Raw genomic sequence first — 144179 nt, forward strand, 5'->3', positions numbered from 1 at the left:
AGAAGGGAGGGCGAGAGAAAACAGGGAATTACAGAATCAGTCTTTGGGAAAATGCGAGAAAGTATTCTAAAGGATGTGATAAATGGACAATTGGATAATAATGATCTGATTGGGCATAGTCAACATGAATTTATGAATGGGAAATCATGTGATATACATAAATGATTTGGAGGAAAGTATAGGTGGTCTGATTAGCAAGTTTGCAGACGACACTAAGATTGGTGGAGTAGCAGATAGTGAAGGGGACTGTCAGAGAATACAGCAGAATATAAATAGATTGGGGAGTTGGGCAGAGAAATGGCAGATGGAGTTCAATCAGGGCAAATGCGAGGTGATGCATTTTGGAAGATCCAATTCAAGAGTGAATTATACAGTAAATGGAAAAGTCCTGGGGAAAATTGATGTACAGAGAGATTTGGGTGTTCAGGTCCATTGTTCCCTGAAGGTGGCAACGCAGGTCAATAGAGTGGTCAAGAAGGCATACGGCATGCTTTCCTTCATCGGACGGGGTATTGAGTACAAGAGTTGGCAGGTCATGTTACAGTTGTATAGGACTTTGGTTCGGCCACATTTGGAATACTGCGTGCAGTTCTGGTCGCCACATTACCAAAAGGATGTAGATGCTTTGGAGAGGGTGCAGAGGAGGTTCACCAGGATGTTGCCTGGTATGGAGGGCGCTAGCTATGAAGAGAGGTTGAGCAGATTAGGATTATTTTCATTAGAAAGACGGAGGTTGAGGGGGGACCTGATTGAGGTGTACAAAATCATGAGAGGTATAGACAGGGTGGATAGCAAGAAGCTTTTTCCAGAGTGGGGATTCAATTACAAGGGGACACGAGTTCAAAGTGAAAGGGGAAAAGTTTAGGGGGGATATGCGTGGAAAGTTCTTTACGCAGAGGGTGGTGGGTGCCTGGAACGCATTGCCAGCGGAGGTGGTAGACGCGGGCACGATAGCGTCTTTTAAGATGTATCTAGACAGATACATGAATGGGCAGGAAGTAAAGAGATACAGACCCTTAGAAAATAGGCTACATGTTTAGATAGAGGATCTGGATCGGCGCAGGCTTGGAGGCCGAAGGGCCTGTTCCTGTGCTGTAATTTTCTTTGTTCTTTGATAGACAGGGTAGATGCAGCTAAGATGTTTCCCCTGGTTGGGGAGTCTAGAACCAGGGGACACAATTCAAAATAAGGGGGAAGCCACTTAGGACAGAGATGAGGAGAAATTTCTTTACTCAGAAGGTTGTGAATCTTTGGAATTCTCTCCCCCAGAGGGCTGTGGAAGCTCAGTCACTGAGTATGTTTAAAGCAGAGATTGACAGATTTCTAAATACCAATGACATGAGGAGATATGAGGATAGTGTGGGAAAAAGGCATTGAAGTGGATGATCAGCCATGATTGTGTGAGAAACGTAGCTCTTATTCTCACAATTGTATTGAATGGCGGAGCAGGCTCAATGGGCTGAATGGCCTACTCCTCTTCCTATGTTCCTAAATGGAGTTCAGGTCCAGATCAGCCATGATGTGATTCAGTGGTGAACAGGCTTGAGGGGCTGAATGGCCTCCTCTGGTTCCTGGGAGATTCGCTGCCACAGCTTCAGATGCCCCTCCTCTCTCAGACATGGGTCCTTGAACACAGTGAGCTAGATTTTGTTCTGTGTTGGAAGGCAGGTTTTATGGCCAGGGGGTTACTGAAGAATTGGTGCAGATTCATCTGCCACAGAACTCGCACTGCAATGCCAATTACCGATTTTCTCAGAGGTGGTGAAGTTTTGTAGTGGCACCTCCACTATGCGATGGGATCGTACTTTAAATATGTTAAATATTGTTTAGCACACATTAGTATGTCATTGGCTGCGATCCTACCAGCCGTTTACAATCTTCTCCATGATGTGTGGCATTCACATGCCTTCACTTTTCCATCTTTGAAAAGCTGGTGCCACTGAAGTGAGAATGCTTGGTGCCTGCAAAGGTTAGGGAAGTAATTCATTGTTATCTTGCTGATTTTTTTTAACATCGGACATTGCCACTAAGGTCAAACTGCAGATGTAAGGGGAAGCTTGAACTTTGCAAGTAGCTAGTGTTGTGGGGGGAAAGGGAGAACTGTGCAAGTGGATCCTGTGGGGGAGGGAAGGGGAGAACTGTGCAAGTGGATCCTGTGGGGGAGGGAAGGGGGGAACTGTGCAAGTGGATCCTGTGGGGGAGGGAAGGGGAGAACTGTGCAAGTGGATCCTGTGGGGGAGGGAAGGGGAGAACTGTGCAAGTGGATCCTGTGGGGGAGGGAAGGGGGGAACTGTGCAAGTGGATCCTGTGGGGGAGGGAAGGGGGGGAACTGTGCAAGTGGATCCTGTGGGGGAGGGAAGGGGGGAACTGTGCAAGTGGATCCTGTGGGGGAGGGAAGGGGTGAACTCTGCAAGTGGACCTTGTGGGGGAGGGAAGGGGGGAACTGTGCAAGTGGATCCTGTGGGGGAGGGAAGGGGGGGAACTCTGCAAGTGGATCCTGTGGGGGAGGGAAGGGGGGAACTGTGCAAGTGGATCCTGTGGGGGAGGGAAGGGGAGAACTCTGCAAGTGGATCCTGTGGGGGAGGGAAGGGGGGAACTGTGCAAGTGGATCCTGTGGGGGAGGGAAGGGGGGAACTGTGCAAGTGGATCCTGTGGGGAGGGAAGGGGAGAACTCTGCAAGTGGATCCTGTGGGGGAGGGAAGGGGGGAACTGTGCAAGTGGATCCTGTGGGGGAGGGAAGGGGGGAACTGTGCAAGTGGATCCTGTGGGGGAGGGAAGGGGAGAACTCTGCAAGTGGATCCTGTGGGGGAGGGAAGGGGGGAACTGTGCAAGTGGATCCTGTGGGGGAGGGAAGGGGAGAACTCTGCAAGTGGATCCTGTGGGGGAGGGAAGGGGAGAACTCTGCAAGTGGATCCTGTGGAGGAGGGAAGGGGGGAACTGTGCAAGTGGATCCTGTGGGGGAGGGAAGGGGAGAACTCTGCAAGTGGATCCTGTGGGGGAGGGAAGGGGGGAACTGTGCAAGTGGATCCTGTGGGGGAGGGAAGGGGGGAACTGTGCAAGTGGATCCTGTGGGGGAGGGAAGGGGAGAACTCTGCAAGTGGACCTTGTGGGGGAGGGAAGGGGGGAACTGTGCAAGTGGATCCTGTGGGGGAGGGAAGGGGGGAACTGTGCAAGTGGATCCTGTGGGGGAGGGAAGGGGGGAACTGTGCAAGTGGATCCTGTGGGGGAGGGAAGGGGAGAACTCTGCAAGTGGATCCTGTGGGGGAGGGAAGGGGGGAACTGTGCAAGTGGATCCTGTGGGGGAGGGAAGGGGAGAACTCTGCAAGTGGATCCTGTGGGGGAGGGAAGGGGGGAACTGTGCAATCCAACATCAGGCATTGCCAATGCCACCCTGCCCAGTGAGTGAGGGGGGAAACGGCCGCCGTCATTATGCTAAGGGGCCGCCCACCACCTCATTGAAGCGATGCGACCGCAACATCAGAGGCAGGATGGCCAACGTTCTGCGCACCCGCCGTCACCCCTGGTGGAGTGATAAAGTCCAGTCCAGTGAGTGTGGCAGGGCATAGAACAGAAGTGCAAGAATTTCTGATTGATTGTTTCTCTTGTGACAGGTCTGGGAGTATCACTGCCATGAACCTACCGAAAAACTTTGACTCCCGGGAACAGTGGCCACATTGTCCTACCATCAAGGAGATCCGTGACCAGGGGTCGTGTGGATCATGCTGGGTAAGAAAGGAGTTACATAGACAGCAGCTGCCACACTTGCCCTTTATGTAGACTAGATCCTACTCATTCCCAGCTTCCCAAAGTCTGCATGGGCACCAGTCAGCATTAAACTCAGGAACAGGGTACTTTCTGAGTGGTGAAAAGCTGAAACGGTGCAGGACCAGGTACACAGATTATTAAAATGTCATGAATATATACAGAAAATAATCAAAAAAGGCTAATGGATTGCTGGCCTTTCTATCTAAAGGAGTAGAATACAAATGGGTAGAAGTCATGCTTCAGTTAAACAAAGCCCTGTTTAGACCACACCTGGAGTTACTGTGAGCGGTTCTGGGCACCACACAAAGAACAAAGAACAGTGCAGCACAGGAACAGGCCATTCGGCCCTCCAAGCCTGCGCCGATCTTGATGCCTGCCTAAACTAAAACCTTCTGCACTTCCGGGGCCCATATCCCTCTATTCCCAACCTATTCATGTATTTGTCAAGATGCCTCTTAAACGTCGCTATCGTATCTGCTTCCACCACCTCCCCCGGCAGCAAGTTCCAGGCACTCACCACCCTCTGTGTAAAGAACTTGCCTCGCACATCCCCTCTAAACTTTGCCCCTCTCACCTTAAACCTATGTCCCCTAGTAACTGACTCTTCCACCCTGGGAAAAAGCTTCTGACTATCCACTCTGTCCGTGCCGCTTATAACTTTGTAAACCTCTATCATGTCGCCCCTCCACCTCCGTCGTTCCAGTGAAAACAATCCGAGTTTATCCAACCTCTCCTCATAGCTAATGCCCTCCAGACCAGGCAACATCCTGGTAAACCTCTTCTGTACCCTCTCCAAAGCCTCCACGTCCTTCTGGTCGTGTGGCGACCAGAATTGCACGCAATATTCTAAGTGTGGCCTAACTAAAGTTCTGTACAGCTGCAGCATGACTTGCCAATTTTTATACTCTATGCCCCGACCGATGAAGGCAAGCATGCCGTATGTCTTCTTGACTACCTTATCCACCTGCTTAGGAAGGATATATTGGCCTTGGAGGGAGTGCAGTGTAGATTTACCAGAATGGTACCTGCACTCCAAGGGTTAAATTATGAAGAGAGATTCCACAAACTAGGGTTGCTTTCTCTGGAATTTACAAGGTTAATGGTTGATTTGATCAAAGTTTTCCAGCTATTAAGGGGAACAGATAGGGTAGATAGAGAGAAACTATTTTTGCTGGTTGGAGAATCTAGAACTAGGGGCATAGTCTAAAAATTAGAGCCAGCCTCTCAGGAGTGATATTAGGAAACATTTCAAGACACAGAAGTCAGAATTTTAAGAGCCTGCTGCTGGGAGCGGCGGCGGGCAAAAAAAATGGCGGCCTGCATCGCCACAGAGCGGCCGTGATCTCCCGTGCAGCGGCTCATATTTAAATAGTTGGGTCGGCCCGCCACCCCCACAATCACATGGAGGGGGCGGGCTGTCCGTCCCCGGCAATGGCGTCAGCTGTCTGAGTGCAAGTGCTGGCACCATTTTTAAAGGGGAGCCAACCACGCCGGCAAATTTAAATTTTTAAAGAGACACCTCCACCCAAAATGTACCAAATAAAATTCTAACGCCCCTTTCCCACCCCCCCAATTACATTATGTATTTGCTGTTTCCCCCCAAAACACTTACCTTTGAAATATGACCTTCCCTCCCCAAACTGTATAAAGTTTTAAAGTTCACCCCTTCCCACCATCCCCTACACCCATTACATTTATTTGACTCTGTCTTCCGCCCCATCCCCCATCCTCCAGCACTGAAAATCCTAAGTCCCCACCCCCCGCCACCCAGTATCACGCTTGCTTTCCCCAGATAGGGAAGTGAAGGTGTGGGAGTGCCAGCTGCCGCACTGAAGATTGCTGTGGGCCCAGTAGATTCAAGGTAAGTTTATGTTGATATGTTTAATTCACTTACAAATGTAAATGCATGTCCCGTCGTCCATTGACGGGGTGCCGCCAAGGAGCCTCGCTGCAGCCGGGAGGATCGGGCTAGGCTCTCCCGGCGTCGACCTCCATGCAGGCCTCTGCTGGAACCATTTCCTGTCCCCCCAGGCATGGGGCCTGACATCGGGGGCCCGTTAAAATCCAGCCGAAGAGTGGGGTATATTTGGAACTCCCTTAGATTCATAGAATGATTGCAGCACAGAAGGAAGCCGTTCAGCATATCCTGTCCACACCAGCTCTCTCTGCATCTTGTCCTGCTTTCTGCCCTATCCCCGTAGTCCTGTATTTTTGTTTCTCTTTTGGTGCTTACCCAATTCCCTTTTGAAAGCCACAATTGAATCTGCCTCCACCACACGCTCAGGCAGTGAATTCCAGATCCTAACTGAACAAGTTTCTCCTCTTTTGTCAATCACCTTAAATCGGTGTCCTCTGGGTTCTTGACCCTTCTGCCAATGGGAACGGTTTCTTCCTATCTACTCTGTCCAGGCCCCTCATGATTTTGAACACCTCTGTCAAATCTCCTCTCAATTTGTTCTCTAAGGAAAACAAGCCCAGCTTCTCCAATCTGTCCACATAACTGAAGTCCCTCATCCCTGAAACCATTCTCATAAATCTTTTTTGCACCCTCTCTAAAGCCTTCACATCCTTCCTGAAGTGTGGTGCCCAGAATTGTACACAATACTCCAGTTGAGGCTAAACCAGTATTTTATAAAGGTTGATCATAACTTCCTTGCTTTTGTACTCCGTGCTTCTATTTGTAAAGCCCAGGATCCAGTATGTCTTTTTAACTACTTTCTCAACCTGCCCTGCCACCTTCAATAATTTATGTACATATACCCCCAGGTCTCTCTGCTCCTACACCCCCTTTTAGAATTGTCCCCTCTATTTTATATTGCCTCTCGTTGTTTTTCCTATCACACTTCTCTGCATTAACATTTCATCTGCCACATGCCTTCCCATTCCACCAGCCTGTCTATGTTGTCTTGAAGTCCATCAGTATCCACCTCAAAATTCACAATATTTCAAGTTTTGTGTCATCTGCAAATTTTGAAATTGTGCCCTGTACACCCAAGTCTAGGTCATTAATATATATCAAGAAAAGCCGTGATCCTAACACCTTCCTGGGAAACTCCATTACATTCCTTCCTTCAGTCTGGAAAACAACTATTAACACTACTCTCATTTCCTGTCACTCAGCCAATTTTGTATCTATGCTGCGACTGTCCCTTTTATTCCATGAGCTCTAACTTTGCTGACAAGCCTGTTATGTGGCACTTTATCAAACGCCTTTTGGAAGTCCATATGCACCACATCAACTGCATTAACTTCATCAATCCTCTCTGTTACCTCATCAAAAAAGTCAATCAAATTAGTTAAACATGGTTTGCCTTTAACAAATCAGTGCTGGCTTTGCTTAATTAATCCAAATGACTGTTAATTTTGTCCCAGATTATCATTTCTTAAAGCCTTCCCACCATTGACGGTAAACTGATTGGCCTGTAGTTGCTGGGGTTATCATTACACCCTTTTTTGAACAAGGGGGCAACATTTGCAATTCTCCAGTCCTCTGGCACCAACCCTGTACCTAAGGAGGATCGGACGATTATGACCAGTACCTCTGCAATTTCCACCCTTACTTCCTTCAGCAACCTAAGATGCATCCCATCTGTTCTTGGTGACTTATCAACTTTAAGTACAGCCAGCCTATCTAATACCTCTGCTTTATCAATTTTTACCCATCCAATGTCTCGACAACCTCCTCTTTCAACATGACTTCAGCAGCATTTTCTTCCTTGTTAACGACAGATGCAAAAGTATTCATTTAGTAACTCAGCCATGCTCTCTGCCTCCATGCGTAAATCCCCTTATCAGTCCCTAATTTGCCCCACTCCTCCTTTTACCACCCTTTTACAATTTATAGGCCTATAGAAGACTTCTAGATTCCCTTTTATGTTAGCAGTCAGTCTCTTCTCATGCTCTCTCTTTGCTTCTCGTATTTCTTTTTTCACTTCCCCTCTGAACTTTCTATATTCAGCCTGGTTCTCACTTGCATTATCTACCTGACATCTGTCATTTGCACTCTTTTTCTGCTTCATCTTACTCCCTATCTCTTTTGTCATTTAGGGAGCTCTGGTTTTGTTTGTCCTACATTTCCCCCTCATGGGAATGTACCTTGACTGTACCCGAACCATCTCCTCTTCAAAAGCAGCCCATTGTTCTATTACAGTTTTGCCTGCCAATCTTTGACTCCAATTTACCTGGGTCAGAAATGTTCTCACCCCACTGAAATTGGCCCTCCCCAAACTCATTATCTTTGCTCTGGATTGCTCTTTGCCCTTTTCCATAGCTAACCTAAACCTTATGATACTATGATCATTGTCCTGTAAATGTTCCCCAACAAACACTTGATCCACTTGACCCATCTCGTTTCCCAGAACCAGATCTAGCAGTGCCTCCTTCCTTGTTGGTCCAGAAACATACTGATCAATGAAATTCTTCTGAACACACTTCATAAATTCTTCTTCCTCTCTTCCCTTTACAGTACTACTATCCTAGACTATATTACGATAATTGAAGTCCCCCATTATCATTACTCTTAGTTTTTGCACCTTTCCAATTTCTCTGCAGATTTGCTCCTCTATCTTTCCCACTAGTTGATGGCCTATTGAATACACCCAGTAGTGTAATGGCACCTTAACTGTTTCTTAACTCTAACCAAATAGATTCTGTTCTTGACCCTTTCAAGACATCCTCGCTCTCCAGCTGTAATATCCTCCTTAACCAATACTGCCACCCCTCCTCCATTCTTTCCTTCCCTATGTTTCCTGAACAGCTTGCATCCAGGAATACTGAGTACCCAGCCCTGCCCTTTCTTTGAGCCGGATCTCCATTATCACCATGGCATCATATTCCCACTAGGCTATCTGTGCCTGCAGCTCACCAACCTTTTTTACCAGGCTTTGTGCATTTACATACATGCACAGTAAATCTAATTTGAACCTTATTGTATTCCCTTTTAATCTGACCCCACCTAATACCTTACTATTTCTTCCTCTAGTACTATCTGTCTCTCCCAATCCTTTGTGTACCTCATTTCTCCTTTCTAATGCTACATCCTGGTTCTCCTCCTCTTGCCAAGTTCATTTAAACCCTCCCCAATAGCACTAGCAAACTGCCCTGCAAGGACATTGGTCCCAGCTCTGTTCAGTTGCAAGCCATCTGACCTGTAAAGGTTCTACATCCCCCAGAATCTGTCCCAATATCTCAAGAATCTAAAGCCCTCCCTCCTGCACCATCTCTCCAGCCACGGCATTCACCTGCTCTATCCTGCAGTTTCCATGCTCACTATTGTGTGGTACCGGGAGTAATCTGGACATTACTACCTTTGAGGCCCTGGTTGCTAGTCTCTGTTCTAGCTCCCTAAAATTTGTTTGCAGGGCCTCATCCCTCTTTCTACTATGCCCTTGGTACCAATTTGGACCATGACATTTAACTGTTTACCCTCCCCCCTCGGAGTGCTCTGCAGCTGCTCAGTGACATCTTTGACCCTGACAGCAGGGAGTCAACACACCATCCTGGATTCACGTCTGTGGCCACAGAAATGGCTGTTTGTTTCCCTCACTATCAAGTCCCATTGGAACATAGGAACAGGAGCAGGCCATTCGGCCCCACAAGCTTGCTCCGCCATTTGATAAGATCATGGCTGATCTGATTCTGGTCTCAATACACGTTCCTGTCTGCCCACCATAACTCTTGACTCCCTGGTCTATCAAAAATCTAACTCAGCTTTGAATAAATTCAATGACCCAACCTCCACATTTCTCCACGGAAGAGAATTTCACAGATTAACGATCCTCTGAGAGAAAAAAATTTCTCTTCACCTCAGTCTTAAAAGGGAGACCTCTTATTTTTAAACTGTGTCCCCTTGTTCTAGTCTCCCCTACAAGAGGAAACATCTTCCTGGTATTCACTCTATCCCCTCAGGATCTTAATATGTTTCAATAAGATCACCTCTCATTCTTCTAAACTCCAATGGGTAAAGGCCCAACCTGTTCAACCTTTCTTCCTAAGATAAGTCCTTCATCCCAGGAATGAGTTGAGTAAACCTTCTCTGAACTGCTTCCAGTGCATTCATATCCTTTTTCAACTAAGGAGACCAAAACTGTATGCAGTATTCCGAATGTATGAATCACATACAAACATACAAATTAGGAACAGAAGTAGGCCATTCGGCCCCTCTAGCCTGCACTGACATTCAATAAGATCATGGCTGATCTGTTTCTGTCTCGAATTCCACACTCCCATCTACTCCCGATAACCTTTGATTCTCTTTCCTAACAAGAATCTATCTACCTCCGCCTTAAAAGTATTCAATGACCCTGCCTCCACCACCTTCTGCGCCAGAGAGGTCCAAAGTTGCACAACCCTCAGAGAAAAAAATTCTTCTCATCTCTGTCCTAAAAGGGTGACCCCTAATTTTAAAAAAAGACTTAGTGACATCGTGGAAAATCTGTATGGTGATTGGTTGGGTAAGTAACAGCTGTTAGTACCTGTAAATAGCTTTAAAAAAGGGGAAAGTTCTTTTTTTTGAAAAAACTACCATATAAGTGATAAGGTTAGTACTACTAAAGTGTGTTTTTAATTAGTGTAATTTATTAAGGACTTTAGATTGTAGTGGGTAGTGTTTGGAGTAGAACAAGGCCCCTACTGTAATTAGTATTTTTTAATTAAAGGGAACAACTAATTAATCTACAGGTAAGTCATGGCAGGAGAGCTCACACCCATGATATGCTCCTCCTGCGCAGGGAGGCTTTCAGTGTCCCTGACGACCATGAGTGCAGGAAGTGTATCCATCTGCAGCTACTAGCTACTCGCATTATGGAGCTGGAGCTGCAGGTGGATTCATTGTGGAGCATCTGCAATGCTGAGATCATCGTGGATAGCAAGTTTAGCGAGGTGATCACACCGCAGGAAAATGCTGCAAAGGCAGGAAGGGAATGGGTGACCACCAGTCAGGGTAGAGGAAGGTAGGTAGTGCAGGAGTCCCCTGTGGCCATCCCCCTCTCTAATAGATATACCGCTTTGGATATTGTTGGGAGAGATGGCTCAGAGGAAAGCAGCAAGAGCCAAGTTCATGGCACCATGGGTGACTCTGTTGCACAGGAGGGAAGGAAGAAGAGTGGCAGGACTATAGTGATAGGGGATTCAATTGTAAGGGAAACAGGCAGGCCGCAAAAGAGAGTCCAAGATGGTATGTTGCCTCCCTGGTGTCTCTGAGCGGCTGCAGGGCATTCTGAGGGGGGAGGGCAAGCAGCCAGTTGTCGTGATACATATCGGTACCAATGACATAGGTACAAAAAGGGGTGAGGTCCTACAAGCTGAATATAGGGTGTTAGGATGAAAATGAAAAAGTAGGACCTCAAAGGTAGTAATCTCAGGATTACTACCAGTGCCTGTGCTAGCGAGAGCAGAAATAGCAGGATATATCAGATGAATACGTGGCTGGAGAAATGGTGTAGGGGGGAGGGATTCAGATTCCTGGGACGTTGGGACCGGTTCTGGGGAAGGCGGGACCAGTACAAGCTGGACAGGTTGCATCTGGGCAGGACTGGGACCAATTTCCTCAGGGGGGTGTTTGATAGTGCTGTTGGGGAGGGTTTAAACTAGAATAGCAGGGGGATGGGAATCTGAGCAGGGAGACAGAGGAGAGGGAAACAAGGATAGAAATGAAAGACAGAAAGGTAAGAAGCAGAAGTGAAAGGCAGAGAAAACAAGGGCGAGAAACAAATGGGGCCATAGTGCAAAATAAAGCTAAGATGACTATCAATGTTAAAAAGACAAGTCTAAAGGCCTTGTGTCTTAATGCGTGGAGCATTTGCAATAAGGTAGATGAATTAACAGCACAAATAGATATAAATGGTTATGATATAGTAGCGAAGAAGGAGACATGGCTGCAAGGTGACCAAGGATAGGAACTGAACATCCAGGGGTATTCAATATTTAGGAAGGGCAGGCAAAAAGGGAAAGGAGGTGGGGTAGCATTGTTAGTAAAGGAGGAAATCAATACAATAGTGAGGAACGATATTGGCTCGGAAAATTATGATGTGGAATCTGTGTGGATGGAGCTAAGAAACACCAAGGGGCAGAAAATGTTGGTGGGGGTTGTGTATAGGCCCCCAAACAGTAGTGGAGATGTAGAGGATGGCATTTAACAGGAAATTAGAGATGCATACAATAAGGGTACCACTGTAATCATGGGTGACTTTAATCTACATCTAGATTGGTCAAACCAAATTAGTAATAATACTGTGGAGGATTTCCTGGAGTGTGTACGTGATCATTTTTTTGGACTAATACGTTGAGGAACCAACTAGAGAACAGGCTATCCCAGATTGGGTATTGTGCAATGAGAAAGGATTAATTAACAATCTTGTTGTGTGGTGTCCCTTGGGAGGAGTGACCATAACATGATAGAATTCTTCATTAAGATGGAGAGTGAAGTAGTTGAATCCGAAACTAGGGTCCTGAATCTAAATAAAGGAAACTACGAAGGTGTGAGGCGTGAGTTGGCTATGGTAGATTGGGGAACTTTACTGAAAGGGTTGACAGTGGATAGGCAATGGATAATATTTAAAGAACGTGTGCATGAATTACAACTATTATTCATTCCTGTCTGGCTTAAAAATAAAATCAGAAAGGTGGCTCAACCGTGGCTTACAAAAGAAATTAGGGATAGTATTAGATCCAAAGAGGAGGCATATAAAATTGCCAGAAAAAGCAGCAAGTCTTGAGGATTGGGAGCAGTTTAGAATTCAGCAAAGGAAGACAAAGAGGTTGATTATGTGGGGGAAAATAGAGTCTGAGAGTAAACTTGCAGGGAACATAAAAACTGACTGTAAAAACTTCTATAAATATGTGAAGAGAAAAAGATTAGTGAAGACAAATGTAGGTTCCTTACAGTCAGAAATGGGGAAAATTCTAATGGGGAACAAAGAAATGGCAGAACAATTGAACACATACTTTTGTTCTGTCTACACAAAGGAGGACACAAATAACCTCCCAGAAATGTTAGGGAACCAAGGGTCTAATGAGAGGGAGGAACTGAAGGAAATCAGTATTAGTAAAAGTAAAAATAGTGCTAGGGAAATTAATGGGGTTAAAGGCTGACAAATCCCCAGGGCCTGATAATCTACATCCCAGAGTACTAAAGGAAGTGGCCCTGGAAATAGTGGATACATTGGTGGTCATCTTCCAAAATTCTATAGACTCTGGAGCAGTTCCTACGGATTGGAGGGTGGCAAATGTAACCTCGTTATTTAAAAAAGGAGGGAGAGATAAAACAGGGAATTACAGACCAGTGAGCCTTACATCAGTAGTGGGGAAAATGCTAGAGTCTATTATAAAGGATGTGATAGCAGAACACCTGGAAAGCATAAACGGGATTGGACAAAGTCAGCATGGGTTTACAAAAGGAAAATCATACTTAACAAATCTACTGGAGTTCTTTGAGGATGTAACTAGTAGAATAGATAAGGGAGAACCAGTGGATGTGGTGTATTGTAGGGTTAGTATAAATAGGTGGTTGTTGGTCGGCACAGACTCGGTGGGCCGAAGGGCCTGTTTCACTGCTGTTTCTCTAAATAAATAAATGATAAGGTCCCACATAAGAGGTTAGTGTGCAAAATTAAAGCACATGGTATTGGGGGTAATATACTGGCATGGATTGAGAATTGGTTGACAGACAGGAAACAGAGAATAGGAATAAACAGGTCTTTTTCCAGGTGGCAGGCAGTGACTAGTGGGGTACCACAGGGATCAGTGCTTGGGCCCTGGCTATTCACAATATATATTAATGACTTGGTTGAGGGAACTAACTGTAACATTTCCAAGTTTGCGGACAACACAAAGCTGGGGGGGGAATGTGAACTGTGAGGAGGATGTAAAGAGGCTCCAATGTGATTTGGACAAGTTGGGTGAGTGGGCAAATGCATGACAGATGTAGTATAATGTGGATAAATGTGAGGTTATCCACTTTTGTTGTAAAAACAGAAAGACAGATTATTATCTGAATGGTGATAGATTAGGAAAGGGGAAGGTGCAACAAGACCTGGGTGTCCTTGTACACCAGTTGCTGAAAGCAAACATTCAGGTGCAGCAAGCAGTTAGGAAGGCGAATGGTATGTTGGCCTTCATTGCAAGAGGATTTGAGTACAGGAGCAAGGATGTCTTACTGCAGTTATACAGGGCCTTGGGGAGACCACATCTGGTGCATTGTGTGCAGTTTTGGTCTCCTTATCTGAGGAAGGATGTTCTTGCCATGCAGGAAGTGCAAAGATTTACTAGGCTGATTCCTGGGATGGCAGGATTGACGTATGAGGAGAGATTGGGTCGACTAGGCCTATATTCACTGGAGTCTAGAAGAATGAGAGGGGATCTCAGAGAAACCTATAAAATTCTAACAGGACTAGACAGGCTAGATGCAGGGAGGATGCTCCTGATGGTGGGGGAGTCCAGAACCAGGGGTGACAGTCTCAGGATACGGGGTATGCCATTTAGAACTGAGATGAGGAGAAATTTCTTCACTCAGAGGATGGTGAACCTGTGGAATTCTCTACCACAGAAGGCAGTGGAGGCCAAGTCATTAAATATATTCAAGAAGGAGATAGATATAATTTTTAATGCCAAAGGGATCAAGGGATATGGGGAACAGGATACTGAATTAGATGATCAGCCCGCAGGGCCGAATGGCCTACTGCTGCTCCTATTTTCTAAGTTTCTAAAATAATGCCCCCTAGTTCTGGACTCGCCCACAAGAGGAAACATCCTTTCCACATCCAACTCGTGAAGACCGTTCAGGATCTTATAAATTTCAATCAAGTCTCCTCTCACTCTTCTAAACTCCAGTGAAAACAAGCCCAGTCTGTCCAACCTTTCCTCATAAGACAACCCGCTCATTCCAGGTATCAATCTAGTAAACCTCCTCTGAACCGCCTCCAACGCATTCACATCCTTCCTTAAGTAAGGGGACCAAAACTGCACACAGTATTCGAGATGTGGTCTCACCAATACTCTGTAGAACTGAAGCATAATATCCTTAGTTTTATTTTCAATTCCTCTCGTAATAAAGGATAGCATTCCATTAGCCTTCTTTATTACTTTCTGTTCCTGCATACTAACTTTTTGTGACTCTTGCACTAGAACATCTCGGAATTCTGTAGTTGTTCTCCGTTTCAGTAATACTCTTTTATTCTTCCTGCCAAAGTGAAAACTTCACATTTTCCCACATTATACTCCATCTGCCAGATTTTTGTCCACTCACTCAACCTATCTATATCAGTCTGCAATTTCCGTATGTCCTCTTCACAACATACTTTCCTACCTATCTTTGTGTCATCTGCAGATTTAGCAACCATGCTATCACTCCCCTATCTAAGTCACTGAAATAAGTTGTAAAAAGTTGAGGGCCCAGCACACACCCCTGCGGGACTCCATTTGTCACATCCTGCCAATTAGAAAAAGACCCATTTATGCATACTGTCTGTTTTCTGCCAGCCAGCCAATCTTCTATCCATGCTAATATGTTACCCCCTACACCATGAGCTCCTACCTTGCGCAATAACCTTTTATGTGGCACCTTGTCAATTGCCTTCTGGAAATCCAAGTACAGTACGTCAACGGGCTTACCTTATCCACAGCACATGTTACTCCTTCAAAGAACTCCAATAAATTGGTTAAACACGATTTCCCTTTCACAAAACCATGATGACTATTCCCGATTACCTTGAGTTTTTCTAAGTGCCTAGCTATAGCCTCCTTAATGATCAATTCTCACACCTTCCTCACGACAGACGCCAAGCTAACTGGCTACTTCACCCCTGAACTTCCTATGATCCTCTAGGCTTTTGTAATTATTAAGTTTTTTGTGACCGTCATAAGCTTGCTTTTTCTACTTTACCTTACCTGTATGCATCAAGATAACCAGGAGGCTCTAGATTTGGCAGTACCACCCTTTTTCTTTGTGGGGACATGTCTACACTGTGCCTGTAGAATCTCGCTTTTGAATGCCTCTCCCTGGTTCGCCACTGATGTTCCTTCAAGTCACTGTATCCAGTCCACTTTTACCAGATCACCTCCCAGCTTCGTAAAATTTGCCTTCCCCCAATTTAGAACTTTTACTCCTGTTCTATCATTGTCCTGTTCTATCTTTGTTCTTTTCCATGATAATGCTAAAACTAACTGTATTATGGTCACTATTTCCAAAATGGGTCTCCCACTGCTACTTCATCCACTTGTCCAGCTTCATTTTCTAAGACTAAATCTAGAATTGCAGCGCCCATTTTCACCCATCAGAAATATTATGAAAGCAGCTGCACACGAATACCCATCAGGAAAATTAGCATGTGAAACATCACTAAAAATGACTAGCTTTATGTTCTTTGGGTCACCTAAGGATAGGAACATCAGTATACATTTCTTCAGATTTAATTTTTTTAATGTTTTATTTTCCCATAAAACATTCTCAACTTTCGGATGTTTCATCATCGTGCTTAACTCCAGCACATCAAAACTAGCATTGGTCTAGTCTGAGTGCATAACCAGTGCAATTAACCAATCAAGCTTCGTAATTGCTCAGTCTCTGCTTTAGATATATCATCATCTTTGCATCCATCTTCAGCCAGAAGTGCTAAGTGGATGATCCATCTCAGCCTCCTCCTGAGGTTCCCAGCGTCACAGATGCCGTCTTCAGCCAATCTAATTCACTGTACGTGATCTTAAGAAAAGGCTGAAGGCACTGGATATTGCAAAGGCTATGGGCCCTGACAATATTCCGGCAATAGTACTGAAGACCTGTGCTCCAGAACTAGCCATGCCCCTAGCCAAGCTGTTCCAGTACAGCGACAACACTGGCATCTACCCGACAATGTGGAAAATTGCTTGGGTATGACCTGTGCACAAAAAAGCAGGACAAATCCAACCCAGCCAATTACCGCCCTATCGGTCTACTCTTGATCATCAGTAAAGTGATGGAAGGGGTCGTCGACAATGCTAGCAAGCGGCACTTGCTCAGCAATAACCTGCTCGATGACGCTCAGTTTGAGTTCCGACAGGGCCACTCAGCTCCAGACCTCATTAACAGCCTTGGTCCAAACTTGGACAAAAGAGATGAACTCCAGAGGTGAGGTGAGAGTGACTGCCCTTGACATCAAGGCAGCATTTGACCAAGTATGGAATCAAGAAGACCTAGCAAAACTGGAATCAATGGGAATCTGGAGCAAAACTCTCCACTGGCTGGAGTCATACCTAGCACAAAGGAAGATGGTTGTGATTGTTGGAGGTCAATCATCTGAGCTCCAGGACATCACTGCAGGAGTTCCTCAGGGTAGTGTTCTAGGTCCAACCAACTTCAGCTGCTTCATCAATGACGTTCCTTCAATCATAAGGACAGAAGTGGGGATGTTCGCTGATGATTGCACAATGTTCAGTACCACTCGTGACTCCTCAGATACTGAATCAGCCCACGTCCAGATGCAGCAAGACCTGGACAACATCCAAGCTTGGGCTGATAAGTGGCAAGTGATATTCACACCACATGAGTGCCAGGCAATGACCATCTCCAACAAGGGAGAATCTAACCATCTCCCCTTGATGTTTAATGGCATTACGATTGCTGAATCCCCCACTATTAACAACCTGGGGGTCACCATTGAACAGAAACTGAATTGGACCTGCCACATAAATTGCCTGGATGGGTACAGCTCCAACAACACTCAAGAAGTTCGACACCATCCAGGACAAAGCAGCCCGCTTGATTGGCACCCCATCCACCAACTTCAACATTCACTCCCTCCATCACTGCGCACAGTGGCAGCAGTGTGTACCATCTATAAGATGCACTGCAGCAACTCACCAAGGCTCCTCAGACAGTACCTTCCAAACACGCGACCTCTACCAACTAGAAGGACAAGGGCAGTCGATGTATGGGAACACCACCACCTGAAGTTCCCCTCCAAAGCACACACCATCCTGACTTGGAACTATATCACCATTCCTTCACTGTCACTGGGTCAACAACCTGGAACTCCCTTCCTAACGGCACTGTTGGTATACCTACCACCGCCCCCCCACCCCCCCAAGGACTGTAGCAGTTCAAGAAGGCAGCTCACCGCCACTGTCTCGAGGGTAATTCGGGATGGGCAATAAATGCTGGCCTAGCCAGCGATGCTCACATCCCCCGATGGAATAAAAAAAAAGTACTGATAAAGTGGCTTACTCCAGCTATTTTACATGGAATTATTATTATCTTCGATGACTTCAATGTATTGTCATCACCAAACTTAAAGCTGGTAGTACTTTTATACTCCTTAACCTTGTGTTGATCCTCACTCCTGATTGAACCCATATAACATTGTAATCAACCAGTTCCACATACTGTCAACCTGCAAGCACTGTCTAAGAGCACAGTTGAATGAATTCACAACTAACACATTCATCACAGGACTAAACCTCCTTGTGACCAGAACAATTTGTTCAGTTTCATCAGTATCTTCCTCTTCTGCCTCAGAATTCTCTGCGTTGTGTGTTATTTTGAGGACTCTGCCCCTCCGCTTAGGGCAGTTCATTGCATAATCCTACTTTGACTCACATCTGAAGCACCTTTGAACTGTTCTTGGGCATTGCTGGGATTCATTCACCGATGATTGCTGTTCCTATTATGTCTTCCACTGTAATAGTCAGACCTGCTAAAGGTGCTTTCATCCTCATTCCTTCTGTCTTTAACTCTTCCATTGTATTTATGCCTACAACCAGTATCTGGACCATTTTGAAATCTAGTAAACATTGAGTCCTCCATTCTTTGTTTCACTGCAGAATGCCCTGTTTGTTCTATCAGAGCTGCTGGAAATGACAATTTCCCCAGGAATTTCTTTAAGGCAGCAGACATCTGATCTAACTGGGAGCCTTTTTCCAAAAACGGAACCCAGTTAGAACCAGGAGCCTGTCCATTTGCCACACCCTAGCACAATCTAGCAATTTAAATGCTAGCACTGAACCAGGGATCTCCAAATTGAATGTTCTCAATACCATTTTTAGAGTCCATGATATATTCCTCCAAAATCTATCACAGTCTGACGATGCATCACACACATTCAATTGGTCATCTTTCTTATAAATTTCATCCAAGAATTCTAACAGAAGATCCAGCCCTTCATCAGTATCCAACTGATGAGCATCCAGTTCAGAAAACACTTTACTTCTGATTTTACTTTTGGTCGGTAGTGACAACGCCAAGGCCATACCTTGTTTCCTCTTTGGTAGAGATGTAACCCATGTCCACATATCCACTTCGTTCTTCCACTGGTCATATGCTTCAGACTCCAAGAATATCAGAAGGTAATCATACCCTGACAATTTACACTTGTTTTCTGCCACATTTTCCACAATAGCAGTGAGATTTTAGTTTTCTATGTTTTAAAAAAAAAAGTCCTAGTTTCCAACCTTCAGCTTTAGGCAACCATCCTCTGTTACCATGTTAAATTTCAGAAAGCTTGTTATGGAAGGATAATGCTGGAGCCTATATTTATTCAGTTTCACATTTATTGTGCAGATTAAAAGGATTACAAACATGTAGCTCCTCACTCAAACCCTCCACCAGTCTCAGTAACTGTCTGCTTGTAAGTGCTCAAGTAAGACCCCAATTAACACCCTCCACCTGCATATAATTAAACAACTGATACACAATTAACAGATTAACACTATGATGTTCTGAGTGCATTGTTAAAAGTTCCTTATTAATAGATCCCAGCATTTTCTTGATGCCTGATTTCAGGCTAACTGCCCAGTAGTTCCCTGTTTTCTCTCTCCCTCCTTTATTGAATAGCAGTGTCATATTTGTTACTTTCCAATCCACTGAGACTGTTCTAGAATCTAGGGAATTTTGGAAAATCATAACCAGTGCATTCACTAGCTCTGCAGCTACCTCTTTTAGAATCCAAGCATGTAGGCCATCAGGTCCTGGAGATTTGTCAGATTTTAGTTCCTTAAGTTTCTCCCAACATTTTTCTCTGCTGATATTAATTACTCTTATTAGCCTTGGTTACCCTCTATTTCTGATATGCAATTTGTGTCTTCTTCTGTGAAGACTGGCACAAAGTATTTGTTCAATGTATCTGCCATTTCCTCATTTCCCATGATAATTTTTTCCTGTCTCTGCCTCTAAGGGACCAGCATTTACTTTATCTACCCTCTTCTTTTTTATATACTTGTAAAAGCTGTTACAATCTGTTTTTATATTACTGGCTAGTTTACTGTCCCATTCTCATTGGCCGGCACTGACTGCTGCTTCAGTGCACAGAGTGTGAAGTTGGGACTTTGGTGAGTGAGGGAGTTTGGTGAGGAAGGGAATTATAAACTAAGTAAGAAAAATTTTAATGAACACAATAAAGATGGCAGGACAGGTGATGTGTCTTGGCTGAAGCATGTGGGAGCTCCTGAATCCCACTACCATCCATGGCTACTACAACTGTAGTAAGTGTCTGTGGCTTGAGGAGCTTCGGCACAGAGTTAATGAGCTGGAGGCCGAGCTGCAGACATTGCGATGCATGACGGAGGGGGGAAATTACCTGGAAATGTTGTTCCAGAAGGCAGTCACACCCCTTACGATATGGTCATCTGATTTGGTCAGTGGTCAGGGACAGGTGTGACCACGAGTTAGGCAGGTCAGGGGATCAAGAAGGTGAGAGTGAAGGAGCCTCAGTCCTTGCAATTGAGGAACAAGTTCGAGGTTCTTGCAGCTTGTATGGACAAGAGCAAAGGCTGTAGTATGGATGAGCAGATGGACCATGGTACAGGAAACTATTCAAGCGGGAGAAGTTAAAAGGCCGGTGAGCCTTACGTCAGTGGTAGGGAAACTATTAGAGAGGATTCTTCGGGACAGGATTTACTCCCATTTGGAAACAAACAAACTTATTAGTGAGAGACAGCATGGTTTTGTGAAGGGGAGGTCGTGTCTTACTAATTTGATTGAGTTTTTTGAGGAAGTGACGAAGATGATTGATGAGGGAAGGGCGGTGGATATTGTCTATATGGACTTTAGTAAAGCCTTTGACAAGGTCCCTCATGGCAGACTGGTGCAAAAGGTGAAGTCACACGGGATCAGAGGTGAGCTGGCAAGATGGATACAGAACTGGCTCAGTCACAGAAGATAGAGGGTAACAGTGGATGGGTGTTTTTCTGAATGGAGGGATGTGACTAGTGGTGTTCCGCAGGGATCAGTGCTGGGACCTTTGCTGTTTGTAGTATATATAAATGATTTGGAGGAAAATGTAGCTGGTCTAATTAGTAAGTTTGCGGACGACACAAAGGTTGGTGGAGTTGCGGATAATGATGAGGATTGTCTGAGGATACAGCAGGATATAGATCGGTTGGAGACTTGGGCGGAGAAATGGCAGATGGAGTTTAATCCGGACAAATGTGAGGTAATGCATTTTGGAAGGTCTAATACAGGTGGGAAGTATACAGTAAATGGCAGAACCCTTAGGAGTATTGACAGGCAGAGAGATCTGGGCGTACAGGTCCACAGGTCACTGAAAGTGGCAATGCAGGTGGATAAGGTAGCCAAGAAGGCATACGCCATGCTTGCCTTCATCGGTCGGGGCATAGAGTATAAAAATAGGCAAGTCATGCTGCAGCTGTACAGAACCTTAGTTAGGCCACACTTAGAGTATTGCGTGCAATTCTGGTCGCCACACTACCAGAAGGACGTGAAGGCTTTGGAGAGGATACAGAGGAGGTTTACCAGGATGTTGCCTGGTCTGGAGGGCATTAGCTATGAGGAGAGGTTGGAAAAACATGGATTGTTTTCACTGGAACGACGGAGGTGGAGGGGCGACATGATAGAGGTTTACAAAGTTATGAGTGGCATAGACAGAGTGGATAGTCAGAAGCTTGTTCCCAGGGTGGAAGAGTCAGTTATGAGGGGACATAGGTTTAAGGTGCAAGGGGTAAAGTTTAGAGGGGATGTGCGAGGCAAGTTTTTTTACACAGAGGGTGGTGAGTGCCTGGAACTTGCTGCCAGGGGAGGTGGTGAAAGCAGATACGATAGCGACGTTTAAGAGACATCTTGACAAATATATGAATAGGAAGGGAATCGAGGGATATGGGCCCCGGAAGTGCAGAAGGTGTTAGTTTAGGATTTTTTTTTAAAGAGATACAGCACTGAAACAGGCCCTTTGGCCCATCGAGTCTGTGCCGACCATCAACCACCCATTTATACTAATCCTATACTAATTCCATATTCCTACCACATCCCCACCTGTCCCTATATTTCCCTACCACCTACCTATACTAGGGGTAATTTATAATGGCCAATTTACCTATCAACCTGCAAGTCTTTGGCATGTGGGAGGAAACCGGAGCACCCGGAGAAAACCCACGCAGACACAGGGAGAACTTGCAAACTCCACACAGGCAGTACCCGGAACTGAACCCGGGTCGCTGGAGCTGTGAGGCTGCGGTGCTAACCACTGCACCACTGTGCCGCCACTGGCATCAAGATCGGCGCAGGTTTGGAGGGCCGAATGGCCTGTTCCTGTGCTGTACTGTTCTTTGTTCTTTAAATGTAGTGGTAGTAGGGGACAGTATAGTCAGGGGGATAGACAATGTTCTCTGCCGCCAAGAGCGAGAATCTAGACGGCTGTGTTACCTGCCTGGTGCTAGGGTTCTGGATATCTGCTCAGGGCTGGAGAGGAACTTGCAGTGGGAGGGGGAGGATCCAATTGTTGTGCTCCATGTAGGTACAAATGACATAGATAGGACTAGGAAGGAGGTTCTGTATAGGGATTATGAGGACCTAGGCACTAAACTAAAAAGCAGAACCTCAAAGGTAATAATCTCTGGATTATTACCTGAGCCACATGCAAATTGGTAAATAAGATTAGAGAGATGAATGTGTGGCTCAAAGACTGGTGTGGGAGAAGTGGGTTCTAGTTCATGGGGCATCGGCAGCAGTACTGGGGAAAGTGGGGGCTGTACCATTGGGATGGACTTCATCTGAACCGTGCTGGGACTAATGTTCTAGTGAGTCATATAACTAGGGAAGTATAGAGGGCTTTAAACTAAACAGACAGGGGAAGGGATCATGTAGGGGCAGATTGAGTAAATTTAAAAGGAAATGTCAAGGCAATAGATCAAGGTAGCAATAAAGGTAATGATAATCGAGTATGGCAGGAAGAGACAGTGATTGCAAATTTAAGAGTGTGCCAGCAGATAGGGCCAGAGTTTACAAAAACAGTTTTAAAAAAACAGAATTAAGGCCTTTGTATCTGACTGCCCATAGCATTTACAATAAAACAGATGAATTGTCAGCTTAAATAGAAATTTGTATGTATGACCTGATAGTCATTACAGAGACGTGGCGACAAGGAAACCAAAGCTGGGACCTGAATATCCAAGGTACATGACATTCAGGAAGGATGGGAAGCTGGAAAAAGTTATTGGGGTAGCTCTGTTAATTAAAGAGGGCATTAGTATTGTAGTGACCTTAGTTCTAATGATCAAGATGTAGAATCAATTTGGCTGGAACTAAGAATCAGCAAGGGACAGAAAACATTCATTGGAGTGGTACTATAACTCACAGCATATATCAGGAAATTAGAGATGCGTGTAACAAGGGTAATACAGTAATCATGGGGAATTTCAATCTACATATTGACTGGATAAACCTAATTCGTATTAATGTTGTAGAAGATAAATTCTTGGATTGTTTCTAGAGCAGTACATTGAGGAACCAGCTAGGGAACGGGCTATTTTAGATCTAGTATTGTGCAATGAAAAATGGCTAATTAATCCTGTTGTAAAGGAGCTTTTAGGAAAGAGTGACCATAATATGATAGAATTTTGCATTAAGTTTAAAAGTGATGTAGTTCAATCAGAAACTAGGGGCTGGATTTTAAGAGCCCGCTGCTGCTCTCGGCGGCAGGCACGCCGCAGAACCACCGTGATCTCCCGCACAGTAGCTCATTTAAATAGTCGGGTTGGCCTGTGCCCCCCATCAGGTGCAGTGGGCGGGATGTCTGATGCCATCAATGGCATCAGCTGCCTGTGCACAGGCGTGGCTCCATTTTTAAAGGGCAGCCATCCCTGCCAGTAAATTTGAATTTTTAAAGAAGTACCCCTCCAAAATGTACCCAATAAAATTCTAACTCCCCTTTCCCACTCCCCAAAACAATTAAGTATCTTCCCTTTCCCCCTAAAACACTTACCTTTGAAATATGACCTTCCCCCGCCGACTGTACAAAGTTTAAAGTTTACCTCTTCTCAACATTCCCTACACTCATTACAATTATCTGACCCTGTTTCCACAACCACCCCCATCCCACATTAAAAATCCTAAAAATGTTAACTCATCGTCAGCGCCCCCGCACCCCCCCCCCCCCTCCCCCCCACCCCCGCCACTAACTAGTGTCAAGATTCTCATGAGAATGAAGAACGGAAAGAAATAAGGATTAGTAAAAGAGTAGTCTTGGAGAAATTAATGGGATTGAAAGTTGATAAATGCCCTAAAGTGTTGAAAGAGATGGCGACAGAGATAGTGGATGCATGGGTGATCATCTTTCAAAATTCTATAAATTGTGCATTGGTGCCTGCAGATTGGAAGGTTGTAAATGTAACCCCATTGTTTAAGAAAGGAGGGAGAGAGAAAATGGGGAACTACAGACCTGTTAGCCTGACGTAGGTAATAGGGAAAATACGAGAATCTATTATAACGGATGTGATTACGAGACACTTAGAAAATACTGGTCTGCTTGGGCAGAATCCACATGGATTTATGAAGGGGAAATCATGTTTGACATGAGAGTTTTTTGAGGATGTTACTAACAGAGTGCATCGGGGGAACCAGTGGATGTGGTGTATTTGGACTTTCAGAAGGCTTTTGATAAAGTCCCACATAGGAGGTTACTAAGCAAAATTAAAGCGCATGGGATTGGGGGTAATATACTAGCATAGATTGAGGATTGGGTAACAGACAGGAAACAGAGTAGGAATAAATGGATCATTCTCAGGTTGGTAGGCTGTGACCAGTGGGGCACCACAAGGATCAGTGCCTGGGCCCCAGCTGTTCACAATCTATATCAATGAGTTGGATGTTTTTTTTTAGAGATACAGCACTGAAACAGGCCCTTCGGCCCACCGAGTCTGTGCCGACCATCAACCACCCATTTATACTAATCCTACACTAATCCCATATTCCTACCACATCCCCATATATTTCCCTACCACCTACCTATACTAGGGGCAATTTATAATGGCCAATTAACCTATCAACCTGCAAGTCTTTGGCATGTGGGAGGAAACCGGAGCACCCGGAGGAAACCCACGCAGACACAGGGAGAACTTGCAAACTCCGCACAGGCAGTACCCAGAATCGAACCCGGGTCCCTGGAGCTGTGAGGCTGCAGTGCTAACCACTGCGCCACTGATGTGGGGACCAATTGTAATATTTCCAAGTTTGAGGATGACATAAAACTTGGTGGGAATGTGAGTTGTGAGGAGGATGCAAAGAGGCTTCAAAGGGATTTGGACTGCCTGAGTATGTTGGCAAAAACATGGCAGATGGAATATAATGTGAATATGTGTGAGGTTATCCACATTGGTAGGAGGAACGGAGGTGCAGAGTATTTCTCAAATGATGACAGATTAGAAACTGTTGATATCCAAAGAGACCTAGGTATCCTTGTTCATAAGTCACTGAAAGCTAGCATGTAGGTGCAGCAAGCAATTAGGAAGTTAAACGATATGTTAGCCTTTATCGCAAGAGGATTTGAGTACAGAAGCAAAGAATCCTTGATAAGTCACCAGGGCTGGATGAAATGTACCCTCGGCTGTTTCAACGCCAGGAGCATCCGGAATAAGGTGGATGAGCTTGCAGCATGGGTTGGTACCTGGGATCTCGATGTAGTGGCCATTTCGGAGACATGGGTAGAGCAGGGGCAGGAATGGATGTTGCAGGTTCCGGGATTTAGATGTTTCAGTAAGAACAGAGAAGATGGTAAAAGAGGGGGGGGTGTGGCATTGTTAATCAAGGAGAGTATTACAGCGACAGAAAGGACGTTTGAGGACTCGTCTACTGAGGTAGTATGGGCCGAGGTTAGAAACAGGAGAGGTGAGGTCACCCTGTTGGGAGTCTTTTATAGACCTCCAAATAGTTCCAGAGATGTAGAGGAAAGGATAGCGAAGATGACTCTCGACAGGGGCAAGAGTAACAGGGTAGTTGTTATGGGGGACTTTAACTTTCCAAATATCGACTGGAAATACTATAGTTCGAGTACTTTAGATGGGTCAGTTTTTGTCCAGTGTGTGCAGGAGGGTTTTCTGACACAGTATGTAGACAGGCCAACTAGGGGCGATGCCACATTGGATTTGGTACTGGGTAATGAACCCGGCCAGGTGTTAGATTTAGATGTAGGTGAGCACTTTGGTGATAGTGATCACAATTCGGTTAGGTTTACCTTAGCGATGGGCAGGGACAGGTATATACCGCAGGGCAAGAATTATAGCTGGGGGAAAGGAAATTATGATGCGATTAGGCAAGATTTAGGATGCGTAGGATGGGGAAGGAAACTGCAGGGGATGGGAACAATCGAAATGTGGAGCTTATTCAAAGAGCAGCTACTGCGTGTCCTTGATAAGTATGTACCTGTGAGGCAGGGAGGAAGTTGTCGAGCGAGGGAGCCGTGGTTTACTAAAGAAGTTGAAGCGCTTGTCAAGAGGAAGAAGAAGGCTTATGTTAGGATGAGACGTGAAGGCTCAGTTAGGGTGCTTGAGAGTTACAAGCTAGCCAGGAAGGATCTAAAGGGAGAGCTAAGAAGAGCAAGGAGAGGACACGAGAAGTCATTGGCAGATAGGATCAGGGAAAAATCTAAGGCTTTCTACAGGTATATCAGGAATAAAAGAATGACTAGAGTTAGATTAGGGCCAATCAAGGATAGTAGTGGGAAGTTGTGTGTGGAATCAGAGGAGATAGGGGAAGTGTTAAATGAATATATTGCGTCAGTATTTACAGTAGAGAAAGAAAATGTTGCTGAGGAGAATACTGAGATTCAGGCTACTAGGCTAGATGGGATTAAGGTTCACAAGGAGGAGGCGTTATCAATTTTGGGAAGTGTGAAAATAGATAAGTCCCCTGGGCCAGATGGGATTTATCCTAGGATTCTCTGGGAAGCTAGGGAGGAGATTGCAGAGCCTTTGTCCTTGATCTTTATGTCGTCATTGTCGACAGGAATAGTGCCGGAAGACTGGAGGACAGCAAATGTTGTCCCCTTGTTCAAGAAGGGGAGTAGAGACAGCCCTAATTATAGACCTGTGAGCCTTACTTCGGTTGTGGGTAAAATGTTGGAAAAGGTTATAAGAGACAGGATTTATAATCATCTTGAAAAGAATAAGTTCATTAGCGATAGTCAGCACGGTTTTGTGATGGGTAGGTCGTGCCTCACAAACCTTATTGAGTTTTTCGAGAAGGTGACCAAACAGGTGGATGAGGGTAAAGCAGTGGATGTGGTGTATATGGATTTCAGTAAGGCGTTTGATAAGGAACCCCATGGTAGGCTATTGCAGAAAATACGGAAGTATGGGGTTGAAGGTGATTTAGAGCTTTGGATCAGAAATTGGCTAGCTGAAAAAAGACAGAGGGTGGTGGTTGATGGCAAATGTTCATCCTGGAGTTTAGTTACTAGTGGTGTACCGCAAGGATCTGTTTTGGGGCCACTGCTGTTTGTCATTTTTATAAATGACCTGGAAGAGGGTGTAGAAGGGTGGGTTAGTAAATTTACGGATGACACTAAGGTCGGTGGAGTTGTGGATAGTGCCGAAGGATGTTGTAGGGTACAGAGGGACATAGATAGGCTGCAGAGCTGGGCTGAGAGATGGCAAATGGAGTTTAATGCGGAAAAGTGTGAGGTGATTCACTTTGGAAGGAGTAACAGGAATGCAGAGTACTGGGCTAATGGGAAGATTCTTGGTAGTGTAGATGAACAGAGAGATCTTGGTGTCCAGGTGCATAAATCCCTGAAGGTTGCTACCCAGGTTAATAGGGCTGTTAAGAAGGCATATGGTGTGTTAGCTTTTATTAGTAGGGGGATCGAGTTTCGGAGCCACGATGTCATGCTGCAGCTGTACAAAACTCTGGTGAGACCGCACCTGGAGTATTGCGTGCAGTTCTGGTCACCGCATTATAGGAAGGATGTGGAAGCTATGGAAAGGGTGCAGAGGAGATTTACGAGGATGTTGCCTGGTCTGGAGGGAAGGTCTTACGAGGAAAGGCTGAAGGACTTGAGGTTGTTTTCGTTGGAGAGAAGGAGGAGGAGAGGTGACTTAATAGAGACATATAAGATAATCAGAGGGTTAGATAGGGTGGATAGTGAGAGTCTTTTTCCTCGGATGGTGATGGCAAACACGAGGGGACATAGCTTTAAGTTGAGGGGTGATAGATATAGGACAGATGTGAGAGGTAGTTTCTTTACTCAGAGAGTAGTAGGGGCGTGGAATGCCCAGCCTGCAACAGTAGTAGACTCGCCAACTTTAAGGGCATTTAAGTGGTCATTGGATAGACATATGGATGAAAATGGAATAGTGTAGGTAAGATGGTTTCACAGGTCGGTGCAACATCGAGGGCCGAAGGGCCTGTACTACGCTGTAATGTTCTAATTCTAATTCTAATTCTAAAAGAAGCAAGAGAGGAAATAGCGGAAGATCTGACCATCATTTTCTAGTCCTCACTGGATACAGGTGTGGTGCTGGAGAATTGGAGAACTGCTAACATTGTACCTCTGTTTAAAAAGGGAGTGAGGGATAGACTGAATAATTACAGGCCAGTCAGTCTATCCTCGGTGAGCAAATTATTGGAATCTATTCTGAGAGACAGGATAAACTGTCACTTAGAAAGGCACAAGTTAATCAGCATGGATTTGTTAGGGAAGATCTTGTCTGACCAACTTGATCACATTTTTTGAAGTAACAAGGAAGATAGATTAGTGCAGTTGATGTGGTCTACATGGATTTTCGCAAGGCTTTTGACAAGGTCCCACATGGCAGTCTGATTAAAAAAATAAAATCTCATGGGATCCAGGGAATGCAGCAAAGTGGATACAAAACTGGCTCAGTGGCAGAAAACAAAGGGTAATTGTTGACAGGTGTTTTTGCGGCTGGAGGGCTGTTTCCAGTGGCGTTCCGCATGGCTCAGTACTGGGTCCCCTGGTATATATAAACGATTTGGACGTAAATGTAGGGGGCAAAATCAAGACATTTGCGGACGACACAAAGATTGGCCGTGTGGTAGATGGCGAGGAGGATAGCTGTAGGCTGCAGGAAGATATTGATGGTCTGGTCAGATGGGCAGAAAAGTGGCAAATGGAATACAACCCGGAGAAGTGTGAGGTGATGCATTTGGGGAGGTCAAACAAGGCAAAGGAATGCACAATTAATGGGAAAATACTGAGAAGTGTAGAGAAAGTATGGGACCTTGGAGTGAATGTCCACAGATCCCTGAAGATAGCAGGACAGGTTGATAAGGTGGTTAAGAAGGCATATGGAATCCTTTCCTTTATTAGTCAAGGTACAGAATACAAGATCAGGGAAGTTATGCTGGAACTGTATAACTCATTGGTTAGGCCACAACTTGAGTACTGTGTGTAGTTCTGGTCACCTCATTACAAAAGGATGAAATTGCACTAGAGAGGGTACAGAGAAGATTTACGAGGATGTTGCCAGGATTGAAAAAATGCAGCAATGAGGAAAGATTGGCTAGGCTGGGGTTGTTCTCCTTGGAACAGAGAAGGCTGAGGGGAGATCTGATTGAAATGTACAAAATGTTGAGGGGCCTGGATAGAGTGGAGGTGAAGGGTTTATTCATCTTAGCAGAGAGGTCAGTGATGAGGGGGCAGAGATTTAAAGTGATTGGTAGAAAGATTAGAGGGGAGATGAGGAAACACTTTTTCACCCAGAGGGTGGTGGGGGTCTGGAACTCACAAAACCCTCAACTCATTCAAAAAGAGTCTGGATATGCACCTCAAGTGCCATAATCTGCAAGGCTACGGACCAAATGCTGGAAGGTGGGATCAGACTTGGTGGATTGTTTTCCGGCTGGCACAGACACAATGGGCCAAGTGGCCTCTTTCTGTGCTGTAAACTTTCTATGATTCTAAGAGCAGGTCAGAGGCTGTGAATTCTGTGGCGAGTAACTCACCTCCTGACTCCCCAAAGTGTGTCCACCATCCACAAGACACAGGTTAGGAGTGTGATGGAATGCTCTCCACTTGCCTGGATGGGTGCAGCTCCAACAACACTCAAGAAGCTCGAGATCATCCAGGACAAAGCAGCCCGCTTGATCAGCATCCCATCCGCCATCTTCAACATTCACTTCCTCCACCACCGACGCACAGTGGCAGCTGTGTGTACCATCTACAAGATGCACTGCAGCAACTCACCAAGGTTCCTTTGGCAGCACCTTCAAAACCCACAACCTCTACCACCTAGAAGGACAAGGGCAGCAGATGCATGGGAACACCACCACCTGCAAGTTCCCCTCCAAGCCACACACCATCCTGACTTGGAACTATATCGCCATTCCTTCACTGTTGCTGGGTCAAAATCCTGGAACTCTCTTCCTGACAGCACTTGTGCATGTACCTATGCCACATGAACTGCAGCGGTTCAAGAAAGCAGCTCACCGCCACCTTCTCGAGGGCAATTAGGGGCAATAAATGTTGGCCCTGCCAGCGATGCTCACATCCCAAGAATAAATTTTAAAAATGTTCTGTGCACTGCACCTTCGAATAGATATATTGACCTTGGAGGGAGTGCAGCACAGATTCACTAGAATGTTACCAGGGCTCCAAGGAAATTGAGAGATTTCATTAGCTAGGCTTGCATTGCCAGCAATGAGAGGTATAGACAGGGTGGATAGCAAGAAGCTTTTTCCCAGAGTGGGGGATTCAATTACAAGGGGACACGAGTTCAAAGTGAAAGGGGAAAAGTTTAGGGGGGATATGCGTGGAAAGTTCCTTACGCAGAGGGTGGTGGGTGCCTGGAACGCATTGCCAGCGGAGGTGGTAGACGCGGGCACGATAGCGTCTTTTAAGATGTATCTAGACAGATACATGAATGGGCAGGAAGCAAAGAGATACAGACCCTTAGAAAATAGGCGACATGTTTAGATAGAGGATCTGGATCGGCGTAGGCTTGGAGGGCCGAAGGGCCTGTTCCTGTGCTGTAATTTTCTTTGTTCTTTGTTCTTTAATATAGAACTTTAAGGGGTGATTTTATTGAGCTGTTTAGGATTTTGAAAGGAATTGATAGGGTAGATAGAAAGAAACAATTTCCACTGCTGGGTGAGTCTAAGACAAAGGGATATAATATTAAAATCAGAATCAGGCCTTTCAGGAGACTCATTTATAGCCCATCGAGTCCGTGCCGACTCTCCTCAGAGTTATCCAGTCAGATCCACTCACCTGCTCGATCCCCGTATCCTTTAAGTGGTTATCCAACTTCCTCCTTGAAGTCATTGATTGTCTCTATTTCCACCACCCTTTATTTATTTTATTTAGAGATACAGCACTGAAACAGGCCCTTCGGCCCACCAAGTCTGTGTCGACCATCAACCACCCATTTATACTAATCCTACATTAATCCCATTACCCTCTCACATCCCCACCTTCTATCAATTCCTCTACCACCTACCTATACTAGGGGCAATTTATAATGGCCAATTTACCTATCAACCTGCAAGTCTTTGGCTGTGGGAGGAAACCTGAGCACCCGGCGAAAACCCACGCGGTCACAGGGAGAACTTGCAAACTCCGCACAGGCAGTACCCAGAATCGAACCCGGGTCGCTGGAGCTGTGAGGCTGCGGTGCTAACCACTGCGCCGCCTTGTGGGCAAGTTCCAGGTCATTACTACCCGCTGTGTAAAAGGTTTCTGAGTTATAGAGTTATATTGCACTGAAACAGGCCCTTTGGCCCATCATGTCTGTGCTGGCCATCAAGCACCTATCTATTCTAATCCCATTTTCCAGCACTTGGAATGGCATTTCAAGTGCCCATCTAAATACTTCTTAAATGTTGTGAGGGTTCCTGCTTCTACCACCCCTTCAGGCAGTGTGTTCCAGATTCCAACCACCATCTGGGTGAAGAAATGTTTCCCCAAATCCCCTCTAAACCTCCTGCCCCTTACCTTAAATCTATGTCCCCTGGTTATTGACCCCTCCGCTAAGGGAAAAAGTTTCTTCCTATCTACCCTGTCTATGCCCCTCATAATTTTGTATACCTCAATCATGCCCCCCCTAAGCCTTCTCTGCTCTAAGGAAAACAATCCTAGCCTTTACAGTCTCTCTCAATAGCTGAAATGCTCCAGCCCAGGCAACATCCTGGTGAATCTCCTCTGCACCCTCTCCAGTGCAATCACATCCTTCCTATAGTGTGGCGACCAGAACTGTACACAGTTCTCCATCTGTGTCCTAACTAGATTTTTATACAGCTCCATCATAACCTCCCTGCTCTTATATTCTGTACCTCGACTAATAAAGGCAAGTATCCCATATGCCTTCCTAACCACCTTATCTACTTGTGCTGCTGCCTTTAGTGATCTATGGACAAGTACACCAAGGTCTCTCTGACCCTCTGTACTTGCTAGGATCCTACCATCCATTGTGTATTCCCTTGCCTTGTTAGTCCTCCAAAAATGCATCACCTCACACTTCTCAGGATTAAATTCCATTTGCCACTGCTCTGCCCATCTTACCAGCCCATCTATATCGTCCTGTAATATAAGGCATTCCTCCTCACTATTTACGACACCCCCAATTTTCGTGTCATCTGTGAACTTACTGATCATACCTCCTATATTCATGTCTAAATCATTAATGTACACTACAAACAGCAAGGGTCCCAGCACCGATCCCTGTGGTACACCACTGGTCACAGGCTTCCAATCGCAAAAACAACCCTCGACCATCACCCTCTGCCTCCTGCCACTAAGACAATTTTGGATCCTATTTGCCAAATAGCCCTGGATGCCTTGGGCTCTTACCTTCTTGAACAATCTCCCATGCGGGACCTTATAAAAAGCCTTACTGAAGTCCATGTAGACCACATCAACTGCTTTTACCCTCATCTACACACCTAGTCACCACGTCGAAAAATTCAATCAAATTTGTTGGACATGGGCAGCACAGTGGCGCAGTGGTTAGCATCGCAGCCTCACAGCTCCAGCGACCCGGGTTCGGTTCTGGGTACCGCTTGTGCGGAGTTTGCAAGTTCTCCCTATGACCGTGTGGGTGTCCGCCGGGTGCTCCGGTTTCCTCCCACAGCCAAAGACTTGCAGGGTGATAGGTAAATTGGCCATTGTAAATTGCCCCTGGTGTAGGTAGGTAGTAGGAGAATGGTGGGGATGTGGAAGGGAATATGGGATTAATGTAGGATTAGTATAAATAGGTGGTTGTTGGTTGGCACAGACTTGGTGGGCCGAAGGGTCTGTTTCAGTGCTGTACCTCTCTATGACTGTGACTCTAGGATCTCCCCTGACAAACCCATGCTGACTATCCCTGATTAATCCTGCCTCTCCAAGTGGAGATTAATCCTGTCCCTCAGAAATGTTTCCAATAGTTTCCCTACCACTGATGTTAGACTCACTGGCCTGTAATTACCTGACTACCCTTCTTGAATAATGGTACCACATTCGCTGTCCTCCAGTCCTGTGGCCAGAGAGGATGTAAAAATTTCTGTCAGAGCCCCTGCAATCTCCTCCCTTGCCTCACATAGCAGCCTGGGATACATCTCATCTGGGCCTGGGGATTTATCCACTTTTAAGCCCACTAAAACAGCTAATACTTCCTCCCTTTCAATGCTAATTTGTTCAAGTATATCACAATCCCCCTAGTCTGGCAGCATCTGTGGAGAGAGAAGCAGAGTTAATGTTTCAGGTCAGTGACCCTTCATCAGAACAGGTTCTGATGAAGGGTCACTGACCTGAAATGTTAACTCTGCTTCTCTCTCCACAGATGCTGCCAGACTTGCTGAGTATTTCCAGCATTTCTTGATTTTATTTCAGATTTCCAACATCTGCAGTATTTTGCTTTTATCACAATCCCCCTTCCTGATCTCCACACCTACATCGACCTTCTCCATAGTGAACACAGATGAAAAGTAATCATATAAAACCTCACCTACGTCCTCCGGCTCCACACACAGATTGATCCCTAATGTGCCCAACTCTTTCCCTGGTTATCCTCTTGCCCTTACCACTATTGCTCTTCCAGTCTTCTTTGTGCCCCCCTGTGCAACTGAGCCAGCTGTGGTGCCAAGGTAGGAAACACTTCTTAACACAACAGGTAGTAGAAGTGAACTCTCGCACACAAAAAGTAATAGATGCTAGCTCAATCAATAATTTTAAATCTTTCAGTGGTTTTTTTTATTATGCAAGAGTATATCGACAGAAAACAACAAAAACTTGTATTTATATAGTGTCTTTAATGTAATAAAATGTCCTAAGGCACTTCACAGGGGTATTATAAAACAAAATATGACACCATGCCGCAGAAGGAGATATTAGGGTAGATAACCAAACATCTGGGCCAAGTGGTAGGTTTTGATGAGTGTCTTCAAGGAGGAAAGAGAGGTATCGAGGCAGAGAGGTTGAGGAAGGGAATTCCAGAGCTTAGGGCCCAGGTTGCTGAAGGCAAGACCACCAATGGCAGAGCGACGGAAATCGGGGACCAGAATTGGAGGAGCGCAGAGATCTCGGAGGGTTGTGGGCTGGAGGAGATTACAGAGATAGGGAGGGGTGAGGTCATGAAGGGATTTAGAAACAAGGAAGATAACTTGAAAATTAAAGCGTTGCTTAACCCGGAGCCAATGTAGGTCAGCGAGCACAGACGTGATAGGTGAATGGGATTTGGTATGAGTGAGGACATGAGCAGGAAAGCTTTGGCTGACTCAAGTTTAGAGGGTAGAATGTGGGAAGCCAGCCACCGAGGAGTGCTTGGATTAGTTAGTCACCGAGGTAATGAAGGCATGGATGAGGGTTTCAGCAGATGACTGAGGAAGGGGTGATGTTATGGAGGTGGAAATAGGTGATCTTAAAGATGACATGGATCTGTCATCTCAGGGTCAAATATGACACCAAGATTGCGAACAACCTGACTCAGCCTCAGACTGTTGTCGGGAACAGCGATGGAGTCGGGCTAGGGTGCAGAGTTTGCAACAGCGACCAAAGACAATGGCTTCGGTCTTCCCAATATTTAATTTGAGGAAATATCTGCTCATCCATTATTAAGAGATATGTAGCCAAGGCAGGTGGATGGAGCACGGATACAGATTCAGCCACAATCTCATTGAAGGGTGAGACAGACTTGAAGAGCTGAATGACCTACTCCTGGTCCTGTTTTTGATGAGATTTGTCATCGTTGGGTTCAGTTGCTGACTAGATGCTGGCTCCTTTCCCCAGGCCTTCGGTGCAGTGGAAGCGATGTCAGACAGGACCTGTATCCATTCCAAAGGGAAAGTCAATGTGGAGATCTCAGCTGAGGACCTGCTGAGCTGCTGTAAAATGGAATGTGGGAATGGGTAAGTGTTTCTGCACAGTGAGAGTGACAGTGGTTGTGAGAGGAAGGAAGCAGGAGGGCAGATTGACAGCAACTACAAAGAATACAGGGCATGGCGGCCATTTTAGGAATAAAGATCTTTCGAGCTATGACGGTGTCTGTGCTGTTACATATTCATAATAATAGTCTGGTGATTGGGAACTTCTAGATTGGCTGCAGTTTATTAAAACATCAGGTACAGCATGAGTTAGATACAAAGTAAAACTCCCTCTACACTGTCCCATCAAATACTCCCAGAGCAGGTACAGCACGGGCTTAGATACATGGAACAGAATCACAAAATCATAGAATGTTTAAGGCACAGAAAGAGGCTACTTGGCCCATCGTGTCTGTGCCAGCCAAAAAACAATCCACCTATTCGAATCCCACCTTCCAGTATTTGGTCCATAGCCCTGCAGCTAACGGCACTTGAGGTGCATATCCAGACTCTTTTGAATGAGGTGAGGGTCTCTGCCTCAACTACCCTTTCAGGCAGTGAGTTCCAGACCATCGCCACCCTCTGGGTGAAAAGGTTTTTCCTCATCTCCCCTCTAATTTTTCTACCAATCACTTTAAATCTATGCCCCCTCATCACTGACCTCTCTGCTAAGGTGAATAGACCCTTCACCTCCACTCTATCCAGGCCCCCTCAAAATTTTGCATGTTTCAATCAGATCTCCCCTCAGCCTTCTCTGTTCCAAGGAGAACAATCCCAGCCTATCCAATCTTTCCTCATAACTGCATTTTTCCAGTTCTGGCAACATTCTCGTAAATCTCCTCTGTACCCTCTCTAGTGCAATTACATCCTTTCTGTAATGAGGTGACCAGAACTGCACACAGTACTCAAGTTGTGGCCTCACCTATGAGTTATACAGTTCCAGCATTACCTCCCTGCTCCTGTATTCTATACCTTGACTGATAATGAATCCGTTCCTTTATGCCTTCTTAACCACCTTATTGACCTGTCCTGCTACCTTCAGGGATCTGTGGACATTCACTCCAAGGTCCCTCACGTCTCAGTATTTTCCCATTAATTGTGTATTCCTTTGCCTTGTTTGACCTCCCCAAATGCATCACCTCACATTTCTCTGGGTTGAATTCCATTTGTCATTTTTCTGTCCATTTGACCAGACCATCAATATCTTCCTGCAGCCTACAGCTATCCTCCTCCCTATCTACCACATGGCCAATCTTTGTGTTATCTATAAACTTCTTGATCATGCCCCCTACATTTATGTCCAAATCGTTTACATACATCACAAAAAGCAGGGGACCCAGCACTGAGCCCTGCGGAACGTCACTGGAAACAGCCCTCCAGTCGCTAAAACACCGGTCATCAATTACCCTTTGTTTCCTGCCACTGAGCCAATTTTGTATCCACCTTGCTACATTCCCTGTATCCCATGGGATTTTATTTTTTTAACCAGTCTGCCATGTGAGACCTTGTCAAAAGCTATGCTAAAATCCATGTAGGCCACATCAACTGCACTACCCTCATCTATCTTCCTTGTTACTTCCTCAAAACATTCGATCAAGTTGGTGAAACAAGATCTTCCCTTAACAAATCCATGCTGACTACTCTTGATTAACCTGTGCCTTTCTAAGTGACAGTTTATCCTGTTTCTCAGAATAGATTCCAATAATTTGCCACTACTGAGGTTCGACTGACTGGCCTGTAATTTTTCAGTCTATCCTTCGCTCCCTTTTTAAACAAAGTTACAACGTTAGCAATTCTCCAATCCTCCGGCACCACACCTGTATCCAGTGAGGACTGGAAAATGATGGTCAGACCCTCTGCTATTTCCTCTCTTGCTTCTTTTAACAACCTAGGATACACTTCAACTGGTCCTGGTGATGTATCAACTTTCAAGGATGCTAATCCCATTAATATCTCTCTCCCTATGTTTAATCACATCCAGTACTTCACACTCTTCCTCTTAACTACAATATCTGCATTAACCCCTCTTTTGTGAAGACAGACGCTGAGTATTCATTAAGAACCATACCAATATCTTCCGCTCCTACACAGAGGTTACCTTTTTGGTTTTTTATGGTCCCTACTCTCTCCTTAGTTATCCTCTTACTCTTAATATATTGATAAAACATCTTTGGGTTCACCTTGATTTTGCTTGTCAATATTCTTTCATGCCCTCTCTTTGCTTTCCTAACTTCCTTTTTGATTTCACTCCTCCACTTTCTATAGTCCTCTGTTTACAGAGTAAAGTTCCCTCTACACTGTCCCATCAAACATTCCCAGAACGGGTTAGATACAGAGGAAAGCTCTCTCCACACTGCTTCATCAAACACTACTGGGGCAGGTACAGCACGGGTTAGATACAAAGTAAAGCTCCCTCTACACTGCCTGGGGAGGGGATGCTGGTTTGCCCCTGGGCAGTGCAGGGTAGAGGCCTGCTCAGGTCAGGAAAAAAACAACCAGACCCGAACCTGACCGAACCACAGCAGACCTGAGCCCGACCCGGCCCGTCCCTCCGATTTATCCCCGGGCCCGACCCGACCTGACCAACCGTTTACTCACCTTCCTGACACCAAACCTGCAAGAAGCTGCAGTGCATGCGTGATGATGTCACAGTGACGTCACTCGCTCACTGCGCAGACTCAGTTTCGTCCCGGACTCCCAGCTCAGGTAAGTTTTTTTAATTTCAATACTTACCAGCAGAGCACTTACCGTGTGTGTCCAGCCTGACCCGACCCGACCCGAGCCCAAAAGCTGTACCCTGAAGATGGGCCCAACCTGACCCAAACCCAACACATGTCGTCGGGTCCCGTCAGGTTTGGGTCGGGTAGCAGGCCTCTGGTGCAGGGCATGCGCGATGTGTCAGTGATTGCCTTTGTGACCCAGGGTCTCGCTGGACATTGAGAGATGTTTTACGTCATTCACTCTCATCATTTCCAACTCCTTCAGCACCTTCTCCTCCTTTGAGCATCTTTTCTTGTTCCACACTTCTTGCCTCTCACACAATGGTTACAGTGCAGAAGGAGGCCATTCGGCCCAACTCTCTCAGTTCCATTCCTTTGCCTTCTCCCCAAACCCCTGCACGTTCTTCCTTTTCATATAACTGTCTGATTCCCTTTTGAATGATTCAATTGAACCTGCCTCCACCATGTTCTCAGGCAGTGCATTCCAGACCTTAACCACTTGCTGTGTGGAAAAGCTTTTCCTCATATCACTTTTGCTTCTCTTACCAAATACTTTAAATCTGTGCCCTCTCGTTCTTGATCCTTTCAGGAGTGGGAACAGTTTTTCTCTATCTACTCTGTCCAGACCCCTCAGGATTTTGAATACCTCTATCAAATCACCTCTCAACCTTCTCTTCTCCAAGGAAAACTGTCCCAACTTCTCCAATCTATCTTCATAACTGAAATTCCTCATCCCTGGAACCATTCTTGTTCATCTTTTCTGTACTCTCTCCAATTGGCGTCCGAGGCTGGCTTCCACATGGTGGCTTGTAACTCCACCGGAACGGCCACCTTCATCCACCAGTACAGGGACGACAAGATGTGGAGCAGCTACACCGAGTACACCTTTTTCCGTGAGTTTCAAGCCTTTTTACTGCAGTACTTACATTTATTTGCTGGGAGCCGGGAAAACTCCAGGAGGAGTGTAGTGAAGGTGCTGCATGTGTTAGAGAGTGATTACTCCTCGGACGCTGATATCGAAGAGGCAGTGCAGTCTGTGGGCCGGCCTGCTCGCCAGGGTCGCGATCCACTTGTTGACGAAGACGATGCAGGTGGAAGCGAACAGGTTCACCGAGAGCCTGATTTACCTGATGAGGTCCTTTCTTAAGTGCATTACTACGAACCAATTAATGAAGGTACCCCACCAGCATTCAGATCACTAGAGGACAATGGTGGGAGGTGATGAAATGTTTTATTACCTGCACCCTCTTCCTCCACCCCCGCTCCCTCTTCCCAGCTCCCCCCTCGCACCCCCCTCGCACCCCCCCACACCCCCTTCCCAGCTCCCCCCTCGCACCAACTTCCCCTCGCAACCCCTCCCATAACCCCCCCCACAGCCCCTTCCCAGCTTCCCCTCACACCCCCTTCCTTCCATCCCTTCCCACCGCACCCCTCCTCCTCCCCCTCGCCAGCATCCACCTATCCCAGAGCAGGGGCCCTAACAACCCCACTGCCTTGTGGGCGTCTCGGGAGAGACCAAGGCTAAGGGAATAAACCCTAACAGAAAATCCGGAGTGGAAACCCGAAGGCGGTAATGTGGCATATTTCCGGCAGTTCCTGCAGCCATACCGGTGCCAAACATTGTGCTCTGCACTCCTTTGGACCCCACCAGAAAGGCCGAGAGGGGGGTTTTGACGCTTGGGCAACTCACAACCTCCGTACATCTACCCAGGCATGTGCCATGGAGAGGTCACTCCATAGTCGCCTCACAGCGACCAAAACAACACGGAAGGCAGCAGTTACGGGTTATAAGTCCAGCTCAATTGGCATAGACATTGGGCGCCACGGGTTGCCATGGTCGGTGGGAAAGGTCATCGCATCTCACTGGACAGCTACTGCCCACCTCAAACCGGGCAGCCCCCGATCAGTAAGGTTCTGTCCCGCCACAGTCCACCTGCTTCAATGGGTGCTTGGAGCTCAGGGTCATTGCCCGACAAGTGGACTGTAACACCGCACCACACAGCACGACCAAAAAAGGAAAGAAGGTACCAGCCCTTCATTTTGCAAGCTGGAACGTCAGAACTATGTGTCCTGGCCTGTCGGAAGACCTTACACAAATCATTGATTCTCATAAGACCACCATCATTAACAATGAGTTCAGTAGACTCAATGTGGACATTGCAGCACTTCAGGAGACACGCCTCCCTGCGAGCGGATCTCTGAGAGAGCAAGACTACACCTTCTTCTGGCAGGGTAGGGATCCTGAAGAACCAAGACAGCATGGAGTGGGCTTCGCCATCAGAAACTCTTTGCTCAGCATGATAGAGCCATCTTCAAATGGCTCGGAACACATCCGACTGTTCACCGCCTCTGGTCTAGTACACCTACTCAGCATCTATCCTCCAACACTCTGCTCCTCACCTGAAGCTAAAGACCAGTTCTATGAGGAACTCCATAATATCATTAGTAGCATCCCCAATTCCGAACACCTGTTCCTGCTGGGGGACTTTAATGCCAGGGTTGGGGCCGACCATGACTCAAGGCCCTCCTGCCTTGGGCGCTATGGCGTTGGAAGGATGAATGAGAATGGACACAGACTGCTTGAGTTGTGTACCTATCACAACCTCTGCATCACCAACTCGTTCTTTCACACTAAACCCTGTCACCAGGTTTCTTGGAGGCACCCAAGATCGCGTCGTTGGCACCAGCTGGACCTCATCATCACAAGGCGAGCCTCTTTAAACAGCGTTCAAATCACGCAGCTTCCACAGTGCGGACTGTGACACTGACCACTCCCTGGTGTGCAGCAAGGTTAACCTCAAACCAAAGAAGCTGCATCACTCCAAGCAGAAAGGCCGCCTGCCCATCAACACTAGCAGAATTTCTTATCCACAGCTGTTACATAAGTTTCTAAATTCACTTGAAAAAGTCCTTCAAAACACTCCTACAGGGAATGCAGAGACCAAGTGGGCCCAGATCAGAGGTGCCATCTATAACTCAGCAATGATCACCTTTGGCAAACGTGAGAAGCAGAATGCAGACTGGTTCCAATCTCACTTTGAAGAGCTGGAACCTGTCATAGCCGCTAAGCGCATTGCATTGTTGAACTACAAGAAAGCCCCCAGCGAATTAACATCCGTAGCACTTAAAGCAGCCAGAAGTGCTGCTCAAAGAACAGCCAGGCGCTGTGCAAATGACTACTGACAACACCTATTCAGTCATATTCAGCTGGCCTCCGACACCGGAAACATCAGAGGAATGTATGATGGCAAAAAGAGAGCTTTTGGACCAACCATCAAGAAGATCGCCCCCCCCCCCTCAAATGCAAATCAGGGGACACAATCACTGACCAATGCAAGCAAATGGACCGCTGGGTGGAGCACTACCTAGAACTGTACTCCAGGGAAAATGTTGTCACTGAGACTGCCCTCAATGCAGCCCAGTCTCTGCCAGTCATGGATGAGCTGGACGTACAGCCAACAAAGTCGGAACTCAGTGATGCCATTTATTCTCTAGCCAGCGGAAAAGCCCCTGGGAAGGACGGCATTACCCCTAAATAATCAAGAGTGCCAAGCCCGCTATACTTTCAGCACTGCATGAACTGCTTTGCCTGTGCTGGGATGAGGGAGCAGTACCATAGGACATGCATGATGCCAAGATCATCACCACCATCTGTAAGAACAAGGGTGACCGCGGTGACTGCAACAACTACCGTGGAATCTCCCTGCTCAGTATAGTGGGGAAAGTTTTCCATCGAGTTGTTTTAAACAAACTCCAGAAGCTGGCCGAGTGTGTCTACCCTGAGGCACAGTGTGGCTTTCAAGCAGAGCGATCCACCATTGACATGCTGTTCTCCCTTCGCCAGCTAAAGGAGAAATGCCACGAACAACAGATGCCCCTCTACGTTACTTTGATTGATCTCACCAAAGCCTTTGACGGTGTCAGCAGATGTGGTCTCTTCAGACTACTGGAAAAGATCGGATGTCCACCAAAGCTACTAAGTATCCTCACCTCATTCCATGACAATATGAAAGGCACAATTCAGCATAGCGGCACCTCATCAGACTCCTTTCCTATCCTGAGTGGTGTGAAACAGGTCTGTGTTCTTGCACCTACACTGTTTGGGATCTTCTTCTCCCTGCTGCTCTCACATGCGTTCAAGTCTTCAGAAGAAGGAATTTTCCTCCACACAAGATCAGGTGGCAAGTTGTTCAACCTTGCCCGTTTAAGAGCGAAGACCAAAGTATGGAAAGTCCTCATCAGGGAACTCTTCTTTGCTGACAATGCTGCATTAACATCTCACACTGAAGAGTGTCTGCAGAGACTCATCGACAGGATTGCGGCTGCCTGCAACGAATTTGGCCGAACCATTAACCTCAAGAAAACGAACATCATGGGACAGGACGTCAGAAATGCTCCATCCAACAATATCGGCGACCACGCTCTGGAAGTGGTTCAAGAGTTCACCTACCTCGGCTCAACCATCACCAGTAACCTGTCCCTCGATGCAGAAATCAACAAGAACATGGGAAAGGCTTCCACTGCTATGTCCAGACTGGCCAAGAGAGTGTGGGAAAATGACGCACTGACACGGAACACAAAAGTCCAAGTGTATCAAGCCTGTGTCCTCAGTACCTTGCTCTACGGCAGCGAGGCCTGGACAACGTACGTCAGCCAAGAGCGACGTCTCAATTCATTCCAACTTCGCTGCCTCCGGAAAATCCTTGGCATCAGGTGGCAGGACCGTATCTCCAACACAGAAGTCCTCGAGGCAGCCAACATCCCCAGCATATACACCCTACTGAGCCAGCGGCACTCGAGATGGCTTGACCATGTGAGCCGCATGGAAGATGGCAGGATCCCCAAAGACACATTGTACAGCGAGCTCGCCACTGGTATCAGACCCACCGGCTGTCCATGTCTCCACTTTAAAGACGTCTGCAAACGCGACATGAAGTCCTGTGACATTGGGAGTCAGTAGCCAGTGATCGCCAGAGCTGGCGTGTAGCCAGAAAGGCAGGGCTTAGCAGTTGGCAGGAAAAAAGACAGAAGCGCAAGGGGAGAGCAAACTGTGCAACAGCCCTGACAACCAGTTTTATCTGCAGCACCTGTGGAAGAGTCTGTCACTCTAGAATTGGCCTTTATAGCCACTCCAGGCGCTGCTTCACAAACCACTGACCACCTCCAGGCTCTTACCCATTGTCTCTCGAGACAAGGAGGCCAAAGAAGACTATCCCCAATGCACTCATGTCTTTGTTCAAGTGCGGCGCCCAGAATTGGACACAGTACTCCAGCTGAGGCCGAACTAGTGTCTTATGAGTTCCGAAGAAGGGTCACTGACCCGAAACGTTAACTCTGCTTCTCTTTCCACAGATGCTGCCAGACCTGCTGAGTGATTCCAGCATTTCTTGTTTTTATTTCAGATTTCCAGCATCCGCAGTATTTTGCTTTTGTCTTATACAAGTTCAACATAACTTCCTTGCCCTTGTACGCTATGCTCCTATTAATAAAGCCCAGGATACTGTATGCTTTATTAACCACTCTCTCAACCTGTCCTGCCACCTTCAATAAATTATGCACGTATACACCCAGGTCCCTCTGCTCCTGCACCCCCTTTAGCATTCTACCCTTCATTCTATATTGTCTCTCCATGTTCTTTCTATCAAAATGAATCACTTCACATTTCTCCGCATTGAACTTCATCTGCCACCTGTCTGCCCATTCCACCAACTTGTCGATGTCCTTCTGGAGTTCTACACAATCCTCCTCACCGTTCACAATGCTTCCAAGTTTCGTATCATCTGCAAACTTTGAAATTGTGCCCTGCATAACCAAGGTCTAAGTCATTAATATATATCTGGAAAAGCAAGGGACCCAACACCGATCCCTGGGGAACTCCACTACAAACCTTCCTCCAGCCCGAAAAACATCCAATAACCTCTACTCTTTGTTTCCTGTCATGCAGCCAATTTCATATCCATGTTGCTACTGTCCCTTTCATTCCATGAGCTACAAGTTTGCTCACAGGTCTGTTATGTGGCACAGTATCAAATGCCTTTTGAAAGTCCACGAACACATCAACAGCATTGGCCTCATCAACCCTCTCTGTTACCTCCTCATAAAACTCCAGCAAGTTAGTTAAACATGATTTTCCCTTAAGAAATCCATGCTGGCTTTCCTCAATGAACTCGCATTTGTCCATGTGACTGTTGATTTTGTCCCAAATTATTTTTGCTAGAGGTTTTCCCACCACTGAAGTTAAACTGACTGGCCTGTAGTTGCTGGGCTTATCTTTACACCCTTTTTTGAACAAGGGTGCAACGTTTCCAAATCTCCAGCCCTCTGGCACCACCCCAGAATCTAAGGAAGACTGAAAAATTATGGCCAGTGCTTCTGCGATTTCCACCTTCACTTCCTTCAGTATCCGGATGCATCTCATCCGGCCCTGGTGCTTTGTCCACTTAAAGTACAGACAGCCTATATACTTATTTATCAATTTTAAACCCCTCTAGTGTCCGACTTACCTCCTCTTTCAACATTGCCTGGGTTGCATCTTCTTCCTTGGTAAAGACAGATGCAAAGTATTCACTTAAAACCTCAGCTATGCCCTCTGCCCTTTCTGGTCCCTAATCGACCCCACTCCTCCTTTTACCACCCTTTTACTATTTATACGCCTATAGAAAACTTTGGGATTTCCTTTAATGCTAGCTGCCAGTCTCTTTTCATGCTTTCTCTTTGCTTCTCTTCTTTGCTTTTTCACTTCCCCTCTGGGCCTTCTATATTCAGCCTGGTTCTCAATAGTATTTTCTACCTGGCATCTGTCACACTTTTTCTTCTTTATTTTAATCTCTACCTCTTTTGTCATCCAGGAGCTTTGGATTTGTTTGCCCTACTTTTCCCCTTAGAGGGAACATATCTTGACTGTGCCTCAACTATCTCTTCTTTGAAGGTGGCCCATTGTCCATCTACGGGTTTTCCTGCCAGCTTTTGACTCCAATTTATTCACCCCAGCTCCATTCTTACCCCATTAAAGTTGGCCTTCCCCCAGTTAATTATGTTTACCCTGGATTGCTCATTGTTCTCTTCCATAGTCAGCCTAAACCTTATGATACAGTGATCACTATTCCCTAAATGCTCTCCTACTGATACTTGATCCACTGGGCCCACCTCATTCCCAAGAACCAGGTCTAGCAGTGCCTCCTTTCTCGTTGGAGTAACAACATACTGTTGTAGAAAATTTTCCTGAACACACTCCAGAAACTCTTACCCTTCAATGCCCTTTACACTTTTACTATCCCAGTCTATGTTTGGATAATTAAAATCCCCCCATTATAACTACCCTATAATTTTTGCACCTCTCTGTAATTTCCTTGCAAATTTGTTCCTCCACGTCCTTCCCACTAGCTGGTGTCCTATAGCCAACACTGAGCAATGTAACCACAACCTTTTTGTTCTTCAGCTCTAGCCAAATTGATTCTGTCCTCGACCCCTGTGGGACATCCTTTTTCTCCAGCAATGCAATGGTCTCCTTAATCAATACCACCACCCCTCCCCCTTTTTTTCCTTTTCCTATCTTTCCTGAACACCTTGTATCCAGGAATATTTAACACCCAGTCTTGCCCTTCTTTGAGCCAGGTCTCTGTTATATCCACAACATATTTCCACATGGCAATCTGCGCCTGTACCTCACCAGTCTTATTAACCACAACCGAGTGCAAAAACTATAGGGCAATAATAGTTGGGGATTTCAACTACCCCAATATCAACTGGGATACAAACAGTGTGAAGAGCACAGAGGGGACAAAATTCTTGAACTGCATTCAAGAGAACTTTTTTAGCCAGCAGGTAACTAGCCCAATAAGAGGGGACACAATTCTAGATTTAGTCTTAGGAAATGAAGCTGGGCAAGTGGATGAAGTAGCAGTGGGTGACTATTTTGGAGATAGTGACCATAATACAGTTAGATTTAGCATTATTATGGAAAAGGACAAAGATAGGACTGGAGTAAAAAGTTCTAAATTGGGGGAAGGCAGATTTTATGAAGCTTGGAGGTGATCTGGCGAAAGTGGACTGGATACATCTACTTGAAGGAAAATTGGTGGCAAATCATTGGAGGCATTCAAAAGCGAGATTCTATAGGCACAGTGTAGGCATGTCCCCACAAAGATAAAGGGTGGTACTGCCTAAACTAGAGCCCTCTGGTTATCTAGAAGCATACAGGGTAAGATAAAGCAGAAAAAGAAAGCTTATGACAGTCACAGAAAACTTAATTCAGAAAGTCTTGAAGAGTATAGAAAGTGCATGGGTGAAGTAAAAAAGGAAATTAGGAAAGCAAAGAGAGGACATGAAAAATTATTGGCAGGTAAAATCAAGGAAAACCCAAAGATGTTTTATCAGTACATTGAGAGCAAGAGCATAACTGGGGAAAGGGTAGGGCCAATCAGAGATGTACAAGGGAACTTGTGTGTGGATGCAGAAGATGTGGGCAGGGTTCTTAATGAGTACTTTGTCTCTGTTTTCACAAAGGAGAGGGATGATGCAGACATTGTAGTTAAAGAGGAGGAGTGTGAAATATTAGATACAATAAGCATAATGAGAGAGGAGGTACCAGAGGGTCTGACATCCTTGAAAGTGGATAAATCACCAGGGCCGGATGGATTGTATCCCAGGCTGTTAAAGGAAGCCAGGGAAGAAATAGCGCATGCACTGAGGATCATTTCAAATCCTCACTCGATACAGGCTAGGTACCAGAGGATTGGAGGTCTGAAAACATTGTAGAATTGTTTAAAAAGGGTGTGAGGGATAGGCCAAATAATTATAGGCCGGTCAGTCTGACCTTGGTGGTGGGCAAATTATTAGAATTAATTGTGAGAGATAGGATAAGCTGTCACTTAGAAAGACACAGATTAATCAGGGATAGTCAGCATAAATTTGTTAAGGGAAGGCCGTGTCTCACTAATTTAATTGAATTTTTTGAGGAAGTAACAAGGAAGATTGATCAGGGTAGTGCTGTGGATGTGGTCTACATGGATTTTAGTAAGGCATTTGACAAGGTCCCACATGGCAGACTGGTCAGAAAAGTAATGCCCATGGGATTCAGGGGAATTTTGGCAGCTTGGATCCATAATTGGCTCAGTGACTGGAAACAAAGGGCAATGGTCAACAGATGTTTTTGTGAATGGAAAGCGGTTTACAGTGGCATTTCACAGGGCTCAGTGTTGGGTCCCTTGCTGTTTGTGGTATATATTAATGATTTGGACTTAAATGTGGGAGGCATGACTGGGAAATTTGCAGATGACACAAAAATTGACCAAATAGTTTTTTTGATAGCGAAGAGGATAGCTGTAATGACATCAATGGTTTGGTTGAGTGGGCAGAGAAGTGGCAAATGAAATTCAATCTGGAAAAGTGTGAGGTAATGCATTTGGGGAGGGCAAACAAAGCGAGGGAATACACAATAAACGGGAGTATATTGAGAGGGGTAGAAGAAGCGAGAGACCTTGGAGTTAGTTTAGTTTAGTTTAGAGATACAGCACTGAAACAGGCCCTTCGGCCCACCGAGTCTGTGCCGACCATCAACCACCCATTTATACTAATCCTACACTAACCCCATATTCCTACCACATCCCCACCTGTCCCTATATTTCCCTACCACCTACCTATACTAGGGGCAATTTACAATGGCCAATTTACCTACCAACCTGCAAGTCTTTTGGCTTGTGGGAGGAAACCGGAGCACCCGGAGAAAACCCACGCAGACACAGGGAGAACTTGCAAACTCCACACAGGCAGTGCCCAGAATTGAACCCGGGTCGCTGGAGCTGTGAGGCTGCAGTGCTAACCACTGCGCCACTGTGCCGCCCGAGTGCATGTCCACAGGTCCCTGAAGGTGGCAGGACAGGTTTTTTAAATTCATTTGGGGGATGTGGGCATTGCTGACTAGGCCAGCATTTATTGCCCATCCCTAATTGCCCTTGAACTGAGTGGCTTGCGAGGCCATTTCAGAGGACATTTAAGAGTCAACCACATTGCTGTGGGTCTGGAGTCACATGTAGGCCAGACCAGGTAAGGACATCAGATTTCCTTCCCTAAAGTGAACCAGATGGGCTTTTACAACAATCGACAATGCTTTCATGGTCACCATTAGACTAGCTTTTTGATTCCAGATTTATGAATTGAAGTCAAATTTCACCATCTGCCATGGTGGGATTCGAACCCATGTCCCCAGAGCATTAGCCTGGGCTCTGAATTACTAGTCCAGTGACATTACAACTACACCACCGCATATGGAATGTTTTCCTTTATTGACTGAGGAATAGAATACAAAAATAGGTATGTAATGCTGAAACTGTATAAAATGTTGGTTAGGCTACAGTTGGAGTATTGTGTACAGTTCTGGTCACCATATTACAGGAAGGACATAATTGCTCTGGAAAGAGTACAGAGGAGATTCACAAGAATGTTGCCTGGGCTTTAAAATTACATCTTTGAGGAAAGATTGGATCGGCTAGGGTTCTTTACCTTAGAACAGAGGAGGCTGAGTGGTGACTTAATTGAGGTGTAGAAAATTATGAGGGGCTTAGATAGAGTAGACAGGAAGGACCTGTTTCCCCTAGCAGAGAGGTCAATTACCAGGGGGCACAGATTTAAAGTGATTGGTAGAAGGATTAGGGGAGGGGTGGGGGGGGGGAGGGGGGGTGAGGGACATGAGGAAATGCTTTTTCACCCCAGAGGGTGGTGGGTATCTGGAATTCGCTGCCCAGATCGGTGGTGGAGGCAGAAACCCTCAACTCATTTAAAAGGTAAATGGATATTATAGCTATTACGGAAACGTGGTTGAGGGATGGGCAGGACTGGCAGCTCAATGTTCTGGGGTACCGATGCTTCCGGCTTGACAGAGGTGGAGGTAAGAGAGGAGGGAGAATTGCACTATTGATTAGGGAGGGCATCACGACAGTACTTAGAGAGGATATCCCGGGGGGGAACGTCCAGCGAGGCCATATGGGTAGAACTTAGAAATAAGAAAGGGGTGATCACTGATGGGATTATACTATAGGCTCCCCAATAGAGGGAATTGGAGGAGCATATATGTAAGGAAATCACAGATAGGTGTAGGAATTATAGGGTTGTAATAGTAGGTGATTTTAACTTCCCTAATATTGACTGGGACTGCCTTAGTGCTAAGGGATCAGATGGGGAATAATTTGTCAAGTGTGTCCAGGATAGTTTTCTGAAGCAGTATGTGGATGGCCCTACTAGAGAAGGGGCTACACTCGACCTCCTCTTCGGAAATGAGGCTGGGCAGGTGGTTGATGTGTCAGTGGGGGAGCACTTTGGGACCAGTGATCATAACTCTATTAGCTTCAAGATAGTCATAGTCATAGAGATACAGCACTGAATCAAGCCCTTTGGCCCAAGTCTGTGCCGACCAACAACCACCCATTTATACTAATCCTACATTAATCCCATATTCCCTACCACGTCCCCACCATTCTCCTACCACCTACCTACACTACGGAAAAGGATAGGACTGGTCCTCAGGTTGAAGTCCTAAATTGGGGGAAGGCTAATTTCAATGGCATCAGACAGGAACTCTCAAAAGTTGAATGGGAGAGGCTGTTTACAGGTAAAGGGACGTCTGGCAAGTGGGAGGCTTTTAAAAGTGAGATAGGAAGAGTTCAGGGCTGGCATGTTCCTGTTAAATGGAAGGGCAAGGCTGGCAAGTTTAGGGAACCTTGGTTGACGAGGGATATTGAGGGTCTGGTCAGGACAAAGAAGGAGGCATATGTCAGGTATCGGCAGCTGGGATCAAGCGAGTCCCTCGAGGAGTATAGGGGATGCAGGAGTACACTGAAGAAGGAAATTAGGAGGGTGAAAAGGGGCCATGAGATTTCCCTGGCAGATAAGATAAAGGAGAATCCTAAAAGATTCTATGAGTATATTAAGAGTAAAAAGGTAGCTAGGGAGAGAGTAGGTCCCCTTAAGGATCAGTGTGGTAATCTATGTGTGGAGCCACGGGAAATGGGTGAGGTCTTAAATGAATATTTCTCATCTGAATTTACCGTGGAGAAGGTCATGGAAGTTAGTGAGTTCAAGGGAGGGAACAGCGATATCCTGGAGCATATCAACATTACAAAAGAGGTGTTGGAGGTTTTGAAGCGCATTAAGATGGATAAATCCCCAGGGCCTGACCAGGTGTATCCTAGGATGCTATGGGAAGCAAGGGAGGAGATTGTTGGGCCCTGGCAGAGATTTTTGTATCATCGTTAGCCACAGGTGAGGTACCGGAAGACTGGAGGATAGCTAATGTTGTGCCTTTATTTAAGAAGGGCAGCAGGGATAAGCCAGGGAACTACAGGCCGGTGATCCTTACCTCAGTGGTGGGAAAGTGATTGGAAGGGATTCTGAGAGACAGCATTTATATGCATTTGGAAAGGCAAAGTCTGATTCGGGATAGTCAGTGTGGCTTTGTGTGTGGGAAATCATGTCTCACAAATTTGATTGAGTTTTTTGAGGAGGTGACCAAGAGGATTGATGAGGGCAGGGCAATTGATGTTGTCTACATGGACTTTAGCAAGGCCTTTGACAAGGTCCCGCATGGTAGGCTGGCCTGGAAAGTTCGAACACTTGGGATCCAGGGTGAGCTAGCAAATTGGAAACAAAATTGGCTTGGTGATAGGAGGCAGAGGGTGGTAGTGGAGGGTTGTTTTTCAGATTGGAGGCCAGTGACCAGTGGTGTGCCGCAGGGATCGGTACTGGGCCCTCTGTTGTTAGTCATATATATTAATGACTTGGATGTGAATGTAGGGGGCATGATTAGTAAGTTTGCAGATGACACCAAAATTGGTGGTATAGTGGACAGTGAAGAAGGTTGTCTAAGGTTACAACAGGATATAGATCAACTGGGAAAGTGGGCAAGGGATTGGCAAATGGAATTTAACGCAGACAAGTGCAAAGTGATGCATTTTGGGAAGTTAAACCAGGGCAGGACATATAGTGAATGGCAGGGCCCTGGGGAGTGTTCTTGAGCAGAGAGACCTTGGGGTACAAGTACATAGTTCCCTGAAAGTGGCAACGCAGGTAGACAGGGTGGTGAAGGCGGTGTATGGCACGCTTGCCTTCATCGGCTGAGGCATTGAGTACAAGAGCTGGGACGTCATGTTACAGTTGTACATAACATTGGTTCGGCCGCATTTGGAGTACTGTGTGCAGTTCTGGTCGCTGCACTACAGGAAAGATGTGATTAAGCTAGAGAGGGTGCAGAAAAGATTCACAAGGATCTTTCCTGGTTTGGAGGGCTTGAGTTATAAAGAGAGATTGGATAGGCTGGGTTTGTTTTCCCTGAAGTGAAGGAGGCTGAGGTAGACAGGTCAGGTGTTTTAATGTATCGGTGCAGACTCGATGGGCCGAAGGGCCTCTTCTGCACTGTATTATTCTGTGATATGATAGAGGTATATAAAATTATGAGGGGCATAAATAGGGTAGATCGCCAGAGTCTGTTTCCCATGGTAGGGGTGACTAAAACTAGAGGGCATAGATTTAAGGTGAGAGAGAGAGGAGATTTAAAGGGGATTAAAGGGGTACATTTTTCACACAAAGAATAGTGGGTGTCTGGAATGAGCTGCCAGAGGAGGTGGTGGAGGCAGGAACAGTAGCGACATTAAAGAGGCATCTGGACAGGTACTTGAATGAGCAAGGCATAGAGGGATATGGAATTAATGCAGGCAGGTGGGATTAGTATAGATAGGCATTATGGTCAGCATGGACGTGGTGGGCCGAAGGGCCTGTTTCTATGCTGTATGACTCTATGACATGCACCTGAAGTACTGTAACCTGCATGGCTACAGACCAAGTGCTGGAAGATGGGATTAGAATTGGTGGCTAGTTTTTTTTCAGCTGGCGCAGACACAATGGGATGAATGGCCTCTTTCTGTGCCATAACTATTCTATGGTCTACCATCCTTCAGTCTGAAAAGCAACAATTTACTATGACTCGCTGTTTTCTGTCCATAAGCCAGTTTTTTTAATCCAATTGAAAACTAACCCTTCTATTCCATGTGGTTAACCAGCCATTTATGTGGTACCTTATCAAATGTTTTCTTAAAATCCATATAGACAACATCCACTGTATTCCCTTCATCAATCTTCTCTGTTACTTCATCAAAAAATTCAGTTAGATTTGTCAAGCATGATCTGCCTTTTACAAATCCATGCTGGCTACCCTTACTTAACTGAAACCTGTCTAAGTGTCCATTGATATTTTCCCTAATTATTGTTTCTGAAACCTTACCCGCCACTGATGTCAAACTGGCCTGTAGTTGCTAGAACAGTCCTTACACCTTTAATAAGGGTGTCACATTTGCCACTCTCCAATCTTCTGGCACCTCCCCCATCATATCCAGGGAAGATTGGAAAATTATGGCAAGCCCTTCCACTATCCCGATCCCCATTTTCTTTAGCAACCTGGGGTGCAAGCCGTCTGGACCAGGTGACTTATCTACCCTAAGCATAGACAGCCTTTTTAGTACCACCGCTCTCTCAATTTCTATCCTATCCATTGCCTCTATTCTCTCTGCTTCTACTGATATTTTGTCAGCCTCCATTTCCTTAGTGAGCACTGATACAAAACACTGATTAAGTATATTAGCCTTGCCCTGCACCTCTAAGCATACATCACCTTCTGTCCTTAATAGGCCCCACTCCTCCTCTTACTACTCGCTTATTATTTACATGCCGGTAGAAGATCTTTGGGTTCCCTTTTATGTTGACTGCCATTCTAGTTTCATATTCTCTCCTTGACTCATTTTCCTCGTCACCTGGTTCTCACCTGATGGGTTCACCAAACACCCTCTTTTTTTTGTTTCATCATCTCTATCTCCCTCGTCAACTAAGGAGCCCTGTTCTTGGTTCCCCTACCTTTCACTCTTATCGGAATGTTCCTAGCCTGTACCTGAAGTATCTCTTCCTTAAAGATAACCCATTGTTCTGATACAGCTCTTCCTGTCAGTCTTTGGTTCCATTCTACCCTGGCTACATCCCTTCTATTGAAATTACCCTTCTTCCAATCTAGACATTCCATCTTACTTTGTTCCTGGCTCACTCCATAAAAATTCCCCACCCCCTATTCATGGCCACCCCCTTGACCTTGCTATTCCAGTCATGCCAAACACAGCTAAGAACATTTCTGATCATTTCCTTGTATCACTCTCCACCCACATCCCCCTCCCAACCTTACTTCCTTCTGTCTAGCCCTGGAAAAAAACTCTCTCCCAATTCACTTACAACTTCATTTTCAAATTCCCAACTTTGGGCCTCTGTCCACCATGACATTTCTGCAGCTACTGATTCACTCAACCACACCCGCACCTCCACCTTTGATGCCCTTGACCCCATAAAATTAAACATTTAGTCACTTGTCCTAATATCTCATGTTCTATTTTTTAATGCTCCTGTGAAGCACCTTAAGATGTTTTACTACATTAAAGGCACTATATGAATGCAAGTTATTGTTGTCATCTAAAACTTTTCACTCTTCATCAGTTGTAACGGTGGCTACCCATCCGGAGCCTGGGAATTCTGGACCGAAGATGGTCTGGTGTCAGGAGGGCTTTACCACTCAAACATAGGTCAGTGTCTGGGGCTGGCTGCGGTTCAGTGTCTGGGGTCAATACTGGTACCAGCTTTAGAAACTCAGGTTCTCACAGTTGATCTCATTTTGACTTGCTCCCCCTCACAGGTTGTCGTCCATACTCAATTCCCCCGTGCGAACATCATGTTAATGGCTCTCGGCCAGAGTGCAGTGGAGAGATCGAGACCCCCAGATGCTCCAAGCGATGTGAGGCTGGTTACACCCCAAACTACAGCAGTGACAAACATTATGGTAAGTAGAGCCAGAATAGAGATAGGAACAGGGACAGGACTGTCAGATACGCCAGGCAAGTGGTACCACCGCATGCGATATGCGTGTCAGTGTGTCTCGTGCCTGTCTGTCTCATGTCTGCATGCGTCTGTGTGTCTGTTTCTGAGCGTTTGTCTACACTCTCGGTGTTGCCAGATGCTACTGCTGAGAGACTGGGGTAATTGAGCAGATTTTCTTTTTCAGGTCTGTCTTCATACAGTGTTAGTTCGGATGTTAATCAGATTATGGCGGAGATCTACAAAAACGGGCCAGTGGAAGCCGCGCTCTTAGTCTACACCGACTTCCTGTTGTACAAGTCAGGTAGGTCTGTGTCCCTGAAAATACTCGCTGCTAAGGAGGAAAGCGACCAATGTTCTTAGAAGGACCTCCCTGGAGATTTCCAGCTGTCTGAATAACCTAAATAAGATATGTATAACAGTATAAATCATTGGTTAGGCCACAACTTGAGCACTGTGCGCAGTTCTGGTCACCTCATTACAGAAAGGATGTAATTGCACTGGAGAGGGTACAGAGGAGATTTACAAGGATGCTGCCAGGGCTCGAAAAATGTAGCTATGAAGAAAGACTGGATAGGCTGGGGTTGTTCGCTTTGGAACAGAGAAGGCTGAGGGGAGATTTGGACAAGTTGAGTGAGTGGGTAAATGCATGGCAGATGCAGTATAATGTGGATAAATGTGAGATTATCCACTTTGGTAGCAAAAACAGGATGGCAGATTATCTGAATGGCTATAAACTGAGAGAGGGGAATATGCAGTGAGACCTGGGTGTTCTCATACACCAGTCACTGAAGGTAAGCATGCAGGTGCAATAGGCGGTAAAAAAGGCAAATGGTATGTTGGCCTTCATAGCGAGAGAATTCGAGTACAGGAGCAGGGATGTCTTGGTGCAATTATACAGAGCCTTGGTGAGGCCACACCTGGAATATTGTGTGCAGTTTTGATCTCCTTATCTGAGGAAGGATGTTCTTGCTATAGAGGGGTGCAGCGAAGGTTTACCAGACTGATTCCTGGTATGGCGGGACTGACATATGAGGAGAGATTGAGTCGGTTAGGATTATATTCGATGGAGTTCAGAAGAGTGAGGGGGGGGATCTCAGAGAAATCTATGAAATTCTAACAGGACCTGACAGGGTAGATGCAGGAAGGATGTTCCCGACGGTGGGGGAGTCCAGAACCAGGCATCATAGTCTCAGGATACGTGGTAAACCTTTCAGGACAGAGATGAGGAGAAATTTCTTCACCCAGAGAGTGGTGAGCCTGTGGAATTCGCTACCACAGAAAGCAGTTGAGGCCAAAACATTAAAATAAAAGCAAAATACTGCGGATGCTGGAAATCTGAAATAAAAACAAGAAATGCTGGAAATACTCAGCAGGTCTGGCAGCATCTGTGGAGAGAGAAGCAGAGTTAATGTTTCAGGTCAGTGACCTTTCATCAGAACTGGGAAACATTAGAAATGTGAAAGGTTATAAGCAAGTAAAATGGGGGTGGGGCAAGAGATAACAAAGGAGAAGGTGTAGAAAGGACATAGTCGCAGAATAGCTGACCACAAGGTCATGGAGCAAAGGCAAACAATATGTTAATAGTGTGTTGAAAGACAAAGCATTAGTACAGATAGGGTGTTAATGGACTGAAAATTGAACAGCCGCAGGTACAAACATGGAAAAAAAAATGGTGGGTAAGCAAACTGAACAAAGTAAGATGAAATAAAGTAAAATAAACAAAAAAAATTTTAAAAAGAAAAAATAACTAAAAATAAAAGTTAAATGGTGGTGGGGTGGGGGGGGGCGTCATGCTCTGAAATTATTGAACTCAATGTTCAGTCCGGCAGGCTGTAGTGTGCCTAATCGGTAAATGAGATGCTGTTCCTCGAGCTTGCGTTGATGTTCACGGGAACACTGCAGCAATCACAGGACAGAGATGTGAGCATGAGAGCAGGGGGGAGTGTTGAAATGGCAAGCAACTGGAAGCTCGGGGTCATGCTTTCGGACTGAGCGGAGGTGTTCCGCAAAGCGGTCACCCAGTCTGCGCTTGGTCTCCCCAGTGTCGAGGAGACCACATTGTGAGCAGCGAATACAGTATACTACATTGAAAGAAGTACAAGTAAATCGCAGCTTCACCCTAAAGGAGTGTTTGGGGCCTGGGATAGTGAGGAGAGAGGAGGTAAATGGGCAGTTTGTTCAGTTTGCTTACCCACTGGTTTTTTTCATGTTTGTACTTGCGGCTGTTCACGACCTAAATGGGCACCTCCTGTGATTGCAGGGGAAGGTGCCATGGGAAGGGGGCGAGGTGGTGGGGGCAATGGAAGGGTAACAGAATGCTGACAGTGGAAGGGAGGGGAAGATGCATTTGGTACTGGCATCATGGACTGTAGCAGTTCAAGAAGGCAGCTCACTACCACTTTCTCAAGGGCAATTAGGGATGGGCAATAAATGCTGCCCTGGCCAGTGACGCCCGCATCCCATGAATGAATTAAAAAAAAATCACGCTGGAGGTGGCGGAAATGGCGGAGGATGATCCTTTGGATATGGAGACTGATGGGGTGGAAAGTGAGGACAAGGGGAACCCTGTTGTGGTTCTGGGAGGGAAGGAAAGGGGTGAGGGTAGAGGTACGGGAAATGGGCTGGACACGGTTGAGGGCCCTGTCAACCACGGTAGGGGGGTTGAAGAAGAAGGAAGACATCTCAGAAGCGCTGTCAATGGAAGGTAGCATCATCAGAGCAGATGCGTTGGAGACGGAGAAACTGGGAGAATGGAATGGAGACAGGAGACAGTGTAGTCGAGGTAGCTGTGAGAGTCGGTGGGCTTATAATGGATATTCGTAGACAGCCTATCCCCAGAGATAGAGACAGAGAAGTCGAGGAAGGGAAGGGAAGTGTTGGAGATGGACCATGTAAAGGTGAGAGAGGGGGGGAAATTAGAAGCAAAGTTGATAACGTTTTCTAGTTCGGGGCGGGAGCAGGAACGGCACCGATACAGTCATCAATGTACCTGAAAAAGAGTTGGGGGAGGGGGCCTGAGTAGGAATGGAACAAGGAATGTTCGACATATCCCACAAAAAGACAGGCATAACTAGGACCCATGCGGGTACTCATAGCAACACCTTTTACTTGAAGGAAGTGCGTGGAGTTGAAGGAGAAGTTGTTCAATGTGAGAACAAGTTCAGACAGGCGGAGGAGGGTGGTGGTGGATGGGGACTGGTTGGGCCTCTGTTCAAGGAAGAAGCGGAGAGCCCTCAAACCGTCCTGGTGGGGGATGGAGGTGTAGAGAGATTGGACGTCCATAGTGAAGAGGCGGCGGTTGGGGCCAGGAAACTGGAAATTGTCAAAATGACGTAGGGTGTTAGAAGAGTCATGGATGTTGGTGGGAAGAGACTGGACCAGCGGAGAAAAGATGGAGTCAAGATAGGAAGAAATAAGTTCAGTGGGGCAGGAGCAGGCTGACTCAATGGGTCTGCCGGGACAGTCCTGTTTGTTGATTTTGGGAAGGAGGTAGAAGCGGGCTGTCCGGGGTTGCGCAACTATGAGGTTGGAAGCTGTAGAGGGAAGATCTCTAGAAGAGATGAGGTCCGTGACAGTCCTGTGGACAGTAGCCTCTTGTTCGGTGGTGGGGTCATGGTCCTGGGGGTGGTAGGAAGAAGTGTCTGAGAGTTGGCGCTGAGCCTGTACAAGGTAGAGGTCGGTACACCATACAACAAGCATCACCCTTGTCTGCAGGTTTGATGACCACGTCAGAACGGAGTGCCTCAACTTCAGAAGGGGACAGGTCAGAGTGAGGGGGGCAGAAAAATTGAGATGTCTCACTGACAGTTTTCAATGAAAAGATCAAGAGCGGGTAAGAGGCCAGGGGGAGGGGTCCATGTAGAGGGAGAATGCTGGAAGCGGATGAATGGGTCTACTGATCGGGGGGAAGACTCCTGGTCAAAAAAGTGAGGCCGGAAGCGGAGGTGACGGATGAAGAGCTCAACGTCATGCCGAGTGTAAAGTTCATTGAGTTGGGGGCGTAAGGGAATAAAACTGAGACCTTTGCTGAGTACAGAATGTTCAGCGTCAGAGAAGGGGAGGTCAGAGGGTATAGTGAATACACGGCAATGGGTCAGATCAGAAGGGGTTGGGTCAGAGGGAAGTGAAGGGGAAGAAGGAGCTGGAGGGGCATTAGTCCCCATCAGCTGCTGGAGCTTGCATTCCTTAACACCTGGAAGCAGGAGAAAAGGTTTTTTGTTAATGCGTCAGATGAGACGAAGGATGAAATGAAACTGCGGAGTAGAACAGCTTTGAGATAAGGTGAGGAGGTGCTGCTGGAGAGAGAGCTGGAGAGGTTCAGTGTGCACATATGGCGGCACATAGCACTGAGTGTGGATCTCAGGATGCGGCGAGAATAGCAGTCCGAGGAATGTTGTATTTCTCGGAGATACCTGTAATCCTGGGTGGATTCAAAACATTTGGGTGAAACTGCAGTTGGAATCCACGTGGAATAAGTCGGAGCCGGAGACAGTCACTGAGGAAGGAGATGTGGCTGTGAAAAGAAGGAGTTAGATATAGCTAATCCAGCATTTCTTGTTTTTGTTTCAGATTTCCAGCATCCGCAGTATTTTGCTTTTATTTTAGTGTTTAATTCACTGCCACTTCTCTTCCAGGAATGCCTACCTTGAAGAAGTTCTGCTCTTCTCTCCGACGGGATTTTCATTTGTCTCTTTTACCTTGTTCACCTTCATTGCTTTCTATTTCCCTCCTGGTGTTTGATAAGGTATCTACCAAAACTCGTTTTCACAGCCACATCTCCTTCCTCAGTAACTGTCTCCGGCTCCGACTGATTCCACGTGGATTCCAACTGCAGTTTCACCCATCATGCTTTGAAACCACCCAGGATCACAGGTATCTCCGAGAAATACAACGTTCCTCGGACTGCTACTCTCGCCGCATCCTGAGATCCACACTCAGTGCTATGCGCCGCCATATGCACACACTGGACCTCTCTCTCCAGCAGCACCGTCTCACCTTATCTCAAATCTGTTCTACTCCGAAGTTTCATCTCATCTTACGTCTCATCCGACGCATTAACAAAAAACTTTTTTTCTTCCTTTCAGGTGTTAAGGAACGCAAGCTCCAGCAGCTGATGGGGACTAATGCCCCTCCAGATCCTCCTTCCGCTTCACTTCCCTCTGACCCCACCCCTTCTGATCTGACCCCTTGCCGTGTATTCACTATACCCTCTGACCTCCCCCTCTCTGATGCTGAGCGTTCTGTACTCAGCAAAGGACTCAGTTTTATCCCCTTACGCCCCCACCTCAATGAATTTCGCGCTCGGCATGACGTTGAGCTCTTCTTCCGTCGCCTCCGCCTCCGGGCTCACTTCTTTGACCAGGAGTCCTCCCCCCGACCAGCAGACCCATTCACCCGCCTCCAGTATTCTCCCTCTACCTGGACCCCTCACCCTGGCCTCTTACCCGCTCTTGATCTCTTCATTGAAAACTGTCGGCGAGACATTGGTCGTCTCAATTTCTCTGCCCCCCTCACTCACTCTAACCTGTCCCCCTCTGAACTTGAGGCACTCCGTTCTCTCAGGTCTAACCCCGACATGGTCATCAAACCTGCAGACAAGGGTGGTGCTGTTGTTGTATGGCGTACCGACCTCTACCTTGCAGAAGCTCAACGCCAACTCACAGACACCTCTTCCTACCTCCCTCTGGACCATGACCCCACCACCGAACATCAAGCCACCGTCCAAAGGACTGTCACTGACCTCATCTCCTCTGGAGATCTTCCCTCTACAGCTTCCAACCTCATAGTCCCGCAACCCCGGACAGCCCGCTTCTATCTCCTTCCCAAAATCCACAAACGGGACTGTCCCGGCAGACCCATTGTGTCACCCTGCTCCTGCCCAACTGAACTTATTTCTTCCTATCTAGACTCTATCTTTTCTCCGCTGGTGCAGTCTCTTCCCACCTACATCCGTGACTCTTCTGATGCCCTACGTCATTTTGACAATTTCCAGTTTCCTGGTCCCAACCGCCTCCTCTTCACTATGGACGTCCAATCGCTCTACACCTCCATCCCCCACCAGGATGGTTTGAGGGCTCTCCGCTTCTTCCTGGAACAGAGGCCCAACCAGTCCCCATCCACCACCACCCTCCTCCGCCTGGCTGAACTTGTTCTCACATTGAACAACTTCTCCTTCAACTCCATGCACTTCCTTCAAGTAAAAGGTGTCGCTATGGGTACCCGCATGGGTCCTAGTTATGCCTGTCTTTTTGTGGGATATGTCGAGCATTCTTTGTTCCAGTCCTACTCAGGCCCCCTCCCCCAACTCTTTCTCCGGTACATTGATGACTGTATCGGTGCCGTTTCCTGCTCCCGCCCCGAACTCGAAAACTTTATCAACTTTGCTTCCAATTTCCACCCTTCTCTCACCTTTACATGGTCCATCTCTGACACTTCCCTTCCCTTCCTCGACTTCTCTGTCTCCATCTCTGGGGATAGGTTGTCTACCAATATCCATTATAAGCCCACTGACTCCCACAGCTACCTCGACTACACTTCTTCACACCCTACCTCCTGTAAGGACTCCATTCCATTCTCCCAGTTTCTCCGTCTCCGACGCATCTGCTCTGATGATGCTACCTTCCATGACGGTGCTTCTGATATGACCTCCTTTTTCCTCAACCGAGGATTTCCCCCCACTGTGGTTGACAGGGCCCTCAACCGTGTCCGACCCATTCCCCGCACCTCTACCCTCACCCCTTCCCCTCCCTCCCAGAACCGTGACAGGGTTCCCCTTGTCCTCACTTTTCATCCCACCAGCCTCCATATCCAAAGGATCATCCTCCGCCATTTTCGCCACCTCCAGCGTGATGCCACTACCAGTCGCATCTTCCCCTCCCTTCCCCTGTCAGCATTCCGAAGGGATCGTTCCCTCCGCGACACCCTGGTCCACTCCTCCATTACCCCCACCACCTCGTCCCCGTCCCAGGGCACCTTCCCTTGCAATCGCAGGAGGTGTAATACCTGCCCATTTACCTCCTCTCTCCTCACTATCCCAGGCCCCAAACACTCCTTTCAGGTGAAGCAGCGATTTACTTGTACTTCTTTCAATGTAGTATACTGTATTCGCTGCTCACAGTGTGGTCTCCTCTACATTGGGGAGACCAAGCGCAGACTGGGTGACCGCTTTGCGGAACATCTCCGCTCAGTCCGCAAGCAGGACCCTGAGCTTCCGGTTGCTTGCCATTTCAACACTCCCCCCTGCTCTCATGCTCACATCTCTGTCCTGGGATTGCTGCAGTGTTCCAGTGAACATCAACGCAAGCTCGAGGAACAGCATCTCATCTACCGATTAGGCACACTACAGACTGCCGGACTGAACATTGAGTTCAATAATTTCAGAGCATGACAGCCCCCCACTTTACTTTCATTTTTAGTCATTTTTAGTTATTTTTTCTTCCTTTTTTTTGCATTCCTTTTTACATTTTTTGCATTTATTTCATTTCATCTTAGTTTGTTCAGTTTGCTTACCCACTGTTTTTTTCAGGTTGTTTTTCTTCAGGTTTGCACTTGCTGATGTTCTATATTCAGTATATTCACACCTAATCTGTACTAATGCTTTGTCTTTCAAAACACCATTAACATATTGTTTGCCTTTGCTCTGTGACCTTTTGGTCAGCTATGTGGCCTGGTCCAATCTGCACCTTCTCCTTTGTTATCTCTTGCCCAACCCCCACCTCACTTGTTTATAATCTGTGACTTTTCTAATATTTGTCAGTTCCGAAGAAGGGTCACTGACCCGAAACGTTAACTCTGCTTCTCTTTCTACAGATGCTGCCAGACCTGCTGAGTGAATCCAGCATTTCTTGTTTTTGTTTGAGTTAGATATAGCTCTTGGGTTTAAAGGGATCAAAGGATATTGGGGGAAAGTGGGAACAGGTTACTGAGTTGGATGATCAGCCATGATCATAGTGAGTGGCGGAGCAAGCTCGAAGGGCCGAATGGCCTACTCCTGCTCCTATTTTCTATGTTTCTATGAAATGTACAAAATTGTGAGGAGTCTGGAGAGAGTGGATGTGAAGGGCCTATTTACCTTAGCAGAGAGGTCAGTGACGCAGGGGCATAGATTTAAAGTGATTGGTAGAAAGGTTAGAGGGGAGAGGAGGAAAAAAAATGTCACCTAGAGGGTGGTAGCGGTCGAGATATGCACTTCAAGTGCTGTAACCTACAGGGCTACGGACTAAATGCTGGAAGGTGGGATTAGACTGGGTGGCTCATTTTTTGGCCGGCACAGACACAATGGGCTAAGTGGCCTCTTTCTGTGCCTTAAACTTTCTATGATTCCATATTGGGCCATATGGCCTGTTTCTGTGTTGGGACAAGCTGTGAAGGGCTGAATGGCCTTGCCCTGTTGTTTATTGGATTGTTAATCTTGGTTTGCAGGTGTTTACCAACATAAGGCTGGGGAATCGATTGGTGGCCATGCCATCAAGATCTTGGGCTGGGGTGAGGAGAATGAAACCCCCTATTGGTTGGCCGCGAACTCCTGGAACACTGATTGGGGGGATAATGGTGAGTGACATTCCATACTGAGGGGTAGGGCTGGACCACAACAAGAGGTACATTTGCCTGATAGGCTCCTCATCCATTCTCAATCTGTTTCATTTGGTGCTTTTGCCTTGCAGGTTTCTTCAAGATCCTACGCGGCAGCAACGAGTGTGGGATTGAATCGGAGGTTGTAACTGGAATCCCGCATGACACCAGCCACACCAACTACTAGTGAGATGCTGAACTCCTTGTGCACACCATCCACCATCGAAGCTCCACACCCCACTTATGATCAACGCATCACGAGCATTAAGCTTGGGTGTGGCAAAGAACTTAAATGGAGAGCTCAACATTGACCATACCAATGCCCGATTAACCAAGGAGCAGGTGCCTCTAAGTTTCAGAGCCTCTAAGCACAAAAATCACACATTTCAATCATGTGCAATCATTTTGATTTTAACCATCTTCCTGTAATACACAGTAACTGGCTCTCAGCTTTGACAATTTCTCTTCCCTTTCTCTCTTATCTCTCACTTTGTTTTCAACCTTTGTCTCCCTCTCTCAGTTTAATATGCTTTTGGAAGTACATACAATGGTCATTGCACACTAACACAAACAAATTAATATAAACTTTTCCCAAATAAAACCTCAGAAATTTCTCGTAGTTTTGCTTCAAGCTATTTTGAAAAATAACAGAACAGTAATTATTAGCAACCAAGTAAAAATATTCCAGAAGTACAGTGGGCTGAACTGTACTGCAGATTAGGATTTTAGGTTCTCTACACAGGCTCAGACTGCATCATAATCTAAATACTGCTGAAACTTTGTTTTTAATTGATTAAATCCTTACTTTGGACATTAGGGATTTCAGTTAGAGTGAAAAAAAGGCAGATTAAAATTTTTCAGACAGCATTTTGTATTTGTGTGGAAATAATTTAGCAGCATTCAGCAGAGGGTGATCGGTAAAGCAGGGACTGCTTTGGGTGACAACAGTTGCTGTTTGTGGGCTTCAGAACCCATCTCTCCCCTTCCTCTTACTGTGTGGAGATGGGTTTCTGTTCCCTCTTATGGCAGGTGTAATGCATGAAGCTCAGTGCTGCTCCTGGAGTTGTCGAATTCACAGCCTTCCTTGCGCACATGCTTCCTGTGTATATTTTAAACTGTTGAAGCTATGGGTTTGCCATAATCTTCCAATCTTCCCTGGATACAGGGTAGGTGCCAGAGGATAGGAGAATGGCAAACATGACACCCTTATTCAAGAAAGGGTACAAGGTCATTCCTAGTAACTACAGGTCAGTCAGTTTAACATCTGTGGTGGGTAAGGTTTTAGAAAGAATTATCAAGGAATAAAATCAACAGGCACTTGGAGAGGTTTGTTTATTAAGAATAGCCAGCATGGATTTGTAAAAGGCAGATCATGCTTGACTGGTCCAATTGATTTTTTTTGATGAAGTAACAGAAGGTTGATGAAGGGAATGCAATGGATGTTGTCTATATGGATTTTAAGAAGCCTTTGACAAAATGTTGGTTAACAAAATTGAGACTCATGGAGTGGAAGGGTCAGTGTCAGCTTGGAAAAAAAATGGCTTAAAGGACAGAAAACAGCGAATCATGGTAAATGGTTGTTTTTCAGACTGGAGGATGGTAGACAGTGGTGTTTCCTAATAGTCAGTGCTAGGACCACTGCTTGAATATTGGAATGGAGTAAAATTTCAAAATTTGCTGTTGATACCAAACTTGGAGACCTGGCAGACAGTCAGGATAATACCACTCGACTGCAACAGGACAGAGGCTAGCAGAATGGTCAGACAAGTAGCTGATGGAATTTAAAATAAAGAAATGTGAGGTACTTATGTTCTTATGATGCATTTTGGCAGAAGGAATAGGGAGAGGCAATATAGACTAAATAGTACAGTTCCAAAGAGTATACATGGACAAAGGGACTTAGGAGTTTATGTGCATAGATCTTTGAAGGCGGCAGGACATATTGAGAGAAAAGCATATGGGACCATGAGTTTCTTAAATAGAAGTATTGAGTACAAAAGCAAGGTTATGCTGAACCTTTATAAAGCTCTGGTTAGATCACAGCTCGAATATTGCGTCCAGTTCTGGTCACCACACTTTACGTGGATAGCATGTTTAGGGAGGTGGTCACACCACAGGTTAGGAGTATGCAGGCAGAAAGGGAATGGGTGACCGCTAGGCGGTCTAAGAGAACCAGGCAGGCAGTGCAGGAGTCCCCTGAGTCTATCTTGCTTGCTAATCGGTTTTCCATTTTGGATACTCGCGAGAGCGATGGTTCCTCTGGGGAATGCAGCCAGAGCAAAGTCCGTGGCACCACAGGTAGCTCAGCTGCACAGGAGGGGAGGAAGAAGAGTGGAAGAGCAATAGCTGGGATTAGACAGGTGTTTCTGCAGCAGTAAACGCGAGTCCAGCATGGGGTGTTGCCTCCTTGGTGCCAGGGTCAAGGATGTCACGGAGGAGCTGCAGGACATCCTTCTGGGGGAGGGTGAACAGCCAGAGGTCATGGTCCACATTGGTACAAATGAAATAATTAAGAGGGATGAGGTCCTGAAAGCAGATTTTAGGGAGCTAGAAAGGAAATTAAAAAGCAGGACCTCCAAAGTAATCTCAGGATTACTCCCAGTGCCACGTGCTAGTGAGCATAGGAATAGGAGGATTGATCGATTGAACGTGTGGCTGGAGAAGTGGTGTAGGAGGGAGTGCATCAGACATCTGAGGCATTGGGACTAATTCTGGGACTGGTGGGATCTGTACAAAATGGACAGGCTACACCTGAACAGGACCAAAACTAACATCCTCACAGAGAGATTTGCTAGTGCTGTTGGGGAGGGTTTAAACTAGCTTGTCAGGGGGATGAGAACCTGAGGGGTAGCTCAAATTGGAAGGAACTAAATCTGGTAACAGGAGGTAGAAAAGTAGCAAGTGACTTTAGAAGGCGAAAATCAACTAGGCTTAGAATGCAGAATGTTAAGACGACAAGGTTAAGGCCACTCTACCTGAATGTACCGTTCGCAACAAGGTAGATGATTTAAAGGCACAAATAGAGGTAAATGGGTATGATCTAATTAACATAACGGAAACGTGGCTACAGGGTTACCAAGACTGGGAACTGAATATTCAAGGATATTTGACAGTTAGGGAGGACAGGGAAAAGGTGCTGCTGTTGCGCTGATAACAAGGGATGGGATCAGTACATTAGTAAGGGAGAATCTCAGATCGGAAGATCAAAATGTGGAATGTTTGGTTGGAGCTAAGAAAAAGCAAGGGGCAGCAAACATTGGTAAGAATTGTTTATAAGCCACCAAACAGTAGTGGTAGTGTGGGGCATGGTATTAATCTAGAGATTAGAAAAGCATATAGCACGGATAATATAGTAATGGGTGACTTCAATCCGCATAGTCTGGGTAAACCTAATGAGCACTAATGCTATGGACGAGGAATTTCTGGTGTGTGTTAAGGATGATTTTCTAGAGCAGTATGTTGAAGAACCGACTAGAGAACAGGCTATTTTAGATTTAGTATTATGTAATGAGAAAGGGCTAATTAATAATCTTGTTGTAAAAGAACCTTTAGGGATGAGTGACCATAATATGATAGAATTTTACATTTTGTTTGAAAGTGAGGTAGTTCAATCTGCAGCCAGAGTGTTAAATTGGAACAATGGAAATTATGAAGATATGAGGAGCAAATTGGCTGAGGTGGATTGGGAAAATACATTGACAGGTATGACAGTACATGGGTAATGGATAGTCTTTAAAGATGATTACATACTTTACAGCAACTATACATTCCTTCAGGGCACAAAAAACAGTCAACCGTGGACAACAAAGGAGGTTAAGGATTGTATAAAATTTAAAAGAAAAGGCTCATAAAGTTGCCAGAAATAGTAGTAAACCTGAGGATTGGGAGGATTTTAGAATACATAGAACAGTACAGCACAGTACAGGCCCTTCAGCCCACGATGTTGTGCCGAACCTTTAACCGACTCTTAAGATCAAACTAACTACCTACCCTTCATTCTACTATCATCCATGTACCTATCCAATACAGCAAAGGAGGACCAAGAAACTGACAAAGAAAGGGAGAATAGGAATGTAAACTAGCAAAAAATATAAAAATGGACTGTAAAAGCTTCTCTCGGTACATAAAAAGGAAATGTTTGGTTAAGACAAACGTAGGCCCATTACAGGCAGAGTCAGGAGAATTTATAATGGGGAATAGAGAAATGGCAGAGAAGCTAAATGATTACTTTGTGTCTGTCTTCACTGAGGAAGAAATCTCCCAGAATCAGAGATCCAAGGAATTAGGGGGAATTAGGAATTGAAGGAAATTAGTATTAGTATGAAGGACGTATTGGAGAAATTAACGGGGCTGAAGGTTGATAAGTCCATGGGACCTGATATTCTATATCCCAGAGTGTTGAAAGAGATGGAGATAGTGGATGCATTGGTGATCAGCTTCCAAAATTCTATAGATTCTGAAGCAGTTGCTGCAGATTGGAAAGTCACAAATGTCACCCCACTATTTAAGAAAGGAGGGAGAGAGAAAACAGGGAATTACAGACCTGTTAGCCTTACATCAGTTGTTGCAAAAAGGCTAGAATCTATTCTAAAGGATGTGATAAATGGACACTTGGATAATAATGATCTGATTAAGCATAGTCAACATGGATTTATGAATGGGAAATCATGTTTGATGAACCTGTTGGAGTTTTTTTTTGAGGATATTACTAACAGAATTGATAGAGTCGGTGGATGTGGTATACTTGGATTTTCAGAAGGCTTTTGATAAAGTGCCCCACAGGAGGTTGGTTAGCAAAGTTAAAGCACATGGGATAAGAGGTAATATACTGGCATGGATTAAGGATTGGTTAACAGGCAGAAAGCAGAGAGTAGGAAGAAACGGGCCATTCTAGTATTGGCAGGCTGTGACTAGTGGGGTACCACAGGGATCAGTGTTCACAATATCTATCAATGATTTGGATGTGGGAAACAAATGTAATATTTCCAAGTTCGCAGATGACACAAAACTAGCTGGAAATGTGTGCTGTGAGGAAGATGCAAAGCGGTTTCAAGGGGATTTGGACAAACTTAATGAGTGGGCAAAAACATGGCAGATGGAATATAATGTGGAAAAATGTGAGGTTATCCACTTTGGTAGGAGGAACAGATACGCAGAGTATTTCTTAAATGGTAAGAAATTAGAAAGTGTAGATGTACAAAGGGACCTGGGTGTCCTTATCATTAAGTCACTGAAAGCTAACATGCAGGCACAGCAAACAATTAAGGCGGCTAATGGTATGTTAGCCTTTCTTGCAAGAGGATTTGAGTACAGGAGTAGTGAAGTCTTGCTTCAATTGCATAGAACCTTGGTTAGACTGCACCTGGTGTACTCTGTGCAGTTTTGGTCTCCTTACCTTAGGAAAGATATTACTGCCATAGAGGGAGTGCAACACAGGTTCACCAGACTTGTTCCTGGCATGGCCTATGAAAAGAGATTGGGAAAACTGGGCCTGTATTCTCCAGAGTTACGAAGAATGAGAGGTGATTTCATTGAAACCTACAAAATACTTAAAGGGATAGACAGGGCAGATGTAGGTAAGATGTTTCCCCTAGTTGGGGAGTCTAGAACCAGGGGACTCAATTCAAAATAAGGGGGAAGCCACTTAAAACAAAGAACAGGACATCACAGGAACAGGCCATTCGGCACTCCAAGCCTGCGCCGATCTTGATGCCTGTCTAAACTAAAACCTTCTGCACTTCCGGGGTCCGTATCCCTCTATTCCCAACCTATTCATGTATTTGTCAAGATGCCTCTTAAACGTCGCTATCGTACCTGCTTCCACCACCTCCCCCGGCAGCAAGTTCCAGGCACTCACCACCCTCTGTGTAAAAAAACTTGCCTCGCACATCCCCTCTAAACTTTGCCCCTCGCACCTTAAACCTATGTCCCCAAGTAACTGACTCTTGCACCCTGGGAAAAAGCTTCTGACTGTCCACTTGGTCCATGCCGCTCATAACTTTGTAAACCTCTATCAGGTCGCCCCTCCACCTCCGTCATTCCAGTGAAAACAATCTGAGTTTATCCAACCTCTCCTCATAGCTAATACCCTCCAGACCAGGCAACATCCTGGTAAACCTCTTCTGTACCCTCTCCAAAGCCTCCACATCCTTCTGGTAGTGTGGCGACCAGAATTGCACGCAATATTCTAAGTGTGGCCTAACTAAGGTTCTGTACAGCTGAGCATGACTTGCCAATTTTTATATTCTATGCCCCGACCGATGAAGGCAAGCATGCTGTATGCCTTCTTGACTACCTTATCCACCTGCGTTGCCACTTTCAGTGACCTGTGGACCTGTACGCCCAGATCTCTCTGCCTGTCAATACTCCTAAGGGTTCTGCCATTTACTGTATACTTCCCACCTGCATTAGACCTTCCAAGATGCATTACCTCACATTTGTCCGGATAAAACTCCATCTGCCATTTCTCCACCCAAGTCTCCAACCGATCTATCTCCTGCTGTATCCTCTGACAATCCTCATCATTATCCGCAACTCCACCAACCTTTGTGTCGTCCGCAAACTTACTAATCAGACCAGCTACATTTTCCTCCAAATCATTTATATATACTACAAACAGCAAAGGTCCCAGCACTGATCCCTGCGGAACACCACTAGTCACATCCCTCCATTCAGAAAAACACCCTTCCACTGCTACCCTCTGTCTTCTATGACCGAGGCAGTTCTGTATCCATCTTGCCAGCTCATCTCTGATCCCGTGTGACTTCATCTTTTGTACCAGTCTGCCACGAGGGACCTTGTCAAAGGCTTTACTGAAGTCCATGTAGACAACATCCACTGCCCTTCCTTCATCAATCATCTTCGTCACTTCCTCAAAAAACTCGATCAAGTTAGTGAGACACGACCTCCCCTTCACAAAACCATGCTGCCTCTCGCTAATAAGTCCATTTGTTTCCAAATGGGAGTAAATCCTCTCCCGAAGAATCCTCTGCACTAATTTCCCTACCATTGACGTAAGGCTCACCGGCCTGTAATTGCCTGGATTATCCTTGCTACCCTTCTTAAACAAAGGAACAACACTGGCTATTCTCCAGTCCTCTGGGACCTCACCTGTAGCCAATGAGGATACAAAGATTTCTGTCAAGGCCCCAGCAATTTCCTCTCTTGCCTCCCTCAGTATTCTGGGGTAGATCCCATCGGGCACTGGGGACTTATCTACTTTAATGTTTTTTCAAGATGCCCAACACCACCTCCTTTTTGATAATGACATGACCCAGACTATCTACACTCCCTTCCCTAGACTCATCATCCACCAAGTCCTTCTCTTTGGTGAATACTGATGCAAAGTACTCATTTAGTACCTCGCCCATTTCCTCTGACTCCACGCATAGATTCCCTCCTGTCCTTGAGTGGGCCAACCCTTTCCCTGGCTACCCTCTTGCTCTTTATATATGTATAAAAAGCCTTGGAATTCTCCTTAATCCTGTTTGCCAATGACTTTTCATGAACCCTTTTAGCCCTTCTGACTCCTTGCTTAAGTTCCTTCCTACTTTCTTTATATTACTCAAGGGCTTTGTCTGTTCCCAGCCTTCTAGCCCTTATGTATGCTTCCTTTATCTTTTTGACTAGGCTCACAATATCCCTCTTTATCCAAGGTTCCTGAAACTTGCCAAACTTATCCTTCATCCTCACAGGAACATGCTGGTCCTGGATTCTAATCAACTGACGTTTGAAAGACTCCCACGTCAGATGTTGATTTACCCTCAAACAGCCGCCCCCAATCTAAATTCTTCAGTTACTGCCTAATATTGTTATAATTAGCCTTCCCCCAATTTAGCACCTTCACCCAAGGACTACTTATCCACAAGTACCTTAAAACTTACGGAATTATGGCCACTGTTCCCGAAATGCTCCCCTACTGAAACTTTGACCACCTGGCCGGGCTCATTCCCCAATACCAAGTCCAGTACCGCCCTTTCCCTAGTTGGACTATCTACATATCGTTTCAAGAAGCCCTCCTGGATGCTCCTCACAAATTCTGCCCCATCCAAGCCCCTAGCACTAAGTGAGTCCCAGTCAATATAGGGGAAGTTAAAATCACCCACCACAACAACCCTGTTGCTTTTACATCTTTCCAAAATCTGTTGACATATCTGCTCCTCTACCTCCTGCTGGCTGTTGGGAGGCCTGTAGTAAACCCCCAACATTGTGACTGCACCCTTCCTATTCCTGAGCTCTACCCATATTGCCTCGCTGCATGAGCCCTCTGAGGTGTCCTCCTGCAGTACAGCTGTGATATTCTCCTTAACCAGTAATGCAACTCCCCCACCCCTTTTACATCCCCCTCTATCCCGCCTGAAGCATCTAAATCCCAGAACATTTAGCTGCCAATCCTGTCCTTCCCTCAACCAAGTCTCTGTAATAGCAGCAACATCATAGTTCCAAGTACTAATCCAAGCTCTAAGTTCATCTGCCTGACCTGTTATACTTCTCGCATTGAAACAAATGCACTTCAGACCACCAGTCCCGCTGTGCTCAGCAACATCTCCTTGCCTGCTCTTCCTCTCAGTCTTACTGGCCTTATTCACTAGTTCCCCCTCAGTTATTTCACCTGCTGACCTACTGCTCTGGTTCCCACCCCCCTGCCACACTAGTTTAAACGCTCCCGAGTGATGCTAGCTAACCTCGCAGCCAGGATATTTGTGCCCCTCCAGTTTAGATGCAACCTGTCCTTCTTGTACAGGTCCCAGCTGTCCCGGAAGAGATCCCAATGATCCAGATATCTGAACCCCTCCCTCCTACACCAGCTGTTTAGCCACGTGTTTAGCTGCACTATCTTCCTATTTCTAGCCTCACTGGCACGTGGCACAGGGAGTAATCCCGAGATTACCACCCTCGAGGTCCTGTTTTTTTAAACTTACTACCTAACTCCCTGAACTCCCCCTGCAGGACCTTGTCACTCTTCCTGCCTATGTCGTTAGTACCAATGTGTACCACAACCTCTGGCTGATCACCCTCCCCCTTCAGAATGCCCCCTGCCCATTCAGAGATATCCTTGACCCTGGCACCAGGGAGGCAACATACCATCCTGGTGTCTCTTTCACATCCACAGAAGCACCTATCTGTGACCCTGACTATAGAGTTCCCTATAACTATTGCTCTTCTGCACTTTGTCCCTCCCTGCTGAACAACAGAGCCAGCCGTGGTGCCACTGCTCTGGCTGCTGCTGTTGTTTTCCCGAAAGGCCATCCCCCCAACAGTATCCAAAACGGTATACTTGTTAGAGAGGGGGACAGCCACAGGGATTCCTGCACTGACTGCCTGCCCCTTCTAGCGGTCACCCATCTATCCGCCTGCACCTTGGGTGTAACCACATTTCTAAAACTCCTGTCTATGATGCTTTCTGCCACCTGCATGCTCTTAAGTGCATCCAATCGCTGCTCCAACCGATCCATGCGGTCTGTGAGGAGCTGCAATTGGGTACACTTCCTGCAGATGCAGTTGTCCGGAATGCTGGAAGTGTCACGGACCTCCCACATCTCACAGGTGAAGCACTTTACTCCTCTGACATTTCTCGCACTACTTAATAAATTAATTTAAAATAAATACTTATTAAATCCTTACTAAATTAAGTTACAATTAACTATATGTTCCCTAGCGCAAGATTTCTGCTATAAATATTAAACGCTAAATACAGTAATCTCCTCCCTCTGGTTTAGTTACTCCTCTACTTATTAATTAATTTGTTAATTAGGGTTAATTAGTTTATCAGTGTTTTATTTTCAAATTCAGTGCAGATTCCCTACCAGCCAATCAGGTCATAGCTTTCCTGTGAGGTCACTTTTTCAGTTTTTTTTTTCCACCCAAGGTAACTTACTCGATATACTCACTGCTCCGGTACTCCGCCCTCCGAGTCTTCTCCCAAACAATCACCTTGCAGCTCCCCTCCAACGTCACTGTTGGCTTTTTTTTCAAACTCCGGCGCGCTGTAAGAGCTCGTCTCCGCTCCTGTAAGGCAAGACACTGGGCCTCCATCCTTGAGGTAGATTTATAGGCTCCAGTCCTAGCGTTCTCCCCACAGGTCCACTCCGCTCCCGGAGGACAGAGATGAGGAGAAATTTCTTCACTCAGAGGGTTGTGAATCATTGGAATTCTCTAACCCGGAGGGCTGTGGAAGCTCAGTCATTGAGTATGTTTAAAGCAGAGTTCGACAGATTTCTAAATACAAATGACATAAGGGGGTATGAAGATAGTGTGGGTAAAAGGCATTGAAGTGGAAGATCAGCCATGATCGTAGTGAATGGTGGGGCAGGCTCATAGAGTCAGAGTCGTACAGCATAGAAACAGGCCCTTCGGCCCACGCGTCCATGCCGACCATAATGCCTATCTATACTAATCCCACCTGCCTGCATTAATTCCATATCCCTCTATGCCTTGCACATTCAAGTACCTGTCCAGATGCCTCTTAAATGTTGCTACTGTTCCTCCTCTGGCAGCTCATTCCAGATACCCACTATTCTTTGTGTGAAAAATTTACCCCTTTGATCCCCTTTAAACCTCCTCCCTCTCACCTTAAATCTATGCTCTCTAGTTTTAGTCACCCCTACCATGGGAAACAGACTCTGGCGATCTACCCTATCTATGCCTCTCATAATTTTATATACCTCTATCATGTCCCCTCTCAGCCTCCTTCGCTCCAGAGAAAACAGACCCAGCCTATCCAATCTCTCTTTATAACTCAAGCCCTCCAAACCAAGCAACATTCTTGACAATTTTTTCTGCACCTTCTCGAGCTTAATCACATCTTTCCTGCAGTGCGGCGACCAGAACTGCACACAGTACTCCAAGTGTGGCCTAACCAACGTTATGTACAACTGTAACAGGACGTCCCAACTCTTGTACTCAATGCTTCAGCCGATGAAGGCAAGCATGCCATACGCCTTCTTCACCACCCTGTCTACCTGCGTTGCCACTTTCAGGGAACTATGTACTTTCTATGTACCAATGTCTCTCTGCTCAACAACACTCCCCAGGGCCCTGCTATTCACTGTATATGTCCTGCCCTGGTTTAACTTCCCAAAATGCATCACTTCACACTTCAGCATTAAATTCCATTTGCCAATCCCTTGCCCACTTTATCTATAGCCTGTTGTAACCTTAGACAACCTTCTTCACTGTCCACTGTCCAATTTTGGTGTCATCTGCAAACTTACTAATCATGCCCCCTACATTCACATCCAAGTCATTAATATATATGACAAACAAGAGGGCCCAGCACCGATCCCTACGGCACACACAGGATATCACTGTTCCATCACTTGAACTGACTAGCTTCCATGACCTTCTCCACGGTAAATACTGACAAGAAATATTCATTTAAGACCTCGCCCATTTCCCGTGGGTCCACACATATATTGCCACACTGATCCTTAAGGGGACCTACTCTCTCCCTAGCTATCCTTTTACTCTTAATATACTTATAAAGGAGAATCCTAAAAGATTCTATATTATCTGCCAGGGAAATCTCATGGCCCCTTTTCACCCTCCTAATTTCCTTCTTAAGTGTAGTCCTACATCCCATATACTGCTCGAGGGACTCGCTTGATCCCAGCTGCCTATACCTGATATATGCCTCCTTCTTTGTCCTGACCAGACCCTCAACATCCCTCATCAACCAAGGTTCCCTAAACTTGCCAACCTTGCCCTTCCATTTAACAGGAACATGCCAGCCCTGAACTCTTCCTATCTCACTTTTAAAAGCCTCCCACTTGCCAGACGTCCCTTTACCTGTAAACAGCCTCTCCCATTCAACTTTTGAGAGTTCCTGTCTGATGCCATTGAAATTAGCCTTCCCCCAATTTAGGACTTCAACCTGAGGACCAGTCCTATCCTTTTCCATAACTATCTTGAAGCTAATAGAGTTATGGTCACTGGTCCCAAAGTGCTCCCCCACTGACACATCAACCACCTGCCCATCCTCATTTTCTAAGAGGAGGTCGACTGTAGCTATGGGCCAAGTGCTGGCAAATGGGATTAGGTAGGCAGCTCAGGTGTCTTTAATGCATTGGTGCAGACTCGATGGGCCAAAGGGCCTCTTCTGCACTATTATTCTGTGATTCTCTAGTAGGGCCATCCACATACTGCTTCAGAAAACTATCCTGGACACACTTAAATTCTTCCCCATCTGATCCCTTAGCACTAAGGCAGTCCCAGTCAATATTAGGGAAGTTAAAATCACCTACTATTACAACCCTATAATTCCTACACCTATCTGTGATTTCCCTACATATATGCTCCTCCAATCCCCTCTATTGGGGAGCCTATAGTATTATCCCATCAAAGTGATCACCCCTTTCTTATTTCTAAGTTCTACCCATATGACCTCGCTGGACATTCCCCCCGGGATATCCTCTATAAGTACTGCTGTGATGTCCTCCCTAATCAATAGTGCAACTCCCCCTCCTCTCTTACCTCCACCTCTGTCATGCCGGAAGGATCGGTACCCCGGAATATTGAGCTGCCAGACCTGCCCATCCCTCAACCACGTTTCCGTAATAATTTAGATAATGAAGTTAGCGTGACTAAGGGGAAGAGTATGCAGGGAGCAGATGATGAACGCAAAGGGACTGGTGGTCTGAGGTGCATTTGTTTTAATGCAAGAAGTGTAGTAGGTAAGGCAGATGAACTTAGGGCTTGGATTAGTACCTGGGAGTATGATGTTATTGCTATTACTGAGACTTGGTTGAGGGAAGGGCATGATTGGCAACTAAATATCCCAGGATATCGATGCTTCCGGCGGGATAGAGAGGGAGGTAAAAGGGGTGGAGGAGTTGCAGTACTGGTCAAAGAGGATATCACAGCTGTGCTGAAGGAGGGCACTATGGAGGACTCGAGCAGTGAGGCAATATGGACAGAACTCAGAAATAGGAAGGGTGCGGTAACAATGTTGGGGCTGTACTACAGGCCTCCCAACAGCAAGCATGAGATAGAGGTACAAATATGTAAACAGATTATGGAAAGATGTAGGAGCAACAGGGTGGTGGTGATAGGAGATTTTAATTTTCCCAACATTGACTGGGATTCACTTAGTGTTAGAGGTCTAGATGGAGCAGAATTTGTAAGGAGCATCCAGGAGGGTTTTCTAGAGCAGTATGTAAATAGTCCAACTCGGGAAGGGACCATACTGGACCTGGTATTGGGGAATGAGCCCGGCCAGGTGGTTGAAGTTTCAGTAGGGGACTACTTTGGGAATAGTGATCACAATTCCGTAAGTTTTAGAATACTCATGGACAAAGGCGAGAGTGGTCCTAAAGGAAGAGTGCTAAATTGGGGGAAGGCCAACAATACCAAAATTCGGCAGGAGCTGGGGAATGTAGATTGGGAGCAGCTGTTTGAAGGTAAATCCACATTTGATATGTGGGAGGCTTTTAAAGAGAGGTTGATTAGCGTGCAGGAGAGACATGTTCCTGTGAAAATGAGGGATAGAAATGGCAAGATTAGGGAACCATGGATGACAGGTGAAATTGTGAGACTAGCTAAGAGGAAAAAGGAAGCATACATAAGGTCTAGGAGGCTGAAGAAAGACGAAGCTTTGAAAGAATATCGGGAATGTAGGACCAATCTGAAACGAGGAATTAAGAGGGCTAAAAGGGGTCATGAAATATCTTTAGCAAACAGGGTTAAGGAAAATCCCAAAGCCTTTTATTCATATATAAGGAGCAAGAGGGTAACTCGAGAAAGGATTGGCCCACTCAAGGACAAAGGAGGAAAGTTATGCGTGGAGTCAGAGAAAATGGGTGAGATTCTAAACGAGTACTTTGCATCGGTATTCACCGAGGAGAGGGACATGACGGATGTTGAGGTTAGGGACAGATGTTTGATTACTCTAGGTCAAGTCGGCATAAGGAGGGAGGAAGTGTTGGGTATTCTAAAAGGCATTAAGGTGGACAAGTCCCCAGGTCCAGATGGGATCTATCCCAGGTTACTGAGGGAAGCGAGAGGGGAAATAGCTGGGGCCTTAACAGATATCTTTGCAGCATCCTTAAACACGGATGAGGTCCCGGAGGACTAGAGAATTGCTAATGTTGTCTCCTTGTTTAAGAAGGGTAGCAGGGATAATCCAGGTAATTATAGACCGGTGAGCCTGACGTCAGTGGTAGGGAAGCTGCTGGAGAAGATACTGAGGGATAGGATCTATTCCCATTTGGAAGAAAATGGGCTTATCAGTGATAGGCAACATGGTTTTGTGCAGGGAAGGTCATGTCTTACCAACTTAATAGAATTCTTTGAGGAAGTGACAAAGTTGATTGATGAGGGAAGGGCTGTAGATGTCATTTTCATGGACTTCAGTAAGGCGTTTGATAAGGTTCCCCTTGGTAGGCTGATGGAGAAAGTGAAGTCGCATGGGGTCCAGGGTGTACTAGCTAGATGGATAAAGAACTGGCAGGGCAACAGGAGACAGAGAGTAGCAGTGGAAGGGAGTTTCTCAAAATGGAGACGTGTGACCAGTGGTGTTCCACAGGGATCCGTGCTGGGACCACTGTTGTTTGTGATATACATAAATGATTTGGAGGAAAGTATAGGTGGTCTGATTAGCAAGTTTGCAGACGACACTAAGATTGGTGGAGTAGCAGATAGTGAAGGGGACTGTCAGAGAATACAGCAGAATATAAATAGATTGGGGAGTTGGGCAGAGAAATGGCAGATGGAGTTCAATCAGGGCAAATGCGAGGTGATGCATTTTGGAAGATCCAATTCAAGAGTGAATTATACAGTAAATGGAAAAGTCCTGGGGAATATTGATGTCCAGAGAGATTTGGGTGTTCAGGTCCATTGTTCCCTGAAGGTGGCAACGCAGGTCAATAGAGTGGTCAAGAAGGCATACGGCATGCTTTCCTTCATCGGACGGGGTATTGAGTACAAGGGTTGGCAGGTCATGTTACAGTTGTATAAGACTTTGGTTCGGCCACATTTGGAATACTGCGTGCAGTTCTGGTCGCCACATTACCAAAAGGATGTAGATGCTTTGGAGAGGGTGCAGAGGAGGTTCACCAGGATGTTGCCTGGTATGGAGGGCGCTAGCTATGAAGAGAGGTTGAGCAGATTAGGATTATTTTCATTAGAAAGACGGAGGTTGAGGGGGGACCTGATTGAGGTGTACAAAATCATGAGAGGTATAGACAGGGTGGATAGCAAGAAGCTTTTTCCCCCCCAGAGTGGGGGATTCAATTACTAGGGGACACGAGTTCAAAGTAAGAGGGGAAAAGTTTAGGGGGGATATGCGTGGAAAGTTCTTTACGCAGAGGGTGGTGGGTGCCTGGAACGCGTTGCCAGCAGAGGTGGTAGACGCGGGCACGATAGCGTCTTTTAAGATGTATCTAGACAGATACATGAATGGGCAGGAAGCAAAGAGATACAGACCCTTAGAAAATAGGCGACATGTTTAGATAGAGGATCTGGATCGGCGCAGGCTTGGAGGGCCGAAGGGCCTGTTCCTGTGCTGTAATTTTCTTTGTTCTTTGTTCTAATAGCTATAATATCACAATCCCATGTACCGATCCATGCTCTGAGTTCTTGTAAGGCTTCTTGCATTAAAGTAGTTTAGCCTATCAGACCTTCCACGCTCCCTGTCCTGTCCCTGCCCAGCCTGCCTACTGGACTTGCTTGCTTTAACCTCTGCATTTGCCTCAACTATCTCATCGGAGAGACTTCTACTTTGGGTCCCACCCCCCTGCAAGACTAGTTTAAACCCTCCCGAGTAGTACTAGCAAACCTCCCCGCAAGGACATTGGTCCCCTTCCAGTTTAGATGCAACCCGTCCTTCTTGTACAGGTCACCTCTGCACCAGAAGCGATCCCAATGATCCAAGTAGCTGAAGCCCTCCCGCCTACACCAGCTCTTCAGCCACACATTCATTTGCCTTATCCTCCTATTCCTACCCTCACTAGCATGTGGCACAGGGAGTAATCCTGAGATTGCAATCCTAGAGGTCCTGCTTTTTAACCTTCTACCTAACTCCCTATATTCACTTTGCAGGACCTCATCTCTCTTCCTGCCTATGTCGTTAGTACCAATATGGACCACGACCTCTGGCTGCTCACCCTCCCCTTTCAGAATGTCCTGCAGCCACTCCAAGACATCCTTGCCCCTAGCACCAGGGAGGCAACATACCATCCTGGAGTCTCGTTTGTGACCACAGAAACGCCTATCTGCACCCCTTACGATAGAATCCCCTATCACTATAGCTCTTCCAACCCATTTCCTCCCCTGCTGTGCAGCTTGATGGGTTGAATGGCCAACTCGTGCTCCTATGTTCCTATCTCCTCTTAGTCACGGAGAGTGGGTACAAGACACAAGGGGCAGTGAGTCTGTACAGATAAAGGACAGTTACTGAGATAGATGTGTAAACATATTTATTGTTATTGACAAAATCTGGTGATCAGCAAGATAATGTAAATGGACTGACCACAAGGAACGGCAGCTTCCCTCAACCGAGATAGGGAAGGTGGGTGTTGAGAGCCCCACGGACAGCAACACCCTCCCTCCACCACCAACCCCGCCCTTCACCCCCCACAGTCCCATCAAATATTCCCAGGGCAGGTGCAGCACAGGATTAGATACAGAGTCAAGCTCCCTCTACACTGTCCCATCAAACACTCCCAGGGCAGATCCAAGAGGTTCAATCCTGTGGCTGAGAGGGGCAGTCTTGTACTGAGCAAGTTCCAGTTGAATGTGCGAACTCATCCAATCATAAGTCTTATAGTACCGCAGGTACCTTTCATGCTCTCCCGTTGTCAATGGACTCAGTTTGAACCTCAATATTTGTCTGGTCACAGCACCCAGGTGGGGTCAGGGGCTGGTGGTGTCAGTTTTTAGTCCAGATGTAAAGCTTTACTGCATCAATCTATCTAGAATCAATGATCTTCTTGGGGCTCATGGACGAGTCTTTTCCTAGATTGAGTACCAGCTCAAGTAACAAAGCTCTCCTGCTCTCGTTCCCCATGTAGAATGAGATAATTAGCAGAAGAAAGAATCAAAGGAAAAGCTGCTCACTGCCCATGCACATACTCCTCTGAGCTGCGAGTCAGGGTCTGCCAGTACTGCCAGCTAACCGCAGCCAAGAACATGGCCAAGGACAGGTAGATGGGTGACAGGTGACTGCGGGACAACAGCTCCCCATCACATTGGCTCAGAGATTCCACCTTCAGTACAATCTGCTGCGTTCTAGCTCCGGAGCCCCCTGTACCTGGAACTTTCTGTCCAATCTGGAAAAAGAGAGAGAGAGGCAGGTAACTGTACTAGGACCACTGTTTCTCTTGATCTATATTAACGACTTAGACTTGGGTGCACAGGGCACAATTGAAAAGTTTGCAGATGACACAAAATATAGAAGTATAGTGAACTGTGAGGAGAATAATTATAAGACTTCAAGAGGACATAGGCTGGTGAAATGGGGTGGATACGTGGTAGATGAAATTTAATGCAGAGAAGTATGAAGTAATACACTTTTGGTAGGAAAAATGGGGAGAGGCAATACAAAGAGGGCAATTCTAAAGAACAGAGAGACCTGGAGTTATATATGCATAAATCGTTGAAAGTGGTAGAGCAGGTTAAGAAAGTTATAAATGCATCCGGAATCTTGGGCTTTATAAATAGAGGTGGAGTGTGCAAAAGCAAGGAAATTATGAACAAAGAACAGTACAGCACAGTAACAGGCCATTCGGCCCTCCAAGCCTGCGCCGATCTTGATGCCTGCCTAAACTAAAACTTTCTGCACTTCCGGGGTCCGTATCCCTCTATTCCCATCCTATTCATGTGTTTGTCAAGATGCCTCTTAAACGTCGCTATCGTATCTGCTTCCACCACCTCCCCCGGCAACAAGTTCCAGGCACTCACCACCCTCTGTGTAAAGAACTTGCCTCGCACATCCCCTCTAAACTTTGCCCCTCTCACCTTAAACCTATGTCCCCTAGTAACTGACTCTTCCACCCTGGGAAAAAGCTTCTGACTATCCACTCTGTCCATGCCGCTTATAACTTTGTAAACCTCTATCATGTTGCCCCTCCACCTCCGTCGTTCCAGTGAAAACAAGCCGAGTTTATCCAACTTCTCCTCATAGCTAATGCCCTCCAGACCAGGCAACATCCTGGCAAACCTCTTCCGTACCCTCTCCAAAGCCTCCACGTCCTTCTGGTAGTGTGGCGACCAGAATTGCACGCAATATTCTAAGTGTGGCCTAACTAAAGTTCTGTACAGCTGCAGCATGACTTGCCTATTTTTATACTCTATGCCCCAACCGATGAAGGCAAGCATGCCGTATGCCTTCTTGACTACCTTATCCACCTGCGTTGCCACTTTCAGTGACCTGTGGACCTGTACGCCCAGATCTCTCTGCCTGTCAATACTCCTAAGGGTTCTGCTATTTACTGTATACTTCCCACCTGCATTAGACCTTCCAAAATGCATTACCTCACATTTGTCCGGATTAAACTCCATCTGCCATTTCTCCGCCTAAGTCTCCAACCGATCTAAATCCTGCTGTATCTTCTGACAATCCTCATCACTGTCCGCACTCCACCAACCTTTGTGTCGTCCGCAAACTTACTAATCAGACCAGTTACATTTTCCTCCAAATCATTTTTTTATACTACAAACAGCAAAGATCCCAGCACTGACCCCTGCGGAACACCACTAGTCACATCCCTCCATTCAGAAAAGCACCCTTCCACTGCTACCCTCTGTCTTCTATGACCGATCCAGTTCTGTATCCATCTTGCCAGCTCCCCAATCCCATGTGACTTCACCTTTTGTATCAGTCTGCCATGAGGGACCTTGTCAAAGGCTTTACTGAAGTCCATGTAGACAACATCCACTGCCCTTCCTTCATCAATTATCTTTGTCACTTCCTCAAAAAACTCAATCAAATTAGTGAGACACGACCTCCCCTTCACAAAACCATGCTGCCTCTCGCTAATAAGTCCATTTGTTTCCAAATGGGAGTAAATCCTGTCCCAAAGAATCCTCTCCAATAATGAAGAATCTTTCTAAAACACTGCTTCAGCCTCAACTGGAATAGTGTGTCCAATCCTGGGCATCACATTTTAGGAAGGATGTGGAGGCATTGAAGATGGCGCAGAAAAGATTTATGAGAATGGTTTCAGGGATGAGGGACCTCAGTTATGTGGATAGATTGGAGAAGCTGGGGTCTTGTCCTTGGAGAAGGTTGAGAGATGATTTGGTAGAGGTGTTCAAAATCATGAGGGTCTAGGCAGAGTAGATAGAGCGAAACTGTTCCCATTGGCAGAAGGGTCGAGAACCAGAGCGCACTGATTTAAGGTGAATGGCAAAAGAACCAATGACGACATAATTAAAGACTTTTTTTTATAAACACAGCAAGTGATTAGGATCTGGAATGCCCTGCCTAAGGATGATGGTGGCAGATTGATTGTGACTTTCAAAAGGAGATTGGATAAGTACCTGAAGAGAAATAAATGTGCAGGGTTACAGGGAAAAGGCAGGGGAGTGGGATTAATCAAGTTGCTGTTGCACAGAGCCGGCATGGATTCGGCCTCTTTCTGTGCTGTAACCATCCTATGATAAACCCGCTGAGAGTGTGTGATGTACTGTAATTTTTTTCTTTTTTTTTTTATTCATTCATGGGATGTGGGTGTCGCTGGCTATGCCAGCATTTATTACCCATCTCTAATTGCCCTTGAGACGGTGGTAGTGAGCTGCCTTCTTGAACCACTGCAGTCCATGTGAGGTAGGTAGACCCACAGTGCTGTTAGGAAGGGAGTTCCAGGATTTTGACCCAGCGACAGTGAAGGAATGGCGATATAGTTCCAAGTCAGGATGGTGTGTGACTTGGAGGGGAACTTGCAGGTGGTGGTGTTCCCATGCATTTGCTGCCCTTATCCTTCTAGCTGGTAGAGGTCGCAGGTTTGGAAGGTGCTGTCTAAGGAGCCTTGGCGCATTGCTGCAGTGCATCTTGTAGATGGTACACACTGCTGCCACTGTGCTTGGGTGGTGGAGGGAGTGAATGTTTGTAGATGGGGTGCCAATCAAGCGGGCCGCTTTGTTCTGAATGGTATTGAGCTTTTGAGTGTTGTTGGAGCCCATGGGCTCTTACCTTCTTAACCAATCTCCCATGCGGGACCTTGTCAAAAGCCTTACTGAAGTCCATATAGACTACATCAACTGCTTGACCCTCATCTACACATTTCGTCACCACCTCAAAAAATTCAATCAAGTTAGTCAGACACGATCTCCCCCTGACAAAGCTATGCTGACTATCCCTGATTAATCCCTGCCTCTCCAACTGGAGATTAATCCTGTCCCTCAGAATTTTTTCCAATAGTTTCCCAACCACTGTTGTTAGACTCACTGGCCTGTAATTAGCTGGTTTATCCCTGCGACCCTTCTTAAATGATGGTATCACATTCACTGTCCTCCAATCCTCTGGTGCCTCTCCTGTGGCCAGAGAGGATTTGAAAATTTGTGTCAGAGCCCCTGCTATCTCCTCCCTTGCCTCACATAACAGCCTGGGATACATCTCATCTGGGCCTGGGGATTTATCCACTTTTAAGCCCACTAAAACAGCTAATACTTTCTCCCTTTCAATGCTAATATGTTCAAGTATATCACAATCCCCCTCCCTGATCTCTATACCTACATCGTCCTTCTCCACAGTGAACACAGATGAAAAGTAATCATTTAAAACCTCACCTATGTCCTCCGGCTCCACACAAAGATTGCCACTTTGGTCCCTAATGGGCCCTACTCTTTCCCTGGTTATCCTCTTACCCTTAATATACTTATAAAACACCTTAGGATTTTCCTTTATCTTGCCGCCAGTGTTTTGTCATGGCCCCTCGAGTTCAGCTCTTTTGTCCATGTTTGAACCAAGGCTGTAATGAGGTCAGGAGCCGAGTGGCCCGGGTGGAACCCAAACTGAGCATTACTGAGCAGGTTATTGCAAAGCAAATGCCACTTCATGGCACCATTGATGACACCTCCCATCACTTTATTGATGATTGAGAGTGGACCGCTGGGGCGGTAATTGGCCAGGTTGGACTTGTCCTGCTTTTTGTGTACAGGACATACTTGGGCAATTTTCCACATTGCCGGGTAGATGCCAGTGTTGTAGCTGGACTGGAACAGCTTGGCTAGGGACGCGGCAAGTTCTGGATCACAGGTCTTCAGTACTATTGCCGGAATATTGTCAGAACCCATAGCCTTTGCAATATCCAGTGCCTTCGGTCGTTTCTTGATATCATGCGAAGTGAATTGAATTGAATGAAGTCTGGCATCTGTGATGCTGGGGACTTCAGGAGGAGGCTGAGATGGATCATCAACTCGGCACTTCTGGCTGAAGATTGTTGCAAATGCTTCAGCCTTATCTTTTGCACTGATGTGCTGGGCTCCCCCATCATTGATGGGAATATTTGTGGAGCCACCTCCTCCAGTTAGTTGTTTAATTGTCCACCACCGTTCACGGCTAGATGTGGCAGGACTGCAGAGCTTAGATCTGATCCGTTGGTTATGGGATCACTTAGCTCTGTCTATCGCATGCTGCTTACACAGTTTGGCACGCAAGTAGTCCTGTGTTGTATCTTCACCAGGTTGACACCTCATTTTGAGGTATGCCTGGTGCTGCTCCTGGCATGCCCTCCGGCACTCTTCATTGAACCAGGGTTGGTCTCCTGGCTTGTTGGTAATGGTAGAGTGGGGGATATGCCAGGCCATGAGGTTACAGATTGCAGTTGAGTACAATTCTGCTGATGGCCCACAGTGCCTCATGGATGCCCAGTTTTGCATTGCTAGATCTGTTCGAAATCTATCCCATTTCACACGGTGGTAGTGCCACACAATATGATGGAGGGTATCCTCAAGTGAAGACGGGACTTTGTCTCCACAAGGCTGTGCAGTGGTCACTCCTACCAATGCTGTCATGGACAGATGCATCTGCGGCAGGCAGATTGGTGAGGACAAAGTCAAGTATGTTTTTCCCTTTTGTTGGTTTGCGGCACAGTGGTTAGCACCGCAGCCTCACAGCTCCAGCAACCTGGGTTCAATTCTGGGTACTGCCTGTGTGGAGTTTGCAAGTTCTCCCTGTGTCTGCGTGGGTTTCCTCCGGGTGCTCCGGTTTCCTCCCACAGTCAAAAGACTTGCAGGTTGATAGGTAAATTGGCCATTATAAATTGTCCCTAGTATAGGTAGGTGGTAGGGGAATATAGGGACAGGTGAGGATGCGGTAGGAATATGGGATTAGTGTAGGATTAGTATAAATGGGTGGTTAATGGTCGGCACAGACTCGGTGGGCCGAAGGGCCTGTTTCAGTGCTGTATATCTAAATCATAAATCTAAAAATCACCTGCCGCAGACCCAGCTATGTCCTTTAGGACTCGGCCAGCTTGGTCAGTAGTGGTACTACCGAGCCACTCTTGGTGACAGACATTTAAGTCCCCCACCCGGAGTACATTTTGTGCCCTTGCCACCCTCAGTGCTTCCTCCAAGTGGTGTTCAACATGGAGGAGTACTGACTCATCAGCTGAGGGAGGGCAGTAGGTGGTTATCAGCAAGAGGTTTCCTTGCCCATGTTTGACCTGATGCCATGAGACTATATTGCCTCTCCCAATCCCTTCTGCCAAAACAAATCGCCTCACACTTCTGTATTAAATTCGATTTGTCATTTGCCTGCCCATTCCGCTAGCCTATGTTCTGTTGCAGGCAGTTTGTATCATCCTTACTGTTTGCCACACCTATAGGTTTAATATCGGAAAATTTTGAGGGAGAGTTGGAGAATTTTAGCTTTAACCCACTTCCTGTTCTTTGCTGACTGCAGTGTTCCTCTCCCCACCCTGGTCCTGACCACAAGTGTATTCAGTTAGAATACTCATGTTCTGATGAAAAGTCACAGACTTGAAATGATAACTCTGCTTCTCTCTCCATAGTTGCTGCAGACTTGCTGAGTATTTCCAGCACTTTGTTTTTATTTCAGATTTCCAGCATCTGCAGTATTTTTCTTTTATTTTAAAATACCCCCAGTTCTGATCCCTGGTGTGTATTCAGTGAGATTTCCCCCAGTTCTGATCCCTGGTGTGTATTCAGTGAGATTTCCCCCAGTTCTGATCCCTGGTGTGTATTCAGTGAGATTTCCCCCAGTGCTGATCCCTGGTGTGTAATCAGTGACATTTCCCCCAGTTCTGATCCCGGGTATGCATTCAGTGAGATTTCCCCCAGTGCTGATCCCTGGTGTGTAATCAGTGACATTTCCCCCAGTTCTGATCCCGGGTATGCATTCAGTGAGATTTCCCCCAGTTCTGATCCCAGGTGTGTATTCAGTGAGATTTCCCCCAGTTCTGATCCCTGGTGTGCATTCAGTGAGATTTCCCCCAGTTCTGATCCCGGGCGTGTATTCAGTGAGATTTCCCCCAGTTCTGATCCCGGGCGTGTATTCAGAGAGATCCCCTCCACCCCGGTGCTGATCTCAGCTGTATTCAATGAGATTCTCCTCACCCACCAGTGCTGATCCCAGGTGTACTCAGCGAGACTCCCCCCCGCCCCCCCATCCACCACTCCATTGCTGAACTCATGGTGCGGTTAGTTAGATTCTCACCACTTGAGTATACTGCCGAATCATTCCTTTCACGGCCTCCATATTAGTCGCCTCCAGCATCAGCGTGACAGCCTGGCCCTTCCGGATCTTCACCACACCACGGAAAACTTGGGGGTTGTTATAACAGGCAGCTAATGTGGCTATGGCCATCACCTGGAATATAGTGAGAGAATCAGGGATATGCAGAACCACACAAGCATATAGAGGGGAATGGAGAGTCATGGAGATACAGAGCACACAGATGGGCACAGGGACAGAGTCAGGTAGATCCTACTTACAGAACTCTCTCCACCCTACCACAGTGTGTTTGGTTGGAGAATGCCTACCTGTGGGATAGCACAGAAGTTGAAGACACTCTGGTTATGCAGCCGAGACAAGTACTTGATGACATCTGGGACATGCTGCAAGGCGTTGGTTATCAGCTCGTTCAAGCACTGCAGCGCTGCCTGAATATTCGGGGGTTTGGTGAAGTCGGACAGTTTTTCTGCATACTTACTCCATACCTGAAATACATAAGGGCAACAATACGCAGCGGTGACCACAGACACTGTGCTCAAACACAAGGACAACGCGGAATTGTGACCAAAAGGTTGCAAGGACATGGAATGCCTGGCCAGAAATAGTGGGGTAAGCAGGATCGAGCAGGGCTTTTAAAAGGGATGGCGGTTGGGGTGGGGGCATATTTTAACAAGATAAAGCATAGGGTCTAAAAGGGACTGACGGGGGAGCTGAGTCAGTGAAGGGGCTTTGGAGGCAATGGGCCCAACAGCCTCCATCCTTGCTGTAAAATTCTACTGGTACGAAATTGCAGAGTTGGGAGGATGCAAATTGGGCAGATTGGCTGCAGGCAGCCAGAATTTAGGGGGAACCAGATTTTTGGCCATGAAACTCCACTTTGCAGGGAGCAAAGCAAAACAGGCCTCCACCCATACCCCACCTCCAACAGAAGTGTAGACTGGTTTCTGGGGTGCACCCTCTGCAGTCCATACTTGTACCATCCCCGACTTTCAACTGACAGATGCCACACTCACCTCTTGGGGCCAGAACTCCCGACCCTCCTGCTGGTCCTCCAGGTAATCCCGAATAATGTTGGTTTTCTGCAGGAAGAGGCCCATGGAGTTGGCCAGCTCAGTGTCCTGTCCAACAACTGGATCCTCCAGCTCAGAGGCTGAGAACAGACGGGACAAACCGATTCCCACAAGGCCTGCCACATAGTGACAGTACTAAAAGCAAAAGTGTGTAAAGGCATCAGTAAGGGGTGATGGGAACAGAATCATACATGCCACCTCCACTATCCAGCACACAATTAAGTCGCTCCACTACTTCCCCATGGCTGCATCATTCTCCAGGTTCAAACACTCCAGCCCTCTGCAATAATCGGTCAACTCACCCCAAGGTGCAGGCAGGAGTAGCACAGAAATTATGAAGTAGGAGTAAGCCATTCGGCCTTTTGAGGCTGTTCAGCCATTCAATAAGGCGATGGCTGATCTACCTCAACTTCACCTTCCTGCACAATTCCCATATCCCTTAGTATCCAAAATTCAAAATCGATCAAAGGTCAGACATATCTACCTGACATAGCCTGTAGCATAACAGAGTTCACCGCACTATTCCTGAACACAAACTTCATTGAAAGGTCACACTGCCCCCACCCACAACTCCCTACCATTCCACCCGACACACACATACCCCATCCACAGACCCCTGATTGTTTCTCCTTACCGTGTCCCATTCTTTGATGGATCCAACCTTTTTTTCCAAGAACTCTGCCATTCCAGCTCCCATCTTGTGGCAGATATTTGCAATCACATCCTGGTAAACCTTAGCCAGTGAGCGGAACTCCAAGGATATCTGGGTCAGAGAACAACAATGAGAATCAGAAAGAGCGGGGCCAGTGCCCGCAGAACCCGGACCCCAGTAGGGGCTAGTGCCCGTGGAACCCGGACCCCAGCGGGAGTCAAATGCACAGCCGCCACCACACCTCTGACACAGGGAGACGTACCGATGGGAAATCCTGTAGCACCTGGCGATCCTTCTCCTGACTCTGACTGTACTTCCACTCGGGCTGGTACAGATAGGTATGGAAGTTCTGCAACATTGGGATCTTCAACGCCAGAGGAATGGACATGTCATCTTCCACTGTGTCCAGAGCCCGCAACACCAGGTAAAAGATGCACACTGCCTGACTGTAGGGAAAGCACAGCTTGAGTTCAGGCTGGTTCCAACCCCTGGCTTCCCCCCACCCCCCCAAACCCCAGCATCCGTACCTTCTTCCACCCAGCCACTATCCTCCGCAACCACTTCAGCTCTCACTCCCCAGAAACCCCTCACCAATGCCCGGCAACGTGCCCACCCCCCAACCACCCCCGCCCTCGCAACCTCCCCCATCTCTGCTCCACCACCTTCAGCAATTTCAGTTTTCCCTGGCGTTTCACTCACTGGGCTGGGTCCACTGCACCCTTCCCCCAACCCCACAGATCACAGGAGCTCTCTTACCGTAGATCACCATCCAGTGCCTGAATGACAGCAGCAAAGCTGCGGCTTGTCTGGTTCAGATAAATGTAGCACTTTTTCAGAGTTTCACTCATCGAGTCCTGGAAAACAGGATCAGATCACTGACTCCACCCTGTCACTCTCCCATTGACCTCACCCAGTCACTCCACTAGAAACCAACAACAACTTGTATTTACCTTTAACAAAGTAAACCATCCCAAGGAGCAATAATCAGACAAAATATGACACTGAGCCACATAAGCAAATATCAGGACAGATGATCAGAAGCATGGTCAAAGAAGTAGGTTTTAGCGAGCATCGTAAAGGAGGAGAGGGGTAGAGATACAGACAGGTATGGAGAAAGAATACCAGAGCTTAGCACCTTGGAAGCTGAAAGCATGGCTGTCCATGGTACAGTGATTAAAACTGAGGAAGCACAAGAGACCAGAATTGGAGAGTTGTAAGGATGGAGGAGGTTCCAGAGATAGGGAGGGATATGAATATGAGGATGAGTATTTTAAAAATGGAGGTGTTGGTGGATTGAGCACCAGTGTAGATTAGTGAGCACAGGCGTGAAGGGTGAATAGGACTTGGTGCGAGTTATGTTAGCAGAATTTTAGATGAGCTCAAATTTATATACCTGTTCCAGTACAGCTAAAACACCGGCATCTACCTGACAAATTGCCAGGTATGCTCTGTCTGCAAAAAGCAGGATAAATCCAATCCAGCCAATTACTGCCCAGTCTACTCTCGATCATTAGCAAAGTGATGGAAGGTGTTGTTGACAGTGCTATCAAGCGGCACTTACTCAGCAACAACCTGGTCACCAGTGTTCAGTTTGGGTTCCATCAGAATCACTCAATTCCTGGAGAAAAGAACTGAACTGCAGAGGTGAGGCAAGTGTGACTTCCCTTGGTATTAAGTCAGCATTTGACTGAGTGAGGCATCAAGGAGCTCCAGAAAAATTGCAGCCAACCTTAATCAGGGGGAAAAGTGCCAACTGATTGAAGTCATACCTAGCACAAAGGAAGATGGTTGTGGGTGTTGGAGGCCAATCATCGCAGCCCCTGGGCATCAATGCAGGAGTTCATCAGGGTAGTGTCCTACAACCAAACAGCTTCAGCTGCCTCATCAACGACCCTCCCTTCATCATAAAGGTCAGAAGTGGGGATGTTTGTTGATGATTGCTGAGTGCTTCGTACAATTGGCAACTCTTCAGATTGTGAAGAAGTCTGAGCCCACATGCAGCAAGACCTGGATGACCTTCAGGTTTGGCTAATAACATTGGGCAAGTAACGTTCGTGCCACACAAGTGCCGGGCAATAATCATCTCCAGAAAGAGAAAGTCTAATCATCGTCCCTTGCTGTTCAATGTCATTACCATCGTGGAATCGCCCACTATCAACATCCTGGGTGTTATCATTGACCAGAAACTGAACTGGAGTAGCCATATAAATACCGTGGCTACAAAAGCAGGTCAGAGGCTAGGAATCCTGCAGTGAGTAACTCACCTCCTGACTCCCCAAAGCCTGTCCACCATCTACAAGGCACAAGTCAGGGGTGTGATGGAATACTCTCCACTTGCCTGGATGGGTACAGCTCCAACAACATGCAAGAAGCTCGACACCATCCAGGACAAAGCAGCCACTTGATTGGCAACCCATCTACAAACATTCACTCCCTCCACCACCCAAGCACAGTGGCAGCAGTGTGTACCATCTACAAGATGCACTGCAGCAATGCACCAAGGCTGCTTAGACAGCACCTTCCAAACCTGCGACCTCTACCAACTAGAAGGACAAGTAGCAAATACATGGGAACACCACCACCTGCAAGTTCCCCTCCAAGTTACACATCATCCTGACTTGGAACTATATCGCCGTTCCTTCACTGTTACTGGGTCAAAATCCTGGAACTCCCTTCCTAACAGCACTGTGGGTGTACCTACATCACACGGACTGCAGCGGTTCACCACCAGCTTCTCAAGGGCAATTAGGATTGGGCAACAAATGCTGCCTTTGCCAGCGACGCCCACATGTCAACAACAAATATAAAAAACGTAGAGTGGGAGATGGGAGACAAGCCGAGAGAGTGTTCGAATAGTGAAGTCTAAAGGTAACAAAAGCATGAATGAGGGTTTCAGCAGCAGATCAGCTGAGCCAGGGACGGAGTCTGGCGATGCTATGGAGATGGAAATAGGGGGTCTTAGTGATAGCACAGATATAAAGTCAGAAACTCATCACCTCAGGGTGAAATACAACACCAAGTTGTCAATAGTCTTGTTAAGCCTCAGACAGTGGCCAGGAGACACAGACACAAATTATACCAACCAGGAGACACAGACTCTTGCTCGTACTTCACGTACCAGGGAGGCCGTCGTGAAGAATGATTTTCTCGGTGTTGCTGCCTTTTCAACATCTGCAAGTGCCACGTGCAGGGATTGCCCACTGGATGATGCTCGCCACAGCCAGCATGAGAGGCACGGTGACCAATATCGCCTGCAGCATGCCGCTCTCTGACACGGACAGACAGTACAGAGGAGAGTGCGAGGCTGGGGCAGAGCACTGCGCCGTGAATCGCACTGCATGGCCCGTACCGCTAAGGGCCAGGCACTTCTGGCTGCACAGTACATGTCAGGAGGAGCTGTTGCTGACACACAGGCCTTGTGGCAAGTACAACTCCCAGCCTGTGCAGGAGGCAGTCTGTATGCGTTTGTCTAGCTGGTTCCACAGAAACTTTAAACAGAGGTCGGTCACTCCCTCCACATAAACAGCCTGGAGTCAACACAAGAAATAGGAACCCTGCCAATCAATCACACAGCCCACAGAGGCCAGAGCCAATCACACAGCCCACAGAGGCCGGAGCCAATCACACAGCCCACAGAGGCCGGAGCCAATCACACAGCCCACAGAGGCCGGAGCCAATCACACAGCCCACAGAGGCCGGAGCCAATCACACAGCCCACAGAGGCCGGAGCCAATCACACAGCCCACAGAGGCCGGAGCCAATCACACAGCCCACAGAGGCCGGAGCCAATCACACAGCCCACAGAGGCCGGAGCCAATCACACAGCACACAGAGGCCGGAGCCAATCACACAGCACACAGCCTCAGATATCCAATCACAGGGCTGGAGGGATGCAGGTGTTCTCACATTGCCCACAGGGTGCAAACGCAAGTAGTTAACTCTTTACACAATCATACAGGTGCTCATAAAGTCATTCTGCAACTTTAAAAACATTGGCCAATAGAAGCAAACTATAAATAACACAAGAACAGTATGAGGTGCTGTAACCTATAGGGCTACAGGCCAAGCTGGAAGGTGGGATTAGGCTGAATAGCTTTTTTTCAGCCAGCACGAACACGATGGGCCGCATGGTTTCCTTCTGTACCCTTAATCTTCCCATGTTTCTAAAGCATAATTGAGTTTTTTAATGTTATTGTTGATGTTGAAACTGATTGAAATGACGACAGAAGAAAAGGTGAACTATTCGAAAACTGGATTGATGTACCACAAAGGATAGCCATTATGAAGAAGCTGAGAAATTTGAACTGTAGTGTTCAAACTTAATGAATTATGATTTCATAGGTCAATTACAATTTGCGATCATGCATATATCCAAAGTTATTGAAGTCTGAAATTGCATAAGGACTTCATAAACACTCTGTAGAATGATAACGCACAGCAGGCCATTCAGCCCATCCTGTGCTGGCTCTTCGATAAAGCTATCCAAATTAGTCCCAATCCCTTGTGCTTTCCCATAGCCCTGCAATTTTTTTTAAACCCATTTAACCCATAAGGGGCAGCACAGTGGCGCAGTGGTTAGCACCGCAGCCTCACAGCTCCAGCGACCTGGGTTCGATTCTGGGTACTGCCTGTGCGGAGTTTGCAAGTTCTCCCTGTGATCGCATGGGTTTCCGCCGGGTGCTCCGGTTTCCTCCCACAGCCAAAGACTTGCAGGTTGATAAGTAAATTGGCCATTATAAATTGCCCCTAGTGTAGGTAGGTGGTAGGAGAATTGAGGAAAGGTGGGGATGTGGTAGGAAATAAGGGATTAATGTAGGATTAGTATAAATGGGTGGATGATGGTCGGCACAGACTCAGTGGGCCGAAGGGCCTGTTTCAATGCTGTTTCTCTCTATATAAAAAAAACTATTTTTTATCCAATTCCCTTTTGGAAGTTACAATTGAATCTACTTCCACCCTCTTTCAGGCAGCACATGCCAGAAAAAAAAACTTATTACGTAAAGAAATGCTTCATGTCATCTCTAGTTTTTTTTTAACCAGTTATCTTAAAATCACCAATCCTTCAGCTAGTAGAAATAGTTTCTCCACATTTACTCAACTAAAACTATTCATGATTTTAAACATCTCTATCAAATCAACAACAAACAAGGGGTCTCCCATTTAAGATGGAGATGAGGAGAAATTTCTTCTCAGAGGGTTGTGAATCTTTGGAATTCTCTTCCCCAGAGAGCAGTGGAGGCTGGGTCATTGAATATATTCAAGGCTGAGTTAGACAGATGTTTGATCTACAAGAGAGTCAAGGGTTATGGAGAACCGGCAGGAAAATGATGTTGAGGCCACAATCAGATTAGCCACGATCTTACTGAATGGTGGAGCATGGTCAATGGGCTGAATAGTCTTATCCTGCTCCTATTTATGATCTCCTCTTAACCATTTTTGTACCAAGGAGGACAACCCCAATATTTTCCAGTCTCTCCATGCAATTTCTCCCCGTGTTACAGAGGGGTCTCTGCAAAGTGTGTGGAAATTGGGAGTAGTGGATCAGGTTAGTGCTGTATTGCACTGTGTTGTGAATATACCTCTCCCATAGTGGAACAGCCTGCTGACACCTCACTGTGTAGACTGACAGGGAGAATCGACTCTTGGGCTGAGTGGCCAGAAGGGTAACTGGCACCTGTCCAACTGCATCCAGGTGAACGCGTGGGATTAGGAGGGAAAACATGGGGCTAGAGGGGGGAATGGTGAGGGTGAGGAGGTTGAGATTCTGAGTGGGACTCTGCGAGGAGATGTACCAATCACTCTCCCTCTCCCTTTCTACAGGCTGGTGCTGTATTTCCCAGGAGGGCAGTTCTTAACTTGTATAACTGGCAGATCCAGGGATATGGAACAGGCTCGAACTGGAGGAGCACAGAAATCTCCAAGGGTTGTACTGTAGGGCTGGAAGAGGTGAAGAGAGGTAGGAAGAAGGCGAGGCTTTGGAGGGATTTGAGAACAAGAATGAAAATTTAAAAATGCAGTGTTGTCAAACCAGGAGCCAGTGTAGGGCATTGAGCACAAGGGGGCTGGATGAACAGACAGTGAAAGTAGCAGAGCATCCCCCGCCTGATCTTCCTCTCCCAAACCCCGTTCACTGATCCCTCCCCCCATCCCCTCGCCATCCCACCTTGCCATCCCCCCCCACCCCCTCACCCCACCCCCCATCCCACCTCGCCATCCCCCCCCACCCCCTCACACCTCGCCATCCCCCCCCACCCCCCATCCCACCTCACCCCCCTCCCCATCCCACCTCGCAACCCCCCACCCCCCACCCCCCATCGCACACCTCCCCATCCCACCTCGCACCCCCCATCCCCTCCCCATCCCACCTCGCCATCCCCCCCCTCCCACCTCGCCATCCACCCCCCCTCCCCATCCCACCTCGCCATCCCCCCCCCTCCCCATCCCACCTCGCCATCCCCCCCCCTCCCCATCCCACCTCGCCATCCCCCCCCTCCCCATCCCACCTCGCCATCCCCCCCCTCCCCATCCCCCCCCTCCCCTCCCCACCTCACCATCCCCCCCCTCCCCTCCCCACCTCGCCATCCCCCCCCTCCCCTCCCCATCCCACCTCGCCATCCACCCCCCCTCCCCATCCCACCTCGCCATCCACCCCCCCACCCCATCCCACCTCGCACCCCCCCACCCCATCCCACCTCGCACCCCCCCACCCCATCCCACCTCACCCCCTCCCCATCCCACCTCGCACCCCCCCACCCCATCCCACCTCACCCCCTCCCCATCCCACCTCGCACCCCCCCACCCCCCTCCCCATCCCACCTCACCCCCTCCCCATCCCACCTCGCACCCCCCCACCCCCCTCCCCATCCCACCTCGCCATCCCCCCCCCACCCCCCTCCCCATCCCACCTCGCCATCCCCCCCCACCCCCCTCCCCATCCCACCTCGCACCCCCCCACCCCATCTCGCACCCCCCCACCCCATCCCACCTCACCCCCTCCCCATCCCACCTCGCACCCCCCCACCCCTCCCCATCCCACCTCGCCATCCCCCCCCACCCCCCTCCCCATCCCACCTCGCCATCCCCACCCCCCTCCCAATCCCACCTCGCCATCCCCCCCCCACCCCCCTCCCAATCCCACCTCGCCATCCCCCTCCCCATCTCCCCCCACCTCGCCATCCCCCTCCACCCCCTCCACCCCCTCCACCTCACCCCCCTCCCCATCCCACCTCGCCATCCCCCCCCCACCTCGCACCCCCCCACCCGCCATCCCCCCCACCCCACCTCGCACCCCCCCACCCGCCACCCACCCCCTCCCCACCCCACCTCGCACCCCCCCACCCGCCATCCCCCCCACCCCACCTCGCACCCCCCCACCCGCCACCCACCCCCTCCCCACCCCACCTCGCACCCCCCCACCCGCCATCCCCCCCATCCCACCTCGCCATCCCCCCCCTCGCACCCCCCCACCCGCCATCCCCCCCCTCCCCACCCCACCTCGCACCCCCCCACCCGCCATCCCCCCCACCTCACCCCCCTCCCCATCCCATCCCACCTCGCCATCCCCCCCCCTCCCCCCTCCCCACCCCACCTCGCACCCCCCCACCCGCCATCCCCCCCACCTCACCCCCCTCCCCATCCCCCCTCGCCATCACCCCCCCGGACCGATACTCACCCCCCGGAACCGGTACCAGGACCCCGGCCCCAGTTTGTATTTGATTAGGTTCAGCAGCTCCTCCGGATGCCCGAGAGACCGGAGCAAATCCATGGAGTCAGACACGGGCTGAGGCCGAGGTCCCACTCCGCGACCAGAGCGGACACTCAGACCGACCGACCCGCCGCCGCTCTCCGTTACCTGGGTAACGGCACCTGCTGCTCCAACACGAGCGAAGCCTGCAATTGGGCCGCTGTCGCCTCGGACCAGGAACCAATATCCAATGGGAACGCGGGATAAACGTGACTCGGCGCCGCCTGTCAGAGAGGGGCCAATCATCCAACAGCTGGAGTCACCTCATCCCCGCCTACTATCATTACCGTAAAGACGAGAGTCGCGTCGCAATTACCATAAATATAGTTTTTCCTCTTCTTTGGCCTCCTTATCTCGAGAGACAATGGGTAAGCGCCTGGAGGTGGTCAGTGGTTTGTGAAGCAGCGCCTGGAGTGGCTATAAAGGCCAATTCTAGAGTGACAGGCTCTTCCACAGGTGCTGCAGATAAAATTAGTTGTTGGGGCTGTTACACAGTTGGCTCTCCCCTTGCACTTCTGTCTTTTTTCCTGCCAACTGCTAAGTCTCTTCGACTCACCACACTTTATCCCCGCCTTTATGGCTGTCTGCCAGCTCTGGCGCTCACTGGCAACTGACTCCCACGACTTGTGATCAAGGTCACAAGTCCTGTCCATAAATATAGTAATATCACAGAATCGTTAGAGCGCAGAGGAGGCCATTCGGCACATCGTGTCTGTGCCGGCCGATAAACATTCCACCCATTCTAATCCCACTTTCCAGTATTTGATCCGTTGCCCTGCAGGTTACAGCATTTGAGGTGCATATTCAGACTCCTTTTGAATGAATTGAGTGTTTCTACCTCACCTACCCTTTCAGGCAGTGAGTTTCAGACCATCAGCACCCTGTGGGTGAAAAAGTTTTTCCTCATCTCCCCTCTAATTTTTCTACCAATCACTTTAAATCAATGCCTCCTCGTCACTGACCTCTCTGCTAAGGTGAATAGATCCTTCACCTCCGCTCTATCCAAGTCCCTAAACAATTTTAACGTTTCAATCAAATCTCCCCTCAGTCTCCTCTGTTCCAAGGAGAACAACCCCAGCCGATCCAATCTTTCCTCATAGTTGCATTTTTCCAGTCCTGGCAACATCCACTAAATCTTGGTTGAGGGAAGGGCATGATTGGCAACTAAATATCCCAGGATATCGATGCTTCCGGCGGGATAGAGAGGGAGGTAAAAGGGGTGGAGGAGTTGCAGTACTGGTCAAAGAGGATATCACAGCTGTGCTGAAGGAGGGCACTATGGAGGACTCGAGCAGTGAGGCAATATGGACAGAACTCAGAAATAGGAAGGGTGCGGTAACAATGTTGGGGCAGTACTACAGGCCTCCCAACAGCGAGCGTGAGATAGAGGTACAAATATGTAAACAGATTATGGAAAGATGTAGGAGCAACAGGGTGGTGGTGATAGGAGATTTTAATTTTCCCAACATTGACTGGGATTCACTTAGTGTTAGAGGTCTAGATGGAGCAGAATTTGTAAGGAGCATCCAGGAGGGTTTTCTAGAGCAGTATGTAAATAGTCCAACTCAGGAAGGGGCCATACTGGACCTGGTGTTGGGGAATGAGCCCGGCCAGGTGGTTGAAGTTTCAGTAGGGGACTACTTTGGGAATAGTGATCACAATTCCGTAAGTTTTAGAATACTCATGGACAAAGACGAGAGTGGTCCTAAAGGAAGAGTGCTAAATTTGGGGAAGGCCAACAATACCAAAATTCGGCAGGAGCTGGGGAATGTAGATTGGGAGCAGCTGTTTGAAGGTAAATCCACATTTGATATGTGGGAGGCTTTTAAAGAGAGGTTGATTAGCGTGCAGGAGAGACATGTTCCTGTGAAAATGAGGGATAGAAATGGCAAGATTAGGGAACCATGGATGACAGGTGAAATTGTGAGACTAGCTAAGAGGAAAAAGGAAGCATACATAAGGTCGAGGAGGCTGAAGAAAGACGAAGCTTTGAAAGAATATCGGGAATGTAGGACCAATCTGAAACGAGGAATTAAGAGGGCTAAAAGGGGTCATGAAATATCTTTAGCAAACAGGGTTAAGGAAAATCCCAAAGCCTTTTATTCATATATAAGGAGCAAGAGGGTAACTCGAGAAAGGATTGGCCCACTCAAGGACAAAGGAGGAAAGTTATGCGTGGAGTCAGAGAAAATGGGTGAGATTCTAAACGAGTACTTTGCATCGGTATTCACCGAGGAGAGGGACATGACAGATGTTGAGGTTAGGGACAGATGTTTGATTACTCTATGTCAAGGCGGCATAAGGAGGGAGGAAGTTTTGGGTATTCTAAAAGGCATTAAGGTGGACAAGTCCCCAGGTCCGGATGGGATCTATCCCAGGTTACTGAGGGAAGCGAGAGAGGAAATAGCTGGGGCCTTAACAGATATCTTTGCAAAATCCTTAAACACTGGTGAGGTCCCGGAGGACTGGAGAATTGCTAATGTTGTCCCCTTGTTTAAGAAGGGTAGCAGGGAAAATCCAGGTAATTACAGACCGGTGAGCCTGACGTCAGTGGCAGGGAAGCTGCTGGAGAAGATACTGAGGGATAGGATCTATTCCCATTTGGAAGAAAATGGGCTTATCAGTGATAGGCAACATGGTTTTGTGCAGGGAAGGTCATGTCTTACCAACTTAATAGAATTCTTTGAGGAAGTGACAAAGTTGATTGATGAGGGAAGGGCTGTAGATGTCATATACATGGACTTCAGTAAGGCGTTTGATAAGGTTCCCCATGGTAGGCTGATGGAGAAAGTGAAGTCGCATGGGGTCCAGGGTGTACTAGCTAGATGGATAAAGAACTGGCTGGGCAACAGGAGACAGAGAGTAGCAGTGGAAGGGAGTTTCTCAAAATGGAGACGTGTGACCAGTGGTGTTCCACAGGGATCCGTGCTGGGACCACTGTTGTTTGTGATATACATAAATGATTTGGAGGAAAGTATAGGTGGTCTGATTAGCAAGTTTGCAGACGACACTAAGATTGGTGGAGTAGCAGATAGTGAAGGGGACTGTCAGAGAATACAGCAGAATATAAATAGATTGGAGAGTTGGGCAGAAAAATGGCATATTGAGTTCAATCAGGGCAAATGCGAGGTGATGCATTTTGGAAGATCCAATTCAAGAGTGAACTATACAGTAAATGGAAAAGTCCTGGGGAAAATTGATGGACAGAGAGATTTGGGTGTTCAGGTCCATTGTTCCCTGAAGGTGGCAACGCAGGTCAATAGAGTGGTCAAGAAGGCATACGGCATGCTTTCCTTCATCGGACGGGGTATTGAGTACAAGCGTTGGCAGGTCATGTTACAGTTGTATAAGACTTTGGTTCGGCCACATTTGGAATACTGCGTGCAGTTCTGGTCGCCACATTACCAAAAGGATGTAGATGCTTTGGAGAGGGTGCAGAGGAGGTTCACCAGGATGTTGCCTGGTATGGAGGGCGCTAGCTATGAAGAGAGGTTGAGCAGATTAGGATTATTTTCATTAGAAAGACGGAGGTTGAGGGGGGACCTGATTGAGGTGTACAAAATCATGAGAGGTATAGACAGGGTGGATAGCAAGAAGCTTTTTCCCCAGAGTGGGGGATTCAATTACGAGGGGTCACGAGTTCAAAGTAAGAGGGGAAAAGTTTAGGGGGGGATATGCGTGGAAAGTTCTTTACGCACAGGGTGGTGGGTGCCTGGAACGCGTTGCCAGCAGAGGTGGTAGACGCGGGCACGATAGCGTCTTTTAAGATGTATCTAGACAGATACATGAATGGGCAGGAAGCAAAGAGATACAGACCCTTAGAAAATAGGCGACATGTTTAGATAGAGGATCTGGATCGGCGCAGGCTTGGAGGGCCGAAGGGCCTGTTCCTGTGCTGTAATTTTCTTTGTTCTATCTCCTCTGTACCCTCTCTAGTGCAATTACATCCTTTCTGTAATGAGGTGACCAGAACTGTACACTGTACTCAAGTTGTGGCCTAACCAATGAGTTAGACAGCTCCAGCATAACCTCCCTGCTCTTATATTCCATATCTTGGCTAAGAAAGGAAAGGATTCCATATGCCTTCTTATCCACCTTATTGACCTGTCCTGCTACCTTTAGGGATCTGTGGACATTCACTCCAAGGTCCCTCACTTCCTCTACACTTCTCAGTATTTTCCCATCAATCATGTATTCCTTTGCTTTGTTTGACCTCTCCAAATGCACCACCTCACACTTTTCCAAGTTGAATTCCATTTCCCACTTTTCTGCCCATCTGACCAGACCATCAATATCTTTCTGCAATCTAAGAACATAACAACATACGAAATACGAGCAGGAGTAGGCCATTCAGTCCCTCAAACCTGCACTGCCATTCAATAAGATCATGGTTGATCCGTCCTAGGCCTCAACTCCTCTTTCGGGCTTGCTGCGCATAACCCTCGACTCCCCGAGATTTCAAAAATCTATCTACCTTAATTACATTTAGTGATCTAGCCTCCACAACTCTGAGGTAGAGAATTTCAGAGATTCACCACCCTCTGAAAGAAGAAATTCCTTCATATCTCAGTTTTAAATGCGTGACCCCTTATTCTGTAACTATGTCCCCTAATTCGAGATTCCCCCACCAGTGGAAACATATTCTCAACATCTACCCTGTCAAGCCCCTTTAGAATCTTATATGTTTCAATAAGATCACCTCTCATTCTTCTAAACTCCAATGAATAAAGGCCTAACCTGTTTAGCCGTTCTTGGTAAGACAACCCCTTCATCCCAGGAATCAGCCTAGTGAACCTTTTCTGAACTGCCTCCAATGCCAGTATATCCTTCCTTAAATACGGGGACCAAAACTATACGCAGTACTCCAGGTGTGGCCTCACCAACACCCTGTACAGTTGTAACAAGACTTCCCTATTTTTTAAACTCTAACCCCCTAGCAATAAAGGCCTTTGCCTTCCTAATTACTTGCTGCACCTGCATGCTAACTTTTTGTGTTTCATGCACAAGAACACCCAGATCCCTCTGTACTGCAGTATTTTGTAGTCTTTCTCCATCTAAATAATAATCCGCCTTTTTATTCTTCCTACCAAAGTGGATTACCTCACACTTTCCCACATTGAACTCCATCTGCCAAGTTTTTGCCCACTCACTTAACCTATCGATATCCCTTTGCAGATTCTTTGTGTCCTCATCACAACATGCTTCCCACCTATTTTTGTATCATCAGCAAAATTGGATTCGCGACACTATCTATATATACTATTACGATACTATCTATATATAGATAGTAAATAGTTGAGGCCCTATGACTGATCCTTGTGGCACCCCACTAGTTACGGCTTTCCAACCTGAAAAAGACCCATTAATCCAGACTCTCTGCCTTCTGTGTGTTAGCCAATCCTCAACCCATGCCAACACATTACCCCCAATACCTTGAGCTCTTATTTTGTGCAATGACCTTTTATGTGGCGCCTTATCGAAAGCCTTCTGCAAATCCAAACACACTCCATCTACTGGTTCACCTTTATCCACTCTCCACAGGGTAGATGCTTGTTATATCCTCAAAGAACTCTATAACAAATTTGTCAAACATGAATTCCCTTTCATAAAACCATGTTGACTCTGTTTGATTGCGTCATGTTTTTCTAAATGTCCTGCTATTTCTTCTTCAATAATGGACTCCAACATTTTCCCAATGACAGATGTTAAGCTAACTGGTCATAGAAACATAGAAAATAGGAGCAGGAGTAGGCCATTCGGCCCTTTGACCCTGCTCCGCCATTCATTATGATCATGGCTGATCATCCAACTCAGTAACCTGTTCCCGCTTTCCCCCCATACCCTTTGATCCCTTTAGACCCAAGAGCTACATCTAACTCCTTCTTGAAAACATTCTATGTTTTGGCCTCAACTGCTTTCTGTGGTAGTGAATTCCACAGGCTCACCACTGTCTGAGTGAAGACATTTCTCCTCATCTCAGTCCTGAAAGGTTTACCCCGTATCCTTAGACTATGACCCCTGGTTCTGGACTCCCCCACCATCGGGAACATCCTTCCTGCATCTACCCTGTCAAGTCCTTTAGGATTTTATAGGTATCTACGAGATCCCCCCCAGCGAATATAATCCGAACCAACTCAATCTCTCCTCATACGTCAGTCCCGCCATCCCAGGAATCAGTCTGGTAAACCTTCGCTGCATTCCCTCTATAGCAAGAACATCCTTCCTCAGATAAGGAGACCAAAACTGCACACAATATTCCAGGTGTGGCCTCACCAAGGCCCTGTATAATTGCAGCAAGACATCCCTGCTTCTGTACTCGAACCCTCTCGCTATGAAGGCCAACAAACCATTTGCCTTTTTTACTCCCAGTTGCACCTGCATGCTTACCTTCAGCGACTGGTGCACGAGAACACCCAGGTCTCGCTGCATATTCCCCTCTCTCTGTTTATAGCCGTTCAGATAATAATCTGCCTTCCTGTTTTTGCTACCAAAGTGGATAACCTCACATTTATCCACATTATACTGCATCTGCCATGCATTTGCCCACTCTCTTAACTTATCCAAATCACCCTGAAGCCTCTCTGCATCCTCCTCACAACTCACCCTCCCACCCTGTTTTGTGTCATCTGCAAATTTGGAGATATTACATTTAGTTCCCTCATCTAAATCATTTATATTGTGAATACCTGCGGTCCTAGCACCAATCCCTCCGGTACCCCACTAGTCACTGTCAGCCATTCGGAAAAAGACCCATTTATCCCTATCCGCCAACCAATTTTCTATCCATCGCAATACACTACCCCCAATCCCATGCACTATAATTTTACATGCCAATCTCTTATGTGGGACTTTGTTGAAAGCCTTCTGAAAGTCCAAATAATCTACATCCACTGGCTCCCCCTCATCAACTCCACTCGTTCCATCCTCGAAGAGTTCTAGTAGATTTGTCAAGCATGATTTCCCTTTTGTAAATCCATGCTGACTCTGGCCGATTCTACCACTGTTCTCCAAGTGCTCTGCTTTAAAATCTTTGATAATGGACTCTAGAATTTTCCCCACTACCGACGTCAGGCTGACTGGTCTATAATTCCCTGCTTTCTCTCTACCTCCCTTTTTAAATAGTGGGGTTACATTAGCTACCCTCCAATCTGTAGGAACTGTTCCAGAGTCTATAGAATCTTGGAGGATGACCACCAAAGCATCCACTATTTCTAGGGCCACTTCCTTAAGTACTCTGGGATGCATACCATCAGGCCCTGGGGATTTAACGGCCTTCAATCCCAACACCGTTTCTCTACTAATACTGATTTCTTTCAGTTCCTCTCTCTCACTAAGTTCCCCAACATTTCTGGTATGATATTTGTGTCCTCCTTTGTGAAGACAGAACCAAAGTATGCATTTAATTGGTCAGCCATTTCTTTGTTCTCCATAATAAATTCTCGTTTCTGACTGTAAGGGACCTACATTTGTCTTCAATCTTTTTCTCTTCACATACCTAGAAACTTTTACAGTCAGTTTTTATGTTCCCCACGAGCTTGCTCTCATACTCTATTTTCCCCTTCTTAATCAATCCCTTGGTCCTCCTTTGCTGAATTCTAAACAGCTCCCAGTCCTCAGGTCTGTTGTTTTTTCAGGTGAATTTGTATGCCTCTTCCTTGGTTCTAATGCTATCTCTAATTTCCCTTGTAAGCCATGGTTTGGCTACTTTTCCTGTTTTACTTTTGAGCCAGACAGGAATAAACAATTGTTGCAGTTCATCCATGTGCTCTTTGAATGTTTGCCATTGCCTATCCACCGTCATCACTTTAAGTAACGTTTCCCAATCTGTCATAGCCAACTCACGCCTCATACCTTCATAGTTTCCTTTACTAAGATTCAGGATCCTAGTCTCAGAATCAGCTACGTCACTCTCCATCTTGATGAAGAATTCTATCATGTTATGCTTGCTCATCCCCAATCTCGCACAACTAGATTGTCAATTATTCCTCTCTCATTACACAATACCCAGTCTAGGATGGCTGTTCTCTAGTTGGTTCAACGTATTGGTCCAGAATACCAAACCATATACACTCCAAGAATTCCTCCTCTACAGTATTGTGACGAATTTCATTTGCCCAATCTATATGCAGATTAAAATCACCCATAATTGCAGATGTTCCTTTATCGCTTGTGTCTCTAATTTCCTGTTTAATACCATTTGCAACATCACCACTACAGTTTGGGGTCTATATACAACCCCCACTAATGTTTTTCAGCTCTACCCATACAGATTCCACATCATCAGAGCGAATATCCTTCCTCACTATTGCGTTAATTTCCTCTTTAACCAGCAATGCAACTCCACTGCCTTTTGCTTTTTTTCTGTCCTTCCTAAATACTGAATACCCCCGGATGTTCATTTCCTATCCCTGGTCACCTTGCAGCCCTGTCTCCGTACTCCCAACTATATCATGCCCGTTTACATCTATTTGCGTGATTAATTCATCCACTTTATTGTGAATGCTCCAGTGGTTAAGGCACAAAGCCTTAGGGCTTGTCTTTTTAACATTACTTGATCCCTTCCCACTATTTTTCACTGTGGTCCGGTTTGATTCCTTGATTTCTCTGCCTATCACTTTTCTTATTCCCCTTACTGTCTTTTGTTCTTGTCTTTGATCCCCCCTCCTCTGACTCCTTGCAAAGGTTCCCATCCCCCTGCCATTTTAGTTTAAACCCTCCCCAACCACTCTAGCAAATACTCCCCCTCGGACATCAGTCCCGGTCCTGTCTAGGTGTAACCCGTCCAGTTTGTACTGGTCCCACCTCCCCCAGAACCGGTCCCAATGTCCCAGGAATCTAAAACCCTCCCCCTCACACCATCTCTTCAGTCACGTATTCCTCCGATATATCCTGCTATTTCTACTCTGACTAGCACGTGGCACTGGTAGTAATCCTGAGATCACTACCTTTGAGGTCCTACTTTTCAACTTACTTCCTAACTCCCTACATTCTGCTTTTCGGACCTCATACTTTTTTTTTTACCTACGTCGTTTGTACCAATGTGTACCACGACTTTTGGCTGTTCACCCACCCCCTTCAGAATGTCCTGTAACCGCTCTGAGACATGCTTAACCCTAGCACCAGGGAGGCAACATACCATCCTGGAGTGTTGTTTGCAGCCACAGAAATGCCTATCTATTCCCCTTACAATTAAATCCCCTATAACTATTGCATTCCCACACTTTTTACTTCTCCCCTGTGCAGCAGAGCCAACCGTGTTGCAACGAATTGGGTTGTTGCTGCTTTTCCCTGAGAGGCCATTCCCCCCAACAGTATCCAAAGTAGTATATCTGTTTTGCAGGGGAATAGCCACAGGAGATACCTGCACTGCCTGCCTAGTCCTCTTGTTCTGCCTGGTGGTCACCCATTCCCTTCCTGCCTGTGGGGTCTGAGCCTGTGGTGTGACCACCTCTCTATACGTGCTATCCACGATACTCTCCGTCTCATGGATGCTCCATCGTGTCCCCAGCTGCCACTTCAGCTCCAAAACCCGGGCTTCCAGGAGCTGCAGCTGGAGACACTTCCTGCACACATGCTGGTCCTGGGCACTGGAATTGTTCCCGGCTTCTGACATGGAGCACGAGGCGCACACCACGGCTTTGAGCTCTCCTGCCATCACTTAACCCTTTAAATTAAACCTTTTGGAAGATCTTAATATCAAATAATATCAATTACTCTAGGGCCCTTCTTCTCTGGTCCTCATTACTACAGAACTCCCTAAAAAAAACACTACTTACAATATATGAAAATAAACTGTAGACCTTTCTTACCCAGCTATTTAGAGCTATTCCTGAACAGCAGTGACTCACCAACCAATCACCTTGCAGCTTTCCTGTGATGTCACAGTTGGCTTTTTTTTCCAAAACTCCGGCACGCTTGAAGAAGTCCAACTGCTCTCGTATAGGTCCGATTGCTCTCCGCTCTTGAAGGTAAGTGAAGTCCCCGAGCCCCGCGCTGGATGTATCCACTCCCGGTTCGGGTTGTTCCAACACAGGTCAGACTGCTCTCCACTCCTGAAGGTCTCCGTACCTACCTACCTACGTACAGTACATCCTTTTATCTGCAGCACATGTTACTTCCTCAAAGAACTCCAATAAATTGGTTAAACATGATTTCCCTTTCACAAAACCATGTTGACTCTGCCCGATTATCTTGAATTTTTCTAAGTACACTTCTATAACATCTTTAATAATAGCTAATATTTTCCCTATGACAGATGTTAAGCTAACTGGCCTATAGTCTCCTGCTTTTTGTCTCCCTCCCTTTTTGAATAAAGGAGTTACATTCACTATTTTCCAATCTAATGGAACCTTCCCTGAAATCTAGGGAATTTTGGAAAATTAAAACTATCTCACTAGCCACTTCTTTTATCCATCAGGACCCGGGGACTTGTCAGTCGGCAGCTCCAACAATTTGCTCAGTACTAATTCCCTGGTAATTGTAATTTTCTTGTGTTCCTCCCTCCCTTCCATTTCCTGCTTTACAGCTATTCCTGGGATGTTACTTGTATCCTCTATGGTGAAGACCTTCACTATGAGGTCATGAATTAATCCTATCTCATTGCACAATACCAGGTCTAGTATAGCCTGCTCTCTGGTTGGCTCCAGAACATGCTGTTCTAAGAAACTATCCCAACAACATTCTACGAACTCCTCATCTAGGCTACCTTTGCCCATCTGATTTTTCCGGTCCATATGTAGATTAAAATCCCCCATGATTATCGCATCCTTTCTAACAAGCTCCCATTATTTCTTCCTTTATACCCTGTCCTACCATATGGTGACTGTTGGGGGACCTGTATACCACTCCCACAAGACTTCATGCCTTTATCATTTCTCATCCTGACTCAAACTGCTTCTACATCCTGGTTTCCTGAACTTTGGTCATCCCTCTCTATTGTGTTAATGCCATCATTAATTAACAGTGCCACTCACGTACTCTTCAATATTCAGGTCCCAATCTATGTCATCCTGCGGTCATGTCTCTGTAATGGCTATCAGATCGTACTTATTTATTTCTATTTGTGCTTTCAGTTCATTTGCTTTGTTTGAAATGCTACATGCATTCAGATACAGTGCCTTTAGTTTTGTCCTTTTTTTTATTTTTGTAACCTCTAGCCTTGTCTGCTTATTTACTCTTAGATCTCGGCCTCCTCCTGAAGTCCCCAGCATCACAGATGCCAGACTTCAGCCAATTCGATTCACTCCGTGTGATATCAAGAAACGACTGAAGGCACTGGATACTGCAAAAGCTAACCATCTCCCCTTGACATTCAATGGCATTACCATTGCTGAATCGCCCACTATCAACATCCTAGGGGCTATCATTGACCAAAAACTGAACTGGAGTAGCCATATAAATACCGTGGCTACAAGAGCAGGTTTGAGGCTAGGAATCCTGCAGCGAGTAACTCACCTCCTGACTCCCCAAAGCCTGCTCACCATCTACAAGGCACAAGTCAGGAGTGTGATGGAATACTCTCCACTTCCCTGGATGGGTGCAGCTCCAACAACACTCAAGAAGCTCGACACCATCCAGGACAAAGCAGCTCGCTTGATTGGCACCCCATCTACAAACATTCACTCCCTCCACCACCGACGCACAGTGGCAGCAGTGTGTACCATCTACAAGATGCACTGCAGCAATGCACCAAGGCTCCTTAGACAGCACCTTCCAAACCCGCGACCTCTACCAAGTAGAAGGACAAGTGCAGCAAATGCATGGGAATATCACCACCTGCAAGTTCCCCTCCAAGTCACACACCATCCTGACTTGGAACTATATTGCCGTTCCTTCACTGTCGCTGGGTCAACATCCTGTAACTCCCTTTCTAACAGCACTGTGGGTGTACCTACCCCAAATGGACTGCAGCGGTTCAAGAAGGCAGCTCACCACCACCTTCTCAAGGGCAATTAGGGATGGGCAATAAATGCTGGCCTGGCCAGCGACGCCCACATCCCATGAATGAATGAAAAAAAAAATTTGCTGGGGTTCAGAAGAGCGAGGGGGGATCTCATAGAAACCTATAAAATTCTAACAGGACTTGCCAGGGTAGATGCAGGAAGGATGTTCCCGATGGTGGGGGGAGTCCAGAACCAGGGGTCATATTCTAAGGATATGGGGTAAACCTCGCAGGACTGAGGGGAGGTGAAATCTCTTCACCCAGAGAGTGGTGAGCCTGTGGAATTCACTACCACAGAAAGCAGCTGAGGCCAAAACAGTGCATGTTTTCAAGGAGTTAGATACAGCTCTTGGGGCAAAAGGGATCAAAGGATATGGGGGGGAAGCAGGAACAGGTTACTGAGTCGGATGATCAGCCATGATCATAATGAACGGAGGAGCAGGCTCGAAGGGCCGAATGGCCTACTCCTGCTCCTATTTTCTATGTTTCTTTGAAAGTAGCCGATTGTTCAGCTATCATTTTTCCTCCGAACCTTTGGCCAGAATTTTACACCACCCCAGCGAGCTGGATAGTGGTGGGGGGTGGGGGGTGGCGTAAAATTGAGCGGGAGGGTCCAGGAGGCCTTCCCGACCCGCGCCCGCCTCCGCCCCACTTTACGTGGGCTGGGGGGGGGGGAGGGGGTGTGTGGGGCGAGAAATGGGCCACTCACCCCAGGCCAATCAAGGCCCTTAAATGGCCACTTAACGACCACTTAAGGGCTTTCGCCCACCTCCACAGGGATTTTACCTGTGACAAGCTGACGTCTGGGAGACGTGAAAGGCCACCCAGTGAAAGCTGGCAGCCTCTCAGCACTCCGGGGCTGGGCCCTGATAAACAGGCACAGGGTGCCCGAATGAGGACTGCCGCCACTTCCCCAACCACCCCAGGACCCCAGACGCTCCCCCCCCCCTTTCCCCACACGACCCTCTTGCCTCGCCAGGGCGCAATCGACCACACCGGCAAGGCAACGCTAACTTACCTGTCGACCTGGCTCCATGTCCTTGGCTGGGCTGCAGTCCCAGCAGTGGCCACCACTTCCGGTGGCATTTCTGCAAGTAAGAGCTGCCGACCCGATGATTGGCCGGCAACTCAATGAGGCGGGACTTCCTCCCTCAAGTGGGTGGAAGTCCCACCTCGGAACAGTTAAAGTCCGAGGATCCGTAAAATGTAGGACAGACACCATGGCCAGGTGGAAGCAGGTCTGCCGCCCGACGTAAAATCCAGCCCTTTGACTCCAACTTATTCGTCCCAGATCCGTTCATACCTCATTGAAGTTGGCTTTCCCCCAGTTAATTATTCTTTCCCTGGATTGCTCTTTGCCCTTTTCCATAGTCAGCCTAAACCTTACGATACAATGATCACTATCCCTTAAAGGCTCTCCTACTCATACTTGAACCACTTGGTCCCCCTCATTCCCAAGAACCAGGTCTCGCACTGCCTCCTGTTATGATGGTGCTTCTATATTTTTTGTTAAGTTAGTTTTTTGAGGACTCATGTATTTTAGAATTATGGACATTGTTTTATTTGGGAAAACTGAAAAGGATTCCATGGATATTTTTTCACTAGAGTCCTTGAAAGGACACTGAAAACAACTTTTACTGGAAATCACCTGTCTTCAGATAAATACCCAGCAGGGACTTTTTGACTTGGGGGAGATGTTTACCGAGAAGTGACAGGTCACGATTTATAGGGGTCAGGAGGCTCGACTCTTGAGATATTGTTTTTGGTTTTACTTTGGACAGTGTGTTGGGGTGTGAACAGTTTTGAAAGCAGTTGGAGAAAACCAGTCAAGAGAGCAGTCACCATCAGCTCACCCTCTTCCACCTATTTGAAAACATCCAGAGATTATAGTGTAAGAAATAGAGAAACTGATGCTGCATTTTTCCTGAAAAACCTGCCAGAAACCCCTGAAGCCACATTTCCCCAGGAAAGCCTGCCAAACTGATCTTCAACCTCGCCTGAAAAGAACTCTTCTGGAAAGATCCCAGTGATAGCCGTCTACGCATATTTGGGATGCCAAACCAAAAGGGACAACTGACATCTTTCCATATCTTTTTTTTCTTCAAGAATTTGAAAGTATTTGGCCAAAGTATCCTTTTCTGTCTTTTTTCTGTAACAGAGCTCCAAAGAGAAAATCTCTATTTTTCGGTTAACCGGCGTGTGTATGTGTGAGGGGCAAAGGTAAAATTTCAATTTATTTCAATCTATGTGTTAATGCCTTGCTTTGTAACTGGTTAAATCTTGTTTTATAATAAACTGATGATTTTGTTTGTTATTAAAAAAACTTGGTTGGTGTATTTTATTCTGGGATAAAAATAGAGTCTATGATTGACCGTATCGGTAACTGGGTAAACATTTAAATATATGTTGTGACCTATGGAGAAGTGGAACTAGTAAAAACAGTGCACTCCTCCCACCTCGGTCATAACACTCTTTTCTTGTTGGACCAGCAACATACTGCTGTAGAAAATTTTCCTGAACACACTCTAGAAACTCTTGCCCTTCACACTACTAGTATTCCAGTCTATATTTGGATAATTAAAGTCCCCCATTATAACTACCCTATAATTTTTGCACCTCTCTGTAATTTCTTTGCAAATTTATTCCTCCTCATCCTTCCTCCTAGTAACTGTACGTTTTTGTTCCTTAGCTCTAGCCAAATAGATTCTGTCCTCGACCCCTCTGGGACATCCTTTTTCTCCAGCACTGCAATGCTCTCCTTAATCAATACCATCACCCCTCCCCCTTTTTTCCCTTTTCTATCTTTTCTGAACACCTTGTATCCAGGAATATTCAATGCCCCGTCCCGCTGCCCTTCTTTAAGCCAGATCTCTGTTATAGCCACATCATCATATTTCCACTGAAGTGATTATTGACTTCATCTGCAGCTGACATCATCAGACTGTTCCAATCTGCACACATGCGCAGCGTTCCGCATTGCCAGGACTGGTCTCGCATGCGCAGATGACATCATCGCGTAACGCGGGCAGAGGGCGGCCGAAGATTTTGGTGGTGGTGGGTGCGTTGTCAGAAAATGCAGCCTATTTCCACATGGCAATTTGTACCTGCAACTCATCAATCTTATTAACACTCCATGCAGTCACATACATGTGCATTAAGCCTGATTTAGGATTTTATTACTGTCTCCCTTACTCTGATCCCACCTGATAGCATACTATTCTCTACTCTAGTGCTGTCTATCTCTCCCAGTATCTGTGCACCTTGGTATTCCTCTCTGATATTTCCTCCTGGTTCCCACACCCCCTGCCCAGTTATTTTAAACCCTCCTCAATAGCACTGGCAAATCGCCCTGCAAGGAAATTTGTCCCAGCTCTGTTCAGGTGCAACCCATCCGGCCTGTACAGGCCCCACCTTCTCCAGAGCTGGTCCCAATGTCCCAGGAATCTAAAGCCCTCCCTCCTGCACCATCTTTCCAGCCATGCATTCATCTGCATTATCCTCCATTTCTATATTCACTTGCGTGGGGTACTGCGAGTAATCCAGAGATTATTAATTTTGAGGTCCTGCCTGCTAATTTCATACCTAGCTCACCAAACACTTTCTGCAGGACCCCATCCCTCTTCCTACCTATGTCATTGGTACCAATGTGGACCACGACTATTGGCTGTTCACCCTCCCTCCTCAGAGTGCTCTGCAGCTCTTCAGTGACATCCTTGACCCTGGCACCAGGGAGGCAACACACCATCCTAGATTCACGTCTGCAGTCACAGAAACGTCTGTCTGTTCCCCTGACTATTGAATCTCCTATCACTATGGCTCTTCCAGTCTTCCTCTTGCTCCCCTGTGCAGCTGAGCCACTCGTGGTGCCCTGGCCTTGGCTCTGGCTGCACTTTTCAGATGGACCATCACTTCCCCAAGTATTCAGAACTGAATATCGATTGGAGAGCGAGATGCACATAGGGGTCTCTTGCACTACTGTTTCTTCTTGACTGTCTGGCGGTCACCCGTTCCCTCTCTCCCTTCGTGCTCTTAAGGGGTGACTACATCTATAAATGTGCTGTCCACGAAGATCTCATCCTCACAAATGCACCACAGTCTCGCCAGCTGCTGCTCAAGTTCTGAAGCTCAGAACTCGAGCTGCTGCAACTGACCACACTTGCTGCACATATGGTTATCGAGGACCCGAAAAATGTCCTAGAGTTCCCACATAGCACAGGATGTGCACTGCAGAGGTTGGAGCAGCTCTGCCATTCCTCTATCTATTAGATAGTAACCTTGGTATTACAGCTGAACTCTGCTGCTAATACTAATAACCTTATCAATAGTAATAATAACCTTACTACTGCTAATACTAAAGTTTACCAATACTAATCTACCTTACCACTATTAATATACCCTACCAATACTAAAACAATAGTATTAATAGCCTCACCAATAGTAATAAACCTTATTTAAAAAAAGATAATACTCAGCTACCCAATTGTTACTTGTGATTAATACTTAATATTTTTAATGTTTTTAAACTTCAATTGTTTAGACTGAGTTGCTAAGCAACAAATATTCACCAGCTAATCAACTCACCGCTTTCCTGTAATATCACTGTTTGATTTTTATTTTCTTCTTCAAACTCGTTGAGCAAAGGTAGGTTCCTCACAGGTCTCCCACCACCACTCCCAACTCTCTTCAGGCAAGTGGAAGGTCCCAAGCCTGGATCTCGCTTTTATCCTCTCCAGGGAATAGATTCCACGCAGGTCTGCCACTGCAGCTCCCGACTCTCTCCAGGTAAGTAGCAGTGCAATTACCGTAAACACAGCAATGTCATTGCTTGTTATCTTTCCATCTACGAAAGATGATGGACAGGCAGCAAACAATCCATTTAGGTGGGGTGTCTTCTCTTGGTGCACCTTTGCTGATGGCTGTGAAGACCAATTCTTGAGAGGCAGGTTTTGCCACAAGTGCTACACGTGAAGCTGCTGAGTGATGCTGTGAGTTGCTGTTTCTGATGTTGGCACCTGTTGCCAAGCTGCTGCAGCAACTGGTGATCATGGTAGTGCTCACCAGTCCACAGAATGTGTCACCATTTCCCTCTTTCGCCAGCTAGTGACTCCCAAGTGCGACAGTCGACATTTAGGGCCTTCATGTCCTGTTGCAAGTACCCTTGAAGTGGAGCTTTGGGTGCCCCATTGGTCGTCTGGCCCTGGTTACCTCACCATACAGAAGGTCCTTGGGTATGAGACTGTTTTCCATCCTGCGGATGTGTCCGATTCACTGAAGCCGCCTCTGTTTGATTATTGCCTACGCACTTGGGAGCTCTGCCTTTGAGAGGACTGCCACATTTATGATTTTGTCCTGTCAGGATATACCCATAATGCACCGCAGACAGCGAAGATGGAAATTATTGAGCTTCTTTTCCTGGTAGCTGTAAGTCGCCCATGTTTCACAGCCATACAGCAAGGTGCTGAGAACACAGGCCTTATAAACTATCAGCTTGGTCCCAAGGGTCAGCTTGATGTTATTCCATGTACTTTTCACAAGTCGGCCAAAAGTGGTAGCTGCTTTCACTATGTATGTATTGAACTGTGCATCAAGGGACAGATTGTCTGTCACCTTGGACCCAAGGTACCAGAATTTGCTAACCAGTTTGTTTGCAACCCTGGTATCACAAACACAGCAGTGAAAGTATATTTAACCTAATTACAACAGTGTGCATTTGGTACTGTAAACATAGCCCAGTTTCAGTCCCAAGCTGCAGATTGGTGAGAGGTTTAGGCATTTTTAGTAGTTCAATTGTTAATTTTAAATCTGACGATGATAGCTGTTAACCAAAGGTATTGCGTCCATGTATATTAAAACAAATCAAGAGATAGCAGAGACATTATTACATATCTCACAATTAAAATGTAAAATGGAATTGTACCAGAGCACTAGCAGACAGTTAATGTGATTCCTAAAGAGAAATAGAACATGTCCGAGGAACTGCAGACCAAGTAGCTTAACCTCAGTGATATGGAAAATAAAGGAATCCCCAACTCCAGATGCAATAGCAAAACATTTTGAAACTGAAAATATAGAGTGGTCGACACAGATTACAAAAGGGAAAAGTCATGCTTGACTAACCTTATTGAATTCTTTGAAGTACTAACAGAAAGGGAAGCGAAAAGTAATGTAGCAGATATGATGCATTTGGATTTCCAAAAAATCTTTAATAAGGTGTATAATAGGAAAAGGCTAAAAAGCTACTTGAGCCTATTCCACCATTTAATGAGATCATGACTGATCTGCAATTTAACTCCATATACCTACCTTTGCCTCCTTTCCCTGAATTGTCTTCAGTCCCTGGTCCAAATTCCATTCCCTAGCTAACAATTCAACTCCCCTCCCTGGTATCGTCTTGAGATTAAACCAGGCTGTTTGCAACTTTGGTGTCATATTTGACCCCGACCTGAGCTTCCAACTACATATCTGCTTCATCATTAAGACCGCCTATTTCCATCTCTGTAACATCGCTTGACTCCACCCTGCCTCAGCTCATCGGCTGCTGAAACCCTCATTCATGCCTTTGTTAACATAGAACATACATAGAACATACAGCACAGAACAGGCCCTTCGGCCCACAATGTTGTGCCGATCCTTTGTCCTCTGTCAAGGACAATTTAATCTATACCCCATCATTCTCCTTTATCCATATACCTATCCAAAAGCCTTTTGAAAGTCCCTAAAGTTTCTGACTCAACAACTTCCCCGGGCAAGGCATTCCATGCCTCGACCACTCTCTGGGTAAAGAACCTTCCCCTGACATCCCCCTTATATCTCCCACCCTTCACCTTAAATTTATGACCCCTTGTAACGCTTTGCTCCACCCGGGGAAAAAGTTTCTGACTGTCTACCCTATCTATTCCCCTGATCATCTTATAAACCTCTATCATGTCACCCCTCATCCTTCTCCTTTCTAATGAGAAGAGGCCTAGAATGTTCAGCCTTTCCTCGTAAGACTTATTCTCCATTCCAGGCAACATCCTGGTAAATCTCCTCTGCACCCTCTCCAAGGCTTCCACATCCTTCCTAAAATGAGGCGACCAGAACTGCACACAGTACTCCAAATGAGGCCTTACCAAGGTCCTGTACAGCTGCATCATCACCTCACGGCTCTTAAATTCAATCCCTCTGCTAATGAACGCTAACACCCCATATGCCTTCTTCACAGCCCTATCCACTTGAGTTGCAACTTTCAATGATCTATGCACATAGACCCCAAGGTCTCTCTGCTCCTCCACATGCCCAAGAACCCTACCGTTAACCCAGTATTTTGCATTCATGTTTGTCCTTCCAAAATGGACGACCTCACACTTTTCAGGGTTAAACTCCATCTGCCACTTTTCAGCCCAGCACTGCAACCTATCCAAGTCCCTTTGCAGACGACAATAGCCCTCCTCGGTATCCACAACTCCACCAACCTTTGTATCATCTGCAAATTTACTGACCCACCCTTCGACTTCCTCATCCAAGTCGTTAATAAAAATCACAAACAGGAGAGGACCCAGAACTGATCCCTGCGGCACGCCACTGGTAACTGGGCTCCAGGCTGAGTATTTACCATCTAAGACCACTCTCTGCCTTCTATCAGTTAGCCAATTCTTAATCCAACTGGCCACATTCCCCACTATCCCATGCCTCCTGACTTTCTCCATAAGTCTACCATGGGGGACCTTATCAAATGCCTTACTAAAATCCATGTACACCACATCCACTGGTTTACCCTCATCCACTTGCTTGGTCACCTGCTCAAAGAATTCAATCAGGCTTGTGAGGCAAGACCTACCCCTCACAAAACCGTGCTGACTGTCCCGAATCAAGCAGTGTCTTTCCAGATGCTCAGAAATCCTATCCCTCAGCACCTTTTCCATCAACTTGCCTACCACCGAAGTAAGACTAACTGGCCTGTAATTCCCAGGGTTGTTCCTATTCCCTTTCTTGAACAGGGGCACAACATTTGCCACCCTCCAATCACCTGGTACCACCCCCGTCAGCAGAGAAGATGAAAAGATCATTGCCAGCGGCTCTGCAATTTCATCCCTTGCTTCCCATAACATCCTTGGATATACCCCGTCAGGCCCGGGAGACTTGTCTATCTTCAAGTTATTCAAAAGTCCCAACACATCTTCCCTCCTAACGAGCACTTCCTCGAGCTTACCAGTCTGCTTCCCACCGTCCTCTTCAGTAATACACCCCTTCTCATTCGTAAATACCGAAGAGAAGTACTCATTCAAAACCTCACTTATCTCTTCCGGCTCAACACACAGTCTCCCGCTATTGTCCTTGACCGGACCTATGGTCCCCCTAGTCATCCTCATATTTCTGACATACGCGTAAAAGGCCTTGGTGTTTTCTTTTATCCTACCCGCCAAGCATTTTTCATGCCCTCTCTTAGCTCTCCTAATCCCTTTCTTCAGATCCTTCCTGGCCATCTTGTATCCCTCCAGAGCTATGCCTGTGCCCTTTTTCCTCAACTTTATATACGCATCCTTCTTCTTCCTAACAAGACTCTCAACCTCTCTTGTCAACCACGGTTCCCTCACATGACCATCCCTTCCCTGTCTGACAGGGACATGCTTATCAATGGCCCCTACTATCTGCTCCTTGAAAAAGTTCCACATTTCGACCGTGCCCTTCCCTGCCAGCATATGCTCCCAACTTATGCTCCTCAGTTCCTGCCTGACAGCATCATATCTACCCTTCCCCCAATTGTAAACCTTGCCCTGTTGCACATACCTATCCCTCTCCATTACCACAGTGAATGCTACAGAATTGTGATCACTATCTCCAAAGTGCTCGCCCACCAACAGCTCTATCACTTGCCCTGGTTCATTACCTAGTACCAAATCCAATATTGCCTCCCCTCTGGTCGGGCAGTCTACATACTGAGTCAGAAAAGCTTCCTGGACATACTGCACAAACACTACCCCATCCAAACTATTCGATCTAAAGAGTTGCCAATCAATATTTGGGAAGTTGAAATCCCCCATAATTACTACCCTGTGACTTCTGCTCCTTTCCAAAATCTGTTTCCCAATCTGCTCTTCCACCTCCCTGCTGCTATTGGGGGGCCTATAGAAAACTCCCATCAAGGTGACTGCTCCTTTCCTGTTCCTGACCTCAACCCACAGTGCCTCAGTCGGCAGATCCTCCTCGAAAATTCTTTCAGCAGTTGTTACACTATTTCTAACTAACAATGCCACCCCCCCACCTCTTTTACCACCATTCCTAATCTTATGAAAACATCTATAACCAGGTACCTCCAAAAACCATTCCTCCCCCTCACCTATCCACGTTTCAGTGATGGCCACAACATCGTAGTCCCAAGTGCCCATCCACGCCTTCAATTCACTCACCTTATTCCTGATGCTTCTTGCGTTGAAGTATACGCACTTTAACCCTTCTCCGTGCCCATCTGTCCTCTGTGACAGTGCTACCTTCCCCAATACCTCACTACACTCTTTGTCTTTCTGAGTTTAGACTTGACTATCCTAATGCTCTCCTGACCAGTCTCCCACATTCTATGCTCCGCAAATTCTGCTGTCTCCTTAGACACACCAAGTTCCAGTCACCTGTTACTCCCAGTGTTTACTGGTCTACATTGGCTCCTGTTCAAGCAACACCTCAATTTTAAAATTTTGATTGTTGTTTTTAAATCTCTCCACTGCCTCACTCCTATCTTTGTAATCTCCTTCAGCCCCACATTCCACCAAGATATCTGTGGTCCTTTAATTCTGGCTTCTTGCGATTTTAATTGTTCCAATACTGGTGGCTCTGTCTTCAACTGCCTGGGCCCTAAACCCCGGAATTCCCTCCCCAAACCTTTCTTCCTACCTCTCACTCTTCCTTCAAAGCACTCCTGAAAGCCTACCTCTTTGACCAAGCTTTTGGCCATCTGTCCAAATGTAGTTTTATGTGGTTCGGTGTTTACTTTTGCCTTATACAACTGCTATGAAGCAGGTTGGGATGTTCTATTGCTTTAAAGGTGCTACATAAATACAAGTTGTTATTGTTTTGCCTACATTGAAATCCATTTGCCACAGTTTTGCCCATTCACTTAATCTATTAATATCTCTTTGTAATTTTATGCTTCTACTTACACTGCTTAAATAGTATCCTTAGACATTCTCCTGTCCACTGCTTTAGTCATATCTTCAAAAAATTCAACCAGGTTCATTAAGCAAGACCTACCCTTCACAAATCTATCCTGGCATTCCTCAAGTGTAAATGCTTTGCAAAGTAATTATTCAACATGTCCACTATCCTTATTTTCATTGACAATGTTACGACCAAGGTGGGAGTAATGCACTGTTAATTCAGTCCCACTACTCCACAGGTCATAGCATATTAGTAAAGTTTCCCGCCTACTGGAAAGTAGCCAAATTAAATGCTGTTTGTCCCCCAGAATAAAACACACCAAACCAGGTTTCTTTAAGCAACAAAATTATTTGTTAATAAACTAAGTCTTAAATAATAATGAGATAACGATATGTGAAAGAATTCTTTTCAAACTTCTTATTCTTCCTAACTCTCATGCACACACACACACACATACACTCAAAAAAAAGGTTAAACGGTTTTCAAAGGATGTTTTCAGATTACAACTGTTTCTTAGGAATAATAAAATAACTGGATTGTAACATTCTGGTAGGAGATTTCCAGGTTAGTGAGGTGTCTGAGTCAAATAGTCAGATGGAAGTCGAAGTCTCTCCAGGCGAGTTGATAAACAGTCTGTGATGGAAAGGCATTCATGGCACTTCATCTGCAGCAGGTGTCACACAGATCTTTCAGCAAAGGGTGTAGCAACAGGTCTACTTGGGTTTTGAAATAGCAGTATAGCAATAGAAACTTTCAGAATCTCTCAAAACACAAGAGGCATCAGAAATCACTTCTGAGGCACAGATTTGTCAGAGATTGGAGGCAATAGAAATATGCTACCTTTTAAAATGTAGGGTTTCTTCTCAGCAAAGGAGCCTTTCTCCACAGAAAGCAGCAATACCTCTTTTCCTGGGTCTTTAGTCCTCTCCAAGGGTCTTTTTCTCCCTCCAAGCAAACCACAACCACCACCTCAAATGTAGAATTTCTTATTTACAAGACAGGCAAGCCTCCTTTTTCAGGGAGATGTTTCTTGTAGACCAGGAAAAAAAAGACAAGTCCCAGCCAGTTTGTTCTGCCTCCTGCCCATCTAGCACTCATCTTTCACAAAGCAAAAGTGAAACTGAAGGCTTACAATAAGTCATGTGACCTGTCATTTTCCTTGATGTTGTTTGGAACAAGTGTCTTGCAGTCTGTCCCACTCAGTTCTATCACCAAGTCTCAGCATTCACAGAAAGTCCTTTTTCTCAGTCTTTTAAAACACACAGAACTCCAAACTTTCAAATTAAAAGAACAAAACTTTTATATCACCATTATCAGTTTTTAAAGGGCCCACAATTATCCTGACCACTGTCATAATAATTGTAAAAATTTGTTGTGTTAATTTTGATATCCTCTGCAACTTTCTTTTCATACTCCCTTTTTGTAGCTCTCACCATCTGTTTTGCCACCCTTTGCAACTTTCCCATTCACCAAGATCTGTCCCTTTTTTTGCATGCTTTTAGTTTTATGTTGTTTATTTCTTTAGTTATCCATAGCTGTTTCTTTATGCAATTGGCACTCTTGCCCCTAGGGGGTATAAATTGGTTCTGTATCACATTGGATTATTTCTTCATTTACATAATACTCTCCTGGTCAATGTCAGAACATATGGCATGAGGGGATAAGTAGCAGAATGAAACGCAAACTGGTTACAAAAAAGAAAACTGACTGGTGAGGGGTGAGGGGGGGAGGGGGGGGGCGTAGATTAAAGCTAGTTACTCAGTTTGGCGAAAGATACTGGGACTCGGACCATGGTTGTTCACCATTTACTGAAACAATTTGGATTCAGGAAGTGGTAGTACAATTTCAAAATCTGCTGATGACACCAAATTGTGAGGCAGGTGGGGGGAGAGGGAGTGCAGTGCATTGTGATGTTGGGGGTGTACTTAATAGAGAAGAACTGCAACAAAGTAGAGGAAGACATTGATAACTTGCAGAATGGGTGTGTAAATGGCAAATGAACTTCAATATAGGTAAGTGCGAGATGGTGCCTTTTGGTAGGAAGAATAAGGAGGCACATAATCCTTGGAAAATAATTGTTTAAATGGAGTAGAGGAACAGAGAGATCTGGGAATACAGATACATGAATCACTAACAGTGGCAATTCAGATTAATAAGGCCAGAGTACAAAGCAAATAAAACACTGGAGTTAATTTCTAAAGGGATAGAATTGAAAAAGGCAAGAGAAGTTGTGTTAAACTTGGATAGAACTTTGGTTAGACCACACTTGAATTAATGTGAAATATTTCTGGTCTGCTGATTATAAAATTGGCATAAAAGGCACTGGAGAATAAGAGTAAAATATTTACCAGAATGATACCAGAACTGAGAGATTATACCTATCAGAAAGATTGAACTGGCTGGAGCACTTTTCTCTAGAAAGACTGATGAGTGACCTGATTGAGACCTTTAACAGTATGTAAGGGGTGATAGGATAGACAAAGATGTTTCCACTTGCTGACAACAGAATTAGGGGCCATAAATGCAAGGTGGCGACTAATAAGTCTGCTAGGGATTTCAAAAGTCTTTATCCAGACAGTGTGAGGGTGAGAATGTGGAACGTGCTACCACAGGAAGTGCTCAAGGTAAATAGCATAGATACATTTAAGGGGAAGCTAGATAAACATGAAGTAGAAAAGAATAGAAGGAAATGTTGATGGGGTTAGATGAAGAGGGATGGGAGCAGGCTCACATGCAGCATAAACTCCAGCATGGACCACTTGGGCTGATTGCCCTGTTTCTGTGCTGTAAGTACAGAAGTACGTACTTTGCAATTAAGGAACATGGGGCAAAGGTGGGTATATGGAGTTAGATCGCAGAGCATCCACAATCTCATTGAATGGCAATGGAACAAGCTCAAGGGGCTGAATGGCCTCCTCCTATGCTGGTGAGTTTGGTTGGCCTTCTGGCTCTTGTACGTCTCAGCTTATTAGTGAGATGTTACAGAAACTGGTCAGGCTGGTTGGAGTGTTTGATTGGATTCTTTTACTAGAATGGTACCAGGGATGAGGGACTTCAGTTATGTAGAGACTAGAGAAACTGAGGATGTTCTTCTTAGAGCAGAGAAGGTTAAGAGGAGATTTAAAAAAAAAAAAATCGGGGTGTTCAAAAATCACCAAGGTTTTGAAAGATTAATAAGGAGAAACTGTTTCCAGTAGAAGGGTCAGTAACTTGAGGACACAGATTTAAGGTGATTGCAAAGAACCAGAGGTACATGAGGAAACTTTTTTTTTGAAAGTACAGCAAGTTATGACCTGCCAGAAAGGGTAGTGGAAGCAGATTCAATAGTAACCTTTAAAAGGTAAGGATAAATAATTGAAGGGAAAAAAATTACAGGACTATGAAGGAAGAGTGGGACTAATTGGATAGCTCTTTCAAAGGGCTTCTATATCGCATATCTCCCAAGTTGTGAGCCGTCCAGTCATATTATTGCTTCAAAGCCTGTATCTGGACACAGTACAATATTTAAACCATCAAGTGTGCATAGAGAATTTGGCACAAAGAAACACCAGCCAGCCGCCCCTCCCCCCCGCCCCGTCCCCCACCCCAACCTTAAACCAGCCAGGGACCCTGGTCCAAACCCTGGCCCCCACAACCCATGCAAAGTGCATCAGGTTCCACAGAAGAACAGGCAGATTACAGGAAGCATCTTTTTAATTATACACAAAGAGCAACAACAAGCTGGGAAGCCACAAGATACAGATGTGATGCCCTAAGAGATCCCCGCCACCTAGCCCAAGGGTCCCAGACACTCTGGGACCTGGTGAACAAACAGCATGGTTCCAAGTCAGCAGCTCACTGCACTGCTGGTTGGCACACAGGACACCACCAGGTGGGTCTCCGGAGACCACGAGGGGGTCCAAGTTCTGCCCTTTCCACTGCATGGCCTAGAGGGCACTGCTCTCTCTGATAGATGTGGTACTTTAAGCCTTTGCCCTTCATCTTGTTGTCCAGCCATCCACGGCTGAACTGGATCACCCGGTCCAGCAGAGTCTGTAGCTTCTCGACACTGAGCAGGCAGCCCAGAGACATGGGATGAATCGCTGACAGATACAAGACCTCATTTTTAATGATATTACCTGGAAACAGAGAGCAATATAGTGAGGTCAACAACAAAACAAACACTGAACCTAACTGAAAATGGACAGCAGGGTGAAGGGCCACAGTGCAGGATAGAGAGGGTGAGGCAGTCAGCCTTTCCCAGTGGAATATTCCCTCCCTGGTTTCAGGGAACAGGTGGCAGAGTAGCAAAAGGTGTGGGTTCATGCACAAACACTAGGTAGAATAGCTATGAAACTTCTAAATGTCGATGTTCAGGGAGACTTGGGTGTACTCATAAGGAACACAGAAAGTTAGCTCATTTTTCTGTCAATTCACACCCTCTCTGCACTAACACTTTGTCTTTCAGCACAATATTAACACACCTTTGCCTTTGCTCCATGACCTTCTTGTCATTTATTCTCTGTGACCCTCTGTCCTATCAACACCTTCCCTTTTGTTATCTCTTGCCCCACCTCTGCTTTATTTGCGGCACAGTGGCGCAGTGGTTAGCACCGCAGCCTCACAGCTCCAGGGACCCGGGTTCGATTCTGGTTACTGCCTGTGCGGAGTTTGCAAGTTCTCCCTGTGTCTGCGTGGGTTTCCGCCGGGTGCTCCGGTTTCCTCCCACATGCCAAAGACTTGCAGGTTGATAGGTTAATTGGCCATTATAAATTGCCCCTAGTATAGGTAGGTGGTAGGGAAATATATAGGGACCGGTGGGGATGTTATTGGAATATGGGATTCGTGTAGGATTAGTATAAATGGGTGGTTGATGGTCGGCACAGACTCGGTGGGCCGAAGGGCCTGTTTCAGTGCTGTATCTCTAAAACTAAAAAAAACTAAAAAAAACCTATGATATTTCTAACCTTTGCCGGTTCTGATGAAGGGTCACTGACCTGAAATGTTAACTCTACTTCTCTCTCCACAGATGCTGCCAGACCTGTTGAGTATTTCCAGCACTTTTTGTTGTTATTTCAGATTTCCAGCATCTGCAGTATTTTGCTTTTATTTATTACAGAAAGTTAGCATACAGGTAGGTACAGCAAGCAATTAGGAAGGTAAATGGCTGGTTGGTCTTTATTGTAAGGGGATTGGAGTACAAGAATAAAGAAATCTTGCTACAATTGTGTGGGTCTTTGGTGAAACAACATCTGAATACTGTGTGCTGTTTTAGTCTCCATATTTACGGAAGGATATACTTGCATTGGAAGTGGTACAGTGAGGGCTCTCTAGATTGGGGTGAGAGGGTTGTCCTATGATGAGAGGCTAAGTAAATTAGGACTATATCTTCTGGAGTTTAGAAAAATGAGGGGTGATCTCACTGAAACATACAAGATTCTGAAGGGGCTGGACAGGGCAGACACTGAGAAGTTGTTTCCCTGGCTGGGGAAATCGAGAACACGGGGACACTGTCTCAGGATAAGGGGTCAATCATTGAGGACTGAGATGAGGAGAAATTTCTTCACTCAAAGGGTTGTGAATCCTTGGAATTCTCTACCCCAGAGGGTTGTGGATGCTTCATTGTTGAGTATATGTAAGACTGAAAGACAGATGTTTGGTTTCTCAGAGAATCAAAGGATATGGGGAGTGGGCAGGAAAGTGGAATTGAGGCAGAAGATCAGCCATGATTGCATTGAATGGAAGAGCAGGCTCAACAGGCCGTATGGTCTACTCCTATTTCTCATGTTCTTAAACTAACTTTATCATAGTTATTGGGGTTAATATAGATGAGGTCAATCTGAGCTGAGACAATGGGGACTGTGGGAAGCTGCAAACACTGTGTTAAGGAGCACAGATGGTGCCAGTCAGTCTGGGTGTAATAAATCCAGGAGCAGTACCTGAGTGAAGGGCAGTCTAACAGTTGTAGTCATTCAAGTAGAGAGAACAGTGATCAGAATAGGAGCCATGCACATTTGTGCTGGGGAAGAGAGGAGTAACATCACTTGGTATGGAGTTAGATCACAGATCAACGATGATCTCAGTGAATGACAGAACAGTTTCTAGGGGCTAAATAACCTCCTCCAGTTCCTATACCATTGTGGTATATCAGATAAACACATCCATGGATTGACTGCACGAGATGGAAAACATTTACGTAGTAATGTCACGTTAGGGAGATGTAATTAACCCTACATAGGTAGGCAGTCCTTTACTAGTCTTGCTTAGTGAAGCATGAGCTCTCAAGATTTCGGGACCAGACAGGTTTATTATTTGTGAGCTTTATACAAATTGTTATTTATATATTCAGTAATAATCTCACTGACAGTGAATGTATTGGGTTAATATCAATGTTTTGATTAATAATAAAGATTCAGATGTTTCAGTATTTTCTGGTCCTCAACCTTAGATTCAGGGAAAAGACACATGATAATATCCATGGCAGCCCAAGACGGGTTGGAACCAGTGACAATGATCTAGCAAGTTTCCGATGTTGCTCAGATTTCCAGACCGCTTCCTGTACCACACACTGGACAGCAGGGTTAGCAGGGCTGGTGCAGGAGGGAAGGGACATTAGGAACAGCAGGAGGCCATTCAGCCCCTCGAGCCTGCTCTGCCATTCAATCTGACCATGGCTGGTCTGTACTTCAACTCCATTTTCCTGCCTTTGCTACACATCCCTGGATACTCTTACCCAACAAAAATCTAAATCGATCAGTCTTGAAAGCAATTGGCCCCCAGCATCAACAGCCTTTTGGGGCAGGGGAGAAAAGAGGTGCTAAATGAGTACTTTGCATCAGTATTCACCAAAGAGAAGGACTTGGTGGATGATGAGCCTAGGGAAGGGAGTGTAGATACTCTCAGTCATCTCATAATCAAAAAGGAGGAAGTGTTGGGTGTCTTGCAAAGCATTAAGGTAGATAAGTCCCCAGAGCCTGATGGGATCTACCCCAGAATACTGAGGGAAGCAAGGGAAGAAATTGCCAGGGCCTTGACAGAAATCTTTGCATCCTCATTGGCTACAGGGGAGGTCACAGAGGACTGGAGAATAGCCAATGTTGTTCCTTTGTTTAAGAAGGGTGGCAAGGATTATCCAGGAAATTATAGGCCGGTGAGCCTTACGTCAGTGGTAGGGAAATTATTAGACAGGATTTACTCCCATTTGGAAACAAACGAACTTATTAGCAAGAGACAGCATGGTTTTGTGAAGGGGAGGTCGTGTCTTACTAATTTGATTGAGTCTTTTGAGGAAGTGACAAAGATGATTGATGAAGGAAGGGCAGTGGATGTTATCTATATGGACTTCAGTAAAGCCTTTGACAAGGTCCCTCATGGCAGACTGGTGCAAAAGGTGAAGTCACATGGGATCAGAGGTGAGCTGGCAAGATGGATACAGAACTGGCTCGGTCATAGAAGACAGAGGATATCAGTGGATGGGTGTTTTTCTGAATGGAGGGATGTGACTAGTGGTGTTCCGCAGGGATCAGTGCTGGGACCTTTGCTGTTTGTAGTATATATAAATGATTTGGAGGAAAATGTAGCTGGTCTAATTAGTAAGTTTGCGGATGACACAAAGGTTGGTGGAATTGCGGATAATGATGAGGATTGTCAGAGGATACAGCAGGATATAGATCGGTTGGAGACTTAGGCGGAGAAATGGCAGATGGAGTTTAATCCGGACAAATGTGAGGTAATGCATTTTGGAAGGTCTAATGCAGGTGGAAGGTATACAGTAAATAGCAGAACCCTTAGGAGTATTGACAGGCAGAGAGATCTGGGCGTACAGGTCCACAGGTCACAAAGTGACAACGCAGGTGGATAAGGTAGTCAAGAAGACATACGGCATGCTTGCCTTCATCAGTCGGGGCATAGAGTATAAAAATTGGCAAGTCATGTTGCAGCTGTACAGAACCTTAGTTAGGCCACACTTAGAATATTGCGTGCAATTCTGGTCGCCACACTATCAGAAGGACGTGGAGGCTTTGGAGAGGATACAGAGGAGGTTTACCAGGATGTTGCCTGGTCTGGAGGGCATTAGCTATGAGGAGAGGTTGGATAAACTCGGATTGTTTTCACTGGAATGACGGAGGTGGAGGGGCGACATGATAGAGGTTTACAAAGTTATGAGCGGCACGGACAGAGTGGATAGTCAGAAGCTTTTTCCCAGGGTGGAAAAGTCAGTTACTAGGGGACATAGGTTTAAGGTGAGGGGGGAAAAGTTTAGTGGGGATGTGCGAGGCAAGTTTTTTTTTTTAATACACAGAGGGTGGTGAGTGCCTGGAACTTGCTGCTAGGGGAAGTGGTGGAAGCAGATACGATAGCGACATTTAAGATACATCTTGACAAATAAACGAATAGGAAGGGAATAGAGGGATATGGGCCCTGGAAGTGCAGAAGGTTAGTTTAGGCAGGCATCAAGATCGGCGCAGGCTTGGAGGGCCGAATGGCCTGTTCCTGTGCTGTACTGTTCTTTAATAAAAGCAAAATACTGCGGATGCTGGAAATCTGAAACAAAAACAAGAAATGCTGGATTCACTCAGCAGGTCTGGCAGCATCTGTGGAAAGAGAAGCAGAGTTAACGTTTCGGGTCAGTGACCCGAAAGTGTTCCAAAGAAGGGTCACTGACCCGAAACGTTAACTCTGCTTCTCTTTCCACAGATGCTGCCAGACCTGCTGAGTGAATCCTGTACTGTTCTTTGTTCGTTTCATTGAGTGTTCCAAGGGTTTCCTTGACATCAACCCTGAATGGCCTGGCAATAATTTTAAGATTATGCCCCTCATTTTGCACTCCTCCCACCAGAAGCAGGGGTTCTGACACAAATTATCAAATCCTCTCTGGCTACAGGAGAGGTACCAGAGGACTGGAAGACAGTGAATGTGGTGCCATTATTCAAGAAGGGTAGCAGGGATAAACCAGGTAATTTACAGGCCGGTGAGTCGAACATCCGTGGTTGGGAAAATATTGGAAAAAATTCTGAGGGACAGGATTAATCTCCACTTGGAGAGGCAGGGATTAATCAGGGATAGTCAGCATGGCTTTGTCACGGGGAGATCGTGTCTAACTAACTTGATCGAATTTTTTGAGGAGTTGACTAGATGTGTAAATGAGGGTAAAGCAGTTGATGTAGTCTACATGGACTTCAGTAAGGCTTTTGATAAGGTCCCACATGGGAGATTGGTTAAGAAGGTAAGAGTCCATGGGATCCAGGGCAATTTGGATCCAAAACCGACTTACTGGCAGGAGGCAGAGGGTGATAGTCGAGGGTTGTTTTTGCGAGTGGAAGCCTGTGACCAGTGGTGTACCACAGGGATCGGTGCTGGGACCCTTGCTGTTTGTAGTGTACATTAATGATTTTGACATGAATATAGGAGGCATGATCAGTAAGTTCACAGATGACACGAAAATTGGTGGTGTTGTAAATAGTGAGGAGGAAATCCTTAGATTACAGGGAGATATAGATGGGCTGGTAAAATGGGCGGAGCAGTGGCAAATGGAATTTAATCCTGAATAGTGTGAGGGAATGCATTTTCAGAGGACTAACAAGGCAAGGGAATATACAATGGATGGTAGAACCCTCGGAATTACAGAAGGATCTTGGTGTACTTGTCCATAGACCACTGAAGGCAGCAGCACAGGTAGAGAAGGTGGTTAGGAAGGCATATGGGATACTTGCCTTTATTAGCCAAGGCATAGAACATAAGAGCAGAGAGGTTATGATGGAGCTGTATAAAACGCTAGTTAGGCCACAGCTGGAGTATTGTGTACAGTTCTGGGCACCACACTATAGGAAGGATGTGATTGCACTGGAGAGGGTGCAGTGGAGAATCACCAGGATGTTGCCTGGGCTGGAGCATTTCAGCTATGAAGAGAGACTGAAAAGGCTAGGGTTGTTTTCCTTAGAGCAGAGAAGGCTGAGGGGGGACATGATTGAGTTGTACACGATTATGAGGGGCATTGATAGGTTAGATAGGAAGAAACTTTTTCCCTTAGCAGAGGGCTCAATAACCAGGGGGCATAGATTTAGGGTAAGGGGAGGAGGTTTCGGGGGGATTTGAGGAAGCATTTTTTCACCCAGAGGGTGGTTGGAATCTGGAACACACTGCCTGAAGAGGTGCTAGAGGCAGGAACCCTCACAACATTTAAGAAGTATTTAGATGAGCACTTGAAACGCCATAGCGTACAAGATTGTGGGTCAAGTGCTGGAAAATGGGATTAGAATAGTTGGGTGCTGTATGGCCAGCACAGACACGATGGGCCATAGGGCCTGTTTCTGTGCTGTATAACTATGACTCTATCTACCCTATCAAATCCTTGAATAATTTTTAAACATCTCAATTAGATTACCCCTTAATCTTCTAAACTTGAGGGAATAACAGACCAGTTTATGCAATCAGCCCTCTTAATTTAACCCTTTTAGTCCATTATTCTAGTGAATCTGCACTGCACACCCTCCAAGACCAATATATCCCTCGAGATGTGGGGCTCAAAACTGAGGGCAGTATCTGAATAGAGTCTGACCAGAGCTCAGTACAGCTGTAACTGAACTTCCAACCCCTAGTATTCTAGGCCCTGGCAATGAAGGCCCACTTTCCATAAACCTTTTAGTGAATTCTGTACATGGACTCCTAAATCTCACTGATCTCCACAATTTCTAGCTTCTCACTATTTAGGAAATACACTGATCTTTCTTAGGTCCAGTGGATGGCCTCACACTTTCCCACATTGAACTCCATCTGCCACAGCTTTGCTCACTCGCTTAATTTGTCAATGTCCCTTTGCAACTTTCTGCTCCCACTACACTACTTAGTGTCACCTAACCTAGTGTTGCCAGCAAACTTACCAGTAGATACGGGGCTCTCTATTTCTTCATCCAAGTCAATTATAAATTGAGTGAAAAGTTGAGGCTCAAGTACAGATCCCTAGGGACCACCATTTGTCACATCGCACCCCTGGTCTCCTACCTCCCAAACAATTACCAGCCCATGTCACAAGCTTATCTCCAATTCCGTGCGTTTATTGTTACCTATAAATCTCTAGTGCGGAACCTTATCAAAATGACTTCTGAAAGTCCAAAGAGACAACATGGATAGACGTCCCTGTCTACCATTCTAACAACATCCTCAAAAAAATTGAACTAGCTTAGTCAGTGACTATCCTCACAAATCTAGACTGACTCTTGACCTGTGTGAGGTGGTGCTTTTGTGTATATCAATTAGGCCGAGATGGTGCTTTGCAGTGCTCTAAGTTCTCTGTTATTCTGTGATACTTGATAAAGTGCTCAGTCATTCTGTCTCTGATGATCGATTCCAGTCACTTGCTCACAACTGATGTTAAACTGACAAATCTGTAGTTACCTAGTTTCTCTCTCCTTCCCTTCCTAAATAATGCAGTGACATTAACAGGGATTTGGGAGAGTTGTGGAACAAGGAAGAGGTCCTGAAGGGGTGGAAGCACTGCATCGGGGAGCAGCAACCTACAGACTGTCTGCGGTAGGGCTAATGTGTCCGATATTATAACTGGGTTACCATGGTCAAAGGCACAAAAGTATTTGAAAACTCACCTCAACTCGTGACCCAGTTCTGAATTAGAGCCAAAACAAATCAGTCAATTAATAAACACCACACATGCACACAGAAATTCACTCTCCCTCCACCCTCAACACTCTCCCCACATCTCAGTTTCTCCCAATGGCTGAAGTGTGTTACTGACCCAGGCCAGAGAAGAGGTTCTGGTTGAGCAGGGTGTAGCAGACAGGCCTAGCTAGTTGCAATGCTCGCAGTGCCAGATTCCTGTCAAACTCTGAGTGGAGGATGTCCGAGTTGTGGTCAGTGGGAGGGCCCCCACAGAAATAGATCCGGCAGTTATAGAACACAACAAACTGCCCTCCTGGGAAATACAGCACCAGCCTGTAGAAAGGGAAAGGGAGAGGGAGAGTGATTGGTACATCTCCTCGCAGAGTCCCACTCAGAATCTCAACCTCCTCACCCTCACCATTCCCCCCTCTAGCCCCATGTTTTCCCTCCTAATCCCACGCGTTCACCTGGATGCAGTTGGACAGGTGCCAGTTACCCTTCTGGCCACTCAGCCCAAGAGTCGCTTCTCCGTCAGTCTACACAGTGAGGTGTCAGCAGGCTGTTGGCTGTTCCACTATGGGAGAGGTATATTCACAACACAGTGCAATACAGCACTAACCTGATCCACTACTCCCAATTTCCACACACTTTGCAGAGACCCCTCTGTAACTCAGAGAGTGAGTTCTAATTACTGTCCCAGGTTAGAAGCAGGACAACGTTGAAAATTTGAAGAAATATTTCATAATTTTCAATTAACCTGAATCACATTGAGAAATAAGAACTCAAGCTGTGGCTAACTAAAAAGAAGAGGGATAATACTTCAAAGTCTTAAATTGTCAAGGGTAATAAGTCTGAGGATTGGGAAAGTTTTAGATACCCACAAAAGGATGTCCCAAAAAAGGAGAGAGAAAATAGAATAAGTTAACTATCCAGAATAATAAAAAGAACTTAGAAGAACTTTTACAAGTATATAAAAAGGAAGCAAGTAGTAAATGTTGGTCCCTTACAGGCAGATGGCGAATGGGGAAATGGCAGCGACATTGAATAAATATTTTATGTCTATCTTCACAGAAAACGACACAGGAAACATTCCGAAAATACCAGCTCCCAAAAGACAGGGTTTCCTGTTCTGCGTATGGGGCCCCAACACCCACATCCCACCGGGACAGGGCTCCAGTGTCTCCCCCGCCCCACACCCTCCTGCCCCTCCACCCTCGGGCAATGAGATGATGCCAACTCTCTTTGAACACACCTCGGTGACGGATCCTGCCAGTTTCCCCTCTTGTTGGCACGTTTTGCATGTGTGAACTCATTAGTTCGGACACTTCCGAACATCCCAAAGTGAAATCGCAGCCACAGCCTCGCCTGCTGGCGGCTCAATAGGCTTTGCCCCAGGGACAGAGTGCTGTCCTCCAGAGCCTCCTCTCGCTCTCCCCCTGGGAGACTGGCTTCCATCACTTGCTCCTTGCTGGAAGAGCCCAGCACTGGCACCTGGGCTACATCAGACAATTTCTGGGCTTGTGCAATCACTGCTCCCGGACCCTCCGATCCCAGACTGGAGCACACAGAGGTGAATCCCAGGTAGAGATTTTTGCCGTAGACCTACAGCAGAGAGAGGGAGAGTATTAATCGGAGCGAGTGTGTGAGTGCAGCGAGCACAGAGTGCATGCGGGAGACTGACCAAGCAAGCGAGGCCCCGCAAGACAGAGACACAGAGGGAGGTAAAGAAAAACAAACAGAGACAGAGAAACAGGGGTGAGGTCGAGGATAGGAACATTAGGTATAAACCATTGGTCAGAGTCTCAGGGTTTCCTTACCTGGCTCTGCTGCAGTTTCAGGCCCACCAACTGTTCCAGACGCACCTGCCTTGTGTTACCAGTAGCTCTCTGCACAACACCCCCAACAAACAAGCAAGTCACAGAATGAAACATTCTCACTGAAGGGCCCTCCGGCATCTCTCAAACAGAAATACAGCTAACCCTCCTCTCTACAAACTATAAGACAAACCCTGTGCAATAGACACTCACTGTTACTCTCAGAGCACAAGCCAGGCAACATTTAAATCACTGACCATCCACCTGAAATCTATACTTCTAATTGGGACTGGGGCAATGGGGAGCTAATTGGGAGCAGGGGAACAAAAATACCAACACAAAACCAATCACAGAGGGTCAGAGCGCCGCACTGTCAGAGGGTCAGTACTGAGGAAGCGCCACACTGTCAGAGGGTCAGTACTGAGGGAGCGCCGCACCTTTGGAGGGGCAGTACTGAGGGAGCACCGTGCTGTCGGAGGGTCAGTACCGAGAGAGTGCCGCATTGTCGGAGGGTCAGTACTGAGGGAGCGCCGCACTGTCGGAGGGTCAGTACTGAGGGAGAATGAAACATAGAAACATAGAAAATAGAAGCAGGAGTAGGCCATTCGGCCATTCGGCCCTTCGGGCCTGCTCTGTCATTCAAAAAAATCATGGCTGATCGTCTAATTCAGTACCCTGTTCCCGCTTTCTCCCCATATCCCTTGATCCCTTTGGCATTAAGAAATATATCTATCTCCTTCTTGAATATATTTAATGACTTGGCCTCCACTGCCTTCTGCTGTAGAGAATTCCACAGGTTCACCACCCTCTGAGTGAAGAAATTTCTCCTCATCTCGGTTCTAAATGGCATACCCCATATCCTGAGACTGTGACCCCTGGTTCTGGACTCCCCAACCATCGGGAACATCCTCCCTGCATCTAGCCTGTATAGTCCTGTTAGAATTTTATAGGTTTCTCTGAGATCCCCTCTCTTTCTTCTAAACTCCAATGAATATTGGCCTAGTCGACCCAATCTCTCCTCATACATCAATCCTGCCATCCCAGGAATCAGCCTAGTAAATCTTTGCACTCCCTCCATGGCAAGAACATCCTTCCTCAGATAAGGAGACCAAAACTGCACACAATAGTCCAGATGTGGTCTCCCCAAGGCCCTGTATAACTGCAGTAAGACATCCTTGCCCCTGTACTCAAATCCTCTTGCAATGAAGGCCAACATACCATTCGCCTTCCTAACTGCTTGCTGCACCTGAATGCTTGCTTTCAGCGACAGGTGTACAAGGACACCCAGGTCTCGTTGTACCTCCTCCTTTCCCAATCTATCACCATTCAGATAATCTGCCTTTCTGTTTTTACAACCAAAGTGGATAACCTCACACTTATCCACGTTATACTGTGTCTGCCATGCATTTGCCCATTCATCCAACTTGTCCAAATCACATTAGATCCTCTTTGCATCCTCCTCACAGCTCACATTCCCCACCCCCCAGCTTTGTGACGTCTGCAAACTTGGAAATGTTACATTTAGTTCCCTCACCCAAGTCATTAATATATATTGTGAATAGCTGGGGCCCAAGCACTGATCCCTGCGGTACCCCACTAGTCACTGCCTGCCACCCGGAAAAAGACCCGTTTATTCCTACTCTCTGTTTCCTGTCTGTCAACCAATTCTCAATCCATGCCAGTATATTACCCCCAATCCCATGTGCATTAATTTTGCACGCTAACCCCTTATGTGGGACCTTATCAAAAGCCTTCTGAAAATCCAAATACACCACATCCACTGGTTCTCCCTTATCTATTCTACTAGTTACATCCTCAAATAACTCCAGTAGATTTGTTAAGCACGATTTCCCTTTTGTAAACCCATGCTGACCTTGTCCAATCCCGTTTATGCTTTCCAGGTGTTCTGCTATCACCTTCTTCATAATAGACTCCAGCATTTTCCCCACTACTGATGGAAGGCTAACTGGTCTGTAATTCCCTGTTTTTTCTCTCCCTCCCTTTTTAAATAACGGGGTTACATTTGCCACCCTCCAATCTGTAGGAACTGCTCCAGAGTCTATCGAATTTTGGAAGCTGACCACCAATGTATCCACTATTTCCAGGGCCACTTCCTTTAGTACTCTGGGATGTAGATTATCAGGCCCTGGGGATTTGTCAGCCTTTAACCCCATTAATTTCCCTCGCACTATTTTTCTACTAATACTGATTTCCTTCAGTTCCTCCCTCTCATTGGACCCTTGGTTCCCTAACATTTCTGGGAGGTTATTTGTGTCCTCCTTTGTGAAGACAGAACCAAAGTATGTGTTTAATTAAAAGCAAAATACTGCAGATGCTGGAAATCTGAAATAAAAACAAGAAATGCTGGAACCACTCAGCAGGTCTGGCAGCATCTGTGGAAAGAGAAGCAGAGTTAACGTTTCAGGTCAGTGACCCTTCTTCGGAACTGACAAATATTAGAAAAGTCACAGGTTATAAGCAAGTGAGGTGGGGGTGGGGCAAGAGATAACAAAGGAGAAGGTGCAGATTGGACCAGGCCACATAGCTGACCAAAAGGTCACGGAGCAAAGGCAAACAATATGTTAATGGTGTGTTGAAAGACAAAGCATTAGTACAGATTAGGTGTGAATACACTGAATATTGAACAGCAGCAAGTGCAAACCTGAAAAAAAACAGTGGGTAAGCAAACTGAACAAACTAAGATGAAATGAAATAAATGCAAAAAAAAAAGGATTGTAAAAAATGTAAAAAAGAATGCAAAAAAAAAAAGGAAGAAAAAAAATCACTAAAAATGAAAGTAAAATGGGGGGCTGTCATGCTCTGAAATTATTGAACTCAATGTTCAGTCCGGCAGGCTGTAGTGTTCCTAATCGGTAGATGAGATGCTGTTCCTCGAGCTTGCGTTGATGTTCACTGGAACACTGCAGCAATCCCAGGACAGAGATGTGAGCATGAGAGCAGGGGGGAGTGTTGAAATGGCAAGCAACCGGAAGCTCAGGGTCCTGCTTGTGGACTAAGCAGAGGTGTTCCGCAAAGCGGTCACCCAGTCTGCGCTTGGTCTCCCCAATGTAGAGGAGACCACATTGTGAGCAGCGAATACAGTATACTACATTGAAAGAAGTACAAGTAAATCGCTGCTTCACCTGAAAGGAGTGTTTGGGGCCTGGGATAGTGAGGAGAGAGGAGGTAAATGGGCAGGTATTACACCTCCTGCGATTGCAGGGGAAGGTGCCATGGGACGGGGACGAGGTGGTGGTATTATATGTGTTTAATTATTCTGCCATTTCTTCGTTCCCCATTCGAATTTCCCCCATTTCTGACTTTGCCCAATCCAGCCAGGCTTGTTTCTCTGCCCAGAGGCACATCCAGGATCCAACCCAGTGACTGCGCAGGGGCGGGACCACATCAGCGCTGGGGGCGGGACCACATCAGCGCTGGGGGCGGGGCCACATCAGCGCTGGGGGCGGGGCCACATCAGCGCTGGGGGCGGGGCCACATCAGCGCTGGGGGCGGGACCACATCAGCGCTGGGGGCGGGACCACATCAGCGCTGGGGGCGGGACCACATCAGCGCTGGGGGCGGGGCCACATCAGCGCTGGGGGCGGGGCCACATCAGCGCTGGGGGCGGGACCACATCAGCGCTGGGGGCGGGACCACATCAGCGCTGGGGGCGGGGCCACATCAGCGCTGGGGGCGGGGCCACATCAGCGCTGGGGGCGGGACCACATCAGCGCTGGGGGCGGGACCACATCAGCGCTGGGGGCGGGACCACATCAGCGCTGGGGGCGGGGCCACATCAGCGCTGGGGGCGGGGCCACATCAGCGCTGGGGGCGTGACCACATCAGCGCTGGGGGCGGGGCCACATCAGCGCTGGGGGCGGGGCCACATCAGCGCTAGGGGCGGGACCAGAGGACAGTGGGCGGGGCCACATCAGGGCTCACCCCTTGTGCATGTGGCCGGATAAGAAGGTGCAGTCGCAGGTTGATGACGTCATTGCACGGCGCCGGTTTCTTCTGAAGGGGTGATGGAAGCGGGAGCGGAGAGTAGTCTTGATGTCGGGCTGGATCCCGCGGCTTGCCGGAATCCGAAGCCCCAACCCAGCGCCGTCTGCCTTATCGTGCTCGGCATGGCGGGCTCGGGGAAAACCACCTTCGTGCAGGTATGGCGCGGTCGGGCAGCGGGCGGTCGGGACCCGCCATGAATCATTGAATGGTTACAGCAGAGGAGAAGGCCAAAAGTAAAAGCAGAAAATGCTGGAAGTTCTCAGTCAGTCCGGCACCTTGTTTAGTTTATTTATTTTATTTAGAGATACAGCACTGAAACAGGCCCTTCAGCCCACTGAGTCTGTGCTGACCATCAACCACCCATTTATACTAATCCCATATTCTCTACCACCTACCTACACTAGGAGCAATTTATAATGGCCAATTTACCTATCAACCTTTGGCTGTGGGAGGAAACCGGAGCACCCGGCAAAAACCCACGGGGTCACAGGGAGAACTTGCAAACTCCGCACAGGCAGTACCCAGAATTGAACCCGGATCCCTGGAGCTGCGGGGCTAACCACTGTGCCGCCCATGTAGAGAGAGAGTTTGAGATCTGTCACCTTTCATCAATTTGAAGAGCCTGACGAAGGCTGAACCGTTAACTCTGTTTCTCTCTCTCCACAGAGGCTGCCAGATCTGCTGAGTATTTCAGATTTACAGCATCAGCAATACTTTGTTTTTATTCTCATATATCTTCTCTGCACCATCTAAAGCCTTCATATGCTTCCTGAGGTGTTGTGCCCAGAATTGGACAGACTATTCCAGATTAGGCCAAACCAGTGTTTTAAATGGGTTCACTGCAACTTACTTGCTTTTGTACTCTGCCTTGATTTATAAAGCCCGTTGGGTTTGGATCGGGTAGCAGGCCTTTACTCCCCTGTGGCACTTTGACTAGGTGTGGCATCACCCTCACGGTTCCTCTGCCTACTAGAGGTCGCTTTGTTTCTGCAGGTTCCTGTAATGCTGTTAGCATCCCTGGTGGGGTACTTCTAATGTCTGTATTTACATAGGAGGATGTGGGGTCTAACTTTTCAAATTTATCGTGGTTAGCTGACCAGACAGTAGGAGTTTTCATCTGGCATCCTCCTGTACTTCTGTTAACTTGCCCTCTTGGTCGCCTTTTCCCCTTCCCTTTCTAACGTTTTGCCAGCCTTGTGCCTGCCTGACCCCTTTTGTTCTCGGTGCGGTTCCCCGACAGTTCACCAGCCCTCGGCAAGAGGGTTCTCCTAACATCGGCACAGGACTAAGGGGTGTAGGTTTCACTGTAGGTTAGGGTTTCCCCTCAACCTCTCACACGTGGCAATTCCTGCAATACTCCTGCACATCTTTGTGGAGTTTTGGCCAGTCAAACCGTTGTCTTATGCGGGCTTTGGTCTTTTGTACACCAGCATAGAAACATTGAAAATAGGAGCAGGAGGAGGCCCCCCACCCCCCACCACTATCCGGCTCGCTGGGGTGGTGTAAAATTCTGGCCAAAGGTTCGGAGGAAAAATGATAGCTGAACAATCGGCTACTTTCAAAGAAACATAGAAAATAGGAGCAGGAGTAGGCCATTCGGCCCTTCGAGCCTGCTCCTCCGTTCATTATGATCATGGCTGATCATCCGACTCAGTAACCTGTTCCTGCTTCCCCCCCATATCCTTTGATCCCTTTTGCCCCAAGAGCTGTATCTAACTTCTTGAAAACATGCACTGTTTTGGCCTCAGCTGCTTTCTGTGGTAGTGAATTCCACAGGCTCACCACTCTCTGGATGAAGAAATTTCACCTCCCCTCAGTCCTGCGAGGTTTACCCCATATCCTTAGAATATGACCCCTGGTTCTGCACTCCCCCCACCATCGGGAACATCCTTCCTGCATCTACCCTGTCAAGTCCTGTTAGAACTTTATAGGTTTCTATGAGATCCCCCCTCACTCTTCTGAACTCCAGTGAATATAATCCTAACCGACTCAATCTCTCCTCATACGTCAGTCCTGCCATCTCAGGAATCAGTCTGGTGAACCGTCATTGCCTCTATAGCAAGAACATCCTTCCTCAGATAAGGAGACACAGTATTCCAGGTGTGGCCTCACCAAGGCCCTGTATAATTGAAGCAAGACATCCCTGCTCCTGTACTCAAATCCTCTCGCTATGAAGGCCAATATACCATTTGCCTTTTTTACTACCTGTTGCACCTGCATGCTTACCTTACTGGTGTACGAGAACACCCAGGCCTCGCTGCATAGTCCTCTCTCTCAGTTTATAGCTGTTCAGATAATGTGCTTTCCTGTTTTTGCTACCAAAGTGATAACTTCACATTTATTCACATGATACGACATCTGCCATGCATTAGCCCACTCACTCAACTTGTCCAAATCACCCTGAAGCCTCTCTCCTCCTCACAACTTGCCCTCCCACCCAGTTTTGTGTCATCTGAAAATTTGGAGATATTACATTTCGTTCCCTCAACTAAATCATTAATGTATATTGTGAATAGCTGGGGTCCGAGCACCGATCCCTGCGGTACCCCACTAGTCATTCCTGCCATTCGGAAAAAGACTTTTGTTTATTCCTACTCTTTGTTTCCTGTCGGCCAACCAATTTTCCATCCATTGCAATACACTACCCCCAATCCCATGCGCATTAATTTTACACGCTCATCTCTTTTGTGGGACTTTGTCGAAAGCCTTCTGAAAGTCCAGATCAACCACATCCACTGGCTCCCCCTCATCAACTCTTCTAGTTACATCCTCAAAGAATTCTAGTAGATTTGTCAAGCTTGATTTCCCATTCGTAGATACCTGTCACGAAATGTTGAACAGGGTGGGTCCCATTTCTTTTGGTGGGGTAGGAATATGGGATTAATGTAGGATTAGTATAAATGGGTGGTTGATGGTCAGCACAGACTTGGTGGACCGAAGGGCCTGTTTCAGTGCTGTATCTCTGAACAAGAAATAAATAAAACATCCATGCTGAATCTGCCTGATTCTACCACTGTTCTCCAAGTGCTCTGCTATAAAATCTTTGATAATGGACTGTAGAATTTTCCCCACTACCGCCGTCAGGCTGACTGCTTTCTCTCTACCTCCCTTTTTAAATAGTGGGGTTACATTAGCTACCCTCCAATCTGTAGGAACTGTTCCACAGTCCATAGGATCTTGGAAGATGACCACCAATGCATCCACTATTTCTGGGGTCACGTCCTTAAATACTCTGGGATGCAGACCATCAGGCCCTGGGGATTTATCGGCCTTCAATCCCATCAATTTCCCCAACACCATTTCTCTACTAACACTGATTTCCTTCAGTTCTTCCCTCTCACTAAACCCTGTGTTCCCCAACATTTCTGGTATGATATTTATGTCCTCCTTTGTGAAGACAGAACCAAAGTATGCCATTTCTTTGATCCCCATAATAAATTCCCCTGTTTCTGACTGTCAGGGACCTACATTTGTCTTCACCAATCTTTTTCTCCTCATACCTATAGAAACTTTTACAGTCAGTTTTTATGTTCCCCGCAAGCTTACTGTCATACTCCCCTTAATCCCTTGGTCCTCCTTTGGGTGGCGCAGTGGTTAGCACCACAGCCTCACCACTCCAGCAACCCGGGTTCAATTCTGGGTACTGCCTGTGTGGAGTTTGCAAGTTCTCCCTGTGTCTGCGTGGGTTTCCTCCGGGTGCTCCGGTTTCCTCCCACATGCCAAAGACTTGCAGGTTGATAGGTAAATTGGCCATTATAAATTGTCCTTAGTATAGGTAGGTGGTAGGGAAATATAGTGACGGGTGGGGATGTGGTAGGAATATGGAATTAGTGTAGGATTAGTATAAATGGATGGTTGATGGTCGGCAAAGACTCGGTGGGCCGAAGGGCCTGTTTCAGTGCTGTATCTCTAACTAACTAACTCCTTTGCTGAATTCTAAACTGCTCCCAATCCTCAGGTCTGTTGCTTTTCCTGGAAAATTTATATGCCTCTACCTTGGTTCTAATGCTATCTCTAATTTCCCTTTTAAGCCATGGTTGGCTACCTTTCCCGTTTTACTTTGGCGCCAGACAAGAATAAACAATTGTTGCAGTTCATCCATGCGCTCTTTGAATGTTTGCCATTGCCTATCCACTGTCATCTCTTTAAGTAACATTTCCCAATCCATCATAGCCAACTCTCACCTCATACCTTTGTAGTTTCTTTTATTAAGATTCAGGATTCTGAGACTAGGGTCAACTACTTTACTCTCCATCTTGATGAAGAACTCTTATCATATTATGGTTGCTCATCCCCAAGGGGTCTCGCTCAACTATATTGTCAAATATTCCTCTCTCATAACACAATATCTAGTCTAGGATGGCCTGTTCTCTCGTTGGTTCCTGAACGTATTGGTCCAGAAAACCATCCCATGTACAGTCCATGAATTCCTCCTCTACTGTATTGTGATTAATTTGATTTGCCCAATCTATATGCAGATTAAGGTCACCCATAATTACAGATGTTCCTTTATCACCTGCGTCTCTAATTTCCTGTTTAATGCCATTCCCAACATCACCACTACAGTTTGGGGGTCTATATACAACTCCCACTAATGTTTTTTGCTCCTTGGTGTTTTTCAGCTCTACCCATACAGATTCCACATAGTCAGAGCTAATATCTTTCCTCACTGTTGCGTTAATCTCCTCTTTAACCAGCAATGCAACTCCACCGCCTTTTACATTTTTTCTGTCCTTCCTAAATATTGAATACCCCTCGATGTTCATTTCCCATCCCTGGTCACCTTGCAGCCATGTCTCCATAGTCCCGACTATATCATACCCGTTTACATCCATTTGCGCGATTAATTCATCCACTTTATTGCGAACGCTCTGTGTTAAGGCACAAAGCCTTACGACTTGTCTTTTTAACATTACCTGTCCCCTTCCCACTGTTTTTCACTGTGGCCCTGTTTGATTCCTTGATTTCTCTGCCTATCACTTATTCCCCTTACTGTCTTTTATTCTTGTCTTTAATCCTCCTCCTCTGAATCTTTGCAAAGGTTCCCATCCCCCTGCCATTTTAGTTTAAACCCTCCCCAACCACTCCAGCAAATACTTCCCCTCGGACATCAGTCCTGGTCCTGTCTAGGTGTAACCCTGTCCAGTTTGTACTGGTCCCACCTCCCCCAGAACTGGTCCCAATGCCCCAGGAATCTAAAACCCTCCCCCTCACACCATCTCTTCAGCCACGTATTCATCCGATATATCCTGCTATTTCTCCTCTGACGAGCACGTGGCACTGGTAGTAATCCTGAGATCACTACCTTTGAGGTCCTACTTTTCAACTTACTTCCTAACTCCCTATATTCTGCTTTTAGGACTTCATCCTTTTTTTACCTATGTCGTTTGTACCAATGTGTACCACGATCACTGGCTGTTCACCCTCCCCTTTCAGAATGTCCTCTGAGACATCCTTGATCCTAGCACCAGGGAGGCAACATACCATCCTGGAATCTCTCTTGCGGCCACAGAAAAGCCTATCTATTCCCCTTACAATTGAATCCCCTATAACTATTGCATTCCCACACTTTTTACTCCTCCCCTGTGCAGCAGAGCCAACCGCAGTGCAATGAATTGGGTTGTTGCTGCTTTCCCCTGAGAGGCCATTCCCCCCAACAGTATCCAAAGCAGTATATCTGTTTTGCAGGGGAATAGCCACAGGAGATTCCTGCACTGCCTGCCTAGTCCTCTTGCTTTGCCTGGTGGTCACTCATTCCCCTCCTGCCTGTGGGGACTGAGCCTGTGGTGTGACCACCTCTCTGTACGTGCTATCCACGATACTCTCCACCTCGCGGATGCTCCATCGTGTCCCCAGCTGCCGCTCCAGCTCCGAAACCCGGGCTTCCAGGAGCTGCAGCTGGAGACACTTCCTGCACACATGCTGGTCTCGGGCACTGGAATTGTTCCCGGCTTCCCACATAGAGCACGAGGAGCACACCATGGCTTTGAGCTCTCCTGCTATGACTTAACCCTTTAAATTAAAGCTTTTGGAAGATGCTTAATATCAAATAATTATCAGTTACTCTAGGGCCCTCCTTCACTGGTCCTCGTTACTACAGAACTCCTTAAAAAAACACTACTTGCGAGATATGAAAATAAACTGTAGACCTTTCTTATCTTAGTTACTAAGCCAGTTATTTAGAGCTATTCCCTAACTGCAGTTACTCACCAACCAATCACCTTGCAGCTTTCCTGTGATGCCACTGTTTTTCTCAAACACTCCGGCGTGCCTGGACCGTGTCTGTGTTTATCCTCTCCTCGGTCGGTGATTCTGCCTGCAGGTCTGCTCCACTGCGCTCAGCTCCCGGAAGGTAAGTAACCAGGCCGCGATCCTTGGCCTCTATTTATCCTCTCCTCGGTCGGTCATTCTCCCCGCAGGTCCGCTCGGCTCCCGGAAGGTAAGTGTGCACAGCCACTGTAGTCTTGTCGGCCCTTCTTAATAGTTCTTTCCGGTACCTCTGCGGCACCACTAACTGGTGAACTGCTGCCCATTCCTTGCTCCCAGGTCTGTGAGGAGAATTTCATTTCCTCATCATTACCTCATTCTTTAAGCAGTAGCAAGCAGGGACTCCCTCTGCTTCAATTTCAGATTGGGCAGCCTATGCTGACTCTTGCAACACTGGGCCGGCTCGCTGAGCCTCAGCTAGGAAAAATTTATTTAATTCATTCCCTGGGTCTTCTAACTTTCCAAAGAAAGTCTCAGATAGACAGACCTCATCGTCCTCTGCCTGCAGTGCTAACTCAGTCTTCTTTCAGGGAACTAGTTTGATCATGGCCTGATTCATTACACATTCAGGGAAACTGCAGGAGACTCTCTCCTGCCACTGCCCTGTCTCTCTGACCTCCTGTGGTCTTTCTTTCATGACTGGGGGGGATTACCACCTTCACTCCCGCCAGATCATTACCTAGGAGCAGGTCAACGCTGTCCACAGGCAAACTAGGGACAATCCCTACAGTCACCGGTCCTGAAACTAGGTCGCACTCCAGGTGCACCCAGTTTACAGGTACAGGGATACACTCCTCCAGTTTCATTCACCACCATTCTGGTGTTCACTGCACTCTGGGGGAAAGGTCAGGCCTTTTCCCAGTGGCCCGTGTCCCTGAGAATTACTATGGGCTTGCTTGCCCCACTCGAGTATGGGGTTACTCTCCCTTCAAACACAAAACCCTGATGACCTTCAGGAATCCTATTATCTTTTCCTACACTTGCAGTAGTAAACTCTTGGGTCACAGTCTTACTGCAGTTGAAGCTACAGCTACAGTTGTGCTCCTGATTTTTGGCTTGAGGAGGGCCCCTTGTGTCTCCTGCTTTTCTTTCTCTCCCAGGACTGCTTGGGCTCCTATCCCCTTTTCGCCCTTTGTCCTTTTCGGATATGTGGAGGTGAATAGGAAAATTTCTCCCCGGGAAACCGACTTATAAATTAAAGCAAACTCATCAGCCAGAACGGCCGCTTGCCAGGCTCCCTGAACCTGCTGCTCCTGTACATGTGTCTTTATGGAGAGCGGGAGAGAGTGTTTAAATTCCTCTAACAGAATTACTTCTGAGTTTCTCATAGCGGAGCTGTACTTTAAGAGCCCTCAGCCACTGGTCAAAAGCCAGTTACTTACTTTCAAAGTTTGATTAGCTTGCCTCTTGAGAGTTCTAAACTTTTGGCAATAGGCTTCGGGTACTAATTCATATGCCCCGAGCATAGCATTTTTTGTCAGTTCATAATTTGATGATCTCTCATCTGGCAACAGGGAATAAAACTCATGGGCTCTTCCAGTTAGCTTCCTTTGTCATAAGAGGCCAGGTCTCAGCTGGCCGTTTTAGCTGCCTTGCCGGTTTCTTAAAAGATACAAAAACGCTTCCAAATCTTTCCCATTGAATTTTGGGATTAGCTGAGATAGTTTTAATAATTCTGTACCCAGCCCTGAATTACGCTCCTCCATATTGGCCATGCTTTCACTGGGGTTGCTCTGTCGCCCCTTAGCTAACTCGGGCCGCTTCAGTGCTCTCTACTGAGTTGGTAGATGCAGTATAATGTGGATAAATGTGAGGTTATCCACTTTGGTAGCAAAAACAGGAAGACAGATTATTATCTGAACGGCTATAAACTGAGAGAGGGGAATATGCAACAAGACTTGGGTGTTCTCGTACACAAGTCGCTGCAGGTAAGCATGCAAGTGCAACAGGCGGTAAAAAAGGCAAATGGTATGCTGGCCTTCATAGCGAGAGGATTCAAGTACAGGAGCAGGGATGTCTTGCTGCAATTATACAGAGCCTTGGTGAGGCCACACCTGGAATATTGTGTGCAGTTTTGGTCTCCTTATCTGAGATAATCTGCCTTCCTGTTTTTGCTACCAAAGTGGATAACCTCACATTTATCCACATTATACTGCATCTGCCATGCATTAGCCCACTCGCTCAACTTGTCCAAATCACCCTGAAGCCTCTCTGCATCCTCCTCACAACTCAACCTCCCACCCAGTTTTGTGTCATCTGCAAATTTGGAGATATTACATTTAGTTCCCTCATCTATGTCATTAATGTATACTGTGAATAGCTGGGGTCCTAGCACCGATCCCAGTGGTACCCCACTAGTCACTGCCTGCCATTCAGAAAAAGACCCATTTATCCCTACTCTTTGTTTCCTGTCTGCCAACCAATTTTCTATCCAACGCAATACACTACCCCCAATCCCATGCGCTTTAATTTTACCCGCTAATCTCTTTTGTGGGATTTTGTCAAAAGTCTTCTGAAAGTCCAAATAAACCACATCCACTGGCTGTCCCTCATCAACTCTACTAGTTACATCCTCGAAGAATTCTGGTAGATTTGTCAAGCATGATTTCCCTTTCGTAAATCCATGCTGACTCTGTCCGATTCTACCACTGTTCTCAAAGTGCTCTGCTATAAAATCTTTGATAATGGGCTCTCGAATTTTCCCCACTACTGACGTCAGGTTGACTGGTCTATAATTCCCTGCTTTCTCTCTACCTCCCTTTTTAAATAGTGGGGTTACATTAGCTACCCTCCAATCTGTAGGAACTGTTCCAGAGTCTATAGAATCTTGGAAGATAACCACCAATGCATCCACTATTTCTAGGGCCACTTCCTTAAGTACTCTGG

The 144179-nt window shown here is 46.5% G+C and overlaps 4 protein-coding genes across 6 annotated transcripts in view; 2 read left to right on the forward strand and 2 right to left on the reverse strand.

Moving 5' to 3' along the window:
• Positions 1–3614: 3614 nt before the first annotated feature.
• Positions 3615–63061, forward strand: ctsba (cathepsin Ba). The gene is made up of 7 exons (XM_068027573.1): positions 3615–3726; positions 35181–35299; positions 53494–53579; positions 53690–53833; positions 54056–54172; positions 62293–62421; positions 62535–63061. Exons 1-7 carry the CDS (start codon positions 3631–3633, stop codon positions 62627–62629), a joined length of 786 nt encoding a protein of 261 aa, XP_067883674.1. The 5' UTR covers positions 3615–3630; the 3' UTR covers positions 62630–63061.
• Positions 63062–78837: 15776 nt separating this feature from the next.
• fdft1 (farnesyl-diphosphate farnesyltransferase 1) lies at positions 78838–95669 on the reverse strand. Of its 2 annotated transcripts, XM_068027568.1 has the most exons (8): positions 95472–95669; positions 88556–88653; positions 88062–88245; positions 87782–87910; positions 87091–87282; positions 86386–86562; positions 86060–86212; positions 78838–79706 (listed from the first exon to the last, which is right to left on the reverse strand). In XM_068027568.1, exons 1-8 carry the CDS (start codon positions 95562–95564, stop codon positions 79491–79493), a joined length of 1242 nt encoding a protein of 413 aa, XP_067883669.1. In that variant the 5' UTR covers positions 95565–95669; the 3' UTR covers positions 78838–79490. The 2 variants fall into 2 exon arrangements, with proteins under 2 accessions (XP_067883669.1, XP_067883670.1); XM_068027569.1 differs by lacking the exon at positions 88556–88653 and having other exon boundaries at positions 95472–95548.
• A 25621-nt stretch (positions 95670–121290) lies between these two features.
• On the reverse strand, positions 121291–131162 carry LOC137364196 (endonuclease 8-like 2). Its single transcript, XM_068027566.1, has 4 exons — positions 131025–131162; positions 130460–130809; positions 129344–129540; positions 121291–121733 (listed from the first exon to the last, which is right to left on the reverse strand). The coding sequence occupies exons 1-4, from the start codon at positions 131160–131162 to the stop codon at positions 121450–121452; spliced, it is 969 nt and encodes a 322-aa protein (XP_067883667.1). The 3' UTR covers positions 121291–121449.
• Positions 131163–135016: 3854 nt separating this feature from the next.
• The window catches only part of gpn1 (GPN-loop GTPase 1), a 137581-nt gene continuing 128418 nt past the window's right edge, over positions 135017–144179 (forward strand). For both annotated transcript variants that reach the window (XM_068027571.1, XM_068027572.1), the window contains exon 1: positions 135017–135181. In XM_068027571.1, the coding sequence (XP_067883672.1) occupies positions 135047–135181 (135 nt within the window). In that variant the 5' untranslated portion in view covers positions 135017–135046. The remainder of the gene's footprint in view (positions 135182–144179) is intronic.

The sequence above is a fragment of the Heterodontus francisci genome, unplaced genomic scaffold, assembly GCF_036365525.1.
Source record: "Heterodontus francisci isolate sHetFra1 unplaced genomic scaffold, sHetFra1.hap1 HAP1_SCAFFOLD_593, whole genome shotgun sequence".
NCBI lineage: Eukaryota > Metazoa > Chordata > Chondrichthyes > Heterodontiformes > Heterodontidae > Heterodontus > Heterodontus francisci.

What these genes read in the sequence shown, in the direction of transcription:
- ctsba (XM_068027573.1), top strand. Translation starts at nt 3,631, where the DNA reads ATGAACCTACCGAAAAACTTTGACTCCCGGGAACAGTGGCCACATTGT. An exon ending in GGTCGTGTGGATCATGCTGG is followed by an intron (nt 3,727 to 35,180) that starts GTAAGAAAGGAG and finishes TCCTTTCCCCAG; the next exon opens with GCCTTCGGTGCAGTGGAAGC. An exon ending in CACTGATTGGGGGGATAATG is followed by an intron (nt 62,422 to 62,534) that starts GTGAGTGACATT and finishes TTTGCCTTGCAG; the next exon opens with GTTTCTTCAAGATCCTACGC.
- fdft1 (XM_068027568.1), bottom strand. Translation starts at nt 95,564, where the DNA reads ATGGATTTGCTCCGGTCTCTCGGGCATCCGGAGGAGCTGCTGAACCTA. An exon ending in CCTGGTACCGGTTCCGGGGG is followed by an intron (nt 88,654 to 95,471) that starts GTGAGTATCGGT and finishes CCTGTTTTCCAG; the next exon opens with GACTCGATGAGTGAAACTCT. An exon ending in ACTTCTGTGCTATCCCACAG is followed by an intron (nt 86,213 to 86,385) that starts GTAGGCATTCTC and finishes ACTATATTCCAG; the next exon opens with GTGATGGCCATAGCCACATT.
- LOC137364196 (XM_068027566.1), bottom strand. Translation starts at nt 131,162, where the DNA reads ATGCCGGAGGGCCCTTCAGTGAGAATGTTTCATTCTGTGACTTGCTTG. An exon ending in TGAAACTGCAGCAGAGCCAG is followed by an intron (nt 130,810 to 131,024) that starts GTAAGGAAACCC and finishes TCTCTGCTGTAG; the next exon opens with GTCTACGGCAAAAATCTCTA. An exon ending in TGGCAGGATCCGTCACCGAG is followed by an intron (nt 129,541 to 130,459) that starts GTGTGTTCAAAG and finishes CCCTTTCTACAG; the next exon opens with GCTGGTGCTGTATTTCCCAG.